The 128,160-nt window shown below is 45.2% G+C and overlaps 3 protein-coding genes across 3 annotated transcripts; 1 reads left to right on the forward strand and 2 right to left on the reverse strand.

Moving 5' to 3' along the window:
• Nucleotides 1-21,649: 21,649 nt before the first annotated feature.
• On the reverse strand, nucleotides 21,650-36,370 carry alg5 (ALG5 dolichyl-phosphate beta-glucosyltransferase). The gene is made up of 10 exons (XM_046318085.1): nucleotides 36,074-36,370; nucleotides 35,629-35,797; nucleotides 34,297-34,343; nucleotides 28,564-28,632; nucleotides 27,838-27,930; nucleotides 27,328-27,441; nucleotides 25,038-25,097; nucleotides 24,053-24,204; nucleotides 23,426-23,511; nucleotides 21,650-22,690 (listed from the first exon to the last, which is right to left on the reverse strand). Exons 1-10 carry the CDS (start codon nucleotides 36,134-36,136, stop codon nucleotides 22,575-22,577), a joined length of 969 nt encoding a protein of 322 aa, XP_046174041.1. The 5' UTR covers nucleotides 36,137-36,370; the 3' UTR covers nucleotides 21,650-22,574.
• A 299-nt stretch (nucleotides 36,371-36,669) lies between these two features.
• On the forward strand, nucleotides 36,670-49,761 carry exosc8 (exosome component 8). The gene is made up of 11 exons (XM_046318086.1): nucleotides 36,670-36,732; nucleotides 37,023-37,059; nucleotides 37,943-38,006; nucleotides 39,502-39,575; nucleotides 39,668-39,713; nucleotides 41,209-41,314; nucleotides 42,347-42,392; nucleotides 42,667-42,763; nucleotides 43,324-43,444; nucleotides 44,892-44,998; nucleotides 49,545-49,761. The coding sequence occupies exons 1-11, from the start codon at nucleotides 36,716-36,718 to the stop codon at nucleotides 49,661-49,663; spliced, it is 834 nt and encodes a 277-aa protein (XP_046174042.1). The 5' UTR covers nucleotides 36,670-36,715; the 3' UTR covers nucleotides 49,664-49,761.
• A 1,721-nt stretch (nucleotides 49,762-51,482) lies between these two features.
• supt20 (SPT20 homolog, SAGA complex component) lies at nucleotides 51,483-114,302 on the reverse strand. The gene is given in 25 exon segments (XM_046318084.1): nucleotides 51,483-51,618; nucleotides 67,488-67,567; nucleotides 72,475-72,562; nucleotides 74,296-74,406; nucleotides 76,519-76,574; nucleotides 78,429-78,532; nucleotides 79,928-80,108; nucleotides 80,111-80,203; nucleotides 90,248-90,454; nucleotides 91,193-91,301; nucleotides 92,436-92,550; nucleotides 96,432-96,464; nucleotides 96,949-97,118; nucleotides 97,563-97,634; nucleotides 97,981-98,037; nucleotides 105,729-105,885; nucleotides 107,848-107,987; nucleotides 108,191-108,244; nucleotides 108,677-108,793; nucleotides 109,363-109,466; nucleotides 112,446-112,572; nucleotides 112,833-112,958; nucleotides 113,414-113,449; nucleotides 113,604-113,699; nucleotides 114,256-114,302. Coding segments are annotated over 24 exon segments (2,475 nt in total). The 5' UTR covers nucleotides 113,607-113,699; nucleotides 114,256-114,302; the 3' UTR covers nucleotide 51,483.
• Nucleotides 114,303-128,160: the final 13,858 nt, after the last annotated feature.

The following is a 128,160-nucleotide window of genomic DNA, read 5'->3' on the forward strand; positions in this document are numbered from 1 at the left end:
GGAATGTTGGAATAATCCCAAATATCTGATTTTTCTCTGTCTCTTTCTCCCTCTCTCTCTCTCTCAGCATAAATACGGTCAGAATGGTAGCCGACGGTCATGAATGTTATTCCTCGTGCAGGTCAGGTTTCAGTCATCTGACCAGAGAAGAGAGAGATGAAATTAGGCGCTAATTTAACAGAAACAAAGAGCTGTTCAGCAGGGCTGTGAGTCATATGAACCAGAGGTTAAATACAACAGAAGACTTAGGAGAGAATTAGGACTAGGACACTGAATCAAGTCTATGGGGACTATAGGGATGTCTATGACCTTCAGAAAGTCTTCATACCCCTTTGACAAATTACACATTAGCCTGAATTCAAAATGGATTCAATTGATTTTTTTCTCTCTCACCCATCTACACACAATGCCCCACAATGATGTCACAATACCCCATAATGACGTCACAATACCCGCATAATGACGTCACAATACCCCATAATGACATCACAATACCCCATAGTGACGAAGTGAAAACATGTTTTTAGAAGTTGCCAGAGAGGAAGGAAACTGCTCAGGGATTTCTATCTGCATTGTGTCCCACCACCCACCAACCCCTCTTTTTACTACGCTACTGCTACTCTCTGTTCATCATATATGCATAGTCACTTTAACCATATCTACATGTACATACCACCTCAATCAGCCTGACTAACCAGTGTCTGTATGTAGCCTCTCTACTGTATATAGCCTCTCTACTGTATATAGCCTCTCTACTGTATATAGCCTCTCTACTGTATACAGCCTCGCTCCTTTTATAGCCTCTCTACTGTATATAGCCTCTCTACTGTATATAACCTCTCTACTGTATATAGCCTCTACTGTATATAGCCTCTCTACTGTATATAACCTCTCTACTGTATGTAGCCTCTCTACTGTATACAGCCTGTCTTTTTACTGTTGTTTTATTTCTTTACTTACCTATTGTTCACCTACTACCTTCTTTGCACTATTGGTTAGAGCCTGTAAGTAAGCATTTCACTGTAAGGTCTACACTTGTTGTATTCGGTGCACGTGACAAATAAACTTTGATTTGATTTGATGAGGCCAATGGTGACTTTAAAACAGTTACAGAGTTTAATGGCTCTGATAGAAGAAGAATGAGGATGGACTAATTCACCTTTCAGCATGACAATAACTTAAAACACAAGGCCAAATCTTCACTGGAGTTGCTTACCAAGAATACATTGAATGTTCCTGAGTGGCCTAGTTACAGTTTTGAGTGAAATCAGCTTGAGAATCTATGGCAAGACATAAAAATGGATGTCTAGCAATGATCAACAACTAACTTGACAGAGCTTGAAGAATTCTTTAAAGAATAATGGGCAAATATTGTACAATCCAGATGTGCAAAGCTCTTAGAGACTCAACCAAAAAAAAAGACTCACAGCTGTAATCGCTGCCAAAGGTGCTTCTACAAAGTTTGGACTCAGTGTACATCCCTCTGTCTCATAGCGAGGAGCCCCACAGTCTGGCCAGCATAGGTCACACCACTCACAGATGGACGGACAGACAGACAGCATGGAAACGGAAACATTCTGATCCAGACAGGCATGCTTTCTCTCTCTCTCTCTCTCTCTCTCTTTCTCTCTCTCTCTCTAGCTTGCGCTCTCTCTCTCTCTCTCTCTAGCTTGCTTCTCTCTCTCTCTCTCTCTCTCTCTCTCTCTCTCTCTCTAGCTTGCTCTCTCTCTCTAGCTTGCTCTCTCTCTAGCTCCATCTCTCTGTCTCTCTCTCTCTCTCTAGCTCCCTCTCTCTGCCTTGTAGTCAGGCTGACTACAACATTACCTAATGTGCTATTCATAAGCTACTGTACTGGTAGATGGAAGAACTCAGATATTTGCTTTAAATAAACAACTTTAATGTGACAGCATCTCTCTCTCTCTCTCTCTCTCTCTCTCTCTCTCTCTCTCTCTCTCTCCCATACAAAAAGAGTGGATATTTATTCCATTGTAAAACAGTCTACGGAAGCCTACACAGAGTAGTCCGGTAGTTGAGTCGTTTATGTGGCCTTGTAAAAGAGTGATTCTTGTGATTTTCAGTCCTATGTTTTCTCCTGAAAAACCCCTGGCTACTGTTTATGATCTGCTGCTCTTCATTACATTTACATTTAAGTCATTTAGCAGACGCTCTTATCCTTGGACTGAGATGACAACAAAACGAATGTATTGTTATAATCATGATATATCTGGATTAAAATACATACCACATATAAATAATGTAGTAGCCTGGGGAACATAGGAATGCCAAACATGCCGTGAGCAAGCATCACTATAATTCAGCAGCAGACACGTGAGGTATGCTGTGCCGACGCGCAGCACTCTGTTCGAACGGCTACAGGACAGAAACTCTTATCTGTTCTTCAGTTCAGTCAGTCACGGTCAATTAAGAAATTCAATCATCTGACACCACATATTTAGCTTATATGTTAGTTGGAAAAGTAGCCTGTAAAAACAGCGTGGGTTTGTATTTTGGCTAAATGTGGTGCGCACTACAGGCGCTCAACGCCCACTGCACTTGAATGCGGCAGCGCGGCACCAGCGCGTCTGTTCCGCTCTGCCTGCGTTGACTCCTTTCTGAAGCTGGCGTCACTCAGTCTACGGGCTGAGATAGGCTTAATTACCTAATGCTTTATCATCAGCACACAACCCCGAAGGTAAACACACCAGTTTCCCTTTATTACGAGAACGTTTTTTTCTTTTGTACATGACATGTTGAGGACGAGGTCCCCTCCCCAGCCCTCTGCACAGTTACACACTATCACAGAGCGACAAGGTAACCGCTTTCCCCATAGTCGTAGGTTACACATGCATGACAATTTCGTCCTACTATTTCACAATGTTTTTTCCCACTATAGCCAAAAAGCCAACCACGCTTTTAAACGGCACAGTAACTTCCTATGAACACACAATAACCTAAGATCATTATTAAATATAAGGTGAAATAAAAAAGTTTGAGATAAAATAAAGTTAATCAGACATTTGAAAATGTTTTGTCATGCTGTTCAACAGTCGTCATGTTGATATTGTTTCACCTACCGACACTGTAAAAGGGTTACTGTGAATTTGACAGTAGCTTACAGGCAAATACAGTAAAATGCTGTATTTCATATTACAGCACACCTACTGTCAGATTAATACAGTATCAAAGCAAGTACACACAGTAAAATATTTCATTAAAACTGTCAGATTAATACAGTTCATACACACAGTAAAATACAGTAAAACGCTGCACACCTACTGTCAGATTAATACAGTATCAAAGCAAGTACACACAGTAAAATACAGTAAAACGCTGTATTTCATATTACAGCACACCTACTGTCAGATTAATACAGTATCAAAGCAAGTACACACAGTAAAATACAGTAAAACGCTGTATTTCATATTACAGCACACCTACTGTCAGATTAATACAGTATCAAAGCAAGTACACACAGTAAAATACAGTAAAACGCTGTATTTCATATTACAGCACACCTACTGTCAGATTAATACAGTATCAAAGCAAGTACACACAGTAAAATACAGTAAAATGCTGTATTTCATATTACAGCACACCTACTGTCAGATTAATACAGTATCAAAGCAAGTACACACAGTAAAATACAGTAAAAAAAATAATTCTTCAGTAATCTGAATGAATTAATGGATGTTTGACATTCATTGAGGTGAGGGGTTTATTTCCCACGTCTTATACTGTAATAATGACATATGATTGGTGCGAGCCGTTTGGCAGCTAGCTAAAGCTTTTAAACATTAACATATATTAATTAATATTTTTGGTGTTTTATATCAGTGGCACTTCTAAAGGCCTTTAACAAATGCTTCCACACTGGCAGTGACTACATGGTAAAAATGCTCAACTCATTCAAGGTTTAAGACTTGCTGCCACTACAATCTGTCTCCTACACACGTTGAAGGGGCTCTATAAGCATATAGGAGTTAAATTGGTACAGCATTCTCACTCAGGGGTGCAACATGTAGAGCACGCCTCTAGATATGTTAATGAGCCAGAATCAACAATACCGTGCACCCACTAGTGGTCAAAAGGTTTTTGTCACTCCAAAAATACAGTATGGTACTGTATTCTGTGGGGTGGAATTACAGTACCGTTCAAAATACAGCAATTACATTCCCACCCACAACATTTTCCCACAATGCACCATAATTTACAGTATGCCTCAGTAAAACGTTTGAGAGTATTTTACTGTTGATAATACCCAAAATGACCGTATCATTTACCATTTTCCATTACACTGTACCCTTAAACAACATGCTCATGTAAGTGATAGCCTACAATAACCCCCTAGAAGACCCACACAAAGTTATTAATATCCTTTAAAAAAGGTACATTTTTCATCTCTCACCTCTGCTGTGTGATGTCCATTCACTTACAGCGCTTCACTGTTGTGAAAGACGGGAGCAATTTCTGTCCCTCTGTTCTTGCGTGTGATGTCTGGCTGCCCAGTTGAGCGTGGCGCGGATAGAGCAAGGTGGGGAGCGTGTTTGCTAGGAGCCCTTGAGCCTCCACGAGCCGAGCGGAGCGCCACAACCCCGGCGTCAGCCAGGCTGGAGCCGCAGTGCCTGCGTGCCAGATCCCTCCGCCAGCCAGCCTGCCCCTGGAACTTTCCCAGGATTCGAGAAAGATTCAGACAGACAGCAGCGGTGTGCTCTCTCTCTGTCTCTCTCTGTCTCTCTCTGTCTCTCTCTCTCTCTCTCTCTCTCTCTCTCTCTCTCTCTCTCTCTCTGTCTCTCTGTCTCTCTCCTCTCTCTCTCTCTCTCTCTCTCTCTCTCTCTCTCTCTCTCTCTCTCTCTCTCTCTCTCTCTCTCAATTCAATTCAAGGGCTTTATTGGCATGGGAAACGTGTTAACATTGCCAAAGCAAGTGAGGTAGATAATATATAAAGTGAATATATAAAGTGAAATCTCTCCCTGTCTCTGTTTGCAGCTCATCCTAAAGTCATGATCGACAACACTGCAAAACTATTTGGAATTCTATTGCTCTTACAGAATTAATAGCCCACTATGAATAAATGAATGAATGAACCTAGTAGAGTGAATATGTATGGTTGGGTAGGCTGAGTTTAAGTTGAACAAGGCAATTAACCCACTGTTCCTAGACCAGTAAACCCACTGTTCCTAGACCAGTTAACCCACTGTTCCTAGACCAGTAAACCCACTGTTCCTAGACCAGTTAACCCACTGTTCCTAGACCAGTAAACCCACTGTTCCTAGACCAGTTAACCCACTGTTCCTAGACCAGTAAACCCACTGTTCCTAGACCAGTTAACCCACTGTTCCTAGACCAGTTAACCCACTGTTCCTAGACCAGTTAACCCACTGTTCCTAGACCAGTTAACTCACTGTTCCTAGACCAGTTAACCCACTGTTCCTAGACCAGTTAACCCACTGTTCCTAGATCAGTTAACCCACTGTTCCTAGACCAGTTAACCCACTGTTCCTAGACCAGTTAACCCACTGTTCCTAGACCAGTTAACCCACTGTTCCTAGACCAGTTAACCCACTGTTCCTAGACCAGTTAACCCACTGTTCCTAGACCAGTTAACCCACTGTTCCTAGACCAGTTAACCCACTGTTCCTAGACCAGTTAACCCACTGTTCCTAGACCAGTTAACCCACTGTTCCTAGACCAGTAAACCCACTGTTCCTAGACCAGTTAACCCACTGTTCCTAGACCAGTTAACCCACTGTTCCTAGACCAGTTAACCCCACTGTTCCTAGATCAGTTAACCCACTGTTCCTAGACCAGTTAACCCACTGTTCCTAGACCAGTTAACCCACTGTTCCTAGACCAGTTAACCCACTGTTCCTAGACCAGTTAACCCACTGTTCCTAGACCAGTTAACCCACTGTTCCTAGACCAGTTAACCCACTGTTCCTAGACCAGTTAACCCCACTGTTCCTTGGCCGTCATTTAAAATACGTTTTTCTTCTTAACTGACTTGCCTAGTTAAATAAAGGTAAAGTAAATAGAAGGTGTTGGCTAGAGAGCACCACAGCATGTGTGCACTGGAAACACTTTAATTTCAACAGTAAAATACCTTCAATGGGTACCATAGAATTAATGTTGTAGATTGCATTGCATTATGGGTAAAATATGGCTATTAAGTGTAATTGGAATCCTCCTGTAAAAAAATGTCTCTAAATTGCTGTATTTTCTTTACAGTAATTTCTTTTTTTAACCTTTATTTAACTAGGCAAGTCAGTTAAGAAGAAATTCTTATTTTCAATGACGGCCTACCGGGGAACGGTGGGTTAACTGGTCTTGGAACAGTGGGTTAACTGGTCTAGTGGGTTAACTGTTTTAGGAACAGTGGGTTAACTGGTCTAGGAACAGTGTGTTTACTGGTCTAGTGGGTTAACTGGTCTAGGAACAGTGGGTTAACTGGTCTAGGAACAGTGGGTTAACTGGTCTAGGAACAGTGGGTTAACTGGCCTAGGAACAGTGGTTTAACTCGTCTAGGAACAGTGGGTTAACTGGTCTAGGAACAGTGGGTTAACTGGCCTAGGAACAGTGGGTTAACTGCCTGTTCAGGGGCAGAACGACAGATTTGTACCTTGTCAGCTCGGGGATTTGAATTTACAACCTTCCGGTTAATAGTCCAACACTCTTACCACTAGGCTACCCTGCCGCCTCTACACTCTAACCACTAGGCTACCTGCCTCCTCTACACTCTTACCACTAGGCTACCTGGCCGCCCCAATTGCCTACTGTGGATTAAAATGTTCAGGCACCAACCTCATGCTGTCGGGTGAGCCATATGCATCTCAGAATATTTTAGTACATTTTTTTTTTTTTTTTACGCCATATAATAATTATTGTAATGATTACACTCTACAACTTTCCCTTGTAAATGTACAACATTTTTAGATAAATACTGTAATTTTGATTTACAAAAAAAGTATTTTACCGTAAATTGCAGGTTGACTGCTCAGTAATGTCTTTTCATATTACAGCAAATTAAACACAGATATATATATATATACATGATGCTTATATTACAGCCAATTAAACACAGATATATATATGGGGCCTGGTTGTCAACGGGGATGATTGTGACACGGACACCGTTGACCTTGTTCCCGCCCACTGACCAATCATCTGACATGTAAGTTAGGGTGAGGTTGAAGCTGTCCATGATGCTTATATTACAGCCAATTAAACATATATATATATATATATATATATATATATATATATATATATATATGGGTATATAGAGTGGTGATGACGAGGACAATTCCATTGAGCCTTTTTTTTTAAACCTTTATTTAACCAGGCAAGTTAAGAACAAATTCTTATTTGCAATGACAGCCTAGGAACAGTGTGCAGGAACTGCCTGTTCAGGGGCAGAACGACAGATTTGTACCTTGTCAGCTCAGGGGTTTGAACTTGCAACCTTCCGGTCACTAGGCTACTCTGCCGCCTTTGTCTCCAAGAAGTGATTTAGTCATTCATTTTAGCCATTGGCATCCTGTAGAGAGTTTCTATTTTCATTGAGTTTTCTCTTGTCAATCTCTTGTCAATCAATAAAGTTTTATTTAATCAACAACTAAGAAGGTTAAAGGGTACATGAATGTACATACACTATATTTACAAAAGTATGTGGACACCCTTGATATTAGTGGATTCCGCTATTTCAGCCACACCCTGTTGCTGACAGGTGTATAAAATAGAGCAAACAGCCATGTAATCTCCATAGACAAAACATTGGCAGTAGAAGATCTCAGTGACTCTCAATGTGAAACTGTCATAGGATGCCACCTTTCCAACAAGTCAGTTAGATCAAATTTCTTCCCTGCTAGAGCTGCCCCCCGGTAAACTGTAAGTGCTGTTATTGTGAAGTGGAAACATCTAGGAGCAACAACGTCACAGACGCAAAGTGGTAGGCTACTCAAGCTCGGGATGTTTTTCATGGTTCGTGTTTAGCCCCTTAATTCCAGTGAAGGGAATCTTAACGCTACAGCATACAATGACATTCTAGATGATTCTGTGCTTCCAACTTTGTGGCAACAGTTTGGGGAAAGCCCTTTCCTGTTTCAGCATGACAATGCCCCCGTGCACAAAGCAAGGTTCAAACAGAAATGGTTTGTCGAGATCGGTGTTGAAGAACTTGACTGGCCTGCACAGAGCCCTGACCCCAACCCCATCGGACACCTTCGGGATGAATTGGACTGTGAGCCAGGCCTAATCGCCCAACATCAGTGCCTCATTAATTGTGGCTCTTGTGGCTGAATAGAAGCAAGTCCCCGCAGCAATGTTCCAACATCTAGTGGAAAGCCTTCCCAGAGGAGTGGAGGCTGTTACAGCAGCAAAAGGGGGGACCAACTCCATATTAATGCCAACGATTTTGGAACGAGATGTTCGATGAGCAGGTGTCCACATACTTTTGGTCATGTAGTGTATCTGGCTGTGTTGTCAAAATCACTACATGTCCCATTGAGTCAAACGACTAGAAACGTCCAGCAACGCCTGTGGATCTCAAAACTGAACTTGAATCCTTAACACTTAGGCTCCTTCCTGTGTGGTGCAGTGGTCTAAGGCACTGCATCTCAGTGTTAGAGGAGTCACTACAGACACCCTGGTTCAAATCCAGGTTGTATCACAGCGGTCTAAGGCACTGCATCTCAGTGTTAGAGGAGTCATTACAGACACCCTGGTTCAAATCCAGGCTGTATCCCAGCAGTCTAAGGCACTGCATCTCAGTGCTAGAGGAGTCACTACAGACACCCTGGTTCAATCCTCTGCTGTTTCACAACAGGCTGTGATTGGGAGTCCCGTAGGGGTGGTACACAATTGGCCCAGTGTCATCTTGGTTCGGCCATCATAGTAAATAAGAATTTGTTCTTGTTTAACTGGCTTGCCTAGTTGAATAAAAACATAGATAAAATAATTTGCCACTTTTGTCCTATGACATGAGTGACAGATAGCTGGAACCAGTCATGACTATTCAATAAAACAATAAAACAACACATTTTCAAGTGAATTTCTTAGTTAAATGATTGTATAACTAGCAAATGGGTTTGGAAGTTGAGGGTGGAGTATTTATGAAGTTAGGCAATGAGGACGAAAACGAGCATAGTTCAGCTAGCCAACTACTTTTGCCAAGGAAAACCGGGGACAGGATATAGCTCGGCGCACATGCGAACTATGCTAATTCAGGACAGATTGTAGTTTTTATGCCTGGATATCGGGAGCTGTCGGCAAAACGGTTTGATTAAAGAAATTCAGACTGAAACGAATACATCATATTTAAGGAGAACAAATCGATTTAAATGCAAGAAATCAGCTGTGACTTTCAATATTAAAACAAAGCTTAAAACGATGTTTGAGTGAACCTGAATCCAGAAGATAAACCCGGTACTCTTACCGCTCTATGTATATGGAATACAGGTAACTGCAAAAAATGAAGGAAACACCAACATTAAGAGTCTTAATTAGGGGGTTGAGCCACCACGAACCACCAGAACAGCTTCAATGGGCATTCTCATATATTCTACAAGTGTCTGAAATGATTGGTTTAGCCCTAGTCAGTGTATTAGTCAGTGTACTTCTGTACCTAATTTGAATCTGAAATAAGACGTGTTTCTATGCAAAAGAGGGACGAGGAAGGACCAGAAATATTGGTGAACTGTTTGATACTGGGATGAGAGAAACACGCATTCACTGCGTGCTTAGCGCTTCTCCGTGAGCGGGTTGTAATGTAGGTACCTTGAGTCACGACCCACTCTGCACAGACGTCAATTAAACGTATATTCCACGTTGGTTCAATTTCATTTCATTGAAATGAGTGGAAATAACATTGATTCAACCAGTGTGACAGGTCTCCTGACACGATCCATCAGAGTCCCGATAAATATGGTTCGAGAGGATCTTTCTCGAAATGGATGCGCTTAAAATTGGAAGTATTGTTAAGTTTCACAGCAGTTGCTGTAAACTGTGAAAATGTCAAACTTCTAGACTGACTGTCGCCAGTCGGGCTTGCGTCATTAACGGACCAGGCACGGCACTCAGACAATACGGGTTGTATACATCCGCAATGAACAGCAGTCCGAGGGGGCTCTAGGATACTGATGCAAATGGATAACTAGCATCACATGTTCATAGAACTGCATCAGCTTGATGTTGAGAATAAATAAAGAGAGAGCTTCTATGGCGTTTTTTTGTAGGACATTATTGTTTATAACCTATTATAAACAAATCACAGGTGGGTTTTGTTTCGTTGTTTTCTTTATATATTAGGACTCAATAACCTAACATTATGTCGTCACAGTCAGACTTCTTGGGCTGAGGGTAGTAACATTTCGTTCTGGGTGTAGCTCAATAAACAACATCATTGTAACAACCAAATATGATATACTATAGGCTATTATTATGAGAGGCGGCAGGTAGTCTAGTGGTTAAAGCGTTGGACTAATAACTGAAAGGTTGCAAGATCAAATCCTCGAGCTGACAAGGTAAAGATCTTTCGTTCTGCCCCCCTGAACAAGGCAGTTAACCCTCTGTTCCTAGGCCGTCATTGAAAATACGAATTTGTTCTCATTAACTGATTTGCCGAGTTAAATAAAGGTTACATAATAATGCCCAGAAGAGCAGAACATGTGTCCTATTAAAGGGAGGGTGATAGGAGAATAAAACCTGTACACATGATGGATATCAATCATATACACTGAATAGGTATGAGAGGCCTTAACAAAGGCTTCCAAACTTGCAGTGACCACAGGGCAAAACACAACAAGGACATGGTAAATGTGCTACCTCTCCAATCTGACCATACCATCATCTTCGGGGCACTAATACCACCTATAAATTGCATTGATACCCAAACTCTTATTCACAGGTCCTAAAATAAAATGGTTGCCTTTTACAAGGCACGCCTTAAAGTATGACAATGAGCCAGAAACATAACAATACCAATACCACTAGTGGTCAAAAGGTTTTTGGTGCTCCAGAGATATGGTATGGTGCTGGTGCTTTGGGCTAAAATCGTTTTTTTTAATATACAATAAAACTAACAGCAATCTAACATATTCATTATTTACAGTAAATTGCTGCATTTCGCAATGCACTCTGGGAGATTTTAGATGTAACTGGTGAATGATTACCATCAGTTCCAATGAAACCTTGGTTTAACAGTATATTACTGTAAAGAAGGACTGTATTCCAAATGGGAGCGTAATTCGACCCCACGGTAAATCTTGAGCGCCAAAAACCTTTTGACCACTAGTGGGTGCACGGTGTTGTTGTTTCTGATTTATTACAGTATTTTAAGGCACGCCTTGAAAAATACAACAATTTTGTTGCACCCGTGAGTGAGAGTTGTGTATCAATTCAATTTACAGGTGGTAGTAGTGATCGAACAATTAAATGTGTATAAGAGACAGATTGAAGTGTCATTAAGCCGTTTCTATGGCCTTTGTCTGTTTTTCCCTGTAGTCACTGTAATACATCTGGTTAATATACAGAATATTTGATTAATAAATACAAATGATATATATACAGTACCAGTCAAAAGTTTGGACACCTACCAATTCAAGGGTTTTTCTTTATTTTTACTATTTTCTACATTGTTGAATAATATTGAAGACATCAAAAACTATGAAATAACACATATGGAATCATGTAGTAACCAAAATAGTGTAAAACAAATCAAAATATTTGATATATTTCATATTCTCAAAGTAACCACCTTTTGCCTTGACAACAGCTTTGCACACTCTTGGCATTCTCTCAACCAGCTTCACCTGGAATGCTTTTTCAACAGTCTTGAAGGAGTTCCCACATACAGTGCCTTGCGAAAGTATTCGGCCCCCTTGAACTTTGCAACCTTTTGCCACATTTCAGGCTTCAATCATAAAGATATAAAACTGTACTTATTTTGTGAAGAATCAACAACAAGTGGGACACAATCATGAAGTGGAACGACATTTATTGGATATTTCAAACTTTTTTAACAAATCAAAAACTGAAAAATTGGGCGTGCAAAATTATTCAGCCCCCTTAAGTTAATACTTTGTAGCGCCACCTTTTGCTGCGATTACAGCTGTAATTCGCTTGTTGTCTGTTCATACTGCTATGCTTTATCTTGGCCAGGTCGCAGTTGCAGTTGTAAATGAGAACTTGTTCTCAACTAGCCTACCTGGTTAAATAAAGGTGAAATAAAAAAATAAATTAAAAAAAGGCAAAGGGTAGCTACTTTGAAGAAGCTCAAATATAAAATATATTTAGATTTGTTTAAGACTTTTTTTGGTTACTACATGATTCCATATGTGTTATTTCATAGTTTTCATGTCTTCACTATTATTCTACAATGTAGAAAATAGTACAAATAAAGAACAACCCTTGGATGAGTAGGAGTGTCCAAACTTTTGACTGGTACCTCACGCACGCACACACGCACGCACACGCACGCACGCACGCACACACACACACACACACACACACACACACACACACACACACACACACACACACACACACACACACACACACACAGCCATCGGAATGTATTTATGACTTTCTCCATATTTTCATCAAGGATCTCTCTGTACTTTGCACCATTCGTCTCCCAGTCCCTGCCACTGAAAAACATCCCCAAAGCATAATGCTGCAACCACCATGCTTCACCGTAGGGATGGTGACAGGTTTCCTCCAAACGTGATGCTTGACATTCCGGCCCGAAGATGGTTATCCTTCTGGAAGGTTCTCCCATCTCCACAGAGGAGCTCCAGACCTCTGTCAGAATGACCATCAGGTTCTTGGTCACCTCCCTGACCAAGGCTCTTCTCCCCGATTGCTCAGTTTGGCTGGGCAGCCAGCTCTAGGAAGAGTCTTGATGGTTCTAAACTTCTTCCATTTAAGAATGATTGAAGCCACTTGAGGACTTTCAATGTTGCAGAACTTTTTTGGTACCCTTCCCCAGATCTGTGACTCGACACAATCCTGTCTTGGAGCTCGACGGACAATTCCTTCGACCTCATGGCTTGTTTTTTGCTCTGACATGCACTGCCAACTGTGGGACCTTATATAGACAGGTGTATGCCTTTCCAAATCATGTCCAATCAATTACATTTTTTTAAAGTTGTAAAAACATAAAGGATATTCAGTGGAAGCAGGATGTACCTGAGCTCATTTTATCGAGTCTCATAGCGAAGGGTTTGAATACTTATGTAAATAAGGTATTTCTGTTTTTTATTTGTTCTAAAATTGCAAAACATTCTTAAAACCTGTTTTCGCTTTGTCATTATGGGGTATTGTTTGTGGATTGATGATGAAACACATGTATTTAATCCATTTGAGAATAAGTCTGTAATGTAACAACATGTGGACAAAGGGAAGGGGTCTGAATACTTTCAGAATGCTCTGTGTCCAGGTAACTGCCAAAATAAAGGAAACACTTGAGTACATAAAAAAAAAATGTTACCTTTATTTAACTTGGCAAATCAGTTAAGAACAAATTCTTAATTACAATGACGGCCTACACCAGCCAAACCCGGATGATGCCCGGCCAATTGTGCACCGTCTTATGGGACTCCCAATCACGGCCAGTTAAGATACAGCCTGGAATCGAACCAGGGTGTCCGTAGTGATGCCTCAAGCGCTGAGATGCAGTGCCTTAGACCCCTGCGCCACTCGGGAGTATATTGAGAGTATATCGAAAGCAGGTGCTTCTACGTAAGTGTGGTTCCTGAGATAAGTAAGCAAATAAACATCCCATAATGCTGGTTAGACCATTATTTTGGCTACGATGGCTATGCCCCCATAGGGTGATAATGTCCCCACCCACAGGTCACTGAATGGTTTGATGAACATGAAAATGATGTAAACCATATGGCATCTCGTAGCCACAAGAACCCAATTGAACACTTATGGGAGATTCTGGAGTGACGACAGTGTTTTCCACCACCATCAACAAAACACCAAGTGATGGGATTTCTAGTTGAAGAATGGTGTCACATCCCTCCAATAGAGTTCCAGACACTTGTAGAATGAATGCTAAGGTGCACGGAAGCTGTTCTAGCTGCTGGTGGGCCATCTCCTTATTAAGACACTTGGTGTTTCCTTTATTTTGGCAGTTACCTGTATATAGAAGGACTATTTGGAAAAATGACTTCCAGACTGGGAGCTGCAGCAGAACCAGATGGAGAGGGAGAGGGGAGAGAGAGCGAGAGAGGAGGGGGGAGAGATGGAGAGAGCAGGGGGGGAGAGAGAGGGGGAGAGGGAGAGAGAGAGAGAGAGAGGAGGGGGAGAGAGAGATGGAGAAAGAGAGAGAAAGAGAGAGAGAGGAGAGGGAGATGGAGAGAGAGGGGGGAAAGATGGAGAGAGAGGAGTGGGGGAGAGGGGAGAGAGAGAGGAGAGGGGGGAGAGATGGAGAGAGAGGAGTGGGGGAGAGGGAGAGGAGGGGGGAGAGAGAGACAGAGAGAGAGGGGGGAGAGACTTAAAGGCAACCAGCAGGACAAACAGGAAGTGCAGGGAGAGAGATACAGACAATCAGCAGAACAAACAGGAAGTGCAGGGAGAGACATACAGACAACCAGCAGGACAAACAGGATGTGCTCTCCGGGGCTCAAGGAGGCAACTCGTAGACACATCCACATTATTAGCCCGGTGCCAAACCTCAGCCTCGCACTACAACCCAGTAAATTACCCAGAGACTTCATTTAGTCAGACCGCAAGAACTATCTCTGTGTGCTTGTGTCCCAAATGACACCCCATTCTCTATATTGTGCACTACTTTTGACCAGGGACCATAGGGCTCTGATCACAAGTAATGCACTAGGAGATAGGGTGTGATTTGGGATGTATTCTCTGTTATGTGGAGGAGATGTTTCGAAACAAGTGCCCCTCACAGGACCTATCAGTCAGAAACAAAACAATAGAAAAGTACAAAGGAATGTATGGGAACCAGAGTTAATATGGGTTTCTATGGGAACCAGAGTTAATATGGGTTTCTATGGGAACCAGAGTTAATATGGGTTTCTATGGGACCCAGAGTTAATATGGGTTGGCTATGGGAACCAGAGTTAATATGGGTTCCTATGGGTTTCTATGGGAACCAGAGTTAATATGGGTTGGCCATGGGAACCAGAGTTAATATGGGTTGACCATGAGAACCAGAGTTAATATGGGTTTCTATGGGAACCAGAGTTAATATGGGTTTCTATGGGAACCAGAGTTAATATGGGTTTCTATGGGAACCAGAGTTAATATGGGTTTCTATGGGAACCAGAGTTAATATGGGTTGGCTATGGGAACCAGAGTTAATATGGGTTGACCATGAGACCCAGAGTTAATATGGGTTTCTATGGGAACCAGAGTTAATATGGGTTTCTATGGGAACCAGAGTTAATATGGATTGGCTATGGGTTTCTATGGTAACCAGAGTTAATATGGGTTCCTATGGGTTTCTATGGGAACCAGAGTTAATATGGGTTGGCCATGGGAACCAGAGTTAATATGGGTTGACCATGAGAACCAGAGTGAATATGGGTTGCTATGGGAACCAGAGTGAATATGGGTTGCTGTAGGAACCAGAGTGAATATGGGTTGGCTGTGGGAACCAGAGTGAATATGGGTTGCTGTAGGAACTAGAGTGAATATGAGTTGCTATGGGAACCAGAGTTCATATGGGTTGCTATGGGAACCAGAGTTAATATGGGTTGGTGTGTGAACCAGAGTTAATATGGGTTGCTATGGGAACCAGAGTTAATATGGGTTGGCTGTGGGAACCAGAGTTCATATGGGTTGCTGTAGGAACCAGAGTTAATATGGGTTGGTGTGGGAACCAGAGTTAATATGGGTTGCTATGGGAACCAGAGTTCATATGGGTTGCTATGGGAACCAGAGTTCATATGGGTTGCTATGGGAACCAGAGTTAATATGGGTTGGTGTGGGAACCAGAGTTAATATGGGTTGCTATGGGAACCAGAGTTAATATGGGTTGCTATGGGAACCAGAGTTAATATGGGTTGCTGTAGGAACCAGAGTGAATATGGGTTGCTATGGGAACCAGAGTGAATATGGGTTGCTGTAGGAACCAGAGTGAATATGGGTTGGCTGTGGGAACCAGAGTTCATATGGGTTGCTGTAGGAACCAGAGTGAATATGGGATGGCTATGGGAACCAGAGTTAATATGGGTTGCTATGGGAACCAGAGTTAATATGGGTTGGTGTGGGAACCAGAGTTAATATGGGTTGCTATGGGAACCAGAGTTAATATGGGTTGGCTGTGGGAACTAGAGTGAATATGGGTTGCTGTGGGAACCAGAGTGAATATGGGTTGCTGTGGGAACCAGAGTGAATATGGGTTGGCTATGGGAACCAGAGTTCATATGGGTTGCTGTAGGAACCAGAGTGAATATGGGTTGGCTATGGGAACCAGAGTGAATATGGGTTGCTATGGGAACCAGAGTTCATATGGGTTGCTATTGGAACCAGAGTTAATATGGGTTGGCTGTGGGAACCAGAGTTAATATGGGTTGGTGTGGGAACCAGAGTTAATATGGGTTGCTATGGGAACCAGAGTTCATATGGGTTGCTATGGGAACCAGAGTTAATATGGGTTGGCTATGGGAACCAGAGTTAATATGGGTTGCTATGGGAACCAGAGTTAATATGGGTTGGCTGTGGGAACCAGAGTTAATATGGGTTCCTATGGGTTTCTATGGGAACCAGAGTTAATTTGGGTTGGCCATGGGAACCAGAGTTAATATGGGTTGACCATGAGAACCAGAGTTAATATGGGTTTCTATGGGAACCAGAGTTAATATGGGTTTCTATGGGAACCAGAGTTAATATGGGTTGGCTATGAGAACCAGAGTTAATATGGGTTCCTATGGGTTTCTATGGGAACCAGAGTTAATATGGGTTGGTGTGGGAACCAGAGTTAATATGGGTTGCTATGGGAACCAGAGTTAATATGGGTTGGCTGTGGGAACTAGAGTGAATATGGGTTGCTGTGGGAACCAGAGTGAATATGGGTTGGCTATGGGAACCAGAGTTCATATGGGTTGCTGTAGGAACCAGAGTGAATATGGGTTGGCTATGGGAACCAGAGTTCATATGGGTTGCTGTAGGAACCAGAGTTCATATGGGTTGCTGTAGGAACCAGAGTGAATATGGGTTGGCTATGGGAACCAGAGTTAATATGGGTTGGCTATGGGAACCAGAGTTAATATGGGTTGACCATGAGACCCAGAGTTAATATGGGTTTCTATGGGAACCAGAGTTAATATGGGTTTCTATGGGAACCAGAGTTAATATGGATTGGCTATGGGTTTCTATGGTAACCAGAGTTAATATGGGTTCCTATGGGTTTCTATGGGAACCAGAGTTAATATGGGTTGGCCATGGGAACCAGAGTTAATATGGGTTGACCATGAGAACCAGAGTGAATATGGGTTGCTATGGGAACCAGAGTGAATATGGGTTGCTGTAGGAACCAGAGTGAATATGGGTTGGCTGTGGGAACCAGAGTGAATATGGGTTGCTGTAGGAACTAGAGTGAATATGAGTTGCTATGGGAACCAGAGTTCATATGGGTTGCTATGGGAACCAGAGTTAATATGGGTTGGTGTGTGAACCAGAGTTAATATGGGTTGCTATGGGAACCAGAGTTAATATGGGTTGGCTGTGGGAACCAGAGTTCATATGGGTTGCTGTAGGAACCAGAGTTAATATGGGTTGGTGTGGGAACCAGAGTTAATATGGGTTGCTATGGGAACCAGAGTTCATATGGGTTGCTATGGGAACCAGAGTTCATATGGGTTGCTATGGGAACCAGAGTTAATATGGGTTGGTGTGGGAACCAGAGTTAATATGGGTTGCTATGGGAACCAGAGTTAATATGGGTTGCTATGGGAACCAGAGTTAATATGGGTTGCTGTAGGAACCAGAGTGAATATGGGTTGCTATGGGAACCAGAGTGAATATGGGTTGCTGTAGGAACCAGAGTGAATATGGGTTGGCTGTGGGAACCAGAGTTCATATGGGTTGCTGTAGGAACCAGAGTGAATATGGGTTGGCTATGGGAACCAGAGTTAATATGGGTTGCTATGGGAACCAGAGTTAATATGGGTTGGTGTGGGAACCAGAGTTAATATGGGTTGCTATGGGAACCAGAGTTAATATGGGTTGGCTGTGGGAACTAGAGTGAATATGGGTTGCTGTGGGAACCAGAGTGAATATGGGTTGCTGTGGGAACCAGAGTGAATATGGGTTGGCTATGGGAACCAGAGTTCATATGGGTTGCTGTAGGAACCAGAGTGAATATGGGTTGGCTATGGGAACCAGAGTGAATATGGGTTGCTATGGGAACCAGAGTTCATATGGGTTGCTATTGGAACCAGAGTTAATATGGGTTGGCTGTGGGAACCAGAGTTAATATGGGTTGGTGTGGGAACCAGAGTTAATATGGGTTGCTATGGGAACCAGAGTTCATATGGGTTGCTATGGGAACCAGAGTTAATATGGGTTGGCTATGGGAACCAGAGTTAATATGGGTTGCTATGGGAACCAGAGTTAATATGGGTTGGCTGTGGGAACCAGAGTTAATATGGGTTCCTATGGGTTTCTATGGGAACCAGAGTTAATTTGGGTTGGCCATGGGAACCAGAGTTAATATGGGTTGACCATGAGAACCAGAGTTAATATGGGTTTCTATGGGAACCAGAGTTAATATGGGTTTCTATGGGAACCAGAGTTAATATGGGTTGGCTATGAGAACCAGAGTTAATATGGGTTCCTATGGGTTTCTATGGGAACCAGAGTTAATATGGGTTGGTGTGGGAACCAGAGTTAATATGGGTTGCTATGGGAACCAGAGTTAATATGGGTTGGCTGTGGGAACTAGAGTGAATATGGGTTGCTGTGGGAACCAGAGTGAATATGGGTTGGCTATGGGAACCAGAGTTCATATGGGTTGCTGTAGGAACCAGAGTGAATATGGGTTGGCTATGGGAACCAGAGTGAATATGGGTTGCTATGGGAACCAGAGTTCATATGGGTTGCTATGGGAACCAGAGTTAATAATAATAATAATAATAATATATGCCATTTAGCAGACGCTTTTATCCAAAGCGACTTACAGTCATGTGTGCATACATTCTACGTATGGGTGGTCCCGGGGATCGAACCCACTACCCTGGCGTTACAAGCGCCATGCTCTACCAACTGAGCTACAGAAGGACCAGAAGTTAACATGGGTTGGTGTGGGAACCAGAGTTAATATGGGTTGCTATGGGAACCAGAGTTAATATGGGTTGGCTGTGGGAACCAGAGTTAATATGGGTTGCTGTGGGAACCAGAGTTAATATGGGTTGCTATGGGAACCAGAGTTAATATGGGTTGGCTGTGGGAACTAGAGTGAATATGGGTTGCTGTGGGAACCAGAGTGAATATGGGTTGGCTATGGGAACCAGAGTTAATATGGGTTGCTGTGGGAACCAGAGTTAATATGGGTTGCTATGGGAACCAGAGTTAATATGGGTTGGCTGTGGGAACTAGAGTGAATATGGGTTGCTGTGGGAACCAGAGTGAATATGGGTTGGCTATGGGAACCAGAGTTCATATGGGTTGCTCTAGGAACCAGAGTGAATATGGGTTGGCTATGGGAACCAGAGTGAATATGGGTTGCTATGGGAACCAGAGTTCATATGGGTTGCTATGGGAACCAGAGTTAACATGGGTTGGTGTGGGAACCAGAGTTAATATGGGTTGCTGTGGGAACCAGAGTTAATATGGTTTGCTATGGGAACCAGAGTTCATATGGGTTGCTATGGGAACCAGAGTTAATATGGGTTGGTGTGGGAACCAGAGTTAATATGGGTTGCTATGGGAACCAGAGTGAATATGGGTTGCTGTGGGAACCAGAGTGAATATGGGTTGGCTGTAGGAACCAGAGTGAATATGGGTTGGCTATGGGAACCAGAGTTAATATGGGTTGGTGTGGGAACCAGAGTTAATATGGGTTGCTATGGGAACCAGAGTGAATATGGGTTGGCTGTGGGAACTAGAGTGAATATGGGTTGCTGTGGGAACCAGAGTGAATATGGGTTGGCTATGGGAACCAGAGTTCATATGGGTTGCTATGGGAACCAGAGTGCATATGGGTTGCTATGGGAACCAGAGTTAATATGGATTGGTGTGGGAACCAGAGTTAATATGGGTTGCTATGGGAACCAAACTTCATATGGGTTGCTATGGGAACCAGAGTTAATATGGGTTGGCTATGGGAACCAGAGTGAATATGGGTTGCTATGGGAACCAGAGTTAATATGGGTTGCTATGGGAACCAGAGTTAATATGGGTTGGTGTGGGAACCAGAGTTAATATGGGTTGCTATGGGAACCAGAGTTCATATGGGTTGCTATGGGAACCAGAGTTAATATGGGTTGGCTATGGGAACCAGAGTTAATATGGGTTGCTATGGGAACCAGAGTTCATATGGGTTGCTATGGGAACCAGAGTTAACATGGGTTGGTGTGGGAACCAGAGTTAATATGGGTTGCTATGGGAACCAGAGTGAATATGGGTTGCTATGGGAACCAGAGTTCATATGGGTTGCTATGGGAACCAGAGTTAACATGGGTTGGTGTGGGAACCAGAGTTAATATGGGTTGCTATGGGAACCAGAGTTAATATGGGTTGGCTGTGGGAACCAGAGTTAATATGGGTTGCTATGGGAACCAGAGTTAATGTGGGTTGCTGTAGGAACCAGAGTGAATATGGGTTGCTATGGGAACCAGAGTTAATATGGGTTGGCTGTGGGAACCAGAGTTCATATGGGTTGCTGTAGGAACCAGAGTGAATATGGGTTGGCTGTGGGAACCAGAGTGAATATGGGTTGGCTGTAGGAACCAGAGTGAATATGGGTTCCTATGGGTTTCTATGGGAACCAGAGCTAATATGGGTTGGCTGTAGGAACCAGAGTGAATATGGGTTTCTATGGGAACCAGAGTTAATATGGGTTGGCTGTAGGAACCAGAGTGAATATGGGTTGCTATGGGAACCAGAGTGAATATGGGTTGCTATGGGAACCAGAGTTCATACATCAGCCAAATGAAGTGAAGTGAGTGGCTGGCGCTTCCCAAATGGCACCCCACGACTCCCTTTCTAGCGCACTTTGACCAGGGCCCATAGTACTGTGGTAAAAAGGTAGTGCATTTTATAGGGAATAAGATGCCAACATGGGACACAATCTGAGAGAAGAAGTGTTCTCCTCTAGGTGCAGGTCTAGGATCAGTTCCCTCTCCCCCCAATCGTTAAGACAGGGAAATGCTAAACTGACCCAAGATCACCTTACACCATTACAGGGTTTGGTACCCCTCAGTATTCTCCACAATATGGAGATTATTGTAATAACATATTGTAGAGAATTCGAAGGGCAGCCCTGGACGAGACTCAAAAATGGGCACAGCAACTGTCAACCCAACACCTTACCCATAATGCAAAGAGATCCTAACCCCTTGACAAGTTGTTGGGTTAAGGTCGCTACGATATTTATAAGAATTATATTTTGCATTTAATTTCTTCTAAGCCACATTACCAGTCACAACATGTGATAATAATTAACATGAAGAAAACAACAACATTAATCATTAGAGCGGATTTTCCTTTAATTTGTTCAGTCCATCCTTCTACATTACAGACATACTTATACAACCAATTAAACCCTCATTGAAAATGGCACCTTCAATTTTACCTAACCAAAATCATGATAAAAACCAAAACATGATCCATTTGATCCCTCAGCGACACAGTCAACATTCCTCTTCAGCCACACAAACAATTTGACAGAAATGTAAAAAAAAAAAACGAGTAACATGGTACACGGATTGATCATGTGGTGCGTGTATCTGAAACCGTGGCAATGGCATGTGCATGTTACCACGGACACCACAAACCCTTTTTCAGGTGAAGGAAAGAAACAAGTATTCTGAACCTGGCAATAGGCGGGACAGACCTGTCAATCAATCATCTAAAGATTTCTCAGCCAATGGCAATGTTCGAAAGAGAACATAGCCCTCCCATTGATGCATTTTATTTTACCTTTATTTAACTAGGCAAGTCAGTTAAGAACAAATTCTTATTTTCAATGACGGCCTAGGAACAGTGGGGTTAACTGCCTGTTCAGGGGCAGAACGACAGATTTGTACCTTGTCAGCTCGGGGGTTTGAACTTGCAACCTTTCGGTTACTAGTCCAACACTCTAACCACTAGGCTACCCTGCCGCCACCAAAATCTCAATAGTCTAAAAATAGCTTCCTCTCCTCAATCTGCAGAGGACATTAAAGAGCTGAACAGGTGAAAACAAACTCCCAGTAGGCATCCTCTTCAATGCTTTCACCTGGCCTGCTAGTTCAGTGCAGCTGAAGGAGAGGACACAAGGAGAGCAAGCCACGTCAGACTATTGAGCCGCAGCCCACAACTGAGTTCACGGTAATCCCGTCCAACGAGGAAGTTCATCTGTCCAATCGGAGGGCTGTCTCATTGTGCGAGGGCTGATGTGATTGGCTCTAGTCGGTCTTGCGAGGGCTTTCCAGTCTCCAGGCACCAGTGATGTAACGCAGGCGGATGAACACCAGGTCTCGACCCATCTGTAGCCAGCTCCACACTGGCACCAGCTTGGACCCTACAACAACACATAACACATTAAGGGCTGTATCCAGGTTGAACAGTACAATAATACAGTTTACACTTTAATGTAGGGCTCATTTAATATATTTAATGTAGGTAGGGCTCATTAAATATCTAATGTAGGTAGGGCTCATTAAATATCTTTAATGTAGGTAGGGCTCATTAAATATCGTTAATGTAGGTAGGGCTCATTAAATATCTTTAATGTAGGGATAATCAAATATCTTTAATGTAGGGATAATCAAATATCTTTAATGTAGGGATAATCAAATATCTTTAATGTAGGGATAATCAAATATCTTTAATGTAGGGCTCATTAAATATCTTTAATGTAGGGATAATCAAATATCTTTAATGTAGGGCTCATTAAATATCTTTAATGTAGGGATAATCAAATATCTTTAATGTAGGGATAATCAAATATCTTTAATGTAGGGCTCATTAAATATCTTTAATGTAGGGCTCATTAAATATCTTTAATGTATGGATAATCAGAGTCAGGTAGCATCAGGTTAGAATGTTCATGCTGATCAAAGCTCTAATAAAATCCAGACAGTTATCTGCTTTAGAATGACACTCCCAGTTTTGTCGGGAAATACAGGATTAACTGGGAGAAAAGTTATATCTTTCCGGGATGAAACATTTTTAAAATACCGGGGAAATATTCAATGCTAGTGTGTATGTTTAAGTATGAGAGACTCACCCATCTCAGTCTAGTTGACAGACTTACCTTCTATCTCAGTCCAGTTGACGGCCACCTCGGCTATGGGTATCTTAAAGCACTGAGCGATATACAGCAGCTCCACGTCAAAGGCCCTGTGGAACAGTAGAACATTCTAGTTAAAATGTTTTTATGACGACAAAGGCCCTGTGGAACAGCACAACATTCTAGTTAAAATGTTTTTACGACGACGACAACAACAACAACAACGGCCCTGTGGAACAGTATCACACCATATTCAGTGCTAGTCCTTGACTAGTAAAACTTTTGTTTTCCGTCATGATCAAGTTGTTTAGAGAGACTATACCAGTGCACCGTTCATTCAAATTGTAGTTATTGGAAGTACAGATTGTGTTGCTAATGGTCTCGTCCAGGGAGAGTGACCGTACCACTGCTCCACTCAAATTCAAGTTGTAGTTATTGTGAGTTAAGTGTTCCCGGAAAATGAGAGACCGTACCACTGTGCCAGAGAGAAGGTCTTGCACTTTCCCCAATCGTTTTCTTGTTTAAATTAAGCCATCTAATTACTATGTAATAACCATCATTCACAACTTGCAAATATAATGAGAGGTAAAATTGGCTCCTTCAGATCATTTTTTGAAGGGGGTTAGAATAGAGGGGGGGGGGGGACCTTACCATCGCTCCACATGTAGGGAGGAGAAGGTTTTGAGGGCGGCCTCGCGGGTGAAGAGCTTGAAGCCACACTGTGTGTCCTTGATGCCTCGCACACAGAAAAACCAAACTAGGAAGTGGAACCCATACATCAGGAACGTACGGAACCTGGACCGCTACCATGGAAACACAAACAAAACCAATCCATCTACAAGACCTTTGTGTGTTGTTTTTTTTGGGCATCTATGCATTTCATCACAGGGTTACTTAGGTGAAAGAGTGAGTGAGTGAGAGAAGAGAGATGAGAGAGAGAAAGAGAGATGGGAGAAAGAGAGATGGGAGAAAGAGAGAGAGAGATGGGAGAAAGAGAGAGAGAGATGGGAGAAAGAGAGAGAGAGATGGGAGAAAGAGAGAGAGAGATGGGAGAAAGAGAGAGAGAGATGGGAGAAAGAGAGAGAGAGAGAGAGAGATGGGAGAAAGAGAGAGAGAGAGAGAGAGATGGGAGAGAGAGAGAGAGAGAGATGGGAGAAAGAGAGAGAGATGGGAGAAAGAGAGAGAGATGGGAGAAAGAGAGAGAGATGGGAGAAAGAGAGAGAGATGGGAGAAAGAGAGAGAGATGGGAGAAAGAGAGAGAGATGGGAGAAAGAGAGAGATGAGATGGGAGAAAGAGAGAGATGGGAGAGAGAGAGAGAGAGAGAGATGGGAGAAAGAGAGAGAGAGAGAGAGAGATGGGAGAAAGAGAGAGAGAGAGAGAGAGATGGGAGAAAGAGAGAGAGAGAGAGAGAGAGAGAAAGAGAGAGAGAGATGGGAGAGAGAGAGAGAGAGATGGGAGAAAGAGAGAGAGAGATGGGAGAAGAGAGAGAGAGAGATGGGAGAAAGAGAGAGAGAGAGAGAGATGGGAGAAAGAGAGAGAGAGAGATGGGAGAAAGAGAGAGAGAGAGATGGGAGAAAGAGAGAGAGAGAGATGGGAGAAAGAGAGAGAGAGAGAGCTGGGAGAAAGAGAGAGTACCGAAGCGACTGCCTCCTCCTCCAGGTGTGCTCTGGACCCACAGGATATAGCCATGTTCTCCTGTAACACACCAGCCTTTCGTTATTTAACCGGGAGATATACAGAAAGTCCCATTGAAATCAAATCAGCATTTTATTAGTCACATACACATGTTTAGCAGATGTTATTGCAGGTGTAGCTAAATGCTTGTGTTCCTAACTCCAACAGTGCAGTTGTATCTAACAATACACCACAATACACACAAATCTAAAAGTAAAATAATGGAATTAAGAAATATATAAAGATTAGATTGAGCAATGTCAGAGTAGCAATGACTAAAATACAGTAGAATAGAATACAGCATATACATCCTCAAAGCGGGCGAAGAAGGTGTTTAGCTTGTCCGGGAGTAAGACGTCGGTGTCCGTGACGTGGCTGGTTTTCCTTTGTAATCTGCGATTGAAGTCAATAGACCAGAGCAAGCTTCCGCTTCAGTTAGCCAGATTCAGCTAGCCAGCATCCGCTTCAGCTAGCCAGCATCCGCTTCAGCTAGCCAGCATCCGCTTCAGCTAGCCAGCATCCGCTTCAGCTAGCCAGCATCCGCTTCAGCTAGCCAGCATCCGCTTCAGCTAGCCAGCATCCGCTTCAGCTAGCCATTCGAGCTCAGGCTTCATCCGTACTACGACAGTAGATATTGCATGCTACGTCTGCCATTAATTCTAGCAGACTTGGAACTGAGCGTGCATGTCACACATGGCTAGTTGAACGCCAAACTCTTTATTGAGACAATGCCGAAACATCAATCCACGGACGTGTCATTAGCCACAGTTTCATTTGTGCCAAAAAAAAAAGTTATCTTGCAAATTCAGCAGGCTATTACTTATCGTTAATGCAGTCTTCGGTGTGTATTTCAATGCACCTCCTATCTGTGGAGCAGCTTGTTGCGTTGTGGCCATAGAGCCATAGACACTGGCTGTTAAACTCATGAACCAATGGCTGCAGGTCTTGACTTGAACTGGAACTACCATTCTATGAATTCTATGTCTATGGTTGGCTCCCGGCTCTATGGTTGGCTCCCGGCTCTATGGTTGGCTCCCGGCTCTATGGTTGGCTCCCGGCTCTATGGTTGGCTCCCGGCTCTATGGTTGGCTCCCGGCTCTATGGTTGGCTCCCGGCTCTATGGTTGGCTCCCGGCTCTATGGTTGGCTCCCGGCTCTATGGTTGGCTCCCGGCTCTATGGTTGGCTCCCGGCTCTATGGTTGGCTCCCGGCTCTATGGTTGGCTCCCGGCTCTATGGTTGGCTCCCGGCTCTATGGTTGGCTCCCGGCTCTATGGTTGGCTCCCGGCTCTATGGTTGGCTCCCGGCTCTATGGTTGGCTCCCGGCTGTCAGTTTGCCCGTTGCAAATTTCAAAATACAATCTCGTTGTAAAACGTAGTTGGGAAAGAAGATGCTGTCCTTAGTAAAATGTGATAGTTATTTTTTAATTATTTGACCCATTTTTTTCTCCTCAATTTCAAACTTGTCTCATCGCTGCAACTCCCCAACAGGGTCGGGAGACAAAGGTCAAGTCACACTGCCTCTGAAACCCGCCAAACCAGGCTTCCTAACACCACACTTAACCCGGAAACCACTCGCATCAATGTGTCGGGAGGAAACCTGCAGGCTCCCTCAACCCACCACACAGAGTCGCTAGAGCGCGGTGAGCTATGTAAAGCCCCCCCCCCCCGGCCAAACTCTCCCCAAACCCAGACGATGCTCAGCCAACTGTGCGCCGCCCTATGAGAGTTGTGATACAGCCTGGGATCGAACCCGGGTCTGTAGCGACGCCTCTGGCACTGAGATGCCTTGGATGGTTACACCACTCAGGAGACCACGTGATTGGCATTTTAACATTACAATTTCTTTACACATAAAAAACATTTGATGAATAAAACATGTGAATCAGTCATCTTGAAGGGGACGATGATAATATCTCTGTGAGAGGGAGGGAATCGGATTTCATTGGTCCTCAACTTGTGGCTCAGACACTTCATTCAGGATAAACAGAGTTAGCCCTGAGTCAGTCAGCACCCAGAGCAGGTTCATTCTGAAGGACTCGTTGCCATAGAAACATCCCTGGCTAAAAGATGAGCCACTTTCATGGTACAGGGTTATCCTGAGTTGAACTCAGTTGACCAAAGCTACCTGGCTAACTTGTCAAACCTGATTGGTAGAACAGGACTCTGGTCAAAACAGAAACATTATATAGCCTAGTCAGGGAAATGACATTTATATTCTAGACAACATAAAGCTAGAATCATAACACCCACTGGTTTGATGTTTACGTCATGAAGGCCGGCCTCCACCTTCTCCACGTCTGCAAACTTAGTGGCTCCGTCCGCGTCCGCCATCAATATCAGCTTCCCTCTGGAACTCAGAGTACCCTGACACACACACGCAGACGCACAGACAGACGCACACACACACACACACACACACACACACACACACACACACACACACACACACACACACACACACACACACACACACACACACACACACACACACACACACACACACACACACACACACACACACACACACACACACACTTCTAAGTTGAATGTGACAGTTGTGGTGAATGGCGTTCTGTTGTCAAAGGCAGCGTTCTGTCCAGTACGGAGTTACTAGATAATAACCTTATTTTAAAATGTGGCAGTGAGCAGAGATATAGAATTAAATATATGTATAATGTGTATCTCAAAATTTACAAGCAGAGCTCTCACCATCGCGTGTGTGTGTGTGCGTGCGCGCGTGTGTGTGTGTGCGTGTCTCACCATCCTGACGGCCCCTCCTTTCCCTCTGTTTTTCACCAGGGTCAGGACTCTGACTTTGTCTGCGCCATACTTTTTGGTGTACCGCAAGGCAACCTGGGAAGGACAACGCCAATACGTACACTTGACTATTTTAACGATACATGTCCTGGTGTACCGCAAGGCACCCTGGGCAGACAACGCCAATACGTACACTTGACTATTTTACCTATACATGTCCTGGTGTACCGCAAGGCACCCTGGGAGGACAACGCCAATACGTACACTTGACTATTTTACCTATACATGTCCTGGTGTACCGCAAGGCACCCTGGGAGGACAACACGTTAAAAACTATTACCTCGAAAACAGGGTACGATTCTACCATTTTATATGGAGGAACAATATTTCTGAAAGAGAAATGGCCGTCAACAACAACAACAACAGTGTTTATAACAGATCGTTTACTTTGTCTACACACTCATCTCATATGTATATACTGTACTCGATACCATCTACTGTATGCTGCCCTGTACCATCACTCATTCATATATCCTTATGTACATGTTCCTTATCCCCTTACACTGTGTATAAGACAGTAGTTTTGGAATTGTTAGTTAGATTACTTGTTGGTTATCACTGCATTGTCGGAACTAGAAGCACAAGCATTTCGCTACACTCGCATTAACATCTGCTAACCATGTGTATGTGACAAATAAATTTGGATTTGATTTGATTTGAGATCGTCACCTCTGTTGTTTGATCACTGCTACCGTCGTCCACCACAATGACCTCATAGGTAAACAACGGCTGCTGTTTCTGTAGGGAGAGAGAGATTTCCTATTACACTGTGACAAATACTCAGACCTAAGAGAATATTTATTTCCCAAAGTTATAATTCAATACAAAGAATTTGAAACTATACAAAAAAAATTCAGAAAAAAAATATAATATTTATTAGGTGAAAAGCCAAAATGTGCAGTTTCGGCAGCCAAATATGTGTCCTCCTGCCACAACCTGAGGGACAGCCAGTGAAAAGTGCAAAGTAATGTCCATAATATTTCCCATGTAGTTCTGTTTTGGCTTTATATACCAGGTCATGTGTCTTCTCAGTCATGTTGAGACTGATCTACTACCAGGTCATGTGTCTTCTCAGTCATGTTGAGACTGATCTACTACCAGGTCATGTGTCTTCTCAGTCATGTTGAGACTGATCTACTACCAGGTCATGTGTCTTCTCAGTCAGGTTGAGACTGATCTACTACCAGGTCATGTGTCTTCTCAGTCATGTTGAGACTGATCTACTACCAGGTCATGTGTCTTCTCAGTCAGGTTGAGACTGATCTACTACCAGGTCATGTGTCTTCTCAGTCAGGTTGAGACTGATCTACTACCAGGTCATGTGTCTTCTCAGTCAGGTTGAGACTGGTCTACTACCAGGTCATGTGTCTTCTCAGTCAGGTTGAGACTGATCTACTACCAGGTCATGTGTCTTCTCAGTCAGGTTGAGACTGGTCTACTACCAGGTCATGTGTCTTCTCAGTCAGGTTGAGACTGGTCTACTACCAGGTCATGTGTCTTCTCAGTCATGTTGAGACTGGTCTACTACCAGGTCATGTTGACACTGGTCTACTACCAGGTCATGTGTCTTCTCAGTCATGTTGAGACTGATCTACTACCAGGTCATGTGTCTTCTCAGTCATGTTGAGACTGATCTACTACCAGGTCATGTGTCTTCTCAGTCAGGTTGAGACTGATCTACTACCAGGTCATGTGTCTTCTCAGTCAGGTTGAGACTGGTCTACTACCAGGTCATGTGTCTTCTCAGTCAGGTTGAGACTGGTCTACTACCAGGTCATGTGTCTTCTCAGTCAGGTTGAGACTGATCTACTACCAGGTCATGTGTCTTCTCAGTCAGGTTGAGACTGATCTACTACCAGGTCATGTGTCTTCTCAGTCAGGTTGAGACTGGTCTACTACCAGGTCATGTGTCTTCTCAGTCAGGTTGAGACTGGTCTACTACCAGGTCATGTGTCTTCTCAGTCATGTTGAGACTGGTCTACTACCAGGTCATGTTGACACTGGTCTACTACCAGGTCATGTGTCTTCTCAGTCATGTTGACACTGGTCTACTACCAGGTCATGTGTCTTCTCAGTCATGTTGACACTGGTCTACTACCAGGTCATGTGTCTTCTCAGTCATGTTGACACTGGTCTACTACCAGGTCATGTGTCTTCTCAGTCATGTTGAGACTGGTCTCTCAGTCATGTTGACACTGGTCTACTACCAGGTCATGTGTCTTCTCAGTCATGTTGAGACTGATCTACTACCAGGTCATGTGTCTTCTCAGTCATGTTGAGACTGATCTACTACCAGGTCATGTGTCTTCTCAGTCAGGTTGAGACTGATCTACTACCAGGTCATGTGTCTTCTCAGTCAGGTTGAGACTGGTCTACTACCAGGTCATGTGTCTTCTCAGTCAGGTTGAGACTGGTCTACTACCAGGTCATGTGTCTTCTCAGTCATGTTGAGACTGGTCTACTACCAGGTCATGTTGACACTGGTCTACTACCAGGTCATGTGTCTTCTCAGTCATGTTGAGACTGATCTACTACCAGGTCATGTGTCTTCTCAGTCATGTTGAGACTGAGGTCATGTGTCTTCTCAGTGGTTGAGACTGATCTACTACCAGGTCATGTGTCTTCTCAGTCAGGTTGAGACTGGTCTACTACCAGGTCATGTGTCTTCTCAGTCAGGTTGAGACTGGTCTACTACCAGGTCATGTGTCTTCTCAGTCAGGTTGAGACTGATCTACTACCAGGTCATGTGTCTTCTCAGTCAGGTTGAGACTGATCTACTACCAGGTCATGTGTCTTCTCAGTCAGGTTGAGACTGGTCTACTACCAGGTCATGTGTCTTCTCAGTCAGGTTGAGACTGGTCTACTACCAGGTCATGTGTCTTCTCAGTCATGTTGAGACTGGTCTACTACCAGGTCATGTTGACACTGGTCTACTACCAGGTCATGTGTCTTCTCAGTCATGTTGACACTGGTCTACTACCAGGTCATGTGTCTTCTCAGTCATGTTGACACTGGTCTACTACCAGGTCATGTGTCTTCTCAGTCATGTTGACACTGGTCTACTACCAGGTCATGTGTCTTCTCAGTCATGTTGACACTGGTCTACTACCAGGTCATGTGTCTTCTCAGTCAGGTTGAGACTGGTCTACTACCAGGTCATGTGTCTTCTCAGTCAGGTTGAGACTGATCTACTACCAGGTCATGTGTCTTCTCAGTCAGGTTGAGACTGGTCTACTACCAGGTCATGTGTCTTCTCAGTCATGTTGAGACTGGTCTACTACCAGGTCATGTTGACACTGGTCTACTACCAGGTCATGTGTCTTCTCAGTCATGTTGACACTGGTCTACTACCAGGTCATGTGTCTTCTCAGTCATGTTGACACTGGTCTACTACCAGGTCATGCGTCTTCTCAGTCATGTTGACACTGGTCTACTACCAGGTCATGTGTCTTCTCAGTCATGTTGACACTGGTCTACTACCAGGTCATGTGTCTTCTCAGTCATGTTGACACTGGTCTACTACCAGGTCATGTGTCTTCTCAGTCAGGTTGAGACTGGTCTACTACCAGGTCATGTGTCTTCTCAGTCAGGTTGAGACTGGTCTACTACCAGGTCATGTGTCTTCTCAGTCAGGTTGAGACTGGTCTACTACCAGGTCATGTGTCTTCTCAGTCAGGTTGAGACTGGTCTACTACCAGGTCATGTGTCTTCTCAGTCAGGTTGAGACTGGTCTACTACCAGGTCATGTGTCTTCTCAGTCATGTTGAGACTGGTCTACTACCAGGTCATGTTGACACTGGTCTACTACCAGGTCATGTGTCTTCTCAGTCAGGTTGAGACTGGTCTACTACCAGGTCATGTGTCTTCTCAGTCAGGTTGAGACTGGTCTACTACCAGGTCATGTGTCTTCTCAGTCAGGTTGAGACTGGTCTACTACCAGGTCATGTGTCTTCTCAGTCAGGTTGAGACTGGTCTACTACCAGGTCATGTGTCTTCTCAGTCATGTTGAGACTGGTCTACTACCAGGTCATGTTGACACTGGTCTACTACCAGGTCATGTGTCTTCTCAGTCATGTTGACACTGGTCTACTACCAGGTCATGTGTCTTCTCAGTCATGTTGACACTGGTCTACTACCAGGTCATGTGTCTTCTCAGTCATGTTGACACTGGTCTAATACCAGGTCATGTGTCTTCTCAGTCATGTTGACACTGGTCTAATACCATTGCTTTAATGTATTGTTGTTCTCATTAATATTGTTGTTGTAGTTGTTGTTAATGGTAATCCCATGTCCACTACTACTATTATTATTGCTGTTGGTCCCAACATTTTTATTTATATATTTGTTCTTATATGTATACTTTGACAACGTAAGTAATAAGGAACTTGCCATGTCAATAAAGTCAATTTTATTGAATTGAGAGAGAGAGAGAGAGAGACAGGAGAGAGAGAGAGAGAGACAGACAGGAGAGAGAGAGAGACAGACAGGTCATGTGAGAGAGACAGAGACAGGCAGTGAGAGAGAGAGACTACCAGGTCAGGAGAGTTGAGACTGGACAGACAGGTCATGAGAGAGAGACACTGGAGAGAGAGAGAGATGAGAGAGACTACCAGGAGAGAGAGAGAGACAGGAGAGAGAGGAGAGACACTGGAGAGAGGAGAGAGAGAGAGAGGAGAGAGAGAGAGAGAGAGAGAGAGAGACAGGAGAGAGAGAGAGACTGGAGAGACAGACATGTGTCGAGAGAGAGAGAGAGGAGAGAGAGAGATGAGAGACTGGAGAGAGAGAGAGAGTCATGTTGAGAGAGAGAGAGAGAGAGAGACACTGGAGAGAGGAGAGAGAGAGAGAGAGACAGGAGAGAGAGAGACACTGGAGAGAGAGAGACAGGAGAGAGAGAGACAGGAGAGAGAGAGACAGGAGAGAGAGAGACACTGGAGAGAGAGAGAGTCATGAGAGAGAGAGACAGGAGAGAGAGAGACAGGAGAGAGAGACACTGGACAGGTCATGTGTCTTCTCAGAGAGAGAGAGAGAGAGACTAGAGGAGAGAGAGAGAGACTGGAGAGAGGAGAGAGTCAGAGGAGAGACAGGAGAGAGAGTTGAGAGAGAGAGGAGACAGAGAGTTGAGAGAGACAGGTCATGTGAGAGAGAGAGAGACAGGAGAGAGAGAGACACTGGAGACCAGAGAGAGACATGTTGAGAGAGACCAGGACATGTGAGAGAGAGAGAGACAGGAGAGAGAGAGACAGGAGAGAGAGACATGTTGAGAGAGAGACAGGAGAGAGAGAGACACTGGAGAGAGAGAGACAGGAGAGAGAGACATGGAAGAGAGACAGAGAGAGAGAGAGACATTTGGAGAGAGAGACAGAGAGAGAGAGAGTCAATTTTATTGAATTGAGAGAGAGAGAGAGAGAGAGAGACAGGAGAGAGAGAGAGACGAGAGAGAGAGAGAGGAGAGAGAGAGAGACAGAGAGAGAGAGAGAGAGAGAGAGAGAGAGAGAGAGAGAGAGAGAGAGAGAGAGAGAGAGAGAGAGAGAGAGAGAGAGAGAGAGAGACAGAGAGAGAGAGAGAGAGAGAGAGAGAGAGAGAGACAGAGAGAGAGAGACAGAGAGAGAGAGACAGGAGAGAGAGAGACAGGAGAGAGAGAGACAGGAGAGAGAGAGACAGGAGAGAGAGAGACAGGAGAGAGAGAGAGAGAGAGAGAGAGAGAGAGAGAGAGAGAGACAGGAGAGAGAGAGACAGGAGAGAGAGAGACAGGAGAGAGAGAGACAGGAGAGAGAGAGACAGGAGAGAGAGAGACAGGAGAGAGAGAAAGACAGAGAGAGAGACAGGAGAGAGAGAGAGAAAACGAGAAAACAATATTTGTTATTTTTCTAATATATTCTTTGTTTTGATCGTATCAATATTTATTATTTTAGTCACATTTAAATATAATCTGGCGCTGGATTATTTTAGTCGGTTAACACCAAGTATTTCAGAGAGTGTTTGCAGTCTGCAATTTCACAAAGGAAAACCATTGAAACTTTAACTAAAAAGAGGGGATGGGTCAACCACCAACACATTAATTGTAAATCATTACTGCCATCTGGTGGCTACTTTGAACAATGACGAAATAATGATTTTCATCACTGGTTGTTCACTTCACAATGTGAACAGTTTAGTGCCGTAACTCATTATTAATTTATCACCTAAAAAGGCTGTGTTTACACAGGCAGCCAAATTCTAATATTTTTTCCACTAATTGTTTTTTTCACCAATCACACCAGATCTTTTTTTAACAGAGATCGTTTTCTGAGCTGATCTGAGTGGTCAAAAGACTAATTAGGAACAAAATCCTGCACACACTGTCCCTCCATGAGCATATGTTGCTTCATACTTTCATTCCTAACAGCGGGAGTGGCCACTCACCTGTCTGTTCTCCAGGTATCCCATAGCTTCCTCCATCATCACAGGCACTGCAACGGCAAAATGCATATACAAGGTCAGACATATGTAGTCTACGGCTACGTTTACACAGGCAGCCCAATTCTGATATTTGGCTCAATTGAAATAGCTGATCCGAATGGTCAAAATACTAATTATTAGTGTTTTATTATCAGTATTGGGCTGCCTGTGTGAACGCAGTCTGTCCCAGGTATGAATAGGGCAAAAAATCCTCGAAGGAAAGATTGACGCAAGGCAATGAAAGCTGTTGTTACAATCTGTTGTCACAATCTGTTGTACAATCTGTTGTCACAATCTGTTGTCACGGATTGAATATCATCCTACCGTCTCATCCACCTTTAACTCCTGTATCTGTCTTTCTGTCTGTCTGCCCTCCCACTTCTAGTCCCTCGTTGTGAGCAGGCACTACCAGAGAGCTTTCTGTCTATCTATCTGCCCTCCCACATCTAGCCCCTCGTTGTGAGCAGGCACTACCAGAGAGCTTTCTGTCTATCTGTCTGCCCTCCCACTTCTAGCCCCTCGTTGTGAGCAGGCACTACCAGAGAGCTTTCTGTCCATCTGTCTGCCCTCCCACTTCTAGCCCCTCGTTGTGAGCAGGCACTACCAGAGAGCTTTCTGTCCATCTGTCTGCCCACCCACTTCTAGCACCTCGTTGTGAGCAGGCACTACCAGAGAGCTTTTTGTCTATCAGTCTGCCCACCCACTTCTAGCCCCTCGTGGTGAGCAGGCACTACCAGAGAGCTTTCGGTTTATCAGTCTGCCCACCCACTTCTAGCCCCTCGTGGTGAGCAGGCACTACCAGAGAGCTTTCTGTTATTCTGTCTGCCCACCCACCTCTAGCCCCTCGTTGTGAGCAGGCACTACCAGAGAGCTTTCTGTCTATCTGTCTGCCCACCCACCTCTAGCCCCTTGTTGTGAGCAGGCACTACCAGATAGCTTTCTGTCTGTCTGTCTGCCCTCCCACTTCTAGCCCCTCGTGGTGAGCAGGCACTACCAGAGAGCTTTCTGTCTGTCTGTCTGCCCTCCCACTTCTAGCCCCTCGTGGTGAGCAGGCACTACCAGAGAGCTTTCTGTCCATCTGTCTGCCCTCCCACTTCTAGCCCCTCGTTGTGAGCAGGCACTACCAGAGAGCTTTCTGTCCATCTGTCTGCCCACCCACTTCTAGCCCCTCGTGGTGAGCAGGCACTACCAGAGAGCTTTCTATCCATCTGTCTGCCCTCCCACTTCTAGCCCCTCGTGGTGAGCAGGCACTACCAGAGAGCTTTCTGTCTATCTGTCTGCCCGTCTGTGACTCACTTCGTAGCTCCTCATTATAGGCAGGCACTATTACAGACAGCTCCAGGGAGCTGGGGTCATGAAGGCTGGGGAAGGGCTCCTTCTCTCCAGTCGCGGTCGGGAACAACGTCTCCTTCTCATGGCGTTTCAGGTCCACCATCCCGGCAGTCAGGTGGGCTACCAGCAGCACCTGTCAAATAGAATCACAACAGAGTTAAGAATCAGGTTCTAGATTGTTCTGTCTGTCCGTTTTGGTTCCGTTGATTCTATATTCTTGTCAATATGTAAACAAAGACATTTAGCCATATTACATAGTATTCAAAGCTTTGATTGATTGATTAATTGATTGGATGCACACAGAAGTGCCCTCTCACTCATTCTGACAGCTCAGTAAACCTGAACGACAAGACTTTGACATTCACAACATTACCTGTTAGACAAATACTGTAGCAAGTGTACCACTCACCACGATCAAAGCAGCCACTGCCAATCCCACCAGACAGTGAATTATTTCACATAGACAATCCATTCTCCCATTCCCTGTAGCATAGACAAACACCTGCAGTAAGGAGACAGTGGCTCGCTAGCCTGCTAAATAACTTAACTGTGCTGTTCCGTGGCGAATATCTCTGACAAACACTCTTCGGAGAAGAAGGAGAGATAAACTATCATAGCCGTAATACTTCCAGTATTGTATCGGGCGGATCAGTTTGAACTTAACTTCCAGTCACAGGGAAACACCTAGGCGGAAGTAACTCCGTGCAGAAAAACCACATCATCATATAGATGCAAGCGGGACCTCAGCGATTTTACATCGAATGAAACTCTGACCCCTGCTGTCTTGGAGTGTGAACGTGTGCAACGATTATTCTTTGCCTTCTAATCCTTTTTATTTGACAATATTTATTTATTTATTTATTATATATAAAAAAAAAAAATACAAGATGAATTCAAGGCTTAAATGTGCAAGTTGATCTGGTTTCGCGATAACTTTGCGATTACAATCAAAACACTTCTTAAATTGAGTTTCCAGGAACCGAGACGGATTTGTGGGCTTCCGTTCTGACGTCAGAACATCAGACGAGCCCACGTGGTTAATAAAAACACCATGGCGGCTGGATTCAAGTAAGTGTACATTTTTTACATTCATCAAATAACCTATATGAACTGTCTGAGATCCTTACACGTCTCCGAAATGATAAGACTACCCACGGATCAGAGGCTTGTTCGACACGCAGGCTAATCGTGTAATGGCTCGTTGGGCTATTCAGTAGTATCCAACACAGATCAGATGCTCTCTGGCTCCACAGACCTTACAGGCTACTGACACAACGAACATTAGTTAGCAAGGTTGTTTGCCATCTAACGTTAATTAGCTAGTCAGTTATTCTAACTAGTTGAATTTGTGTCCCCAGAACTGCTGAGCCCTTGGAATACCACCGGAGTTTTCTGGTTAGTAGCGCTGTCTTACACCACAGGAGGTTGGTGGTGCCTTAATTGGGGAGGACGGGCTCGTGGTAATGGCTGGAGTGGAATTGTATCAAAAACATCAAACACGTGGTTTGATACCATTCCATTTGCTCCGTTCCAGCCATTATTATGAGCCGTCCTCCCCTCAGCAGCCTCCTCTGTCTTACACATGACTTTTCACCTTTGTAAATGTTAGGCTAGTTATGTGGACTTGACACTGACTGTTAGAATATGATTCCCTGAACAAACCATGATGGTAATGGTGAACTGTTAGAATATGATTCCCTGAACAAACCATGATGGTAATGGTGAACTGTTAGAATATGATTCCCTGAACAAACCATGATGGTGAACTGTTAGAATATGATTCCCTGAACAAACCATGATGGTGAACTGTTAGAATATGATTCCCTGAACAAACCATGATGGTGAACTGTTAGAATATGATTCCCTGAACAAACCATGATGGTGAACTGTTAGAATATGATTCCCTGAACAAACCATGATGGTGATGGTGAACTGTTAGAATATGATTCCCTGAACAAACCATGATGACTGTTGAATATGTGAACAAACCATGATGGTGAACTGTTAGAATATGATTCCCTGAACAAACCATGATGGTAATGGTGAACTGTTAGAATATGATTCCCTGAACAAACCATGATGGTAATGGTGAACTGTTAGAATATGATTCCCTGAACAAACCATGAGGGTAATGGTGAACTGTTAGAATATGATTCCCTGAACAAACCATGATGGTGAACTGTTAGAATATGATTCCCTGAACAAACCATGATGGTGAACTGTTAGAATATGATTCCCTGAACAAACCATGATGGTAATGGTGAACTGTTCTCTGCAGAAAGAGAACTGCCGTCCTGATGGAAGGGAGCTGGGTGAATTCAGAACCACAACATTGAATATAGGTGAGAACAACTGAACTTTGATCAGTTTAACCCCCCCACGTCTCTCTCTCCCCCGTCTCTCTCCCCACGTCTCTCTCTCCCCACGTCTCTCTCTCCCCACGTCTCTCTCTCCCCACGTCTCTCTCTCCCCACGTCTCTCTCTCCCCACGTCTCTCTCTCCCCACGTCTCTCTCTCCCCACGTCTCTCTCTCCCCACGTCTCTCTCTCCCCCGTCTCTCTCTCTCTCTCCCCACGTCTCTCTCTCCCCCACTCTCTCTCCCCACGTCTCTCTCTCCCCCCACGTCTCTCTCTCCCCACGTCTCTCTCCCCCCACGTCTCTCTCTCCCCACCTCTCTCTCTCTCCCCACGTCTCTCTCTCATATCCTCTTCCGTCTCCCCCCACGTCTCTCTCCCATATCCTCTTCCGTCTCCCCCACGTCTCTCTCTCATATCCTCTTCCGTCTCCCCCACGTCTCTCTCTCATATCCTCTTCCGTCTCCCCCACGTCTCTCTCTCATATCCTCTTCCGTCTCCCCCATGTCTCCTCTTCTCCCCCACGTCTCTCTCTCATATCCTCTTCCGTCTCCCCCACGTCTCTCCCCCCCCCACATCGTCTCCCGTCTCCCCCCACATCTCTCCCCCCCCCCACATCTCTCCCGCCCCCCCACGTCTCTCCCGCCCCCCACGTCTCTCCCGCCCCCCACGTCTCTCCCGCCCCCCACGTCTCTCCCGCCCCCCCACGTCTCTCCCCCCCCCCACGTCTCTCCCGCCCCTCCCACGTCTCTCCCGCCCCTCCCACGTCTCTCCCGCCCCTCCCACGTCTCTCCCGCCCCTCCCACGTCTCTCCCGCCCCTCCCACGTCTCCCCCGCCCCTCCCACGTCTCTCCCGCCCCTCCCACGTCTCTCCCGCCCCTCCCACGTCTCTCCCGCCCCTCCCACGTCTCTCCCGCCCCTCCCACGTCTCTCCCGCCCCTCCCACGTCTCTCCCGCCCCTCCCACGTCTCTCCCGCCCCTCCCACGTCTCTCCCGCCCCTCCCACGTCTCTCCCGCCCCTCCCACGTCTCTCCCTCTCCCCCACGTCTCTCTCTCTCTCCCCCCACGTCTCTCTCTCCCCCCACGTCTCTCTCATATCCTCTTCCATCTCCCCATGTCTGTCTCTCTCATATCCTCTTCCATCTCCCCATGTCTCTCTCTCTCCCCCATCCTCTTCCATCTCCCCATGTCTCTCTCTCTCCCTCATCCTGTTCCATGTCTCTCTCTCTCCCCCATCCTCTTCCATCTCCCCCATGTGCCTCTCTCCCTCATCCTCTTCATCTCTCTCTCTCCAGGTTCTATATCCACAGCAGACGGCTCAGCCCTGGTGAAGATTGGGAACACCACGGTCATGTGTCTCTCTCATCCTCTTCATCTCTCTCTCTCCAGGTTCTATATCCACAGCAGACGGCTCAGCCCTGGTGAAGATTGGGAACACCACGGTCATGTGTCTCTCTCATCCTCTTCATCTCTCTCTCTCCAGGTTCTATATCCACAGCAGACGGCTCAGCCCTGGTGAAGATTGGAAACACCACGGTCATGTGTGGCATCAAAGGGGTGAATAGTAACCTGTCCTCAAGTAAAGAACTAAAGCAGAACCTTACTGACCCAAACAACCCAACTCATTCCCTGTTGTATGTGATCCACAGGAACTGACAAGCCCAGCAGTAGATGCGCCTAATAAAGGCTACATTGGTAAGTGGAAGAACTAATAGGTGGAAGAGTTACCTTCTGGGATTTCTGTATACTAGTTTTACAAAGATGGAGAGCAAAAAAAACACATGACTAGTTGTTGTTTCAACAACTTTACATTCCCTTGCTGAGTAGCACGGGGGGGTGTGTGTGTGTATATATACTGTATGTATAAGTCTCTGACCTGTCTCTCTCTCTCAGTACCCAATGTAGACCTGCCTCCTCTGTGTATTTGACCTGTCTCTCTCTCAGTACCCAATGTAGACCTGCCTCCTCTGTGTATTTGACCTGTCTCTCTCTCAGTACCCAATGTAGACCTGCCTCCTCTGTGTATTTGACCTGTCTCTCTCTCAGTACCCAATGTAGACCTGCCTCCTCTGTGTATTTGACCTGTCTCTCTCTCTCAGTACCCAATGTAGACCTGCCTCCTCTGTGTATTTGACCTGTCTCTCTCTCAGTACCCAATGTAGACCTGCCTCCTCTGTGTATTTGACCTGTCTCTCTCTCAGTACCCAATGTAGACCTGCCTCCTCTGTGTATTTGACCTGTCTCTCTCTCTCAGTACCCAATGTAGACCTGCCTCCTCTGTGTATTTGACCTGTCTCTCTCTCTCAGTACCCAATGTAGACCTGCCTCCTCTGTGTATTTGACCTGTCTCTCTCTCAGTACCCAATGTAGACCTGCCTCCTCTGTGTATTTGACCTGTCTCTCTCTCTCAGTACCCAATGTAGACCTGCCTGCCTCCTCTGTGTATTTGACCTGTCTCTCTCTCAGTACCCAATGTAGACCTGCCTCCTCTGTGTATTTGACCTGTCTCTCTCTCAGTACCCAATGTAGACCTGCCTCCTCTGTGTATTTGACCTGTCTCTCTCTCAGTACCCAATGTAGACCTGCCTCCTCTGTGTATTTGACCTGTCTCTCTCTCTCAGTACCCAATGTAGACCTGCCTCCTCTGTGTATTTGACCTGTCTCTCTCTCAGTACCCAATGTAGACCTGCCTCCTCTGTGTATTTGACCTGTCTCTCTCTCTCTCTCAGTACCCAATGTAGACCTGCCTCCTCTGTGTATTTGACCTGTCTCTCTCTCAGTACCCAATGTAGACCTGCCTCCTCTGTGTATTTGACCTGTCTCTCTCTCAGTACCCAATGTAGACCTGCCTCCTCTGTGTATTTGACCTGTCTCTCTCTCAGTACCCAATGTAGACCTGCCTCCTCTGTGTATTTGACCTGTCTCTCTCTCTCAGTACCCAATGTAGACCTGCCTCCTCTGTGTATTTGACCTGTCTCTCTCTCAGTACCCAATGTAGACCTGCCTCCTCTGTGTATTTGACCTGTCTCTCTCTCAGTACCCAATGTAGACCTGCCTCCTCTGTGTATTTGACCTGTCTCTCTCTCAGTACCCAATGTAGACCTGCCTCCTTTGTGTATTTGACCTGTCTCTCTCTCAGTACCCAATGTAGACCTGCCTCCTCTGTGTATTTGACCTGTCTCTCTCTCAGTACCCAATGTAGACCTGCCTCCTCTGTGTTCGTCTCGGTTCCGTCCTGGACCTCCAGGAGAACAGGCTCAGGCCGCCAGCCAGTTCATCGCTGATGTCATAGAGAGGTAACTCTGTGTTTAAAGGTCCAGGGCAGTTTAAAAAAACAAACATGTTCCTGTTGTATTATATACACTGAGTGTACAAAACATTAAGAACGCCTTCCTACTATTGAGTTGCGCTCTCCCCTTTTTTAGCCCTCAGAACAGCCTCTATTCGTCGGGGGGAATGGAAACTACAAGGTGTCTAAAGCGTTCCACAGGGATGCTGGCCCATGTCGGCTCCAATGCTTCCCACAGGGATGCTGGCCCATGTCGGCTCCAATGCTTCCCACAGGGATGCTGGCCCATGTCGGCTCCAATGCTTCCCACAGGGATGCTGGCCCATGTCGGCTCCAATGCTTCTCACAGGGATGCTGGCCCATGTCTGCTCCAATGCTTCCCACAGGGATGCTGGCCCATGTCGGCTCCAATGCTTCTCACAGGGATGCTGGCCCATGTAGACTCCAATGCTTCCCACAGGGATGCTGGCCCATGTCGACTCCAATGCTTCTCACAGCTGTGTCAAGTTGGCTGGATGTCCTTTGAGTGGTGGACCGTTCTTGATACACGCGGGAAACTGCTGGGTGTGAAAAACCCAGCAGCTTTGCCGTTCTTGACACAAACCGGTGCGCCTGGCACCTACTCCCGTACCCCGTTCAAAGGCACTTAAATATTTTGTCTTGTCCCATTCACCCTCTGAATGGTACACATACACGATCCCTGTCTCAACTGTCTCAAGGCTTAAAAAGCCTTATTTAACCTGTTTCGCCCCCTTCATCTACACTGACTGAAGTGGATTTAACAGCTGACATCAATACGGGATCACAGATTTAACCTGGTCCGTCTATGTCATGGAAAGAGCAGGTGTTCCTAATGTTTTGTACACTCTGTGTACATCTCCATACTATGAGGTTGGAATAATACTGTGAACATGATGATGATGATGATGATGATGCCCTTTTTAGCGTAACAGCTATTTGACGAGCCTCAAATGGTTACTGGCATGTTCAAATGTCGTGTATTTCCGTGGATGTTTGTAAACATTATTTTGCCTTGCAGCTCTGCCGTCATCCAGAAAGAGGACTTGTGCATTGTGAAAGGAAAGGTAGTTTGACACAGAGAGGACTGTTACACACTGTGTTTTACTATCACAGCTTAATACATTTAATACATGTTGGGGATCATTTCCATTGCAATTCACATGCAAGACCACATTCCGAGTGTTCCTCGTTGAAAAGCATTGTAAGAGAATTTGAATTTCACTGTACTCAGATTGATTAGGAAATGAACTTGACCTCAACCACCTCACATTGCCCGTTTTACTGATCTCTAGTTTTCAGCTGGCTGTGATTCTGATACTTGGCTCTGCTGTTCTCTAGCTGTGTTGGGTCCTGTACTGTGACATCATGTGTCTGGACTATGACGGCAACTTGTTGGACGCCTGTCTCATCGCCCTGCTGGCAGCTCTTCAGAACGGTGAGACCTGGGGTCTATTCATTAGTCCGACTGCGTTGCAAAACATTTTTAAACACAAAAGGTTTTGCAACAACAACAAAAACAAGCATTTCCTTTAGAGTTTGCAACAGACAAAACGTTTTGTGACGTTTTGTGACTAATGAATACACCCCTACTGACGTTTTCACTGTGCTGATGTAGTGTACATGACTGTGGCTCAGGATTTCTGATGCTAACCCCAAAAAAAACAGTGTCGGGAGGAATTTCCTCTTGGTCTGGAGGTAAAGACGCTGGTTTCTCTCCCTATGGGAGACCTCTGGTTCAGATCCTGCCTGTGACACTGTCACTTCCTGTCTGAGTTTAAAAAAAAAAACATTTTTTTTGAGGGATGTGATTGGCTCAACATTTAACAGTAACCAGCTACTATTGTAATCGTATTGACCTCATGGCTGTATACAACATTCTTAGTATGACCTTAGGGGAAAAATAGCAATTCCTGATTTTAAAAAATATCTTATTTTTGGAAACCGCCTGACATTTTGCTATAATATATAATGCCCTTGTCGCCTGGTTTCACACAGCGCGTCTCCCAGAGGTGACGGTCAACAAAGAGACAGAGGTTCCTGAGGTGACCCTGGAGAACAGGAGAGGTCTGAACATCCACAAACACCCTGTAGGGGCCTCTTTCATTGTGTTCGATGAGTAAGTGTCTTTCATTCACCATCACTCAGGGCCATTTCCTGTTTTTAGTTCACACCCAGAGAGGAGATTTAAGCTTCATTTTAAACTATGTGAATTATAATTCTTTACTGTGGACATATTGTGACGTGAGTTATCATTTAGATATTATATCAGTGGTCACCAACATTTTCTGAGTCAAGATCACTTTCACAGCCGAGATCTGCCACTCCAATTTGATTTTTCATGACTTAAAAAAGGACGTTAACCTAATAAAGTTTGTGCAGTAGGTCTGATGCATTATCACATCATATTGGCTATATGCCTGTCCTAATACATTATCACATCATATTGGCTATATGCCTGTCCTAATACATTATCACATCATATTGGCTATATGCCTGTCCTAATACATTATCACAGCATATTGGCTATATGCCTGGCCTGATACATTATCACAGCATATTGGCTCTATGCCTGGCCTGATACATTATCACAGCATATTGACTCTATGCCTGGCCTGATACATTATCACAGCATATTGGCTCTATGCCTGGCCTGATACATTATCACAGCATATTGGCTCTATGCCTGGCCTGATACATTATCACAGCATATTGGCTCTATGCCTGGCCTGATACATTATCACAGCATATTGGCTCTATGCCTGTCCTGATGCATTCTCAGCATATTGGCTCTATGCCTGTCCTGATGTATTCTCAGCATATTGGCTATATGCCTGTCCTGATGCATTATCACAGCATATTATATGCCTGTCCTGATGCATTATCACAGCATATTATATGCCTGTCCTGATGCATTATCACAGCATATTATATGCCTGTCCTGATGCATTATCACATCATATTATATGCCTGTCCTGATGCATTATCACATCATATTATATGCCTGTCCTGATGCATTATCAGCATATTATATGCCTGTCCTCATACACCGAAGTCGGATTTCGGAGATATCCGAGTTCCTAGTTGTTTTGAACACTGCATTAGTCTCAGCTGAGGGAAGGGGAGAGCAGCAGAGAGTCTGTCTCTCACGGTACCTGCCTTCTCTCTCCTTCCTTTCCTCTGGTGAGACTGACCGGAGAGACCGGAGAGAGGGGACAAGGTCTTCCACCTGATGGCGAAACTCAAGTCACACCGTATCTACCTCAGGCACAAATTCATGTTGTTCCGATGACCAGAGAAAGTGAAATATTCCTCAATATTAAAATCAACACAACGAGAAGCTAATAATAACAAAACTGCAGGGCTTTCAATACGGGGCTTCCGATTAAAGTGTAGCTACCGCCAACAGCTCAACACAAAGACAAAAAAAAAGAATCACAAGTCATTATCTGTGTCTTTTCTGCAGAAATGTTTGGTGATAGACTAGGAATGCCTTGGAAGATCGACCAGGTGCTTGCGATCGACTGGTTGGTGACCACTGTGTTATATGGTTCTGTCCTGTGTAGCTCTATAATGATTGTCGACCCCACCGCTGAGGAAGAGAGCCTGTCTACAGCTACAATCACAGTGGTAACAGACGAGGAAGAGCGACTCTGTGCCCTCCACAAGCCAGGTTAGAGAGTCACACTGTCTGGTCCCCTAACCTTACCACACTGTCTGGTCCCCTAACCTTACCACACTGTCTGGTCCCCTAACCTTACCACACTGTCTGGTCCCCTAACCTTACCACGCTGTCTGGTCCCCTAACCCACTCCTATAGTCACTGTCTGGTCCCCTAACCCACTCCTATAGTCACTGTCTGGTCCCCTAACCTTACCACACTGTCTGGTCCCCTAACCACTCCTAAAGTCACTGCCCAAATTAACCCGCCTGTCAATCTCTAGCTCCTTCCCTAGTCCTCACTTCTCAGTACTAAATCCGCCACTACCCAGACCCAAATCATCGGCGACGTCGTCCCCGCAGTGACCGTACGTACATATCCCAACCAGAAGCCATGGATAGCAGGCAACATCCGCACTGAGCTAAAGGCTAGAGCTGCCACTTTCAAGGAGAGAGAACTCGTCCCGATGCTCATTGAAAATACAGCCCTCGGGAACAACAGGTAAAGCATCAATACAGGACTAAGATTGAATCCAACTACACTGGCTCTGACACTCATTGGATGTGGCAGGATTTGCAAACTATCACGGATTTCAAAGGGAAAACCAGCCCCAAGCTGCCCAATGTCCTCTATGCTCGCTTTGAGGCAAACAACACTGAAACATGCGTGACAGCACCAGCTGTTCTAGACGACTATGATCACGCTCTCCGTAGCCAATGTGAGTAAGACTTTTAAACAGGTCAACATTCATAGACGGATTACCAGGACGTGTACTCAGAGCATGCGTGACCAACTGGCAACCTCTCCCTAACCGAGTCTGTAATACCTCATAATCCCTGTGCCCAAGAACACCAAGGTATCCCACCTACATGGGAAAAGGGAAGGTGGGATACCTAGTCAGTTGTCCAACAATGTATTGAACTGAAATGTGTCTTCAGCATTGAACTCTCTGAATCAGAGAGGTGTGGAGGGGCTGCAATAATCAACATTCACATCTTCAGTGGGTTAACTGCCTTGTTCAGGGGCACAGTGGGTTAACTGCCTTGTTCAGGGGCACAGTGTGTTAACTGCCTTGTTCAGGGGCACAGTGGGTTAACTGCCTTGTTCAGGGGCACAGTGGGTTAACTGCCTTGTTCAGGGGCACAGTGGGTTAACTGCCTTGTTCAGGGGCACAGTGGGTTAACTGCCTTGTTCAGGGGCACAGTGGGTTAACTGCCTTGTTCAGGGGCACAGTGGGTTAACTGCCTTGTTCAGGGGCACAGTGGGTTAACTGCCTTGTTCAGGGGAACAGTGGGTTAACTGCCTTGTCAGCTCTGGGATTTGATCCAACAACTTTTCGGTTACTGGCCCAACGCTCTAACCACTAGGCTACCTGCTGGTTACTGGCCCAACGCTCTAACCAAATGACTACAGACCCGTAGCACTCACATTTGTAGCTATGAAATTCTTTGAAAGGCTGGTAATGGCTCACAACACCATCATCCCAGAAACCCTCGACCCAATCCAATACGCATACCGCCCCAACAGATCCACAGATGATACAATCTCTACTGCACTCAACACTGCCCTTTCCCACCTGGACTAAAGGAACACCTACATGAGAATGCTGTTCGTTGAGTACAGCTCGCCGTTCAACACCATAGAGCCCTCAAAGCTAAGGACCCTGGGACTAAACACCTCCCTCTGCAACTGTATCCTGTACTTCCTGACGGGCCGCCCCCAGGTGGTAAGGGTAGGCAACAACACGTCTGCCACGCTGATCCTTAACACTGGGGCCCCTCAGGGGTGTGTGCTTGGTCCCCTCCTGTACTCTCTGTTCACCCACGATTGTGTGGCCAAGTACACTGCAACATGAAGTTCGCAGACAACAAGGGCGGTAGGCCTGATCACCAACAACGATGAGACAGCCTGTAGAGGGGAGGTCAGAGAACTGGCAGTGTGGTGCCAGGACAACAACCTCTCCCTCAAAGTGAGCAAGACAAAGGAGCTGATCGTTGACTTCAGGAAAAGATGGGCCGAACAGGCCCCCATTAACATTGACGGGGCTGCAGTGGAGCAGGTTAAGAGCTTCAAGTTCCTTGGTGTCCACATCACCAACAAACACACCAAGACAGTCGCGAAGAGGGCACTACAACGCCTATTCTCCCTCAGGAAAAGATTTGTCACGGGTCCCCAGATCCTCAGTTCTACAGCTGCACCATCGAGAGCATCCTGACTAGTTACATCACAGCCTGGTATGGCAACTCCTCGGCATCAAACCGCAAACCGCTACAGAGGGTAGTGTGTACAGTATATCACTGGGGCCAAGCTTCCTGACATGCAGGACCTCTATACCAGGAAGGCCCTAAAAATGGTCAGATTCCAGCCACCCAAGTCAGAGTATTCTCTCTGCTACCGCACGGCAAGCCGTACCGGAGAGCCAAGTCTAGGACAAAGGCTCCTTAACAGCTTCTACCCCCAAGCCATTAGACTGCTGAACAGCTTCTACCCCCCCAAGCTATCAGACTGCTGAACAGCTTCTACCCCCAAGCCATCAGACTGCTGAACAGCTTCTACCCCCCAAGCCACCAGACTGCTGAACAGCTTCTACCCCCAAGCCATCAGACTGCTGAACAGCTTCTACCCCCCAAGCCATCAGACTGCTGAACAGCTTCTACCCCCAAGCCATCAGACTGCTGAACAGCTTCTACCCCCAAGCCATCAGACTGCTGAACAGCTTCTACCCCCAAGCCACCAGACTGCTGAACAGCTTCTACCCCCAAGCCACCAGACTGCTGAACAGCTTCTACCCCCAAGCCACCAGACTGCTGAACAGCTTCTACCCCCCAAGCCACCAGACTGCTGAACAGCCTCTACCCCCCCAAGCCAGACTGCTGAACAGCTTCTACCCCCAAGCCATTAGACTGCTGAACAGCTTCTACCCCCAAGCCACCAGACTGCTGAGCAGTTGAAATGGTGACCCAGACTATTTTCATTAACCCAGTGTGTTTTCTCTTTGTATGCTCCTGCTCCATCTATGCACAGTCACTTGAATAACCCTACCTACATGTACAGTGGGGCAAAACAAGTATTTAGTCAGCCACCAATTGTGCATGTTCTCCCACTTAAAAAGATGAGGCTATACTTATTTTCCACCATAATTTGCAAATAAATTAATAAAAAATCCTACAATGTGATTTTCTTGATTTTTTTTCTTCTCATTTTGTCTGTCATAGTTGAAGTGTACCTATGATAAATTACAGGCCTCATCTTTTTAAGTGGGAGAACTTGCACAATTGGTGGCTGACTAAATACTTTTAAAATAAGTTAATACTCTGCTCGCAATAAGTGTTTTGATTTGACTACCTCATCTCTGTACCCCACATATACAATTACAGTAAATGTTAGTGTAACGGCTAGCTTAGTTAGCGTTTCAATCGGTGACGTCACTCGCTCAGACCTTGAAGTAGTGGTTCCCCTTGCTCTGCAAGGGCCGTGGCTTTTGTGGAGCGATGGGTAACACTGCTTCGTGGGTGACTGTTGTTGTGTGCAGAGGGTCCCTGGTTCGCGCCCGGGTATGGGCGAGGGGACGGTCTAGAGTTATACTGTTACATTAGGTCCCTCTGTCGAAGTGAATTTCAAACAGATTCAACCACAAAGACCAGGGACGTTTTCCAATGCCTCACAAAGAAGGGTACCTATTGGTAGATGGATTTTAAAAAAAAGCAGACATTGAATATCCCTTTGAACACAATTATAATTACACTTTGTATGGTGTATCAATGCTCCCAGTCAAAAGATACAGGTGACCTTTAACTCAGTTGCTGAGGTCAAACTGAGGAAGAATAAAAAATATTCCGCAACAAGGCACGAAAGTAATACTGCGGCAATACTAACCGTTATGTTTGGGGCAAATCCAACACATCACGGAGTACCACTCTTCATATTTTCAAGCATGGTGGTGGCTGCATCATGTTATGGGTCTGCTTGTCATCGACAAGGACTAAGGGGTTTGTTAGCTCTTTAATAAAACAAAAACAAAGCGCAGGCAAAATCCTAAAGGAAAACCTGGTTGTCTGCTTTCCAACAAGACACTGGGAGAGAGATTCACCTTTCAGCAGGACGAATAACCTTAAACACAATATCAAATATACTCTGGAGTTGCTCACTAAGACATTGAATGTTCCCGAGTGGCCTAGTTAACAGTTTTGAATTAAAATCAGGCTTATATCCATTTCAAGAGTTGAAAATGGCCGTCTAGTAATGACAAACAACCAACTTGACAGAGTTTTATGAAAATATTGTACAATCCAGGTGTGCGAAGCTCTTTAAGAGACTTACCCAGAAAGACTGTCAGCTGTAATCACTGCCAAAAGGTGATTCTAACATGTATTGACACTATCATTGTGTGTAGCTGGGTGAGGAAAGAAATGACTTTCATCCATTTTGAATTCTAGGCTGTAAACAACAATGTGGAACAAGTCAAGGGGTGTGAATACTTTCTGATCTCTTTAGAAGTGGGGTCACGGGGTCACCGGTTGTCTGAACACTCTCCTTTGTTGCTCTTCTTCTTCTCCAGGCGGTACGTCATTATCAGGTGAGAAGCTTCAGGATTGTATCAGCCGAGCCACGACGAGACACAGGGAGGTCCGCAAACTCATCGACAAAGTCACACAGAGCGACAAGACACCGAAATAAACACACACACACGTTTATTTTTCTCTAAAAGTTGTATTTTCCTGTCAATATATATTTTCTTTATCACAACAAACTGCTGATAAAGACCATTTAAAACATTCTGCCTCAGTGTCCCAGAAATGTCTCACACAAATATACACTTGTTCTTGACTGCCCAGCCGCCCGCCCCCTCCACACTAGTACAAGAAAATGCCGTATGAAAAACGCACTCAGCAATTGCATGCTGGGAAAACAAGTTGTCTGTTCGGCGTCATGATCATCTTCCCGCAGAGAGCTATTCTGTGACCGTAAAATGGCACACTATTTCCTACATAGTGCACTAGTTTTAACCAGAGCCTGATCAACAGTAGTACACTATGAAGGGAATAGGGACCCATTTTCAGATGCACCCAAAGCCATTGGGGAATCAGGCACGGTCGTTGACGAGGAGTCTTCTGAGTTAGGCTCTGTTTGAGTCGCTGCAGGGGGGGGGGGGGGACAACAGGACAGCCGTCGGGGGGAGGAAACACCTCCCACTAACAAAAGAACGTATAATTTCCTAACACACTTCAAAAATAGGTTATTTTAAAAATGGTGGGGGTTCTGTTTCTAAAAAAACAGTTCTATGGTCGTCGGGACAACCTGATTCGGGCTCACACCAACCAAAAGCATTATTGATTACACTTTACTCTACACCCATAACCTCTCAATACGGTCAACACTTATGACCCATGTATTTACCCCGGTTGTGACATTGTTATTTTATAGCCGGAGAAAACCCCTGCTAAAGTGTCAAAACCCACACTAACTCAAATCAGTTTTTTCCCCCAGGCAAAGTTCCTTACAAAAAAAAAAAAACAAACTTTAAATCCTTTTAAGTTTTTGTTCCATTAAAAAAAATATTAAAAAAAAAACGTGTAGAAAATACACTTTATGTCCGTCATAATCAGATAGTCCTTTCGTGTACATGTCCTTGTGTCAGTCACAAAGAGGGTGTCTTGTCCTGCACTCATCCCAGTCATCAACAACAGAGCATTGGACTAGGTGCATGTCTGACATCAATTACAATTAATATGGTACATTTAAAAATAAACAAAATGATATAACAAATGTACTGTTGACACGTAGGTTACGGTGCAATGGAATGTTTTGCCTTGTGTGGTAGGTTTTGACACTCAGGTAGGTGTCACAACAGCCATATAACGCAATACATGTCACAACCGGTCTAAAAATGTGTGTTATGACATGGTTATGACCGTGTTATGGTGCTGGGTGAGAAAGTGTTATCCATTATTACATCATACATTTCATCTTCTCTTCGCTACAATAGAACAAGTATTTTTGCCTGTTGTCTCCACAGTGAGGGAGTTGGGAGGCAACCGAGTCTCCACAGTGAGGGAGTTGGGAGGCAACCGAGTCTCCACAGTGAGGGAGTTGGGAGGCAACCGAGTCTCCACAGTGAGGGAGTTGGGAGGCAACCGAGTCTCCACAGTGAGGGAGTTGGGAGGCAACCGAGTCTCCACAGTGAGGGAGTTGGGAGGCAAGAGGATCTCCACAGTGAGGGAGTTGGGAGGCAAGAGGATCTCCGCAGTGAGGGAGTTGGGAGGCAAGAGGATCTCCGCAGTGAGGGAGTTGGGAGGCAGAGTCTCCACAGTGAGGGAGTTGGGAGGCAGAGTCTCCACAGTGAGGGAGGAGAGTGCAGTTTGGATCATTCATGTCTTCATGAAGGGGAAGGGGTTGGTTTTCTCTCCATGATTTGGGGAGGTGCCATGGCATTGCTCACCAGATGGCTGGGGGTCATTTTATGAGTGTGTGTGTGTAGGGGGTCATCATCTTCATGATTAGGGGTGAGGCTGTGGTGTGCTCCTCTTCCTCTTACTTCTTGGTTGGCTGGCGGTATGTAGCCGTGGCGACACCCCCGGAGGCCCCGCCCCCCTCATAGCCATTTGCTGCTGCATTTGGTGCAAGAATTGCAACTGATGGAGAGAGAGAGAGAGAGGGAGAGAGAGAGAGACAGAGAGACAGAGAGAGAGAGAGATAACAGGTCAGTTCAATGGCATGCACTCTGGGTAACCCTTTACTTGGACCTTCTGTCATAACAGCAGACTGGCACCCAGATTAGCATCACGTGAAGCCATAACAGTATCAGATTAGCATCACGTGAAGATAACAGTATCAGATTAAGTTAGCATCACGTGAAGATAACAGTATCAGATTAGCATCACGTGAAGATAACAGTATCAGATTAGCATCACGTGCAGCTATAACTGTATCAGATTAGCATCACGTGCAGCTATAACTGTATCAGATTAGCATCACGTGCAGCTATAACTGTATCAGATTAGCATCACGTGCAGCTATAACTATCAGATTAGCATCACATGAAGCCATAACAGTATCAGATTAGCATCACGTGCAGCTATAACTATCAGATTAGCATCACGTGCAGCTATAACTATCAGATTAGCATCACGTGAAGCCATAACAGTATCAGATTAGCATCACGTGAAGCTATAACAGTATCAGATTAGCATCACGTGAAGCTATAACAGTATCAGATTAGCATCACGTGCAGCTATAACTATCAGATTAGCATCACGTGCAGCCATAACAGTATCAGATTAGCATCACGTGCAGCTATAACTATCAGATTAGCATCACGTGCAGCTACAACTGTATCAGATTAGCATCACGTGCATCTATAACTGTATCAGATTAGCATAATGTGCAGCTATAACTGTATCAGATTAGCATAACGTGCAGCTATAACTGTATCAGATTAGCATCACGTGAAGCTATAACAGTATCAGATGAGCATCACGTGAAGCTATAACAGTATCAGATTAGCATCACGTGAAGCTATAACAGTATCAGATTAGCATTATAACTGTCAGATTAGCATCACGTGAAGCTATAACAGTATCAGATTAGCATCACGTGAAGCTATAACAGTATCAGATTAGCATCACGTGAAGCTATAACAGTATCAGATTAGCATCACGTGCAGCTATAACTATCAGATTAGCATCACGTGAAGCTATAACAGTATCAGATTAGCATTATAACTGTCAGATTAGCATCACGTGAAGCTATAACAGTATCAGATTAGCATCACGTGCAGCTATAACTATCAGATTAGCATCACGTGAAGCTATAACAGTATCAGATTAGCATCACATGAAGCTATAACAGTATCAGTGAAATAATCTAGCAGTCTTGACACATTTAGTTGATTATTAAGAAAATGTAGCTAGGCTAATGGAGGAAATCATTCTTGGTTTGTATAAACAGAGCTTTCCTTGGTTTGTATAAACAGAGCTTTCCTTGGTTTGTATAAACAGAGCTTTCCTTGGTTTGTATAAACAGAGCTTTCCTATACAGGAAAATCAAAAGTGTAAGAAATATACTTAAATTAAACAGGCTCTGGTACTAATGGGAGGCCCAGGGAACATGTTCACCCATCCTCTCAGTTTAACAACATACTATAGCATATACCAGTGTCGTAGTCAGACAGACAGGATGCTCTGTGTTAGTACAGCTGAGATGAAGCTTGGAGGGTTGGAAGGAGGGAGTGTGGAGGGGTGAAGGGAGGGAGGGTGAAGGGAGGGAGTGTGGAGGGGTGAAGGGAGGGAGTGTGGAGGGGTGAAGGGAGGGAGTGTGGAGGGGTGAAGGGAGGGAGTGTGGAGGGGTGAAGGGAGGGAGTGTGGAGGGAGGAAGGGTGAAGGTAGGGAGTGTGGAGGGTGGAAGGGAGGGAGTGTGGAGGGGTGAAGGTAGGGAGTGTGGAGGGTGGAAGGGAGGGAGTGTGGAGGGGTGAAGGTAGGGAGTGTGGAGGGTGGAAGGGAGCGAGTGTGGAGGGTGGAAGGGAGGGAGTGTGGAGGGTGGAAGGGAGGGAGTGTGGAGGGGTGAAGGGAGGGAGGGTGGAAGGGTGAAGGGAGGGAGGGTGGAGGGGTGAAGTCAAGGAGGGTGAAGGGGAGTAGAGAGACAGGGAGAAATGGGTAGATGGGGGAGAGGTGAAATGGGCTCAACACAGGAGGGAGAGGGGGTAAGGACAGGGTGTTAGGAGTGTAGAAGGGGGTGGCACAGTCAAGCAGCACCAGTGACACAGACAGAAAGGAAGTTAGCCTCTCTTTGGGCCAAGATGACCCGGAAGCAGAAAGATCTTCATTAACTGTAACCCCGGCAACAACAGACAACCCCATGCTAAGCAACCAGCAGAGTTTGTAAAGTAAGTCAGCAACTTCAATCGTGCTTTTCTTTTTCTACAAGACTAACTTAGTTAAATGGGGTGAGAATAGATACAATGAACATTTTAAAAACTCGTGCTTTACGTGTTAAAACTTCAAATTAAATACCTGTCCTCGATTACATTTTTTTGTTGACTTCAAAAAAAAGGTGCAAAAAACAACATTTAAATAGCTGTTAATGCTTTACGTGGAAGCAATACATTGTTAATCAAAGCAGTACGAACCAAACCTTCTATATCTACTTGAATGTTATTCAATCCCCAACAGAAATACGGGATGAGAGGGGAATGGATCTGTAGCTACTACATAGAGAACAGAAGGAAAAAAAACTATTTGAAACGATTGGTGCTGCAAAGAAAAATGGTTTTGTATAATCTAGTATTATATAATCTAGTAGTGTATAATCTAGTAGTGTATAATCTAGTAGTGTATAATCTAGTAGTGTATAATCTAGTATTATATAATCTAGTAGTGTATAATCTAGTAGTGTATAATCTAGTAGTGTATAATCTAGTAGTGTATAATCTAGTAGTGTATAATCTAGTAGTGTATAATCTAGTAGTGTATAATCTAGTAGTGTATAATCTAGTAGTGTATAATCTAGTAGTGTATAATCTAGTATTATATAATCTAGTAGTGTATAATCTAGTAGTGTATAATCTAGTATTATATAATCTAGTATTATATAATCTAGTAGTGTATAATCTAGTATTATATAATCTAGTAGTGTATAATCTAGTAGTGTATAATCTAGTATTATATAATCTAGTAGTGTATAATCTAGTATTATATAATCTAGTATTATATAATCTAGTAGTGTATAATCTAGTATTATATAATCTAGTATTATATAATCTAGTAGTGTATAATCTAGTATTATATAATCTAGTAGTGTATAATCTAGTATTATATAATCTAGTATTATATAATCTAGTAGTGTATAATCTAGTATTATATAATCTAGTATTATATAATCTAGTAGTGTATAATCTAGTATTATATAATCTAGTAGTGTATAATCTAGTATTATATAATCTAGTATTATATAATCTAGTATTATATAATCTAGTAGTGTATAATCTAGTATTATATAATCTAGTATTATATAATCTAGTAGTGTATAATCTAGTATTATATAATCTAGTAGTGTATAATCTAGTATTATATAATCTAGTATTATATAATCTAGTATTGTATAATCTAGTATTATATAATCTAGTATTATATAATCTAGTAGTGTATAATATAGTATTATATAATCTAGTATTATATAATCTAGTAGTGTATAATATAGTATTATATAATCTAGTATTATATAATCTAGTAGTGTATAATATAGTATTATATAATCTAGTAGTGTATAATATAGTATTATATAATCTAGTAGTGTATAATCTAGTAGTGTATAATCTAGTATTATATAATCTAGTAGTGTATAATCTAGTATTATATAATCTAGTAGTGTATAATCTAGTATTATATAATCTAGTATTATATAATCTAGTAGTGTATAATATAGTATTATATAATCTAGTAGTGTATAATATAGTATTATATAATCTAGTAGTGTATAATCTAGTAGTGTATAATCTAGTATTATATAATCTAGTAGTGTATAATCTAGTATTATATAATCTAGTAGTGTATAATCTAGTATTATATAATCTAGTAGTGTATAATCTAGTATTATATAATCTAGTAGTGTATAATCTAGTATTATATAATCTAGTAGTGTATAATATAGTATTATATAATCTAGTATTATATAATCTAGTAGTGTATAATCTAGTATTATATAATCTAGTAGTGTATAATCTAGTATTATATAATCTAGTAGTGTATAATCTAGTATTATATAATCTAGTAGTGTATAATCTAGTATTATATAATCTAGTAGTGTATAATATAGTATTATATAATCTAGTAGTGTATAATATAGTATTATATAATCTAGTAGTGTATAATCTAGTATTATATAATCTAGTAGTGTATAATCTAGTATTATATAATCTAGTAGTGTATAATCTAGTATTATATAATCTAGTAGTGTATAATCTAGTATTATATAATCTAGTAGTGTATAATCTAGTATTATATAATCTAGTAGTGTATAATCTAGTATTATATAATCTAGTAGTGTATAATCTAGTATTATATAATCTAGTAGTGTATAATCTAGTATTATATAATCTAGTAGTGTATAATCTAGTATTATATAATCTAGTAGTGTATAATATAGTATTATATAATCTAGTAGTGTATAATATAGTATTATATAATCTAGTAGTGTATAATCTAGTATTATATAATATAGTATTATATAATCTAGTAGTGTATAATATAGTATTATATAATCTAGTAGTGTATAATCTAGTATTATATAATCTAGTAGTGTATAATCTAGTATTATATAATCTAGTAGTGTATAATCTAGTATTATATAATCTAGTAGTGTATAATCTAGTATTATATAATCTAGTAGTGTATAATCTAGTATTATATAATCTAGTAGTGTATAATCTAGTAGTGTATAATATAGTATTATATAATCTAGTAGTATATAATCTAGTAGTGTATAATCTAGTAGTGTATAATCTAGTATTATATAATCTAGTAGTGTATAATCTAGTAGTGTATAATCTAGTAGTGTATAATCTAGTAGTGTATAATCTAGTAGTGTATAATCTAGTAGTGTATAATCTAGTAGTGTATAATCTAGTATTATATAATCTAGTAGTGTATAATCTAGTAGTGTATAATCTAGTAGTGTATAATCTAGTAGTGTATAATCTAGTATTATATAATCTAGTAGTGTATAATCTAGTAGTGTATAATCTAGTAGTGTATAATCTAGTAGTGTATAATCTAGTAGTGTATAATCTAGTAGTGTATAATCTAGTATTATATAATCTAGTAGTGTATAATCTAGTAGTGTATAATCTAGTATTATATAATCTAGTATTATATAATCTAGTAGTGTATAATCTAGTATTATATAATCTAGTAGTGTATAATCTAGTAGTGTATAATCTAGTATTATATAATCTAGTAGTGTATAATCTAGTATTATATAATCTAGTATTATATAATCTAGTAGTGTATAATCTAGTATTATATAATCTAGTATTATATAATCTAGTAGTGTATAATCTAGTATTATATAATCTAGTAGTGTATAATCTAGTATTATATAATCTAGTATTATATAATCTAGTAGTGTATAATCTAGTATTATATAATCTAGTATTATATAATCTAGTAGTGTATAATCTAGTATTATATAATCTAGTAGTGTATAATCTAGTATTATATAATCTAGTATTATATAATCTAGTATTATATAATCTAGTAGTGTATAATCTAGTATTATATAATCTAGTAGTGTATAATCTAGTATTATATAATCTAGTAGTGTATAATCTAGTATTATATAATCTAGTATTATATAATCTAGTAGTGTATAATCTAGTATTATATAATCTAGTATTATATAATCTAGTAGTGTATAATATAGTATTATATAATCTAGTATTATATAATCTAGTAGTGTATAATATAGTATTATATAATCTAGTATTATATAATCTAGTAGTGTATAATATAGTATTATATAATCTAGTAGTGTATAATATAGTATTATATAATCTAGTAGTGTATAATCTAGTAGTGTATAATCTAGTATTATATAATCTAGTAGTGTATAATCTAGTATTATATAATCTAGTAGTGTATAATCTAGTATTATATAATCTAGTATTATATAATCTAGTAGTGTATAATATAGTATTATATAATCTAGTAGTGTATAATATAGTATTATATAATCTAGTAGTGTATAATCTAGTAGTGTATAATCTAGTATTATATAATCTAGTAGTGTATAATCTAGTATTATATAATCTAGTAGTGTATAATATAGTATTATATAATCTAGTAGTGTATAATCTAGTATTATATAATCTAGTAGTGTATAATCTAGTATTATATAATCTAGTAGTGTATAATATAGTATTATATAATCTAGTAGTGTATAATATAGTATTATATAATCTAGTATTATATAATCTAGTAGTGTATAATCTAGTATTATATAATCTAGTAGTGTATAATCTAGTATTATATAATCTAGTAGTGTATAATCTAGTATTATATAATCTAGTAGTGTATAATCTAGTATTATATAATCTAGTAGTGTATAATATAGTATTATATAATCTAGTAGTGTATAATCTAGTATTATATAATCTAGTAGTGTATAATCTAGTATTATATAATCTAGTAGTGTATAATCTAGTATTATATAATCTAGTAGTGTATAATCTAGTATTATATAATCTAGTAGTGTATAATCTAGTATTATATAATCTAGTAGTGTATAATCTAGTATTATATAATCTAGTAGTGTATAATCTAGTATTATATAATCTAGTAGTGTATAATCTAGTATTATATAATCTAGTAGTGTATAATCTAGTATTATATAATCTAGTAGTGTATAATCTAGTATTATATAATCTAGTAGTGTATAATCTAGTATTATATAATCTAGTAGTGTATAATCTAGTATTATATAATCTAGTAGTGTATAATCTAGTATTATATAATATAGTATTATATAATCTAGTAGTGTATAATATAGTATTATATAATCTAGTAGTGTATAATATAGTATTATATAATCTAGTAGTGTATAATCTAGTATTATATAATCTAGTAGTGTATAATCTAGTATTATATAATCTAGTAGTGTATAATCTAGTATTATATAATCTAGTAGTGTATAATCTAGTATTATATAATCTAGTAGTGTATAATCTAGTAGTGTATAATATAGTATTATATAATCTAGTAGTATATAATCTAGTAGTGTATAATCTAGTAGTGTATAATCTAGTATTATATAATCTAGTAGTGTATAATCTAGTATTATATAATCTAGTAGTGTATAATCTAGTAGTGTATAATCTAGTAGTGTATAATCTAGTATTATATAATCTAGTATTATATAATCTAGTATTATATAATCTAGTAGTGTATAATCTAGTAGTGTATAATCTAGTAGTGTATAATCTAGTAGTGTATAATCTAGTAGTGTATAATCTAGTAGTGTATAATCTAGTAGTGTATAATCTAGTAGTGTATAATCTAGTAGTGTATAATCTAGTAGTGTATAATATAGTATTATATAATCTAGTAGTGTATAATATAGTATTATATAATCTAGTAGTGTATAATCTAGTATTATATAATCTAGTATTGTATAATCTAGTAGTGTATAATCTAGTATTGTATAATCTAGTATTGTATAATCTAGTAGTGTATAATCTAGTAGTGTATAATCTAGTAGTGTATAATCTAGTAGTGTATAATCTAGTAGTATATAATATAGTATTATATAATCTAGTAGTGTATAATCTAGTATTATATAATCTAGTAGTGTATAATCTAGTATTATATAATCTAGTAGTGTATAATCTAGTAGTGTATAATCTAGTAGTGTATAATCTAGTATTATATAATCTAGTAGTGTATAATCTAGTAGTATATAATCTAGTATTATATAATCTAGTAGTGTATAATCTAGTAGTGTATAATCTAGTATTGTATAATCTAGTAGTGTATAATCTAGTAGTGTATAATCTAGTAGTGTATAATCTAGTAGTGTATAATCTAGTAGTGTATAATCTAGTATTATATAATCTAGTAGTGTATAATATAGTATTATATAATCTAGTAGTGTATAATCTAGTATTATATAATCTAGTAGTGTATAATCTAGTAGTGTATAATCTAGTAGTGTATAATCTAGTAGTGTATAATCTAGTATTATATAATCTAGTAGTGCAATGGTATCCAAATAGCATTTCTTGGGAGCAGGTTAGGTGGAGGAGTCTTCTTGGTAAGAGTATTGTCTGCAGGCATTTAAAGGGATCCGGGTGATTTATGTAAAAAGTTGTTGCATTACTTTTGGGCTTGTGGCTTGAGTGGAATCTGAATATTGTTATTTTATTTATTTAACTAGACAAGTCAGTTAAAGAACAAATTGTTATTTACAATGACGGCCTAGAAACAGTGGGTTTTAACTGCCTTGTTCAGGGGGCAGAACGAACAGATTTTTACCTCGTCAGCTCAGGGATTCGATCTAGCAACCTTTCGGTTACTGGCCCAACGCTCTAACGCCCCTGAATAATGACATCTGTAGCTAGAATATGTACATAGTGTGTTACAGTTGCTGCATTACTTGGATCTGGTGCTGTCGTCTCTCGTATGAGGGTAGATCTATAGATATGTATAATATAGATAGGATATATTAAGGGTGCAACGGTAAAACATTTGATTTTACCTTAATTTAACTAGGCAAGTCAGTTAAGAACAAATTCTTAGTTTGGAACAGTGGGTTAACTGCCTGTTCAGGGGCAGAACGACAGATTTGTACCTTGTCAGCTCAGGGGGTTGAACTTGCAACCTTCCGGTTACTAGTCCAACGCTCTAACCACTAGGCCACCCTGCCTCCTGTACACTCTAACCACCAGGCCACCCTGCCCCCACATGTATTGGTATCGAACCGTTCGGTTCGGTACGGGGACCTCGGTTTGGTCCGCACTGTGAACCAGACTGAATACATAAAAATAACAAAAAAAATAAAAACCGTTACTCCTACACTGCGTTGTATGCATCTTGAGTAAATCTGTGCTAAAGAAAAAAACAATTCCTGGCTTTTCCTTTCAAACAACTAGCGCCTGCACGTGCGTTATAAAACAACTAGAGCCTGTACATGCGTTATAAAACAACTAGAGCCTGTACGCGCGTTATAAAACAACTAGAGCCTGTACGCGCGTTATAAAACAACTAGAGCCTGTACGCGCGTTATAAAACAACTAGAGCCTGTACGCGCGTTATAAAACAACTAGAGCCTGTAGCGTTATAAAACAACTAGAGCCTGTACGCGCGTTATAAAACAACTAGAGCCTGTACGCGCGTTATAAAACAACTAGAGCCTGTACGCGCGTTATAAAACAACTTCTAACTGGGGTATTTCAAACTAGTTCTGTATGACGACGAGAGATGGGTCAGATAAACCAGGAGGATCCTCCATCATCATTTAAATCTCCGGTTTGGGAACATTTAGGCTTCCCAGTAGATTACAACCGCGACGGTACAGAGAGTTGTGGGATAAAACGTTAACATATGTCGCCGCGCTCAAAGAGGATAGCCTATGCAGCTGCCAACACCTCAAATATGTTGACACGCTTCCTTTATGAGAGTCACAAGTGCGCATCTGGCACGGTCTGTGCTATCCGGCATCCTTGGGACGTCCATACCCTAAACCCTATATCCTTAACCCCTACCGTTACCTAACCTTAATAAAACTCTTTACCATTTTACATTGTAACTTCAATGTGGTAGCGACGTCCCAAAGATCCCGGATAGCACGGACCCACCAGGCAACAAAGGAGGCGGTGTCATGAAGCGTCATGCAACGCAACCAAGTGGGAATTTACCACATACGACTGGGAAAAAGCCACTTTCACGTTCCTCCAACTGGTAATTACTAAGGGGAAACTCGTCTATCATCGTGAGCACCCACTTCTCCCACATGGTGACCTCTTACGCCAACTACTAAGGAAATGGCCTCTATAACAGCATTTTCGCCAGTTAAATGCAACAAAACATTCATTACTTTTTATAATCTATAAAATGCATTTTTATAAAAACTCTAAAATTGATTTACAAGCATGTCATCTGTACTTTTAGTTTATGGTTGGCGCAGCTTGTTGGCAATTAGCCAATCTGCATTTTCTCATCGAGTTCAAATCATATGAAAGACTTCACAACTCGTAAATTCCCACCTCCCACATGGTTACAACAACAGCATGGAAACTTGAGTGGCCCAACAGACAATGCAAGCAACACTGTGAATGGCATTTACATTTTCCTGCTGTACCGAAATGTGACCCCAAAACCGAAATACGTACCGAACCGTGGGTTTGGTGAACCATCCCACCACTAGTATATACACACAAAAGTATGTGGACACCCCTTCAAATTAGTGGATTCAACTATTTCCGCCACACCCGTTGTTTATAACAATCAAACACACCGCCATGCAATCTCCATAGACAAACATTGACAGTTGAATGGTCTTACTGAAGAGCTCGGAGACTTTCAACATGGCACCGTCATAGGATGTCATCTTTCCAACAAGTCAGTTCATCATATTTCTGCCCTGCTAGAGCTGCCCTGGTCAACTGTAAGTGGTGTTATTGGGAAGTGGAAACGTCTAGGAGCAACAACGGCTCAGCCGCTAATTGGCAGGCCACACAAGCTCACAGAACGGGAGCACTGAGACTAATCTCAGCGCAGAGCGTAAAAATAATCTGTCCTCGGTTGCAACACTCACTACTGAGTTACAAACTGCCTCGGAAGCAACATCAGCACAAAAACCCAGAATTAAATGTTCATCACACTCGCAAAAATGCGACCAGTTATTTTTTTGTATTTGAATTTAATTTGTTTCACTAGCAAATGCGAGTGAACTGCTGCCACTTTAGAGCCCATTGAATGTCCATCTTATGTTCGCTAACGTTAGCTTGAAACAATTAGTGTTTACCTTTCCACAACACACGGCGTCGGAAAGGGATTTGTCCATGTGTTTACGTACAGCCGACAGTCGGGGAACTCAGCTTCACAACCAACAGGAGGAGGGGCAGACACGGGTCAGCTACGTACAGCAGACAGTCGGGGAACTGAGTATCACAACAAACAGGAGGAGGAGCAGACACGGGACAGCTACGTACAGCAGACAGTCGGGGAACTCAGCATCACAACAAACAGGAGGAGCAGACACGGGACAGCTACGTACAGCAGACAGTCGGGGAACTCAGCATCACAACAAACAGGAGGAGGGAAAGACACGGGGCAGCTACGTACAGCCGACAGTCGGGGAACTCAGCATCACAACAAACAGGAGGAGCAGACACGGGACAGCTACGTACAGCAGACAGTCGGGGAACTCAGCATCACAACAAACAGGAGGGGCAGACACGGGACAGCTACGTACAGCAGACAGTCGGGGAACTCAGCATCACAACAAACAGGAGGGGCAGACACGGGACAGCTACGTACAGCCGACAGTCGGGGAACTCAGCATCACAACAAACAGGAGGAGCAGACACGGGACAGCTACGTACAGCAGACAGTCGGGGAACTCAGCATCACAACAAACAGGAGGAGCAGACACGGGACAGCTACGTACAGCCGACAGTCGGGGAACTCAGCATCACAACAAACAGGAGGAGCAGACACGGGACAGCTACGTACAGCAGACAGTCGGGGAACTCAGCATCACAACAAACAGGAGGAGCAGACACGGGACAGCTACGTACAGCCGACAGTCGGGGTACTCAGCTTCACAACAAACAGGAGGAGCAGACACGGGACAGCTACGTACAGCCGACAGTCGGGGTACTCAGCTTCACAACAAACAGGAGGAGGGGCAGACACGGGACAGCTACGTACAGCCGACAGTCGGGGTACTCAGCTTCACAACAAACAGGAGGAGCAGACACGGGACAGCTACGTACAGCCGACAGTCGGGGTACTCAGCTTCACAACAAACAGGAGGAGGGGCAGACACGGGACAGCTACGTACAGCCGACAGTCGGGGAACTCAGCATCACAACAAACAGGAGGAGGAGCAGACACGGGACAGCTACGTACAGCCGACAGTCGGAGAACTCAGCATCACAACAAACAGGAGGAGGAGCAGACACGGGACAGCTACGTACAGCCGACAGTCGGGGTACTCAGCATCACAACAAACAGGAGGAGCAGACACGGGACAGCTACGTACAGCCGACAGTTGGGGTACTCAGCATCACAACAAACAGGAGGAGGGGCAGACACGGGACAGCTACGTCCAATAAGGATCTCATCTCCATGTCCGTTGACACAAACTCCGTACATGTCTGTGTGTTGCAGCTCGAGAACCGCAGCTTAGATTTCCTCAGTGGATTTATTTTTTATAAAAAAAACATTTTTTAAATATATATTTTTTTTAAAATCAGGCCCTATTCATTTGTGTACTTTTAACTCGGATCTTGTATATTTATTGTATTGGTTTATTTTTATTCCACCTTTATTTAACCAGGTAGGCTAGTTGAGAACACCTTTATTTAACCAGGTAGACCAGTTGAGAACACCTTTATTTAACCAGGTAGGCCAGTTGAGAACACCTTTATTTAACCAGGTAGGCCAGTTGAGAACACCTTTATTTAACCAGGTAGGCCAGTTGAGAACACCTTTATTTAACCAGGTAGGCCAGTTGAGAACACCTAGGTAGGCCAGTTGAGAACACCTTTATTTAACCAGGTAGGCCAGTTGAGAACACCTTTATTTAACCAGGTAGGCCAGTTGAGAACACCTTTATTTAACCAGGTAGGCCAGTTGAGAACACCTATATTTAACCAGGTAGGCTAGTTGAGAACACCTTTATTTAACCAGGTAGGCTAGTTGAGAACACCTTTATTTAACCAGGTAGGCCAGTTGAGAACACCTTTATTTAACCAGGTAGGCCAGTTGGAAAACAAGTTCTCATTTTAAAACTGAGACCTGGCCAAGATAAAGCAAAGCAGTGCAACAAAAACAACACAGAGTTAGTGACACAAACAAACATACACAATAGAGAAATCTATGTACAGTGTGTGCAAATGTAGTAAGATTAGGGAGGTAAGGCAATAAATAGGCCAGAGAGGTGAAATAATTACAATATAGCATTAACACTGGAGTGATAGATGTAGATGATGATGTGTAGGTAGAGATACTGGGGTGCAAAAGAGCAAAAATAATAATATGGGGATGAGGTAGTTGGGTGGGCTATTTACAGATGGGCTGTGTACAGGTACAGTGATCCGTAAGCTGCTCTGAACTGGAAGGAGAGGCAGCCAAAGAAAGTGTTGGCTTTGGGGGGTGACCAGTGAGATAAACCTGCTGGAGCGCGTGCTACGAGTGGGAGATGCTATGGTGACCAGTAAGCTGAGATAAGGCGGTGCTTTACCTAGCAAAGACTTATAGATGACCTGGAGCCAGTGGGTGTGGCGACGAATATGTAGCGAGGGCCAGCAGACGAGAGCATACAGGTCGCAGTGGTGGGTAGTATATGGGGCATTGACGACAAAATGGATGGCACTGTGATAACCTACATCCAGTTTCCTGAGTAGAGTGTTGGAGGCTATTTTGTAAATGACATCGCCGAAGTCAAGGATCGGTATCTGCTTACATGGACAGATAATTGCGTAGTCGGGACACAAAATGTGTGCATGTTGGCAGGTCTGCACCCTCTTTCCCCCCAGAACAGCCTCAATTCATCGGGGGGGGGGCATGTTCTCTACCAGGTGTCGAAAACATTCCACAGGGATACTGGCCCATGTTGACACAACTGTGGAAAGCATTGGAGTCAAGTTGGCTGGATGTCCTTTGGGTGGTGGACTACTCTTGATACACACGGCGAACTGTTGAGCGTCGTTCTTGACTCAAACCGGTGCACCTGGCACCTACTACCGTACCCCGTTTCAAAGGCACTTAAATATTGTGTCTTGCCCCTTATTTAACCTGTTTCCTCCCCTTCATCTACACTCATTGAAGTGGATTTAACAAGTGACATCAATAAAGGGTCATAGCTTTCACCTGGTCAGTCTATGTAAAGGAAATATATGTATAATACAACGATACAGTCTAAGTATAGATATGTATACTATAGATATACAGTCCGTATGTATAGATATGTATACTATAGATATACAGTCCATATGTATAGACATGTATAATACAACTATACAGTCTAAGTATAGATATGTATACTATAGATATACAGTCCGTATGTATAGATATGTATACTATAGATATACAGTCCATATGTATAGACATGTATAATACAACTATACAGTCTAAGTATAGATATGTATACTATAGATATACAGTCCGTATGTATAGACATGTATACTATAGATATACAGTCCATATGTATAGACATGTATAATACAACTATACAGTCTAAGTATAGATATGTATACTATAGATATACAGTCCGTATGTATAGATATGTATACTATAGATATACAGTCCATATGTATAGACATGTATAATACAACTATACAGTCTAAGTATAGATATGTATACTATAGATATACAGTCCGTATGTATAGATATGTATACTATAGATATACAGTCCGTATGTATAGATATGTATACTATAGATATACAGTCCGTATGTATAGACATGTAAACTATAGATATACAGTCCGTATGTATAGATATGTATACTATAGATATACAGTCCGTATGCATAGACATGTAAACTATAGATATGCAGTCCGTATGTATAGATATGTATACTATTTTTTTTACTAATTGCTCCCAAGGATGAACCAGACTTGTGGAGGTCTACAATTTTTTTTCTGAAGTCTTGGCTGATTTCTTTTGATTTTCCCATGATGCAAAGCAATGAGGCACTGAGTTTGAAGGTAGGCCTTGAAATTCATCCACACCTCCAATTGATTCAAATTATATCAATTAGCATATCAGAAGCTTCTAAAGCCATGACATCCTTTTCTGAGTTTTCCAAGCTGTTTAAAGGCACAGTCAACTTAGTGTATGTACATTTCTGGCCCACTGGAATTGTGATACAGTGAATTATAAGTGAAATAATCTGTCTGTAAACAATTGTTTGAAAAATGACTTGTGTCATGCACAAAGTAGATGTCCTAACCGACCTGCCAAAGCTATAGTTTGTTAACAAGAAATTTGTGGAGTGGATGAAAAATGAGTTTAAATGCCTCCAACCTAAATGTATGTAAACTTGCAACTTCAACTGTATATAGGTGTATAATTATATATATACAGTCTGTATGTATCAATATGTATAATATAGATGTATAGATATGTATAATATAGATATACAGTCTATGTATCAATATGTATAATATAGATGTATAGATATGTATAATATAGATGTATAGATATGTATGATATAGATATACAGTCTGTATGTATATAGGTGCATAATATAGATATACAGTCTGTATGTATCAATATGTATAATATAGATGTACAGATATGTATAATATAGATATACAGTCTGTATGTATCAATATGTATAATATAGATGTATAGATATGTATAATATAGATGTATAGATATGTATAATATAGATGTATAGATATGTATGATATAGATATACAGTCTGTATGTATATAGGTGCATAATTATAGATATACAGTCTATGTATATAGTTGTATAATATAGATATACAGTCTATATGTACAGATATGTAAACTATAGATATACAATCTGTATGTACAGACATGTATAATATAGATATACAATATATAGATATACAGTCTATTATACATGTCTATACATACAGATTGTATATCTATATATTGTATATGTATATAGTTGTATAATATAGATATACAGTCTGTATGTATATAGGTGTATAATATAGATATACAATATATAGATATACAGTCTATGTATATAGTTGTATAATATAGATATACAGTCTGTATGTATATAGGTGTATATTAGAGTGTGTGCATTACTTGTATCTGCGGCTGCTGAAGCCTTGGAGAAGGCAGGGGGGGACCAGAGCCATCCAGACCACAGCCTAACTGGGACAGCACTACAGTACAGTATGGAGGGAGGAGAGGAGGGAGGGGAGGGAGGAGGGGAAGGGAGGATGGAGGGGAAGGGAGGATGGAGAGGAAGGGAGGATGGAGGAGAGGAAGGGAGGATGGAAAGAGGGAGGGAGGATGGAAGGAGAGGAAGAGAGGATGGAAAGAGGGAGGGAGGATGGAAAGATGGAGGGAGGATGGAAAGATGGAGGGAGGAAAGGAAGAGGGAGGGAGGAAAGGGAGAGGGAGGGAGGAAAGGAGGAGGGAGGAAAGGAAGAGGGAGGGAGGAAAGGGAGAGGGAGGAAAGGAAGAGGGAGGAAAGGAAGAGGGAGAGGGAGGATGGAGGAGAGGAAGGGAGGATGGAAAGAGGGAGGATGGATGGAGGAGAGGAAGAGAGGATGGAAAGAGGGAGGATGGAAAGAGGGAGGGAGGAAAGGAAGAGGGAGGATGGAGGGGAAGATGGAAATAGGGAGGGAGAGGAGGGAGGAGAGGAAGAGAGGAGGGAGGATGGAAAGAGGGAGGGAGGAAAGGAAGAGGGAGGATGGAGGGGAAGTTGGAAATAGAGAGGGAGAGGAGGAGGGAGAGGAAGGAGGGAAAGAGGTAGGGATAGAAGAGGTGAGGAGGGAGGAGGAGAGGAAGAGGGAGGATGGAAAGAGGGAAGGAGGAGGAGGGAGGGAGGAGAGAGGATGGAAAGAGGGAAGGAGGGAGGGAGGAGAAGTGGGGGAAGTGAGGAGAGAGGATGGAAAGAGGGAGGGAGGATGGAGAGGAAGGATGGAGGAGAGGAAGAGAGGAGGGAGGATGGAAAGAGGGAGGGAGGATGGAAAGAGGGAGGGAGGATGGAAAGAGGGAGGGAGGATGGAAAGAGGGAGGGAGGATGGAAAGAGGGAGGGAGGATGGAGGAGAGGAAGAGAGGATGGAAAGAGGGAGGGATAGAAGAGGAGAGGGGAGGAGAGGAAGAGGATGGAAAGAGGGAGGGAGAAGGAGCGAGAACGAGGGGGCAGTTAGGGATGGCAGGGGAGGACAGGGCAGGGAGAAGGGGATGAAGCCAGGTCAGGGTGTAGCAAAGGAAAACAGGGGGATAAAGGTAGAGGACAGGATCAGTTGGTGAGGGAGGAGAGAAGGATAGACGACAAAGCGGCGGAGGACAGAAGGAGGAGTGGAAGGGTGGAAAATGAGGAAGGACGACAGACGGAGGGAAAAAAGGAGGGTGGGTTGGGAGGAAACAGAAACAAAACAAGGAGAGAATGTAGCAGAGAAGTGGGGGGGGAAGGGGGAGTGTAGTTTGACCTTTGACTTATTACATCAGTTTGACCTTTGACAGGTTACTTTACAAACACACTACAGAACAGAGCAGAACAGAGTGACTGGTCTGATGTTTTTCTACTGTCGTAAATAGATTATCAGGTTTTGATCTACAGTGAGACACTGATACACTACATGACCAAAAGTATGTGGACACCTGCTTGTGGAACATCTCCTTCCAAAATCATGGGCATTCGCTGCAGTCCTCCACTCTTCTGGGAAGGCGTTTCACTAAATGTTGGAAGATTTCTGCGGGGACTTGCGGCTATTCAGCCACAACAGCATTAGTGAGGTTGGGCACTGATGTTTGGCGACTAGGCCTGGCTCACAATCTGCATTCCAATACATCCAAATGGTGTTCCATGGGGTTGAGGTCAGGGCTCTGTGCAGGCCAGTTAAGTTCTTCCACACCGTTTTTGACAAACCATTTTTGAATTTTATCCCCTTTTTTCGACCCAATTTGGTAGTATCCAATTGTTTTTAGTACTTACTATCTTGTCTCATCGCTACAACTCCCGTACGGGCTCGGAAGAGACGAAGGTCGAGAGTCATGCGTCCTCCAACCCCCAACCAAGCCGCACTGCTTCTTAACACAGCGCGCATCCAAACCGGAAGCCAGCCGCACCAATATGTTGGAGGAAACACCGTGCCCCTGCACTGCGCCCGGCCCGCCACAGGAGTCGCTAGTGCGCGATGAGACAAGGATTTCCCTACCGGCCAAACCCTCCGACGCTGGGCCAATTGTGCGTCGCCCCACGGACCTCCCGGTCGCGGCCGGCTGCGACAGAGCCTGGGCTCGAACCCAGAGGGCCTTCCCCAAACTGTTGCCACAAAGTTGGAAGAACAGAATTGTCTAGAATGTAGAATTGTCTATGCTGTAGTGGTAAGATTTTACTGCACTGGAACTAAGGGGCCCGAACTATGAAAAGCAGCCCCAGACCATTATTCCTCCTCCACCAAACTTAACAGTTGACACTATGCATTAGGGCAGGTAGCGTTCTCCTGGCATCCGCCAAACCCAGATTCGTCCGTCAGGACTGCCAGATGGTGAAGCGTGATTTATCACTCCAGAGAAGGCGTTTCCACTGCTCCAGAGTCCAATGGCGGAGAGCTTTACACCACTCCAGACGACGCTTGGCATTGTGCATGGTGATCTTAGGCTTGTGCGCCACTGCTCGGCCATGGAAACCCATTTCATGAAGCTCCCGACTAACGGTTCCTGTGCTGACGTTGCTTCCAGTGGTAGTTTGGAACTCGGTAGTGAGAACAACCAATGACGGACGATTACACACTCGGCGGTCCCGTTCTGTGAGCTTGTATGGCCTGCCACTTAGAGGCTGAGCCGTTGTTTCTCCAAGACATTTCCACTTCACAACAACAGCACTTACAGTTGACCGGGGGCAGCTCTAGCAGGGCAGAAAGTTGACTAATTTACTTTTTGTAAAAAGGTGGCATCCTATGAAGGTGCCACGTTGAAAGTCACTGAGCTCTTCAGTAAGACCATTCTACTGCCAATGTTTGTCTATGGAGATTGCATGGCCGTGTTCTCGATTTGATACACCTATCAGAAATGGGTGTTCCTGAAATAACAGAATCCACTAAATGTGAAGGGGTGTCCACATACTTTTGTATATATTGTGTATGAGATCTACAGTGAGGGACTTTTACTTAACCATGTGCCTCGTAAAGAGGCAACTATTTACGTATTGCTCAGTTTACTACTCAAAGAGGTTTATGGTAAATGTTGCACTTAACACATTGCTTTTGAACTATGAACTTGTCACCGTTGGGTCAGTGCTACAGTCCTACATTTGATAACACATCAGTAATGTCTGGTTGTTATCAGTTTGACTGGTGAAAGAGTAAAACATTTATAAAGAGAGAGCGATTGTGTAAGCGACGGAGGGAGAGAGAGCGACAGGGAGAGAGAGAGCGCGACAGGGAGAGAGAGAGCGCGACAGGGAGAGAGAGAGCGCGACAGGGAGAGAGAGAGCGAGAGTGAGAGCGACAGAGAGACAGAGACAGAGAGCGACAGAGAGAGAGAGCGACAGAGAGAGAGAGGGAGACAGAGAGCGACAGAGACAGAGACCGACAGAGAGAGCAACAGAGACAGAGAGCGACAGAGAGAGAGAGCGACAGAGAGAGAGAGAGCGACAGAGAGAGCGACAGAGAGAGAGAGAGAGAGCGACAGAGAGAGAGAGCGACAGAGAGAGAGAGCGACAGGGAGAGAGAGCGACAGGGAGAGAGAGAGCGACAGAGAGACAGAGACAGAGAGCGACAGAGAGAGAGCGAGAGAGAGACAGAGAGAGAGAGCGACAGGGAGAGAGAGAGCGACAGAGACAGAGACAGAGAGCGACAGAGAGACAGAGACAGAAAGAGAGAGAGAGCGACAGAGAGACAGAGACAGAGAGCGACAGAGAGAGAGAGACAGAGAGCGACAGAGAGAGAGAGACAGAGAGAGAGACAGAGAGAGAGAGCGACAGGGAGAGAGAGCGACAGGGAGAGAGAGAGCGACAGAGAGACAGAGACAGAGAGCGAGAGAGAGACAGAGAGAGAGAGCGAGAGGGAGAGGGAGAGAGCGACAGAGACAGAGACAGAGAGCGACAGAGAGACAGAGACAGACAGAGAGAGAGAGCGACAGAGAGAGAGAGAGAGAGCGACAGAGAGACAGAGACAGAGAGCGACAGAGAGAGAGACAGAGAGCGACAGAGAGAGAGACAGAGAGCGACAGAGAGAGAGACAGAGAGCGACAGAGAGCGACAGAGAGCGACAGAGAGAGAGAGCGACAGGGAGAGAGAGAGCGACAGAGAGACAGAGAGCGACAGAGAGACAGAGAGCGACAGAGAGACAGAGAGAGAGAGAGACAGAGAGAGAGCGACAGAGACAGAGAGCGACAGAGACAGAGACAGAGAGCGACAGAGACAGAGAGCGACAGAGAGAGAGAGAGACAGAGAGAGAGCGAGACAGAGAGAGAGCGACAGAGCGACAGAGAGCGACAGAGAGAGAGAGCGACAGAGCGACAGAGAGAGAGCGACAGAGAGAGAGCGACAGAGAGAGAGAGCGACAGAGAGAGAGCGACAGAGAGAGAGCGACAGAGAGAGAGCGACAGAGAGAGAGCGACAGAGAGAGAGCGACAGAGAGAGAGAGAGAGAGCGACAGGGAGAGAGAGAGAGAGAGAGAGAGAGAGAGAGAGCGACAGGGAGAGAGAGAGAGGGAGAGAGAGCGACAGGGAGAGAGAGAGGGAGAGAGAGAGCGACAGGGAGAGAGAGCGACAGAGAGAGAGAGCGACAGAGAGAGCGACAGAGAGAGAGCGACAGAGAGCGACAGAGAGAGAGAGCGACAGGGAGAGAGAGAGCGACAGGGAGAGAGAGAGGGAGAGAGAGCGACAGAGAGAGAGAGAGAGTGAGCGACAGGGAGAGAGAGAGCGACAGGGAGAGAGAGTGACAGGGAGAGAGAGTGACAGGGAGAGAGAGCGACAGAGCGACAGAGAGAGAGCGACAGAGAGAGAGAGCGACAGAGAGAGAGAGCGACAGAGAGAGCAACAGAGAGACAGAGAGAGAGAGCGAGAGAGAGAAACAGAAGCAGAGTGTGTATTAGAGTGTGTGTGTCCTACCTGCTGTCTGTGGGGACTTAAAGCTTCCTACTCCAGTCAGGTTGATGACAGCAGTCTGTTGAGCACCCTGGTCTGACCCCTGATCACCCTAAAACCAGGGCAGAGGTTAGAGGTCATCACCACAGAGAAAGATGTGTGTCGTACTGTGTGTCTGTTGCTGTGGGCTTAATATCACTACTTACACTACCATTCAAAAGTTTTAGATTCAAGGGTTTTTCTTTATTTTATACTATTTTCTACATTGTAGAAGACATAAAAACTATGGAATAACACATATGGAATCATCATAGTAACCAAAACAAGTGTTAAACAAATAAAAATAGATTTTATATTTGAGATTCTTCAAAGTAGCCACCCTTTGCATTGATGACAGCTCCACATTCTTGGCTTTCTCTCAACCAGCTTCATGAGGTAGTCACCTGGAATGCATTTCAATTAACAGGTGTGCCTTGTTAAAAGTTAATTTGTGGAATTTCTTTCCTTCTTAATGCGTTTGAGCCAATAACAAGGTAGGGGTGACAGCCCTATTTGGTAAAATACCAAGTCCGTATTATGGCAAGAACAGCTCAAATAAGCAAAGAGAAACAACAGTCTATCACTAGTTTGAGACATGAAGGTCAGTCAATACGGAAAATTTCAAGAACTTAGAAAGTTTCTTAAAGTGCAGCCGCAAAAACCATCAAACGCTATGATGAAACTGGCTCTCATGAGGACCGCCACAGGAAAGGAAGACCCAGAGTTACCTCTGCTGCAGAGGATAAGTTCATACGAGTTAATTGCACCTCAGAAATTGTAGCCCAAATAAATGCTTCACAGAATTCAAGTAACAGACATCTCAACATCAACTGTTCAGAGGAGAAGATCTTGTGAATCAGATCTTCATGGTCAAATTGCTGCAAACAAAACACTACTAAAAGACACCAATAAGAAGAAGAGACGTGCTTGGGCCAAGAAACACGAGCGATGGACATTAGACCGGTGGAAATCTGTCCTTTGATCTGATGAGTCCAAATGTGAGATTTTTGGTTCCGTCTTTGTGAGACGCAGAGTACGTGAATGGATGATCTCCGCATGTGTGGTTCCCACCGTGAAGCATGGAGGAAGAGGTGTAATGGTGTGGAGGTGTTTTGCTGGTGACACCGTCTGTGATTTATTTAGAATTCAAGACACACTTAACCAGCATGGCTGCCACAGCATTTTGCAGCAATACACCATCCCATCTGGTTTGCACTTAGTGGGACTATCATTTGTTTTTCAACAGGACAATGACCCAACACACCTCCAGGTTGTGTAAGGGGTATTTGACCAAGGAGAGTGATGGAATGCTGCATCAGATGACTTGGCCTCCACAATCACCCGACCTTAACCCAATTGAGATGGTTTGGGATGAGTTGGACCTCAGAGTGAAGGAAAAGCTGCCAACAAGTGCTCAGCATATGTGGGAACTCCTTCAAGACTGTTGGAAAAGCATTCCAGGTGAAGCTGGTTAGGAGAATGTCAATAGCGTGCAAAGCTGTCATCAAGGCAAAGGTGGTGGCTATTTGAAGAATCTCATATATAAAATATATTTTCATTTGTTTTACACTTTTTTTGGTTACTACATGATTCCATATGTGTTATTTCATAGTTTTTCACTATGATTCTACAATGTAGAAAATAGTTAAAATAAAGAAAGAAAAGAAAAATAAAGAAAAACTGGAATGAGAAGGTCTTCTAAAATTTTGACCGGTAGTGTACATGTGCTGTGAACAATAGCCTTTGGACGAGGTTACTGTGGGCTAGACGTAGCAGACTGACTGAGGCAGAAGGTGTGTGTCATACCATGTCTCCTTGCTGCTGTGGGCTAGACGTAGCAGACTGACTCTGTTGAGGAGAGAACTGGGAGAGCTGCTGCTGCTGCAGAGAGTTAAAGATCAGAGGACCTGTAGGGATCTGGAGGGAGAGATGGGGGAGGAGAGAGATGGGGGAGGGGGAGAGAGATGGGGGAGGAGGAAGAGGAGGGGGAGGAGAGAGATGGGGGAGGAAGAAGAGGAGGGGGAGGAGAGAGATGGGGGAGGGGGGGAGAGAGATGGGGAGGAGGAGGGAGGGGGAGAGAGATGGGGGAGGAAGAAGAGGAGGGGGAGGAGAGAGTAGGGGAGGGGGAGGAGGGAAGGGGAGAGAGATGGGGGAGGAGGAAGAGGAGGGGGAGAGAGATGGGGAGGAGGAAGGGGAGGGGGAGAGATGGAGGGAGGGGGAGAGAGATGGGGGAGGGGGAGGAGCGAGGGGGAGAGAGATGGGGGAGGGGGAGGAGGGAGGGGGAGAGAGATGGGGGAGGAGGAGGAGGGAGGGGAGGAAGAGGAGGAGGAGGGAGAGAGATGAGGGAGGAGGAGGAGGGAGAGAGATGAGGGAGGAGGATGAGGAGGGAGGGGGAGAGAGATGAGGGAGGAGGAGGAGAGAGATGATGGGAGGAGGAGGAGGGAGAGAGATGAGGGATGAAGAGGGAGGGGGAGAGAGTAGGGGGAGGTGGAGGAGGAGGGAGGGGGAGAGAGATGGGGGAGAGAGATGGGGGAGGAGGGAGGGGGAGAGAGATGGGGAGGAGGAAGAGGAGGGGGAGAGAGATGGGTGAGGAGGAGCGAGATGGGGAGGAGGAAGAGGAGGGGAGAGAGATGGGGGAGGAGGAAGGAGGGGGAGAGAGATGGGGGAGGAGGAAGGAGGGGTAGAGAGATGGGGGAGGAGGAAGAGGAGGGGTAGAGAGATGGGGGAGGAGGAAGAGGAGGGGTAGAGAGATGGGGGAGGAGGAAGAGGAGGGGTAGAGAGATGAGGGAGGAGGAAGAGGAGGGGGAGAGAGATGAGGGAGGAGGAAGAGGAGGGGAGAGAGATGAGGGAGGAGGAAGAGGAGGGGGAGAGAGATGAGGGAGGAGGAAGAGGAGGGGGAGAGAGATGGGGAGGAGGAGAGAGGTGGGGAGGAGGAGGGGGAGAGAGATGGGGAGGAGGAGGAGGCGGGGGAGAGAGATGGGGGAGGAGGAGGAATGGAGGGGGAGAGGGAGGGGGAGGAGGAAGTGAGGGGGAGGAGAGAGATGGGGGAGGAGGAAGAGGAGGGAGGAAGGGGGAGGAGAGAGATGGGGAGGAGAGAGATGGGGGAGGAGGAGAGACAGAAGGTTAGATCTCAAGTTTGGGATTCAGCCCTTTGTCACAGTGTGAAGAAGAGGGGAGGAGGAGGGAGAGAGAGAGAGAGAGAGAGAGAGAGAGAGAGAGAGAGGAGGGGAGGAGGAGGGAGAGAGAGGAGGGAGAGAGAGGAGGGAGAGAGAGAGAGGAGGGGAGGAGGAGGGAGAGAGAGCGAGAGAGGAGGGGGCAGGGAGAGAGAGGAGGGGAGGAGCAGGGAGAGAGAGCGAGAGAGGAGGGAGAGAGAGAGAGGAGGGGAGGAGGAGGGAGAGAGAGAGAGGAGGGGAGGAGGAGGGAGAGAGAGGGGAGGAGGAGGGAGAGAGAGGGGAGGAGGAGGGAGAGAGAGAGGAGGGGAGGAGGAGGGAGAGAGAGAGGAGGGGAGGAGGAGGGAGAGAGAGGAGGAGGAGGGGAGGGAGAGAGAGGAGGAGGGGAGGAGGAGGGAGAGAGAGGAGGAGGGGAGAGAGGAGGAGAGAGGGAGGAGGAGGGAGAGAGAGGAGGGAGAGGAGGAGGGAGAGAGAGAGGAGGGAGGAGGAGGGAGAGAGAGAGGAGGGGAGGAGGGAGGGAGAGAGAGAGGAGGGGAGGAGGAGGGAGAGAGAGAGCGAGGAGGAGGGAGAGAGAGAGGAGGGGAGGAGGAGGGAGAGCGAGAGAGAGGAGGGAGAGAGAGAGAGGAGGGGGGGGAGAGAGAGAGAGGAGGAGGAGGGAGAGAGAGAGAGGAGGAGGAGGGAGAGAGAGAGAGGAGGAGGAGGGAGAGAGAGAGAGGAGGAGGGAGAGAGAGAGAGGAGGAGGAGGGAGAGGAGGAGGAGGAGGGAGAGAGAGACCGAGAGAGAGGAGGAGGGGGAGAGAGAGAGAGAGGAGGGGTGGAGGAGGGAGAGAGCAAGAGAGGAGGGGAGGAGGAAGTGGTACCTGTAGCAGGTTGAGGGGTCTAAGGCCTGGACTAGTGTTCAAACCAAATGGACTCCCTGGGGAAACAAACACACATGATGAGACAGCTGGCAGTGTTGCATCAGTCTCTGTGGTAGGCAGAGTGTTGCATCAGTCTCTGTGGTAGGCAGAGTGTTGCATCAGTCTCTGTGGTAGGCAGAGTGTTGCATCAGTCTCTGTGGTAGGCAGAGTGTTGCATCAGTCTCTGTGGTAGGCAGAGTGTTGCATCAGTCTCTGTGGTAGGCAGAGTGTTGCATCAGTCTCTGCAGAGTGTTGCATCAGTCTGTGGTAGGCAGAGTGTTGCATCAGTCTCTGTGGTAGGCAGAGTGTTGCATCAGTCTCTGTGGTAGGCAGAGTGTTGCATCAGTCTCTGTGGTAGGCAGAGTGTTGCATCAGTCTCTGTGGTAGGCAGAGTGTTGCATCAGTCTCTGTGGTAGGCAGAGTGTTGCATCAGTCTCTGTGGTAGGCAGAGTGTTGCATCAGTCTCTGTGGTAGGCAGAGTGTTGCATCAGTCTCTGTGGTAGGCAGAGTGTTGCATCAGTCTCTGTGGTAGGCAGAGTGTTGCATCAGTCTCTGTGGTAGGCAGAGTGTTGCATCAGTCTCTGTGGTAGGCAGAGTGTTGCATCAGTCTCTGTGGTAGGCAGAGTGTTGCATCAGTCTCTGTGGTAGGCAGAGTGTTGCATCAGTCTCTGTGGTAGGCAGAGTGTTGCATCAGTCTCTGTGGTAGGCAGAGTGTTGCATCAGTCTCTGTGGTAGGCAGAGTGTTGCATCAGTCTCTGTGGTAGGCAGAGTGTTGCATCAGTCTCTGTGGTAGGCAGAGTGTTGCATCAGTCTCTGTGGTAGGCAGAGTGTTGCATCAGTCTCTGTGGTAGGCAGAGTGTTGCATCAGTCTCTGTGGTAGGCAGAGTGTTGCATCAGTCTCTGTGGTAGGCAGAGTGTTGCATCAGTCTCTGTGGTAGGCAGAGTGTTGCATCAGTCTCTGTGGTAGGCAGAGTGTTGCATCAGTCTCTGTGGTAGGCAGAGTGTTGCATCAGTCTCTGTGGTAGGCAGAGTGTTGCATCAGTCTCTGTGGTAGGCAGAGTGTTGCATCAGTCTCTGTGGTAGGCAGAGTGTTGCATCAGTCTCTGTGGTAGGCAGAGTGTTGCATCAGTCTCTGTGGTAGGCAGAGTGTTGCATCAGTCTCTGTGGTAGGCAGAGTGTTGCATCAGTCTCTGTGGTAGGCAGAGTGTTGCATCAGTCTCTGTGGTAGGCAGAGTGTTGCATCAGTCTCTGTGGTAGGCAGAGTGTTGCATCAGTCTCTGTGGTAGGCAGAGTGTTGCATCAGTCTCTGTGGTAGGCAGAGTGTTGCATCAGTCTCTGTGGTAGGCAGAGTGTTGCATCAGTCTCTGTGGTAGGCAGAGTGTTGCATCAGTCTCTGTGGTAGGCAGAGTGTTGCATCAGTCTCTGTGGTAGGCAGAGTGTTGCATCAGTCTCTGTGGTAGGCAGAGTGTTGCATCAGTCTCTGTGGTAGGCAGAGTGTTGCATCAGTCTCTGTGGTAGGCAGAGTGTTGTATCAGTCTCTGTGGTAGGCAGAGTGTTGTATCCAGTCTCTGTGGTAGGCAGAGTGTTGTATCCAGTCTCTGTGGTAGGCAGAGTGTTGTATCAGTCTCTGTGGTAGGCAGAGTGTTGTATCAGTCTCTGTGGTAGGCAGAGTGTTGTATCAGTCTCTGTGGTAGGCAGAGTGTTGCATCAGTCTCTGTGGTAGGCAGAGTGTTGCATCAGTCTCTGTGGTAGGCAGAGTGTTGCATCAGTCTCTGTGGTAGGCAGAGTGTTGTATCCAGTCTCTGTGGTAGGCAGAGTGTTGTATCCAGTCTCTGTGGTAGGTAGTGTATGTGTGTGTGTGTGTTTTATACCTGTTTGTGTGGTTGGTTGCATGGTAGGCATCAGTCCTCCTAGACCACTCAGGTTGAGACCAGGACCCAACATTTGACTAGAATTCATCAGAGTCTGGGGACTGCTGAGACACATGGAGTGAGAAACAGAGAGAGAGAGAGAGACAGCCAGAGACACAGAGAGAGAGAGACAGAGAGAGAGAGAGAGAGAGAGACAGACAGACAGCGAGACAGAGAGAGAGAGACATGGAGAGAGAGGGAGAGACAAGGAGAGAGAGACAAGGAGAGAGAGAGGCACGGAGAGAGTGAGAGAGAGACAAGGAGAGAGAGAGACACGGAGAGAGAGAGAGAGACAGACAGACAGTGAGACAGAGAGAGAGAGACATGGAGAGAGAGAGAGAGACCAGGAGAGAGAGAGGCACGGAGAGAGTGAGAGAGAGACAGACAGACAGAGTGAGACAGAGAGAGAGAGACATGGAGAGAGAGAGAGAGACCAGGAGAGAGAGAGGCACGGAGAGAGTGAGAGAGAGACAGACAGACAGTGAGACAGAGAGAGAGAGACATGGAGAGAGAGGGAGAGACAAGGAGAGAGAGACAAGGAGAGAGAGAGAGACAGACAGACAGAGTGAGACAGAGAGAGAGAGACATGGAGAGAGAGAGAGAGAGAGACCAGGAGAGAGAGAGGCACGGAGAGAGTGAGAGAGAGACAAGGAGACAAGGTCATGAGAAATGTCTTGGTTTAAAAGACCTTGAGGTGTATTAATAATATTTCAGAGATGAAGAAGAGGAAGAGAGGTTGCATTGTATCACCCTGCAGACCTACAGAGGGGCAAAAAAGTATTTAGTCAGCCACCAATTGTGCAAGTTCTCCCACTTAAAAAGATGAGAGAGGCCTGTAATTTTCATCATAGGTACACTTCAACTATGACAGACAAAATGAGGGAAAAAAATCCTGAAAATCACATTGTAGGATTTTTTAATGAATTTATTTGCAAATTATGGTGGAAAATAAGTATTTGGTCAGTGTGATTTTCAGGATTTTTTTCCCTCATTTTGTCTGTCATAGTTGAAGTGTACCTATGATGAAAATTACAGGCCTCTCTCATCTTTTTAAGTGGGAGAACTTGCACAATTGGTGGCTGACTAAATACTTTTTTGCCCCACTGTATATGAGCAACGAGCAGGAAGAGAGAGGAGACCGATGGAGTGAGAGACAATGCTTTAAGTCTAGTGTCTCCAGTCAGATCCTCGTGTCTACAGAGAAACAGAACCCTTAACCAAAACCGATAGAGGAAGTAGATTGGTGCAGTGGTTTTCAAACCTCTTCCCAGGACCCCCCAGACGTTTCACAATGTTGTTGTAGCCGTGAACTAGTTTACCTGATTCACCTAGTCAGAAGCTGGATGATTAGTTGAGGAATGGAATCAGGTTTCGCTAACTCTGGAATAGATTAAATACATGGAAGAGTTGGGGATCCCCGAGGAGAGGATTAAGAACCACTAGACTACGTCAGTCCTTACCAGACAGATCCCACCACGTTGATGAAGTTGAGTCCAGCAGGGTTAGCCATGACCTGAGAGGAGCTGGTCCCCGCTGTGATGGGAAGAGGGATGGTCATGACGGGCAAAGCCTGGGACAGCTGCTGCTGCTGAGGGTACGGAGCCAGGAGGGCCTGGGGCTCCAGGGGGGTGGGGGTGACAGAGGACGGGAGGGGACAGAGGGAGAGGAGGGAGTCGGGGGGTGAGGGGTGGAACAGGGGGTGCTGGTGGGGGTGGAGGGCTTGGGGGTCCCCGATCCTGAGAGGTCAGAGACAAGACAGGGAGAGAAGAGAGAGTCAAGAAGATGAGTCGGAGGGAAGGGGGGTCAGGGAGAGGAGAGGGGAGAGAAGAGTCAGGAAGAAGAGGGGGTGAGAAGAGGGGGGTTAAAGAGGGGGAGAGAAGAGAGGGTCAGGGTGAAAAGGGGAGAGAAGAGAGGGTCAGGGTGAAAAGGGGGAGAGAAGAGAGGGTTGGGGTGAAAAGGGGGAGAGAAGAGAGGGTCAGGGTGAAGAGGGGGGGAGAGTAGAGAGGGTCAGGGTGAAGAGGGGGAGAGTAGAGAGGGTCAGGGTGAAGAGGGGGAGAGTAGAGAGGGTCAGGGTGAAGAGGGGGGAGAGTAGAGAGGGTCAGGGTGAAGAGGGGGAGAGTAGAGAGGGTCAGGGTGAAGAGGGGGAGAGTAGAGAGGGTCAGGGTGAAGAGGGGGAGAGTAGAGAGGGTCAGGGTGAAGAGGGGGAGAGAAGAGAGGGTCAGAGAGAAGGCATTTGCAGGGCACAGTCATTTTTTAAAGAAGATTGAGCTGTGTAAGGTAAGTGTAAGGGCCTGTTCCCAACGACAATATGGGACACCCAGTACAAAGAGCCATGAGTCCATTCTTAATGGTGACAAACAGATGGCCATGAGTCCATTCTTAATGGTGACAAACAGATGGCCATGAGTCCATTCTTAATGGTGAAAAACAGATGGCCATGAGTCCATTCTTAATGGTGAAAAACAGATGGCCATGAGTCCATTCTTAATGGTGAAAAACAGATGGCCATGAGTCCATTCTTAATGGTGAAAAACAGATGGCCATGAGTCCATTCTTAATGGTGAATAACAGATGGCCATGAGTCCATTCTTAATGGTGAATAACAGATGGCCATGAGTCCATTCTTAATGGTGAATAACAGATGGCCATGAGTCCATTCTTAATGGTGAATAACAGATGGTGACAAACAGATGACCCGTCGCTCCAACGGGTAGTATAACTTTTTCATTATATTTCATTATATCACAACGGTTTGATTTGTCTTATCCTAGCAATTTCCTCTCAGCTAGCTACATAGCCGTCTTTGTATCAAAGATAATTGCGTAATTATCGTATTTCGCCGTCCTAACGTAGTCTTCACTAGCCAGCTAGCTAACGTCCACTGATTAGCTGCACTGGGAAAACTATTACACTCAACTGAACGACTTGATTAGTTTAGTGTTAGCTAGCTACATAGCTGTCTTTGCTGTCTTCGTATCATCGTATCCAAGATAATTGTGTTGTTTAGGTTTAGAGTGTGTAGTCTTAGAGTGATTATCTTAATTTACCGAGGTTAGCTAGCCAGCTATTTGTCGTCCTTAACGTAGGTGACTCTGCTAGCTAGCCAACGCTAGCCAACGTCTTCTGTATAGAACTCAACTACCCGGTCGCATTCACAGGTTGTATCACATTTTCACTTCATTTCATTACAGTACAACGGTTTGATTTGTTTGATCGTAGCTAGCTACTTAGCTAGCTACATAGCCGTCTTTGTATCAAAGATAATTGTGTAGTCTAGAGCGATTTTCTAGGTTCGCTAGCCATCTATTGTCGTTCTTTTAACGCAACGTAACGTAAACAACACTGCTAGCTAGCCTGCTAGCCCCGAATAGCAACACTGCAGAAACTATTACACTCAACGGAACGACTTGATTAGTGTAGTGTCAACAACGCACCCACTGCCAGCTGGCCTACTTCAGCAGTACTGTATCATTTTAATCATTTTAGTCAATAAGATTCTTGCTACGTAGCTTAACTTTCTGAACATTCGAGACGTGTAGTCCACTTGTCATTCCAATCTCCTTTGCATTAGCGTAGCCTCTTCTGTAGCCTGTCAACTATGTGTCTGTTTATCCCTGTTCTCTCCTCTCTGCACAGACCATACAAACGCTCCTCACCGCGTGGCCGCGGCCACCCTACTCTGGTGGTCCCAGCGCGCACGACCCACGTGGAGTTCCAGGTCTCCGGTAGCCTCTGGAACTGCCAATCTGCGGTCAACAAGGCAGAGTTCATCTCAGCCTATGCCTCCCTCCAGTCCCTCGACTTCTTGGCACTGACGGAAACATGGATCACCACAGACAACACTGCTACTCCTACTGCTCTCTCTTCGTCCGCCCACGTGTTCTCGCACACCCCGAGAGCGTCTGGTCAGCGGGGTGGTGGCACCGGGATCCTCATCTCTCCCAAGTGGTCATTCTCTCTTTCTCCCCTTACCCATCTGTCTATCGCCTCCTTTGAATTCCATGCTGTCACAGTTACTAGCCCTTTCAAGCTTAACATCCTTATCATTTATCGCCCTCCAGGTTCCCTCGGAGAGTTCATCAATGAGCTTGATGCCTTGATAAGCTCCTTTCCTGAGGACGGCTCACCTCTCACAGTTCTGGGCGACTTTAACCTCCCCATGTCTACCTTTGACTCTTTCCTCTCTGCCTCCTTCTTTCCACTCCTCTCCTCTTTTGACCTCACCCTCTCACCTTCCCCCCTACTCACAAGGCAGGCAATACGCTCGACCTCATCTTTACTAGATGCTGTTCTTCCACTAACCTCATTGCAACTCCCCTCCAAGTCTCCGACCACTGCCTTGTATCCTTTTCCCTCTCGCTCTCATCCAACACCTCCCACACTGCCCCTACTCGGATGGTATCGCGCCGTCCCAACCTTCGCTCTCTCTCCCCCGCTACTCTCTCCTCTTCCATCCTATCATCTCTTCCCTCCGCTCAAACCTTCTCCCACCTATCTCCTGATTCTGCCTCCTCAACCCTCCTCTCCTCCCTCTCTGCATCCCTTGACTCTCTATGTCCCCTATCCTCCAGGCCGGCTCGGTCCTCCCCTCCCCGCTCCGTGGCTCGATGACTCATTGCGAGCTCACAGAACAGGGCTCCGGGCAGCCGAGCGGAAATGGAGGAAAACTCCCGCCTCCCTGCGGACCTGGCATCCTTTCACTCCCTCCTCTCTACATTTTCCTCCTCTGTCTCTGCTGCTAAAGCCACTTTCTACCACGCTAAATTCCAAGCATCTGCCTCTAACCCTAGGAAGCTCTTTGCCACCTTCTCCTCCCTCCTGAATCCTCCACCCCCTCCCCCTCCTCCCTCTCTGCAGATGACTTCGTCAACCATTTTGAAAAGAAGGTCGACGACATCCGATCCTCGTTTGCTAAGTCAAACGACACCGCTGGTTCTGCTCACACTGCCCTACCCTGTGCTCTGACCTCTTTCCCCTCTCTCTCCAGATGAAATCTCGCGTCTTGTGACGGCCGGCCGCCCAACAACCTGCCCGCTTGACCCTATCCCCTCCTCTCTTCTCCAGACCATTTCCGGAGACCTTCTCCCTTACCTCACCTCGCTCATCAACTCATCCCTGACCGTTGGCTACGTCCCTTCCGTCTTCAAGAGAGCGAGAGTTGCACCCCTTCTGAAAAAACCTACACTCGATCCCTCCGATGTCAACAATTACAGACCAGTATCCCTTCTTTCTTTTCTCTCCAAAACTCTTGAACGTGCCGTCCTTGGCCAGCTCTCCCGCTATCTCTCTCTGAATGACCTTCTTGATCCAAATCAGTCAGGTTTCAAGACTAGTCATTCAACTGAGACTGCTCTCCTCTGTATCACGGAGGCGCTCCGCACTGCTAAAGCTAACTCTCTCTCCTCTGCTCTCATCCTTCTAGATCTATCGGCTGCCTTCGATACTGTGAACCATCAGATCCTCCTCTCCACCCTCTCCGAGTTGGGCATCTCCGGCGCGGCCCACGCTTGGATTGCGTCCTACCTGACAGGTCGCTCCTACCAGGTGGCGTGGCGAGAATCTGTCTCCTCACCACGCGCTCTCACCACTGGTGTCCCCCAGGGCTCTGTTCTTGGCCCTCTCCTATTCTCGCTATACACCAAGTCACTTGGCTCTGTCATAACCTCACATGGTCTCTCTTATCATTGCTATGCAGACGACACACAATTAATCTTCTCCTTTCCCCCTTCTGATGACCAGGTGGCGAATCGCATCTCTGCATGTCTGGCAGACATATCAGTGTGGATGACGGATCACCACCTCAAGCTGAACCTCGGCAAGACGGAGCTGCTCTTCCTCCCGGGGAAGGACTGCCCGTTCCATGATCTCGCCATCACGGTTGACAACTCCAATGTGTCCTCCTCCCAGAGCGCCAAGAACCTTGGCATGATCCTGGACAACACCCTGTAGTTCTCAACTAACATCAAGGCGGTGGCCCGTTCCTGTAGGTTCATGCTCTACAACATCCGCAGAGTACGACCCTGCCTCACACAGGAAGCGGCGCAGGTCCTAATCCAGGCACTTGTCATCTCCCGTCTGGATTACTGCAACTCGCTGTTGGCTGGGCTCCCTGCCTGTGCCATTAAACCCCTTCAACTCATCCAGAACGCCACAGCCCGTCTGGTGTTCAACCTTCCCAAGTTCTCTCACGTCACCCCGCTCCTCCGTTCTCTCCACTGGCTTCCAGTTGAAGCTCGCATCCGCTACAAGACCATGGTGCTTGCCTACGGAGCTGTGAGGGGAACGGCACCTCAGTACCTCCAGGCTCTGATCAGGCCCTACACCCAAACAAGGGCACTGCGTTCATCCACCTCTGGCCTGCTCGCCTCCCTACCACTGAGGAAGTACAGCTCCCGCTCAGCCCAGTCAAAACTGTTCGCTGCCCTGGCCCCCCAATGGTGGAACAAACTCCCTCACGACGCCAGGACAGCGGAGTCAATCACCACCTTCCGGAGACACCTGAAACCCCACCTCTTTAAGGAATACCTAGGATAGGTTAAGTAATCCCTCTCACCCCACCCCCCTAAGTTTTAGATGCACTATTGTTAAGTGACTGTCCCACTGGATGTCATAAGGTGAATGCACCAATTTGTAAGTCGCTCTGGATAAGAGCGTCTGCTAAATGACTTAAATGTAAATGTAATGTAATGGTGAAAAACAGATGGCCATGAGTCCATTCTTAATGGTGAATAACAGATGGCCATGAGTCCATTCTTAATGGTGAATAACAGATGGCCATGAGTCCATTCTTAATGGTGAAAAACAGATGGCCATGAGTCCATTCTTAATGGTGAAAAACAGATGGCCACGAGGACCTTTATCCTTCTTCCACTTCCAGCAGGTATCAGGGAATTCTGCTTTAATGTTATTCCATATACTGGGAGTCATAAGAACCCTGTTATTCCATATACTGGGAGCCATATGAAGCCTGTTATTCCATATACTGGGAGTCCTAAGAACCCTGTTATTCCATATACTGGGAGTCCTAAGAACCCTGTTATTCCATTTACTGGGAGTCCTAAGAACCCTGTTATTCCATTTACTGGGAGTCCTAAGAACCCTGTTATTCCATTTACTGGGAGTCTTAAGAACCCTGTTATTCCATATACTGGGAGTCATATGAACCCTGTTATTCCATATACTGGGAGTCATATGAACCCTGTTATTCCATATACTGGGAGTCCTAAGAACCCTGTTATTCCATATACTGGGAGTCTTAAGAACCCTGTTATTCCATATACTGGGAGTCATATGAACCCTGTTATTCCATATACTGGGAGTCATAAGAACCCTGTTATTCCATATACTGGGAGTCATATGAACCCTGTTATTCCATATACTGGGAGTCATATGAACCCTGTTATTCCATATACTGGGAGTCATATGAACCCTGTTATTCCATATACTGGGAGTCATATGAAGCCTTTGCATATTCATATATTGCAGGTGAACAGTTGTCTTGCCTCGAGCACAGCCGTCGTCCAAGGTGATTTCTGGGCCTCTCCCCAGCTTCCCTTAATCAGAGCACTCGAGCACAGCCTTCGTCCAAGGTGATTTCTGGGCCTCTCCCCAGCTTCCCTTAATCAGAGCACTCGAGCACAGCCTTCGTCCAAGGTGATTTCTGGGCCTCTCCCCAGCTTCCCTTAATCAGAGCACTCGAGCACAGCCTTCGTCCAAGGTGATTTCTGGGCCTCTCCCCAGCTTCCCTTAATCAGAGCACTCGAGCACAGCCTTCGTCCAAGGTGATTTCTGGGCCTCTCCCCAGCTTCCCTTAATCAGAGCACTCGAGCACAGCCTTTGTCCAAGGTGATTTCTGGGCCTCTCCCCAGCTTCCCTTAATCAGAGCACTCGAGCACAGCCTTTGTCCAAGGTGATTTCTGGGCCTCTCCCCAGCTTCCCTTAATCAGAGCACTCGAGCACAGCCTTTGTCCAAGGTGATTTCTGGGCCTTTCCCCAGCTTCCCCTAATCATGTGGGTCATGTGGTTCTGGGGTTTTTGTATTGGGTCATGTGGTTCTGGGGTTTTTGTATTGGGTCATGTGGTTCTGGGGTTTTTGTATTGGGTCATGTGGTTCTGGGGTTTTTGTATTGGGTCATGTGGTTCTGGGGTTTTGTGTATTGGGTCATGTGGTTCTGGGGTTTTGTGTATTGGGTCATGTGGTTCTGGGGTTTTGTGTATTGGTCATGTGGTTCTGGGGTTTTTGTATTGGGTCATGTGGTTCTGGGGTTTTTGTATTGGGTCATGTGGTTCTGGGGTTTTTGTATTGGGTCATGTGGTTCTGGGGTTTTTGTATTGGGTCATGTGGTTCTGGGGTTTTTGTATTGGGTCATGTGGTTCTGGGGTTTTTGTATTGGGTCATGTGGTTCTGGGGTTTTTGTATTGGGTCATGTGGTTCTGGGGTTTTTGTATTGGGTCATGTGGTTCTGGGGTTTTTGTATTGGGTCATGTGGTTCTGGGATTGTTGTATTGGGTCATGTGGTTCTGTGATTGTTGTATTGGGTCATGTGGTTCTGGGGTTTTTGTATTGAGTCATGTGGTTCTGGGGTTTTTGTATTGGGTCATGTGGTTCTGGGGTTTTTGTATTGGGTCATGTGGTTCTGGGGTTTTGTGTATTGGGTCATGTGGTTCTGGGGTTTTTGTATTGGGTCATGTGGTTCTGGGGTTTTTGTATTGGGTCATGTGGTTCTGGGGTTTTTGTATTGGGTCATGTGGTTCTGGGGTTTTTGTATTGGTCATGTGGTTCTGGGGTTTTTGTATTGGGTCATGTGGTTCTGGGGTTTTTGTATTGGGTCATGTGGTTCTGGGGTTTTTGTATTGGGTCATGTGGTTCTGGGGTTTTTGTATTGGGTCATGTGGTTCTGGGGTTTTTGCTCATCGCTCTTTGGTCTTGGCCATAGTGGAGTTTGGAGTGTGACTGTTTGAGGTTGTGGACAGGTGTCTTTTATACTGATAAGTTCAAACAGGTGCCATTAATACAGGTAACGAGTGGAGGACAGAGGAGCCTCTTAAAGAAGAAGTTACAGGTCTGTGAGAGCCAGAGATCTTGCTTGTTTGTAGGTGACCAAATACTTATTTTCCACTTCATAAAAATCCTATAATGTGATTTTCTGGATTTTTTTTCTTTTCTCATTTTGTCTGTCATAGTTGAAGTGTACCTATGATGAAAATTAGAGGCCTCTCTCATATTTTTAAGTGGGAGAACTTGCACAATTGGTGGCTGACTAAATATTTTTTTGCCCCACTGTATATAAATGCGACCAGAATACAGATCATTTTGATCAGATGAATTCTACCCAACTGTGATAATGGCAGGTCCATCCATCTATCTAGGTCTTCCTTAACTGCCCTCTAGGTACAAAGCTGCTGTTGGACAGGTTGAAGTTCTTAACATGTTTTTACACAAAGATTCACAAAAAAATATATATTTGTCCAATTGAACGTGAAGTCATTCAAACTGTTGTTGTTACTCAAGCTCCCTCGAGGGCATAGCTTCCCTCGAGGGCATAGCTTCCCTCGAGGGCATAGCTTCCCTCGAGGGCATAGCTTCCCTCGAGGGCATAGCTTCCCTCGAGGGCATAGCTTCCCTAGAGGGCATAGCTTCCCTAGAGGGCATAGCTTCCCTAGAGGGCATAGCTTCCCTAGAGGGCATAGCTTCCCTAGAGGGCATAGCTTCCCTAGAGGGCATAGCTTCTGACTTATTCAAATAGATTTTGTAACCCAAAATTAAACTTTGATTAGGCATGGGTCCCCATATCCTCAAAAGGTTACACAGCGGCACCACCGAGAGCATCCGGAGTGGTTGCATCACCGCCTGGTATGGTAACCGCTCAGCATCCGACCGTAAGGCACTACAGAGGGGAGTGCGTACGTCCCAGTACATCACTGGGGCCAAGCTTCCTGGCATCCAGGACCTCTATACCAGGCGGTGTCAGAAGGAAGCCCAAAAAATTGTCAGAGACTCCAATCACCCAAGTCATAGACTGTTCCCTCTGCTACCAGACAGGAAGCGGTACCGGGGCGCCAAGCCTAGGTCCAAGTCTCCTTAACATCTTCTACCCCCAAGCCATAAGACTGCTGAGCAATTAATCAAATGGCCACCGAACTATTTACATTGACCCCCCCATTTGTTTTTTACACTGCTGCTACTCTGTTTATTATCTATGCATAGTTAATTTACACCTACCTACATGTACACTGCTGCTACTCTGTTTATTATCTATACATAGTTAATTTACACCTACCTACATGTACAAATTACCTCAATAAACATTGACTCGGTACCCCCTGTATATAGCCTCCACATTGACTCGGTACCCCCTGTATATAGCCTCCACATTGACTCGGTACCCCCTGTATATAGCCTCCACATTGACTCGGTACCCCCTGTATAAAGCCTCCACATTGACTCTGTACCGGTACCCCCTGTATATAGCCTCCACATTGACTCGGTACCCCCTGTATATAGCCTCCACATGGACTCTGTACCGGCACCCCCTGTATATAGCCTCCACATTGACTCGGTACCCCCTGTATATAGCCTCCATATTGACTCGGTACCCCCTGTATATAGCCTCCACATTGACTCGGTACCCCCTGTATATAGCCTCCACATGGACTCTGTACCGTAATACCCTGTATATAACCTCCACATTGACTCGGTACCCCCTGTATATAGCCTCCACATTGACTCTGTACCGTAATACCCTGTATATAGCCTCCACATTGACTCTGTACCGTAATACCCTGTATATAGCCTCCACATGGACTCGGTACCGGTACCCCCTGTATATAGCCTCCACATTGACTCTGTACCGTAATACCCTGTATATAGCCTCCACATTGACTCGGTACCCCCTGTATATAGCCTTGTTATTGTTATTGTTATTGTGTTACTTTTTACTTTAGTTGACTTGGTAAATATTTTCTTAACTCTTCTTGAACTGCACTGTTGGTTTAGTTAGCATTTCACGGTAAAGTTAGCATTTCACGGTAAAGTTGACACTTGTTGTATTCAGGATTTCACAGTAAAGTTAGCATTTCACGGTAAAGTTGACACTTGTTGTATTCAGGATTTCACGGTAAAGTCGACACTTGTTGTATTGGGCGCATGTGACCAAAAAAGTTTTGATTTGATAAAGAGCTAAACCAATAACAATGGGAATAGTTAAATGAATAGTTAAATATCATCTCAATATAGAGACATAATGTGGGTTTGTTTTACAATCTGACACTTGTCAGACCTTCCTGGGTACATATAGCCTCTGGCAGGGCCTCTAATACCAAGGCATGATAGACTGGCTGATAGACCTTCCTGGGTACATATAGCCTCTGGCAGGGCCTCTAATACCAAGGCATGATAGACTGGCTGATAGACCTTCCTGGGTACATATAGCCTCTGGCAGGGGCTCTAATACCAAGGCATGATAGACTGGCTGATAGACCTTCCTGGGTACATATAGCCTCTGGCAGGGGCTCTAATACCAAGGCATGATAGACTGGCTGATAGACCTTCCTGGGTACATATAGCCTCTGGCAGGGGCTCTAATACCAAGGCATGATAGACTGGCTGATAGACTGTTTGACAGACTGACAGGTCAGATAAGGACAGATAAAGACTGATAGACAGAGACTGATAGACAGAGACTGTTTGACAGACTGACTGACAGACAGGTCATATAGGACAGACGGAGACTGATAGACAGAGACTGATTGACAGACAGACAGACTGGCCAGGTACTCACTCTGTGTTGTCCCCATGGGAGATAGGGCTACCGGGGACAACAACCCCACCTGTCCTAACTGCCCGCCCAGCTGTAACCCCTGCCCCAGCTCCACAGAGTGCTTCCTACTCAGAGACTGGGGCTTGGCTGAGCCGGGGCCTGGTCCTGGGGGGGGCGTAGGACACTTAAGGAGACCACTGGTAGCCTGGGCTGAACTATACAGGTTACCTGGAGAGAGGAGAGGAGGAGATGGGGTGGAGGAGGGGAGGGAGAGAGAGAGGAGGTGGGGGGGTGGAGGAGGGGGAGGGAGAGAGAGAGAGGAGGAGGGGGTGGAGGAGGGGAGGGAGAAAGAGGAGGAGGGGGGTGGAGGAGGGGAGGGAGAGGAGGAGTTGGGGTGGAGGAGGGGAGGGAGAGAGAAAGAGGAGGAGGGGGGATGGAGGAGGGGAGGGAGAGAGGAGGAGGTAGGGTGGAGGAGGGGAGGGAGAGAGAGAGAGGAGGAGGGGGGTGGAGGAGGGGAGGGAGAGAGAGAGAGGAGGGGGGGGTGGAGGAGGGGGAGGGAGAGAGGAGGAGGTAGGGTGGAGGAGGGGAGGGAGAGAGGAGGAGGGGGAAGGGAGAGGAAGCAGGGTGAGAGAGAGGGAGAGTAAGGGGGAGAGGAGAGAGAGATATGGAGAGAGGAGGTGGGTGGAGGAGGGGAGGGAGAGAGAGGAAGCAGGGTGAGAGAGAGGGGAGAGGTGAGAGAGAGGAGGAGGGGGGTGGAGGAGGGGAGGGAGAGAGAGAGGAGGAGGTGGGGTGGAGGAGGGGAGGGAGAGAGAGGTAGCAGGGTGAGAGAGAGGGAGAGGAAGGGGGAGAGGAGAGAGAGAGGGGGGAGAATAGGAGTTAGCACCAATCAGATGTGAGATCGGGAACAACAACTTTGTGGAATGAGATGCAGCCCCAGACCTCCAGGCTGGTTAGAGAAGGGGTTACCCGTGGAGCTGCTGCCCGACGCGGAGGGTAGTTTGATAGGGGGAGGCCGGTGCTTCACCCCCTTCCCCAACACACCCGACGACTGAACCAGGGCTGATAGACCATCCGCCTGGGGACACACAACGGGCATTAGGTGAATCAACAACATCAACCAGCTCCGTCTCTCTGCTTGGTGAGAGCCGGTTCTATAGTGTGTCATGACTCTCCTTGCGAGGATCCAAAGGGATCATGTTTCAGTGGATCAGCTCTACAGAGATCTCTCTCGCTCTCCCGCGGGGGAGCAGACGATTCCTTTTCGGGGGCCTAAGGGGGCCTAGTTTGAGCGATCGGAAAGTCTGTGTTCCTTATGATGAGTTTACCGCCAAAAACTACAACATCAAACAATGGACACCTGAGACAATATATTTCATCCTACCTAATGTCGATAATGATGAGAGACGGGAGCGTGGAAAATGAATGTCTATTTTGTGATGTCATTAAAAGTCGCATGACATGGTAACTTTTAAAGTTGAAAACATGGTAACTCCAAGGAGTTTTCATACGGTGTATATCATGTTTACTTGGAAAATATCCAGGATAAAAGAGAATGTTTTTTGTTGTTGTTGTTGTTGTGGTGACGATTGTGATTTTAGTTCTCTAAACGAGATCATAGTAAATTGTGATACCTTGCCTCGTAACTAGCCACGCCCCCAGGGAACCCGGAGAGCGTGTCAGCAAGACATAAACACACCCCCTTTCTACCCGAGGGTATAAAGCATTTGGGTTAAGAGTGAACATATCAGACTAGAAGGGCCACAAGCTACAGCTGAGGTCTACGGTTAGGTCACGACCCTGAAACGCAACACGAGGTTGAAGAAGACAAAGGAACCTCTTCACAATCAATGCTACCGTTGTATTAGTCCGCTAGGGACTTGTTATCATATTACATTTCTGTCCAATGACCTTATACCTTGCGTGTATCTTGTATTATCGTTTAGCTTGTTAGTAAATAAATAATCAACAACTTTTGTGTGGTACGGAATTATTAGGAAGTCAACAACGTTCAGAATGAGACTGATGTGAGGAAATTATTAATTGATGACTGATGTGAAGAAATTATTAATTGATGACTGATATGTCTACATAGTTAATTAGGGAAACAAACCTTTCCCGTGGTGCCCCAAATTCCTAATGAGTTAATTGTTACATAAATAACAGTCATCACATTAATGATAGACAAGTGTGTGTGTTGTGGTACGTGTACCTCTGTCTCTCTGCTGGGTGAGAGCCGGTTCCGTCCCACAAATCCTGAGTTATGAGACATCTTCACCTGGCACTTCACGTCTGACTCATACACACCTTTATACTGGGACAGGAACCTAGAAACACACAGAAACACATCACGTCTGACTCATACACACCCTTATACTGGGACAGGAACCTCGGAAAATCATTTTTTTTTGTCAACAGCCTACAACACAGTCAACCACCTACAACATCGTCAACAACAATCAACCGCCTACAACACAGTCAGTCAGCAACACAGTCAACAACACAGTCAGTCATCAACACAGTCAACAACACAGTCAGTCATCAACACAGTCAACAACACCGTCAACAGTCAGCAACACAGTCAACAGTCAGCAACACAGTCAACAGCCTACAACAGTCAACAGCCTACAACACAGTCAACCGCCTACAACACAGTCAACAGCCTACAACACAGTCAACAGCCTACAACACAGTCAACCGCCTACAACACAGTCAACCGCCTACAACACAGTCAACCGCCTACAACACAGTCAACCGCCTACAACACAGTCAACAGCCTACAACACAGTCAACAGCCTACAACAGTCAACAACATCGTCAACAAGTCAACAGCCTACAACACAGTCAACAGCCTACAACACAGTCAACAGCCTACAACACAGTCAACAGCCTACAACATCGTCAACAACAGTCAACAACACAGTCAACAGCCTACAACACAGTCAACAGCCTACAACACAGTCAACAGCCTACAGCCTACAACACAGTCAACAGTCTACAACACAGTCAACAGTCTACAACACAGTCAACAACAGTCAACAGCCTACAACACAGTCAACAGCCTACAACACAGTCAACAGCCTACAACAGTCAACAGCCTACAACACAGTCAACCACCTACAACATCGTCAACAACAATCAACCGCCTACAACACAGTCAGTCAGCAACACAGTCAACAGTCAGCAACACAGTCAGTCATCAACACAGTCAACAACACAGTCAACAGTCAACAACACAGTCAACAGTCAACAACACAGTCAACAGTCAGCAACACAGTCAACAGTCAGCAACACAGTCAGCAACACAGTCAACAGTCAGCAACACAGTCAACAGCCTACAACAGTCAACAGCCTACAACAGTCAACAGCCTACAACACAGTCAACAGTCAACAACATCGTCAACAACCTACAACACAGTCAACAGCCTACAACACAGTCAACAGCCTACAACAGTCAACAGCCTACAACACAGTCAACAGTCTACAACACAGTCAACAGCCTACAACACAGTCAACAGCCTACAACACAGTCAACAGCCTACAACACAGTCAACAGTCTACAACACAGTCAACAACAGTCAACAGCCTACAACACAGTCAACAGCCTACAACACAGTCAACAGCCAACACAGTCAACAGCCTACAACACAGTCAACAGCCTGCAACACAGTCAACCGCCTACAACACAGTCAACCGCCTACAACACAGTCAACAGCCTACAACACAGTCAACAGCCTACAACACAGTCAACAGCCTACAACACAGTCAACAGCCTACAACACAGTCAACAGCCTACAACACAGTCAACAACAGTCAACCGCCTACAACACAGTCAACAACAGTCAACAGCCTACAACACAGTCAACAACAGTCAACCACCTACAACACAGTCAACAGCCAGCAACACAGTCAACAGCCAGCAACACAGTCAACAACAGTCAACAGCCTACAACACAGTCAACAACACAGTCAACAACCTACAACACAGTCAACAACACAGTCAACAACCTACAACACAGTCAACAACACGGTCAACAGTCAACAACACAGTCAACAGTCAACAACACAGTCAACAGTCAGCAACACAGTCAACAACAGTCAACAACCTACAACACAGTCAACAGCCTACAACACAGTCAGCAACAGTCAACAACACAGTCAACCGCCTACAACACAGTCAACCGCCTACAACACAGTCAACAGCCTACAACACAGTCAACAGCCTACAACAGTCAACAACATCGTCAACAAGTCAACAGCCTACAACACAGTCAACAGCCTACAACACAGTCAACAGCCTACAACACCGTCAACAACAGTCAACAACACAGTCAACAGCCTACAACACAGTCAACAGCCTACAACACAGTCAACAGCCTACAGCCTACAACACAGTCAACAGTCTACAACACAGTCAACAGTCTACAACACAGTCAACAACAGTCAACAGCCTACAACACAGTCAACAGCCTACAACACAGTCAACAGCCTACAACAGTCAACAGCCTACAACACAGTCAACCACCTACAACATCGTCAACAACAATCAACCGCCTACAACACAGTCAGTCAGCAACACAGTCAACAGTCAGCAACACAGTCAGTCATCAACACAGTCAACAACACAGTCAACAGTCAACAACACAGTCAACAGTCAGCAACACAGTCAACAGTCAGCAACACAGTCAACAGTCAGCAACACAGTCAACAGCCTACAACAGTCAACAGCCTACAACAGTCAACAGCCTACAACAGTCAACAGCCTACAACACAGTCAACAGTCAACAACATCGTCAACAACCTACAACACAGTCAACAGCCTACAACACAGTCAACAGCCTACAACACAGTCAACAGCCTACAACAGTCTACAACACAGTCAACAGTCTACAACACAGTCAACAACAGTCAACAGCCTACAACACAGTCAACAGCCTACAACACAGTCAACAGCCTACAACACAGTCAACAGCCTACAACACAGTCAACAGCCTACAACACAGTCAACAGCCTACAACACAGTCAACAGCCTACAACACAGTCAACAGTCTACAACACAGTCTACAACACAGTCAACAGCCTACAACACAGTCAACAGCCTACAACACAGTCAACAGCCTACAACACAGTCAACAGCCTACAACACAGTCAACAGCCTACAATACAGTCAACAGCCTACAACACAGTCAACAGTCAGCAACACAGTCAACCGCCTACAACACAGTCAACAGCCTACAACACAGTCAACAGCCTACAACACAGTCAACAGCCTACAACACAGTCAACAGCCTACAACACAGTCAACAACAGTCAACAGCCTACAACACAGTCAACAACAGTCAACCGCCTACAACACAGTCAACAACAGTCAACAGCCTACAACACAGTCAACAACAGTCAACCACCTACAACACAGTCAACAGCCAGCAACACAGTCAACAACAGTCAACAGCCTACAACACAGTCAACAACACAGTCAACAACCTACAACACAGTCAACAACACAGTCAACAACCTACAACACAGTCAACAACACGGTCAACAGTCAACAACACAGTCAACAGTCAACAACACAGTCAACAGTCAGCAACACAGTCAACAACAGTCAACAACCTACAACACAGTCAACAGCCTACAACACAGTCAGCAACAGTCAACAACACAGTCAACAGTCAGCAACACAGTCAACAACAGTCAACAACCTACAACACAGTCAACAACACAGTCAACAGCCTACAACACAGTCAACAACACTTTCAACAACCTACAACACAGTCAACAACACAGTCAACAGCCTACAACACAGTCAACAGTCAACAACACAGTCAACAACCTACAACAACCAACAACAGTCAACAACCTACAACACAGTCAACAACAGTCAACCGCCTACAACACAGTCAACAACACAGTCAACAACAGTCAACCATATGACTGGACAGACACCGATCCAATAACTTACTGAATAAGTGCCTATTGAAAGTGAAATGTGTTACCCTTTAGGTATTTTAACGGTCTGTAAATGTCTAACTGTCTAATTGTTTGTAATGTCTACCACCGTCTTTCAACGTAAACTGTGAAGTATTTTGTCTGGAAATGTATTTTTCGACCTCAGGAAGACGAGCCTTTTCCATTGGGATCCTAATCAAACAGCCAACAGCACAGAACACATGTTCAGAAAGCACACAGTCACTGTTGGTCCACTTACCGACTGGCATCTATCTTTGAGCCTATTAGGAAACTGGTGGGGAAAAAGACAAGAAAAAAAAACCTTCTAAGTTAAAATATTCTGTTTCTAGAATGTTACATTAAAATGTCCTCTGCCGCGTTGCACCCCCCCCCCCTCCATCTTACAATGGGTGTAGGAGCTGAAGGTCTCTGCTGTTCTACTCAGACCCCACCACCCAGACCCCCCCTCCCCTTCTTACGATGAGTGTAGGAGCTGAAGGTCTCTGCTGTCCTACTCAGACCCCACCACCCAGACCCCCTCCCCTTCTTACGATGGGTGTAGGATCTGAAGGTCTCTGCTGTCCTACTCAGACCCCACCACCCAGACCCCCTCCCCCTTCTTATGATGGGTGTAGGATCTGAAGGTCGCTGCTGTCCTACTCAGACCCCACCACCCAGACCCCCCCTCCCCCTTCTTACGATGGGTGTAGGAGCTGAAGGTCTCTGCTGTCCTACTCAGACCCCACCACCCAGACCCCCCCCCTCCCCCTTCTTACGATGGGTGTAGGATCTGAAGGTCGCTGCTGTCCTCCTCAACTTTGGGTTGTTTGGCGCAGTAGATCTTTCCGTAGACCAGAGGGTCGCCCACCGACTGGAAGATGGACACCTTGGTCCTCTGGGTCTTACCCCCAACCTCACACTCAAACGTATAATCATCTATCACTTCCTGTTACGGGGGAAGAGGACAGGTGTGACATAAGGAAGTTAAAAAAAAAGAGACACTTTAGTCCTCTGGGTCTTGCCCCCCCCAACCTCACACTCAAACGTATAATCATCTTATCACTTCCTGTTACGGGGGAAGAGGACAGGTGTGACATAAGGAAGTTTTAAAAAAAGAGACACTTTAGTCCTCTGGGTCTTGCCCCCCCCCAACCTCGCACTCAAACGTATAATCATCTTATCACTTCCTGTTACGTGGGTGTGACCCCAGGAAGTGAGGAGAAACCTTGGTCCTCTGGTACCGTTTTTTTAAATCAAAGCTGACCGGAAACACATCTTCTGTGATGAAATGGGATTTTGCAGCAGCTTGTTGTGGTCTTTGAGATGATACCAGTGTTACTTAGATCTGTAACAGGGGGAAGATAAAGAGTGTGACACCAGGAAGTCTCACCTCTGCAGGCCATACAGTGGGTTGAGATTCCTCCAGCTTCACAGACTTCTCCACCACTGCGTATTTCTCCACCTGGGAACACAGAGAAAGTGTGAGTACAAAGACCAAACGGTTCATTTAAGGGTTGGGATACATTTAAATTGAAGTCAGTCCATTCAAGAAGTAAACTGAAAGTTCCAATTCAATAATTTGAAAAAAGGGGAATCTATTTACAAATGACTTCTGAATAAACTGAAAAAGAAGAAGGTATTTTACGTCAAAAGTTTTTCCAATTTTGGGAATTTTTAATTCAAATCACTTCCTGAATTGACTGAGTTCAATTGGTATTGACCCCAACCTTGGTCCATATCTTAAGAGTACCAGTCACTGACTGACAGACAGGTTGGGGTGTTTGACAAGGAGAGAGAGTGTGACTTACATCAATCTCCTTGGGGACAGTCAGCTGGCAGTTGCTCTGCTTCCACATGTCCACACACTGTAAATGAGGGAGAGAGAAAGACAAGAGAACAGAGGAGAGAGATCAGTCTGAACAAATGTCTGTTAGTGTGGTCTATCTAGAGGTGGTCTATCTAGAGGTGGTAGTTTGGTCTATCTAGAGGTGGTCTATCTAGAGGTGGTCTATCTAGAGGTGGTAGTGTGGTCTATCTCGAGGTGGTCTATCTAGAGGTGGTCTATCTAGAGGTGGTAGTGTGGTCTATCTAGAGGTGGTCTATCTCGAGGTGGTCTATCTAGAGGTGGTCTATCTAGAGGTGGTAGTGTGGTCTATCTCGAGGTGGTCTATCTAGAGGTGGTCTATCTAGAGGTGGTAGTGTGGTCTATCTCGAGGTGGTCTAGAGATGAAAATCTACAGGTGGTCTATCTACAGGTGGTCTATCTAGCGGTGGTCTATCTAGCGGTGGTCTATCTAGCGGTGGTCTATCTAGAGGCGGTCTATCTAGAGGCGGTCTATCTAGAGGCGGTCTATCTAGAGGCGGTAGTGTGGTCATTCTACAGGTGGTCTATCTAGAGGCGGTCTATCTAGAGGCGGTCTATCTAGAGGCGGTAGTGTGGTCATTCTAGAGGTGGTCTATCTAGAGGTGGAAGTGTGGTCTATCTAGAGGTGGTCTATCTAGAGGTGGTCTATCAAGAGGTGAAAATCTACAGGTGGTCTATCTACAGGTGGTCTATCTAGCGGTGGTCTATCTAGCGGTGGGGCGGCAGCGTAGCCTAGTGGTTAGAGCGAAATTAAGAATATGTTCTTAACTGACTTGCCTGGTTAAATAAAGGTAAAAAAAAGGTGGCAGTGTGGTCTATCTAGAGGTGGTAGTTTGGTCTATCTATAGGTGGTCTATCTAGAGGTGGTCTATCTAGAGGTGGTCTATCTAGAGGTGGTCTACATTTACATTTAAGTCATTTAGCAGACGCTCTTATCCAGAGCGACTTACTATCTAGAGGTGGTCTATCTAGAGGTGGTAGGGTGGTCTATCTAGAGGTGGTAGTGTGGTCTATCTAGAGGTGGTCTATCTAGAGGTGGTAGTGTGGTCTATCTAGAGGTGGTCTATCTAGAGGTGGTAGTGTGGTCTATCTAGAGGTGGTCTATCTAGAGGTGGTCTATCTAGAGGTGGTAGTGTGGTCTATCTAGAGGTGGTCTATCTAGAGGCGGTCTATCTACAGGTGGTCTATCTACAGGTGGCAGTGTGGTCTATCTAGAGGTGGTAGTGTGGTCTATCTAGAGGTGGTAGTGTGGTCTATCTAGAGGTGGTCGTGTGGTCTATCTAGAGGTGGCAGTGTGGTCTATCTAGAGGTGGCAGTGTGGTCTATCTAGAGGTGGCAGTGTGGTCTATCTAGCGGTGGGGCGGCAGCGTAGCCTAGTGGTTAGAGCGAAATTAAGAATATGTTCTTAACTGACTTGCCTGGTTAAATAAAGGTAAAAAAAGGTGGCAGTGTGGTCTATCTAGAGGTGGTAGTTTGGTCTATCTAGAGGTGGTCTATCTAGAGGTGGTCTATCTAGAGGTGGTCTATCTAGAGGTGGTCTACATTTACATTTAAATTTAAGTCATTTAGCAGACGCTCTTATCCAGAGCGACTTACTATCTAGAGGTGGTCTATCTAGAGGTGGTAGGGTGGTCTATCTAGAGGTGGTAGTGTGGTCTATCTAGAGGTGGTCTATCTAGAGGTGGTAGTGTGGTCTATCTAGAGGTGGTCTATCTAGAGGTGGTAGTGTGGTCTATCTAGAGGTGGTCTATCTAGAGGTGGTCTATCTAGAGGTGGTAGTGTGGTCTATCTAGAGGTGGTCTATCTAGAGGCGGTCTATCTACAGGTGGTCTATCTACAGGTGGCAGTGTGGTCTATCTAGAGGTGGTAGTGTGGTCTATCTAGAGGTGGTCGTGTGGTCTATCTAGAGGTGGCAGTGTGGTCTATCTAGAGGTGGCAGTGTGGTCTATCTAGAGGTGGCAGTGTGGTCTATCTAGAGGTGGCAGTGTGGTCTATCTAGAGGTGGCAGTGTGGTCTATCTAGAGGTGGCAGTGTGGTCTATCTAGAGGTGGCAGTGTGGTCTATCTAGAGGTGGCAGTGTGGTCTATCTAGAGGTGGCAGTGTGGTCTATCTAGAGAAGGCAGTGTGGTCTATCTAGAGGTGGCAGTGTGGTCTATCTAGAGGTGGTCTATCTAGAGGTGGTAGTGTGGTCTATCTAGAGGTGGTCTATCTAGAGGTGGTAGTGTGGTCTATCTAGAGGTGGTCTATCTAGAGGTGGTCTATCTAGAGGTGGTAGTGTGGTCTATCTAGAGGTGGTAGTGTGGTCATTCTACAGGTGGTCTATCTAGAGGTGGTCTATCTAGAGGTGGTAGTGTGGTCATTCTAGAGGTGGTCTATCTAGAGGTGGTCTATCTAGAGGTGGAAGTGTGGTCTATCTAGAGGTGGTCTATCTAGAGGTGGTCTATCAAGAGGTGGAAGTGTGGTCTATCTAGAGGTGGTCTATCTAGAGGTGGTCTATCAAGAGGTGGTAGTGTGGTCTATCTAGAGGTGGTCTATCTACAGGTGGTCTATCAAGAGGTGGTAGTGTGGTCTATCTAGAGGTGGTCTATCTACAAGTGGTCTATCTACAGGTGGTCTATCTAGCGGTGGTCTATCTACAGGTGGTCTATCTACAGGTGGTCTATCTAGAGGTGGTCTATCTACAGGTGGTCTATCTAGAGGTGGTCTATCTACAGGTGGGGCGGCAGCGTGTGGTTAGAGCATTGGACTAGTAACCGGAAGGTTGCGAGTTCAAACCCCCGAGCTGTCGTTCTGCCCCTGTTAACCCACTGTTCCTAGGCCGTCATTGAAATTAAGAATATGTTCTTAACTGACTTGCCTGGTTAAATAAAGGTAAAAAAAAGGTGGCAGTGTGGTCTATCTAGAGGTGGTAGTTTGGTCTATCTAGAGGTGGTCTATCTACAGGTGGTCTATCTACAGGTGGTCTATCTAGAGGTGGTTTACATTTAAATTTAAGTCATTTAGCAGACGCTCTTATCCAGAGCGACTTACTATCTAGAGGTGGTCTATCTAGAGGTGGTAGGGTGGTCTATCTAGAGGTGGTAGTTTGGTCTATCTAGAGGTGGTCTATCTAGAGGTGGTCTATCTAGAGGTGGCAGTGTGGTCTATCTAGAGGTGGTTTATCTAGAGGTGGTAGTTTGGTCTATCTAGAGGTGGTCTATCTAGAGGTGGTAGTGTGGTCTATCTAGAGGTGGAAGTGTGGTCTATCTAGAGGTGGTCTATCTAGAGGTGGAAGTGTGGTCTATCTAGAGGTGGTCTATCTTGCAGTAGTCTATCTAAAGGTGGTCATTCTAGAGGTGGTCTATCTAAAGGTGGTCATTCTACAGGTGGTCATCTAGCGGTGGTCTATCTAGAGGTGGAAGTGTGGTCTATCTAGCGGTGGAAGTGTGGTCTATCTAGAGGTGGTCTATCTAGAGGTGGAAGTGTGGTCTATCTAGAGGTGGTCTATCTAGCAGTAGTCTATCTAAAGGTGGTCATTCTAGAGGTGGTCTATCTAAAGGTGGTCATTCTACAGGTGGTCATCTAGCGGTGGTCTATCTAGAGGTGGAAGTGTGGTCTATCTAGAGGTGGTCTATCTAGAGGTGGAAGTGTGGTCTATCTAGAGGTAGTCTATCTAGCGGTGGTCTATCTACAGGTGAAAATCTACAGGTGGACTATCTACAGGTGGTCTATCTAGCGGTGGTCTATCTAGCGGTGGTCTATCTACAGGTGGTCTATTTAGCGGTGGTCTATCTAGCGGTGGTCTATCTAGAGGTGAAAATCTACAGGTGGTCTATCTACAGGTGGTCTATCTAGCGGTGGTCTATCTAGCGGTGGTCTATCTACAGGTGGTCTATTTAGCGGTGGTCTATCTAGCGGTGGTCTATCTAGAGGTGAAAATCTACAGGTGGTCTATCTAGCGGTGGTCTATCTAGAGGTGAAAATCTACAGGTGGTCTATTTAGCGGTGGTCTATCTAGCGGTGGTCTATCTAGCGGTGGTCTATCTACAGGTGGTCTATCTACAGGTGGGGCGGCAGCGTAGCCTAGTGGTTAGAGCGTTGGACTAGTAACCGGAAGGTTGAGAGTTCAAACCCCCGAGCTGACAAGGTACAAATCTGTCATTCTGCCCCTGAACAGGCAGTTAACCCACTGTTCCTAGGCCGTCATTGAAAATAAGAATATGTTCTTAACTGACTTGCCTGGTTAAATAAAGGTAAAAAAAAGGTGGCAGTGTGGTCTATCTAGAGGTGGTCTATCTAGAGGTGGTCTATCTAGAGGTGGTAGTGTGGTCTATCTAGAGGTGGTCTATCTAGAGGTGGTAGTTTGGTCTATCTAGAGGTGGTCTATCTAGAGGTGGTCTATCTAGAGGTGGTCTATCTAGAGGTGGCAGTGTGGTCTATCTAGAGGTGGTCTATCTAGAGGTGGTAGTTTGGTCTATCTAGAGGTAGTCTATCTAGAGGCGGTCTATCTAGAGGCGGTCTATCTAGAGAGGTCTATCTACAGGTGGCAGTGTGGTCTATCTAGAGTTGGCAGTGTGGTCTATCTAGCGGTGGTCTATCTAGAGGTGGCAGTGTGGTCTATCTAGCGGTGGTCTATCTAGAGGTGGCAGTGTGGTCTATCTAGAGGTGGTCTATCTAGAGGTGGTCTATCTAGAGGTGGTCTATCTAGAGGCGGTCTATCTAGAGGTGGTCTATCTACAGGTGGCAGTGTGGTCTATCTAGCGGTGGTCTATCTAGCGGTGGTCTATCTAGAGGCGGCAGTGTGGTCTATCTACAGGTGGCAGTGTGGTCTATCTAAAGGTGGTCTATCTCGAGGTGGTCTATCTAGAGGTGGCAGTGTGGTCTATCTAGAGGTGGTCTATCTAGAGGTGGTAGTTTGGTCTATCTAGAGGTGGTCTATCTAGAGGTGGTCTATCTAGAGGTGGTCTATCTAGAGGTGGTCTATCTAGAGGTGGTCTATCTAGAGGTGGCAGTGTGGTCTATCTAGAGGTGGTCTATCTAGAGGTGGTAGTTTGGTCTATCTAGAGGTGGTCTATCTAGAGGTGGTAGTGTGGTCTATCTAGAGGTAGTCTATCTAGAGGCGGTCTATCTAGAGGCGGTCTATCTACAGGTGGCAGTGTGGTCTATCTAGAGTTGGCAGTGTGGTCTATCTAGCGGTGGTCTATCTAGAGGTGGCAGTGTGGTCTATCTAGCGGTGGTCTATCTAGAGGTGGCAGTGTGGTCTATCTAGAGGTGGTCTATCTAGAGGTGGTCTATCTAGAGGTGGTCTATCTAGAGGCGGTCTATCTAGAGGTGGTCTATCTACAGGTGGCAGTGTGGTCTATCTAGCGGTGGTCTATCTAGCGGTGGTCTATCTAGAGGCGGCAGTGTGGTCTATCTACAGGTGGCAGTGTGGTCTATCTAAAGGTGGTCTATCTCGAGGTGGTCTATCTAGAGGTGGCAGTGTGGTCTATCTAGAGGTGGTCTATCTAAAGGTGGTCTATCTAGAGGTGGTCTATCTAAAGGTGGTCTATCTAGAGGTGGCAGTGTGGTCTATCTAGAGGTGGTCTATCTAAAGGTGGTCTATCTACAGGTGGTCTATCTAAAGGTGGTCTATCTAGAGGTGGCAGTGTGGTCTATCTAGAGGTGGTCTATCTAGAGGTGGTCTATCTAGAGGTGGTCTATCTAGAGGTGGTCTATCTAGAGGTGGTCTATCTAAAGGTGGTCTATCTAGAGGTGGTCTATCTAGAGGTGGTCTATCTACAGGTGGTCTATTTAGCGGTGGTCTATCTAGCGGTGGTCTATCTAGAGGTGAAAATCTACAGGTGGTCTATCTAGCGGTGGTCTATCTAGAGGTGAAAATCTACAGGTGGTCTATTTAGCGGTGGTCTATCTAGCGGTGGTCTATCTAGCGGTGGTCTATCTACAGGTGGTCTATCTACAGGTGGGGCGGCAGCGTAGCCTAGTGGTTAGAGCGTTGGACTAGTAACCGGAAGGTTGAGAGTTCAAACCCCCGAGCTGACAAGGTACAAATCTGTCATTCTGCCCCTGAACAGGCAGTTAACCCACTGTTCCTAGGCCGTCATTGAAAATAAGAATATGTTCTTAACTGACTTGCCTGGTTAAATAAAGGTAAAAAAAAGGTGGCAGTGTGGTCTATCTAGAGGTGGTCTATCTAGAGGTGGTCTATCTAGAGGTGGTAGTGTGGTCTATCTAGAGGTGGTCTATCTAGAGGTGGTAGTTTGGTCTATCTAGAGGTGGTCTATCTAGAGGTGGTCTATCTAGAGGTGGTCTATCTAGAGGTGGCAGTGTGGTCTATCTAGAGGTGGTCTATCTAGAGGTGGTAGTTTGGTCCATCTAGAGGTAGTCTATCTAGAGGCGGTCTATCTAGAGGCGGTCTATCTAGAGAGGTCTATCTACAGGTGGCAGTGTGGTCTATCTAGAGTTGGCAGTGTGGTCTATCTAGCGGTGGTCTATCTAGAGGTGGCAGTGTGGTCTATCTAGCGGTGGTCTATCTAGAGGTGGCAGTGTGGTCTATCTAGAGGTGGTCTATCTAGAGGTGGTCTATCTAGAGGTGGTCTATCTAGAGGCGGTCTATCTAGAGGTGGTCTATCTACAGGTGGCAGTGTGGTCTATCTAGCGGTGGTCTATCTAGCGGTGGTCTATCTAGAGGCGGCAGTGTGGTCTATCTACAGGTGGCAGTGTGGTCTATCTAAAGGTGGTCTATCTCGAGGTGGTCTATCTAGAGGTGGCAGTGTGGTCTATCTAGAGGTGGTCTATCTAGAGGTGGTAGTTTGGTCTATCTAGAGGTGGTCTATCTAGAGGTGGTCTATCTAGAGGTGGTCTATCTAGAGGTGGTCTATCTAGAGGTGGTCTATCTAGAGGTGGCAGTGTGGTCTATCTAGAGGTGGTCTATCTAGAGGTGGTAGTTTGGTCTATCTAGAGGTGGTCTATCTAGAGGTGGTAGTGTGGTCTATCTAGAGGTAGTCTATCTAGAGGCGGTCTATCTAGAGGCGGTCTATCTACAGGTGGCAGTGTGGTCTATCTAGAGTTGGCAGTGTGGTCTATCTAGCGGTGGTCTATCTAGAGGTGGCAGTGTGGTCTATCTAGCGGTGGTCTATCTAGAGGTGGCAGTGTGGTCTATCTAGAGGTGGTCTATCTAGAGGTGGTCTATCTAGAGGTGGTCTATCTAGAGGCGGTCTATCTAGAGGTGGTCTATCTACAGGTGGCAGTGTGGTCTATCTAGCGGTGGTCTATCTAGCGGTGGTCTATCTAGAGGCGGCAGTGTGGTCTATCTACAGGTGGCAGTGTGGTCTATCTAAAGGTGGTCTATCTCGAGGTGGTCTATCTAGAGGTGGCAGTGTGGTCTATCTAGAGGTGGTCTATCTAAAGGTGGTCTATCTAGAGGTGGTCTATCTAAAGGTGGTCTATCTAGAGGTGGCAGTGTGGTCTATCTAGAGGTGGTCTATCTAAAGGTGGTCTATCTACAGGTGGTCTATCTAAAGGTGGTCTATCTAGAGGTGGCAGTGTGGTCTATCTAGAGGTGGTCTATCTAGAGGTGGTCTATCTAGAGGTGGTCTATCTAGAGGTGGTCTATCTAGAGGTGGTCTATCTAAAGGTGGTCTATCTAGAGGTGGTCTATCTAGAGGTGGTCTATCTACAGGTGGCAGTGTACAGAATGTAATGTGATCTCACGTTTCCGGCCTTTGAGATCTTCAGGTCTATCGAGGGGGCCGGCTTCCTCTCCTTCCTCCTCTGCAGGTAGTCATAGAGACGCAGCTGGGGGGGCATGGGCAGGTAGGACAGCTCCTGCTGACGGTTCAACGCCGCCCGAGAGTGACGCTTAAAACAACTACGGAGAGAGGAGAAACAGGTCTATGCGTGTCTCATAGCGTGTTTTTAGGTATCTCTCTGTGTGTTTGTAGGTCTCTCTCTCTGTGTGTTTGCGGGTCTCTCTCTCTCTCTGTGTGTTTGCGGGTCTCTCTCTCTCTCTGTGTGTTTGCGGGTCTCTCTCTCTCTCTGTGTGTTTGCGGGTCTCTCTGTGTGTTTGCGGGTCTCTCTGTGTGTTTACGAGTCTCTCTCTCTGTGTGTTTGCGAGTCTCTCTCTCTGTGTGTTTGCGAGTCTCTCTCTCTGTGTGTTTGCGAGTCTCTCTCTCTGTGTGTTTGCGAGTCTCTCTCTCTGTGTGTTTGCGAGTCTCTCTCTGTGTGTGTTTGCGGGTCTCTCTCTGTGTGTGTTTGCGGGTCTCTCTCTGTGTGTGTTTGCGGGTCTCTCTCTGTGTGTGTTTGCGGGTCTCTCTCTGTGTGTGTTTGCGGGTCTCTCTCTGTGTGTGTTTGCGGGTCTCTCTCTGTGTGTGTTTGCGGGTCTCTCTCTGTGTGTGTTTGCGGGTCTCTGTGTGTGTGTTTGCGGGTCTCTGTGTGTGTGTTTGCGGGTCTCTGTGTGTGTGTTTGCGGGTCTCTGTGTGTGTTTGCGGGTCTCTGTGTGTGTTTGCGGGTCTCTGTGTGTGTTTGCGGGTCTCTCTCTGTGTGTGTTTGCGGGTCTCTCTCTGTGTGTGTTTGCGGGTCTCTCTCTGTGTGTGTTTGCGGGTCTCTCTCTGTGTGTGTTTGCGGGTCTCTCTCTGTGTGTGTTTGCGGGTCTCTCTCTGTGTGTTTTGCGGGTCTCTCTCTGTGTGTGTTTGCGGGTCTCTCTCTGTGTGTGTTTGCGGGTCTCTCTCTGTGTGTGTTTGCGGGTCTCTCTCTGTGTGTGTTTGCGGGTCTCTCTCTGTGTGTGTTTGCGGGTCTCTCTCTGTGTGTGTTTGCGGGTCTCTCTCTGTGTGTGTTTGCGGGTCTCTCTCTGTGTGTGTTTGCGGGTCTCTCTCTGTGTGTGTTTGCGGGTCTCTCTCTGTGTGTGTTTTGGGTCTCTCTCTGTGTGTGTTTGCGGGTCTCTCTCTGTGTGTGTTTGCGGGTCTCTCTCTGTGTGTGTTTGCGGGTCTCTCTCTGTGTGTGTTTGCGGGTCTCTCTCTGTGTGTGTTTGCGGGTCTCTCTCTGTGTGTGTTTGCGGGTCTCTCTCTGTGTGTGTTTGCGGGTCTCTCTCTGTGTGTGTTTGCGGGTCTCTCTCTGTGTGTGTTTGCTGTGGGTCTCTCTCTGTGTGTGTTTGCGGGTCTCTCTCTGTGTGTGTTTGCGGGTCTCTCTCTGTGTGTGTTTGCGGGTCTCTCTCTGTGTGTGTTTGCGGGTCTCTCTCTGTGTGTGTTTGCGGGTCTCTCTCTGTGTGTGTTTGCGGGTCTCTCTCTGTGTGTGTTTGCGGGTCTCTCTCTGTGTGTGTTTGCGGGTCTCTCTCTGTGTGTGTTTGCGGGTCTCTCTCTGTGTGTGTTTGCGGGTCTCTCTCTGTGTGTGTTTGCGGGTCTCTCTCTGTGTGTGTTTGCGGGTCTCTCTCTGTGTGTGTTTGCGGGTCTCTCTCTGTGTGTGTTTGCGGGTCTCTCTCTGTGTGTGTTTGTGGGTCTCTCTCTGTGTGTGTTTGCGGGTCTCTCTCTGTGTGTGTTTGCGGGTCTCTCTCTGTGTGTGTTTGCGGGTCTCTCTCTGTGTGTGTTTGCGGGTCTCTCTCTGTGTGTGTTTGCGGGTCTCTCTCTGTGTGTGTTTGCGGGTCTCTCTCTGTGTGTGTTTGCGGGTCTCTCTCTGTGTGTGTTTGCGGGTCTCTCTCTGTGTGTGTTTGCAGGTCTCTCTCTGTGTGTGTCTGCAGGTCTCTCTCTGTGTGTGTTTGCAGGTCTCTCTCTGTGTGTCTCTCTGTGTGTCTCTCTGTGTGTCTCTCTGTGTGTCTCTCTGTGTGTCTCTCTGTGTGTACCGTTTCATAGAGTGAGTGTTCATCTTCTGCTTGTTATAGAGCAGGTGGTTGGCTGTACAGGTGACAGAGATAGATGGATCCAGACACAGAGGATCTGCTGTGGCCAGCAGTAACTGGCTCTCCAACTGGAACTTATCATCCTGGAGGGGAGAGAGGAGAGGGGGAGAGAGGAGAGCGGGAGAGAGGAGAGCGGGAGAGAGGAGAGCGGGAGAGAGGAGAGAGAGAAGGAGATCGATGAAGTGGGGAGAGGCAGGTGATAAGGGAAGATGGAAGGAGGAGAGGAATGAGAACAGTATCACCATCTTGATTGTGTGATCAGGTTTGTTTGACCTCGGCAACTCACCTGAGTCCATTTGTGGTGGTCACTGGTCATGGCATGGACGTCACAGATCAGTGTCTGGGGAGGTCAAAGGTCAGAATATAGTATCAACGGTGTAAGGATCGATCATTCTGATTACATATGATGAGCGCCACTCTAACATAGAAACCAACTATCTCCCCTTATGGTTCGCACCTGCATGGTGTCTGTTCTACCTCATCTATTTCTATGGTTGTAGAAAGCAGTGCTAGTTCCTACCTGCATGGTGTCTGCTCTACCTCTTCTATTTCTATGGTTGTAGAAAGCAGTGCTAGTTCCTATCTGCATGGTGTCTGCTCTACCTCTTCTATTTCTATGGTTCTAGAACGCAGGGCTAGTTCCTACCTGCATGGTGTCTGCTCTACCTCTTCTATTTCTATAGTTCTAGAACGCAGGGCTAGTTCCTACCTGCATGGTGTCTGCTCTACCTCTTCTATTTCTATGGTTCTAGAACGCAGGGCTAGTTCCTACCTGCATGGTGGGCCGTAGCAGGACGTGTCTGCTCTGGAAGGAGGGCATCTTAGTGTTGCCAGACTGTCTGTAGTCTCGGACCTCAGCTACCACACAGCCACAGTGGAAGATGTTCACCTGGACAAGGAGTCAGAGAGGGGACAAGGAGTCAGAGAGGGGACAAGGAGTCAGAGAGGGGACAAGGAGTCAGAGAGGGGACAAGGAGTCAGAGAGGGGACAAGGAGCCAGAGAGGGGACAAGGAGACAGAGAGGGGACAAGGAGCCAGAGAGGAGACAAGGAGCCAGAGGAGACAAGCAGTCAGAGAGGAGACAAGGAGACAGAGAGGGGACAAGGAGACAGAGAGGGGACAAGGAGACAGAGAGGAGACAAGCAGTCAGAGAGGAGACAAGGAGACAGAGAGGGGACAAGGAGTCAGAGAGGGGACAAGGAGACAGAGAGGAGACAAGGAGCCAGAGAGGAGACAAGCAGTCAGAGAGGAGACAAGCAGTCAGAGAGGAGACAAGCAGTCAGAGAGGAGACAAGGAGACAGAGAGGGGACAAGGAGACAGAGAGGAGACAAGGAGTCAGAGAGGGGACAAGGAGACAGAGAGGAGACAAGGAGCCAGAGAGGAGACAAGCAGTCAGAGAGGAGACAAGGAGCCAGAGAGGGGACAAGGAGACAGAGGGTTAGAGGGAACACACACACCTGGGACTTCTCTAAGAGATCCACCAGGATAGGAGGAAGCTCCTCAGCATCCAAGTACTCCAACAGCTGGCCTTCCTCATATGGCAGACGGATCGTCTCAGAGTCTATAGAGAGATGGGGGAAGAGGGGGAGGGAGGAAAGAGAGAGAGGGGGGAAGAGGGGGAAGAGAGAGAGAGAGATGGGGAAGAGAGAGAGAGAGGAACGAGAGAGATGGGGGAAGAGAGAGAGAGAGAGAGAGAGGAACGAGAGAGATGGGGGAAGAGAGAGAGAGAGATGGGGAAGAGAGAGAAAGAGAGATGGGGAAGAGAGAGAAAGAGAGATGGGGGAAGAGAGAGAAAGAGAGATGGGGGAAGAGAGAGAAAGAGAGATGGGGGAAGAGAGAGATAGAGAGATGGGGGGAAGAGAGAGAGAGATGGGGGGAGAGATAGAGAGATGGGGGAAGAGAGAGAAAGAGAGATGGGGAAGAGAGAGATAGAGAGATGGGGGAAGAGAGAGAGAGATGGGGGAGAGATAGAGAGATGGGGGAAGAGAGAGAAAGAAAGATGGGGGAAGAGAGAGAGAGAGAAAGGAACGAGAGAGATGGGGGAAGAGAGAGAGAGAAAGGAACGAGAGAGATGGGGGAAGAGAGAGAGAGAGGAACGAGAGAGATGGGGGAAGAGAGAGAGAGAGGAACGAGAGAGATGGGGGAAGAGAGAGAGAGAGGGATGGGGAAGAGAGAGATAGAGAGATGGGGGAAGAGAGATAGAGAGATGGGGAAGAGAGAGAGAGAGATGGGGGAAGAGAGAGAGAGAGAGAGAGAGAGAGAGAGATGGGAGAAGAGAGGGAAAGAGAGATGGGGGAAGAGAGAAAGAGAGATGGGGGAAGAGAGAAAGAGAGATGGGGGAAGAGAGAAAAGAGATGGGGAAGAGAGAAAGAGAGATGGGGGAAGAGAGAAAGAGAGATGGGGGAAGAGAGAAAGAGAGATGGGAGAAGAGAGGGAAAGAGAGATGGGAGAAGAGAGGGAAAGAGAGATGGGGGAAGAGAGAAAGAGAGATGGGGGAAGAGAGAAAGAGAGATGGGGGAAGAGAGAAAGAGAGATGGGGGAAGAGAGAAAGAGAGATGGGGAAGAGAGAGAGAGAGAGATGGGGGAAGAGAGAGAGATGGGGGAAGAGGGGGAGGGAGGAAAGAGAGAGATGGGGGAGAGAGAGAGACTCATCATTATGCAGTTGAATAGTCTATCAAACAAAGCGACCCTGTTACTACTACAGCCCTGTAGAAACACACTGTTACTACTACAGCCCTGTAGAAACACCCTGTTACTACTACAGCCCCGTAGAAACACCCGGTTACTACTACAGCCCTGTAGAAACACCCGGTTACTACTACAGCCCCGTAGAAACACCCTGTTACTACTACAGCCCTGTAGAAACACCCTGTTACTACTACAGCCCTGTAGAAACACCCTGTTACTACTACAGCCCTGTAGAAACACACTGTTACTACTACAGCCCTGTAGAAACACACTGTTACTACTACAGCCCTGTAGAAACACACTGTTACTACTACAGCCCTGTAGAAACACCCTGTTACTACTACAGCCCTGTACTACTACAGCCCTGTAGAAACACACGGTTACTACTACAGCCCTGTAGAAACACCCTGTTACTACTACAGCCCTGTAGAAACACCCTGTTACTACTACAGCCCTGTAGAAACACACTGTTACTACTACAGCCCTGTAGAAACACTCTGTTACTACTACAGCCCTGTAGAAACACACTGTTACTACTACAGCCCTGTAGAAACACACGGTTACTACTACAGCCCTGTAGAAACACACGGTTACTACTACAGCCCTGTAGAAACACCCTGTTACTACTACAGCCTTGTAGAAACACTCTGTTACTACTACAGCCCTGTAGAAACACACTGTTACTACTACAGCCCTGTAGAAACACACTGTTACCACTACAGCTCATCTGCTTGAACATGTCTTAGGCATGCTGCAAGGAGGCATGAGGACTGCAGATGAGGCCAGGGCAATAAATTGCAATGTCCGTACTATGAGACGCCTATGACAGCGCTACAGTGAGACAGGATGGACAGCTGATCGTCCTCGCAGTGGCACAGGATCGGTACAACACCTGCACAGGATCGGTACATCCGAACATCACACCTGGGGATAGGTACAGGATGGCAACAACAACTGACAGAGTTACACCAGGAACACACAATCCCTCCATCAGTGTTCAGACTGTCCGCAATAGGCTGAGAGAGGCTGGACTGAGGGCTTGTAGACCTGTTGTAAGGCAGGTCCTCACCAGACATCACCGGCAACAACGTTGCCTATGGGCACAAACCCACCGTTGCTGGACCAGACAGGACTGGCAAAAAGTGCTCTTCACTGATGAGTCACGGTTTTGTTTCACCAGGGGTGATGGTCGGATTCGGCGTTTATCATTGAAGGAATGAGCGTTACACCGATGCCTGTACTCTGGAGAGGGATCGATTTGGAGGTGGAGGGTCCGTCATGGTCCGGGGCGGTGTGTCACAGCATCATTGGACTGAGCTTGTTGTCATTGCAGACAGTCTCAACGCTGTGTGTTACAGGAAAGACATCCTCCTCCCTCATGTGGTACCTTCCTGCAGGCTCATCCTGGCATGACCCTCTAGCATGACAATGCCACCAGCCTATACTGCTCATACTGCAAGACAGGAATGTCAGTGTTCTGCCATGGACAGCGAAGTGCCCGGATCTCAATCCCATTGAGCACATCTGGGACCTGTTGGATCGGAGGGTGAGGGCTAGGGCCATTCCCCCCAGAAATGTCCAGGAACTTGCAGGTGCCTTGGTGGAAGAGTGGAGTAACATCTCACAGGAAGAACTGGCACATCTGGTGCAGTCCATGAGGAGGAGATGCACTGCAGTACTTAATGCAGCTGGTGGCCACAGCAGATACTGACTGTTACTTTTGATTTTGATCCCCCCTTTTGTTCAGGGACACATTATTCAATTTCTGTTAGTCACATGTCTGTGGAACTTGTTCAGTTTAATTGTGAATATTTGATAAATTGATAGAGTGATTGATCGATAGGGCTCTCACCAGATCCATTCTTGCCACGGAGCATGAGGGAGTATCCCTGGTTGCCAGGGTAGAGGTTGACGACCAGACACGACACTGACTCTTGACACATTAGCTTCTCCAGTAGGTTCACATTCCTACGCAGCTTCTACACATAACAGGAAATCATTAATAACAATAAATGGTATTGGTTTACAAATAATGTTTCAATTCAACATTCCTACGTAGCTTCTGATGTGAACTTGTCCAATAAGAACCCTGGCTTTCGTTTTGTGTTACAATTTTTTTTTTTTTGCTACGGTGTGCCCTAATGAACACAAGCTGAACACAAGCTACAGGTCAATGGGTCCAATGATTAGGTCTGTCAAACGCTTTCTACACAACCTACTCTGACTTCTACCTGGTTACCTTGAGCTCTGGTTCTTTGTCACACTCTTCGATGTAGAGCTCGTATAGTTTCTGGTATAAACTCTTCTTCCCTCCGGATGAGGCTCTCCTCTTCGCTGGCCTTTGACGAGCACTTTCAACAATGTACTGAAGAAGATGAAATACATCTACGTCAGATACATGAACACCTAGACACACACACACACCCACACTACACACAAACACTACACACCCACACTACACACCCACACTACACACACACACAAACACTACACACAAACACTACACACACACACACACACACACACACACACACACACACACACACACACACACACACTACACCCACTACACACTACACACACACACACACACACACACACTACACCCACTACACACTACACACCCACACTACACACCCACACTACACACACACACAAACACTACACACAAACACTACACACACACACACACACTACACCCACTACACACACACACACACACACACACACACACACACACACACACACACACACACACACACACACACACACACACACAGGAAATCACCTTGTTCATGCAGAATAAATAGACAGTCTTACCTCAGCCCGATCCAATGCATATTCCAAAACGTGTTGCTGCAAATAGAACATTAGTCATCCGTTATTGTTCGTAGATAGACACATAGAGTGCTGGATGGACAGATAGATAAATCAATGGATAGAGGGATAAACAGATGGATATATATATTAAGGGGTAGGTGGACAGAGGGTTAGTGGAAGGGATGCTTACCATTGTGGTCTGCCAACCGGTATTTGTGTGAGTGATGGTCTGCAGGAGACTTAGCTGTCCTTAGCCCCACACCTCCATATAGCGACCATTCAAACCCTGTGTGTGTACACACACACACACACACACACACACACACACACACACACACACACACACACACACACACACACACACACACACACACACACACACACACACACACACACACACACACACACACACACACACACACACACACACAGGGTTAAACCTAGTCTACACACAGTCAACAGCAGCAGCAAAACGACAGGCACCGACCGTTTAAGCGGGTTGGTAAGTGTTAAGTAACATATAATTATGTTCGTATGGCGATTTCGCAAATAATCAACTTAAATGATGCACAATATATATGGCTGTGAAATGTCACCCAGTTTCTATCCATACACGTTTTGACGGAACAGCGTTGTTGTTTTTAATGAAACCCAGTTAACTTGATGATAGTTTTATGTTCACAGACAAGCGATTTGTTCACAGCAACAAGCTCGCTGGCTGGCTAGCCGTTAGCATCGCTAGCTTGCTTCTTGGGAAGCTGCCAAAGTTATCTAGCAATACAACGGCTGAGACACAAACGCACGAAGAAGCTTCAATCTTAAACATTAGAATGTGGACTTGCCTTACGAGTTGCATTGTTATAGATCGTAACTCCAATGCAAGAAACAAGATATTATTTCAGTGCCTTCATTGAAAAAAAACTCACGGCAGCAGCCATTTTCTTCCAGTGTGACAACAAAAGCTCAACTTCCGGTTAAAGGTAGTGGGCGGAACCCTGGGATGCTCTCCTGTCTTAACATTTTCATTCAAGGAATAACTTGGATAGATCATTTTATTTTGTAACGTAACGATTTTTAAAAAATATTTCAATAAGATTAACATATTGGTTGTTATATTGTGACATTTTATTTAAGCTACACATTGAGAGACAAGTGTGCACACACTGTAGTATACGTAGAATGTATGCACACATGACTGTAAGTCGCTTTGGATAAAAGCGTCTGCTAAATGGCATATATTATTATTATTATTATATCAGGGGCTACGGAGTGGATCGGCATCTCAGTGCTACAGGCGTCACTACAGACCCGGGTTCGATTCCAGGCTGTATCACAACCGGCCGTGATTGGGAGTCCCACAGGGTGGCGCACAATTGGTCCACCGTCGTCAGGGTTTGGCCAGGGTAGACCGTCATTGTAAATAAGAATTTGTTCTTTCTGACTTGCCTAGTTAAGTAAAGGTTAAATAAATAGAACCGTGGTTCACAACCAGGGGTACTAGGACCTTGGCCTTTCCACAGGGGGGTAACTGAGAAGACCCATGAGACAATAGGCCAGTGGAGGCTGCTGATGGGAGGACGGCTCATAATAATGTCTGGACTGGAGCAAATGGAATGGCATCAAACACATAGAAACCATGGAAACCACGTCTTTCATGTGTTTGATATCATTCCATTGACCACATTCCAGTCATTATTATGAGCCGCCCTCCCATCAGCAGCCTCCACTGCCATAGGCCTACTGATAAAATGCACATGGAGGGGTACATTCATTTTGTGGTACAATAACCAAAAAAGGTTGGGAACCACTGGTACAGACTCGTTTAGGACTATATTGAATTAGTTACATTTTGACCAAAGAAATCAGTGAGGTGTGTTTGAAATGTATAGACCCTTTGTAACCCTAGGCAACCACACATAAAATAAAAAGGAATCTGACACAAACTTAAACTACTTACCTGGTAAGCCAATCACAGGCTTTGTTGTTATGTAGGCCACATCAGTAAAGTTGTCCCTCCAATAAAAGGAATCTAAATAGTTACACAACTTTAAAACATGTAAAGTTATGAAAGTTAAGTTATAATAGACTAATCAGAGAGATCAGGTAACACAACTCTCTTTCTCGGGTGAACAATGAGAGAGAGTTAACAACAGACGTTACAGGGCCTTTTAGACTTGCGTCACACACTGAGAGGAGACGTTACATAGATGAACACTAGAGGGCAGTGCAGGACAAATATATATATATATATATATTTATATCATTAATCCTGAGAGAATGTGTTCTGCACTGCCCTCTAGTGTTTTTTAAAGTTGTGTAACTATTTAGATTACTTTTATTGGAAGGACAACTTTAGTGATGTAGCCTTCATAACAACAAAGCCTGTGATTGGCTTACCAGGTAAGTAATTTAAGTTTGTCAGATCCTTTTTTAATGTGTGCACTGTATGTATATATTTTGTATTTTATCTTTGTTAAAATAACTAACTTGCCTAAGAAAATAATATTATTTTCAATGAAGGCCTAGGAAAAGTGGGTTAGAACGGCCTTGTTCATAATGATGTACACATATACTGTAGCTAGGGGTCATAGACAGAGAAGAAGAGGCCATAGATGACATAGGTCAAAGACATAGGTCAAACAAAGATGGTGGATAAATGAAGATGTCTTACTCAGGCCATTTACCATAGTTTTTTTCTCCCTATCACAGTTCCAGTCTACTTAAGGGGTGTTCTCCCATAGGCACCAATGCAATAGCAGCTGGCTCTGTCGTCTGGTCTACCTAGTTTATCGACTGTATATGAACCCGAAAAAATGAGCTTTATGAAATGTCTGGCTTCCTCTTCCATCTCTGTGTCAAGTAGCTCATTTGAAAAGTATTTGAGGTGAGCTGGAATTTTAGCTACCCTGTGGTATCTAACAGGTCTGATGGCCTCTAGCTACATACCCTGTGATATCTAACAGGTCTGATGGACTCTATCTACCCTGTGGTATCCTGATGGACACTAGCTACGTACCCTGTGATATATGACTGGTCTGATGGACTCTAGCTACCCTGTAATATCTAACAGGTCTGATGGACTCTAGGTACGTACCCTGTGATATATGACTGGTCTGATGGACACTAGATACCTTGTGGTATCCTGATGGACTCTAGCTACCCTGTGATATCTAACAGGTCTGATGGATTCTAACTACCCTGTGGTATACTGATGGACTCTAGCTACCCTGTGGTATCCTGATAGATTCTAGCTACCCTGTGGTATACTGATGGACTCTAGCTACCCTGTGGTATTCTGATAGACTCTAGCTACCCTGTGGTATACTGATAGACTCTAGCTACCCTGTGGTATACTGATGGACTCTAGCTACCCTGTGGTATACTGATGGACTCTAGCTACCCTGTGGTATCCTGATAGATTCTAGCTACCCTGTGGTATACTGATGGACTCTAGCTACCCTGTGGTATTCTGATAGACTCTAGCTACCCTGTGGTATACTGATAGACTCTAGCTACCCTGTGGTATACTGATGGACTCTAGCTACCCTGTGGTATACTGATGGACTCTAGCTACCCTGTGGTATCCTGATGGACTCTAGCTACCCTGTGGTATCCTGAAGGACTCTAGCTACCCTGTGGTATCCTGATGTTCTCTAGCTACCCTGTGGTATCCTGATGGACTCCAGCTATCCTGTGGTATCCTGATGGACTCTAGCTACCCTGTGGTATCCTGTTGGACTCTAGCTACCCTGTGGTATCCTCATGGACTCTCGCTACCCTGTGGTATCCTGATGGACTCTAGCTACCCTGTGATATCTAACAGGTCTGATGGACTCTAGCTACCCTGTGGTATCCTGATGGACTCTAGCTACCCTGTATAATCCTGATAGACTCTAGCTACCCTTAGATATACTGATGGACTCTAGCTACCCTGTGGTATCCTGATGGACTCTAGCTACCCTTAGATATATACTGATGGACTCTAGCTACCCTGTGGTATCCTGATGGACTCTCGCTACCCTGTGGTATCCTGATGAACTCTAGCTACCCTGTGGTATCCTGATGAACTCTAGCTACCCTGTGGTATACTGATGGATTCTAGTTACATACCCTGTGAAATATGACAGGTCTGATGGACTCTAGCTACCCTGTGGTATCCCGATGGACTCTAGCTACCCTGTGGTATCCTGATGGACTCTAGCTACCCTGTGGTATCCTGATGGACTCTAGCTACCCTGTGGTATCCTGATGGACTCTAGCTACCCCGTGGTATACTGATGGACTCTAGCTACGTACCCTGTGATATCTAACAGGTCTGATGGACTCTAGCTACCCTGTGGTATCCTGAAGGACTCTAGCTACCCTGTGGTATCCTGATGGACTCTAGTTACGTACCCTGTGATATCTAACAGGTCTGATGGACTCTAGCTACCCTGCGGTATACTGATGAACTCTAGCTACGCTGTGGTATCCTGAAGGACTCTAGCTACCCTGTGGTATCCTGAAGGACTCTAGCTACCCTGTGGTATCCTGATGGACTCTAGCTACCCTGTGGTATCCTGGAGGACTCTAGCTACCCTGTGGTATACTGATGAACTCTAGCTACCCTGTGGTATCCTGATGGACTCTAGCTACCCTGAGGTATCCTGATGGACTCTAGCAAAAAAAAAAGTGTTGAAAAATCTAAATTAAATTTATATTTAAGATTCTTCAAAGTAGCCACCCTTTTCCTTGATGACAGCTATGCACACTCTTGGCATTTGAGGTTTTTGGTTCCAACCGCCATGTCTTTGTGATTCGCAGTGTAGGTGAACGGATTATCTCTGCATGTGTGGTTCCCACCGTGAAGCATGGAAGAGGAGGTCGGATGGTTTGGGGGTGCTTTGCTGGTGACACTGTCAGTGATTTATTTAGAATACAAGGCACACCCCCCCCACCCCCACACACATTTGCAAGAACACACACATTTACAGTTACCTCAGATTTATGTAAGGGTGAGGGGCTAATCTACGGCCGTACATGACTGGCCGTGTACACGATCACTGTACAAAAACACAGGAAAATGCCTTTCTCTAATATACGCAAGGGCCAGAACCACCTCACTATGGTCACTATGGTTACATCAACAGAACCACCTCACTAAGGTCACATCAGCATAACCACTTCACTATGGTCACATCAGCATAACCACTTCACTATGGTCACATCAACAGAACCATCTCACTATGGTCACTATGGTCACATCAACAGAACCATCTCACTATGGTCACATCAACAGAACCATCTCACTATGGTCACATCAACAGAACCATCTCACTATGGTCACATCAACAGAACCATCTCACTATGGTCACATCAACAGAACCATCTCACTATGGTCACATCAACAGAACCACTTCACTATGGTCACTATGGTTACATCAACAGAACCACCTCACTATGGTTACATCAGCATAACCATCTCACTATGGTCACATCAACAGAACCACTTCACTATGGTCACTATGGTCACATCAACAGAACCACTTCACTATGGTCACTATGGTCACATCAACAGAACCACTTCACTATGGTCACATCAACAGAACCATCTCACTATGGTCACTATGGTTACATCAACAGAACCACCTCACTATGGTCACTATGGTCACATCAACAGAACCACCTCACTATGGTCACATCAACAGAACCAACTCACTATGGTCACTATGGTCACATCAACAGAACCACCTCACTATGGTCACATCAACAGAACCATCTCACTATGGTCACTATGGTCACATCAACAGAACCACCTCACTATGGTCACATCAACAGAAACACCTCACTATGGTCACATCAACAGAACCATCTCACTATGGTCACTATGGTTACATCAACAGAACCATCTCACTATGGTCACATCAACAGAACCATCTCACTATGGTCACTATGGTTACATCAACAGAACCACCTCACTATGGTTACATCAGCATAACCATCTCACTATGGTCACTATGGTCACATCAACAGAACCACCTCACTATGGTTACATCAGCATAACCATCTCACTATGGTCACTATGGTCACATCAACAGAACCACCTCACTATGGTTACATCAGCATAACCATCTCACTATGGTCACTATGGTTACATCAACAGAAACACCTCACTATGGTCACTATGGTCACATCAACAGAACCACCTCACTATGGTTACATCAGCATAACCGTCTCACTATGGTCACTATGGTCACATCAACAGAAACACCTCACTATGGTTACATCAGCATAACCATCTCACTATGGTCACTATGGTTACATCAGCATAACCATCTCACTATGGTCACTATGGTCACATCAACAGAAACACCTCACTATGGTTACATCAGCATAACCATCTCACTATGGTCACTATGGTTACATCAGCATAACCATCTCACTATGGTCACTATGGTCACATCAGCATAACCATCTCACTATGGTTACATCAGCATAACCATCTCACTATGGTCACTATGGTCACATCAGCATAACCATCTCACTATGGTCACTATGGTCACATCAGCATAACCATCTCACTATGGTTACATCAGCATAACCATCTCACTATGGTCACTATGGTCACATCAGCATAACCATCTCACTATGGTCACTATGGTCACATCAGCATAACCATCTCACTATGGTTACATCAGCATAACCATCTCACTATGGTTACATCAGCATAACCATCTCACTATGGTTACATCAGCATAACCATCTCACTATGGTTACATCAGCATAACCATCTCACTATGGTTACATCAGCATAACCATCTCACTATGGTCACTATGGTCACATCAGCATAACCATCTCACTATGGTTACATCAGCATAACCATCTCACTATGGTCACTATGGTCACATCAACAGAAACACCTCACTATGGTCACTATGGTCACATCAACAGAACCACCTCACTATGGTCACTATGGTTACATCAACAGAACCACTTCACTATGGTCACTATGGTCACATCAACAGAACCACTTCACTATGGTCACTATGGTTACATCAACAGAACCACCTCACTATGGTTACATCAACAGAACCACCTCACTATGGTCACTATGGTTACATCAACAGAACCACCTCACTATGGTTACATCAACAGAACCACCTCACTATGGTCACTATGGTTACATCAACAGAACCACCTCACTATGGTTACATCAACAGAACCACCTCACTATGGTCACATCAACAGAACCACCTCACTATGGTCACATCAAAAGCAGAGAAACCGTCTTAGGTTGAATATATTTTTATTATTTAACCAGGCAAGTCAGTTAAGAACTTTAAGTACTTATTTTCAATGACGGTGTAGGAACCGTGGGTTAACTGGTCTAGGAACAGTGGGTTGACTGGTCTAGGAACAGTGGGTTAACTGGTCTAGGAACAGTGGGTTAACTGGTCTAGGAACAGTGGGTTAACTGGTCTAGGAACAGTGGGTTAACTGGTCTAGGAACAGTGGGTTAACTGGTCTAGGAACAGTGGGTTAACTGGTCTAGGAACAGTGGGTTAACTGGTCTAGGAACAGTGGGTTAACTGGTCTAGGAACAGTGGGTTAACTGGTCAAGGTACAGTGGGTTAACTGTTCAGGGGCAGAACAACAGCTTTTTACCTTGTCAGCTCGGGGATTTGATCTAGCAACCTTTCGGTTACTGGTCCAACACTCTAACCACTAGGCTACCTGCCGCCTCAACGCTCTAACCACTAGGCTACCTGCCGCCTCTACGCTCTAACCACTAGGCTACATGCCGCCTCTACGCTCTAACCTCTAGGATACCTGCCGCCTCTACGCTCTAACCACTAGGCTACCTGCCGCCTCTACGCTCTAACCACTAGGCTACCTGCCTCCTCTACGCTCTAACCACTAGGCTACCTGCCGCCTCTACACTCTAACCACTAGGCTACCTGCCGCCTCTACGCTTTAACCACTAGGCTACCTGCCGCCTCTACACTCTAACCACTAGGCTACCTGCCGCCTCTACACTCTAACCACTAGGCTACCTGCCTCCTCTACGCTCTAACCACTAGGCTACCTGCCGCCTCTACACTCTAACCACTAGGCTACCTGCCGCCTCTACACTTTAACCACTAGGCTACCTGCCGCCTCTACACTCTAACCACTAGGCTACCTGCCGCCTCTACACTCTAACCACTAGGCTACCTGCCGCCCCCAGATATCTCACCCAGACCTCTGGGACATCTGTTATAACAGAACGTTTAGATTTTAGAATATCATATAATTCCCATGAATATCTCCACTCCACATTTTACGGAAAAGCTCCCTCATCCAATCAGCTCCCTGGCCCTTTCCTTAATTTGGGCAAATTGGACAAATAACGGGTGAAACTGTTGATCGCACCCGCAGCTCCATGGTAACTCCATGGTAACTCCATGGTAATGCTGCAGCCTCTGTTTCATCTCAGCGTGATGAGTCATGCTATTTATTTATTGGTCTAATGAGCTGATCAGGGCCGAAAGATTTAAACCATCTGCTGTGGCGAGTGTGTGTGTGTGTGTGTGCAACCTTAAGAGTGTGTGTGTGTTTTTGTTTGTTTGTGTGTCAGTGTGTGTGTACACAGCTGTATGGGTGTGTGTGCGCAACTGTGTGTGTGTGTGTGTGTGTGCGTGTGTGTTCTAACTGAGACCCCTGCACTCTGGCATCTCAGCAGGCTTGTCTCTATCCAGGAAACTGCAAAGCTCCCTGTCATTGGTGTTACACAAAATGAAGTCCTCCTAATTGCTTGGAAAGAAAACCCCCCAGCTAGATACGATGTCTTCCCAGCGGAGACTGTCTGACTCTGGTTAAGTCTTGGAGGGGGCACGGTAATGTACAACAGCTGCAGGACTCGGACGCTGCATGGGTAACAGAGTTGAGATGTCATTCGAAAAAGACCAAACCGTTTAAGGAGATTAAAAAGCATGAAAATAAAACTGACAAGCGTGGTATCTGTGTAGAGAAAGGAACCGTGCTGCTCCGTGCTGGCATCCATGTGTGTGTGTGTGTGTGTGTGTGTGTGTGTGTGTGTGTGTGTGTGTGTGTGTGTGTGTGTGTGTGTGTGTGTGTGTGTGTGTGTGTGTGTGTGTGGTGTGTATACAGTATATGTATGTGTGTATATACAGTATATGTGTGTGTCTATACAGTGTGTGTGTGTATGTATATACAGTGTGTGTGTGTGTGTGTGTGTGTGTGTGTGTGTGTGTGTGTGTGTGTGTGTGTGTGTGTGTGTGTGTGTGTGTGTGTGTGTATACAGTATATGTATGTGTGTATATACAGTATATGTGTGTGTCTATACAGTGTGTGTGTATGTATATACAGTGTGTGTGTGTGTGTGTGTGTGTGTGTGTGTGTGTGTGTGTGTGTGTGTGTGTGTGTGTGTGTGTGTGTGTGTGTGTGTGGTGTGTATACAGTATATGTATGTGTGTATATACAGTATATGTGTGTGTCTATACAGTGTGTGTGTATATGTATATACAGTGTGTGTGTGTGTGTGTGTGTGTGTGTGTGTGTGTGTGTGTGTGTGTGTGTGTGTGTGTGTGTGTGTGTGTGTGTGTGTGTATACAGTATATGTATGTGTGTATATACAGTATATGTGTGTGTCTATACAGTGTGTGTGTATGTATATACAGTGTGTGTGTGTGTGTGTGTGTGTGTGTGTGTGTGTGTGTGTGTGTGTGTGTGTGTGTGTGTGTGTGTGTGTGTGTGTGTATACAGTATCTGTATGTGTGTATATACAGTATATGTGTGTGTCTATACAGTGTGTGTGTGTATGTATATACAGTGTGTGTGTGTATGTGTGTGTGTGTGTGTGTGTGTGTGTGTGTGTGTGTGTGTGTGTGTGTGTGTGTGTGTGTGTATACAGTATATGTATGTGTGTATATACAGTATATGTGTGTGTCTATACAGTGTGTGTGTATGTATATACAGTGTGTGTGTGTGTGTGTGTGTGTGTGTGTGTGTGTGTGTGTGTGTGTGTGTGTGTGTGTGTGTGTGTGTGTGTGTGTGTGTGTGTGTGTGTGTGTGTGTGTGTGTGTGTGTATACAGTATCTGTATGTGTGTATATACAGTATATGTGTGTGTCTATACAGTGTGTGTGTGTATGTATATACAGTGTGTGTGTGTGTGTGTGTGTGTGTGTGTGTGTGTGTGTGTGTGTGTGTGTGTATACAGTATATGTGTGTGTCTATACAGTGTGTGTGTGTGTGTGTGTGTGTGTGTGTGTGTGTGTGTGTGTGTGTGTGTGTGTGTGTGTGTGTGTGTGTGTGTGTGTGTGTGTGTGTGTGTGTGTGTGTGACATCCATGGTATCTGCATGGCCTCTACAACAGGTCCTGCTTCCTGTTTGGAGAAACACAATGGAATCATTGTGGATAAACAAATATTATGTTCTTCAATCAAAAAATAATAATTATGTTATTCAATCTAAGAAACACATTTAAAGTATACTTTTTTGTTGTTGTTTAAAAACAGACATTTTACTATTAATTAAAATTAATTACAGTCATATTTAGGTTCCAGATTTACCATGACAGCTCTAACAGATTCCAAACTAATGTTTAGATCCCTTTAAGTTCACAACTTGGCTAGTTCTTATTATGACAATGAAGGAGAAAGATAAAGACGAAGGGAGATGAATAACGATGACTGATTGTGACAAAAAGCTGATAGAATTACATCTCTCCCCATTCTGTATCACCAGTCCTTGTGCTCCATGCAGTTCTCTCTGATGTCCTGAAGGTGGTGCTGTTGTATTACTTGCTGGACAAACAGGATGGCGTCACCCTCAGACGCTGATCGAAGGTCAGTTTCTTGCATTTATCCCTTAATGGTTATGGCAACATGATAACACAGCATTGTAGCAACACAACATGACAACAACATGGTAGCAACACAACAACAACATGGTAGCAACATAACATGACAACAACATGGTAGCAACACAACATGACAACAGCATGGTAGCAACACAACATGACAACACAGCATGGTAGCAACACAACAACAACATGGTAGCAACATAACATGACAACAACATGGTAGCAACACAACATGACAACACAGCATGGTAGCAACACAACATGACAACACAGCATGGTAGCAACACAACAACAACATGGTAGCAACATAACATGACAACAACATGGTAGCAACACAACATGACAACACAGCATGGTAGCAACACAACATGACAACAACATGGTAGCAACATGACAACAACATAGTAGCAACACAACATGACAACAACATGGTAGCAACACAACATGACAACACAGCATGGTAGCAACATAACATGACAACAACATGGTAGCAACACAACATGACAACACAGCATGGTAGCAACATAACATGACAACAACATGGTAGCAACACAACATGACAACACAGCATGGTAGCAACATAACATGACAACAACATGGTAGCAACACAACATGACAACACAGCATGGTAGCATCACAACATGACAACAACATGGTAGCAACACAACATGACAACACAGCATGGTAGCAACATAACATGACAACAACATGGTAGCAACACAACATGACAACAGCATGGTAGCAACACAACATGACAACACAGCATGGTAGCAACACAACATGACAACACAGCATTGTAGCAACACAGCATGACAACACAGCATTGTAGCAACACAACATGACAACACAGCATTGTAGCAACATAACATGACAACAACATGGTAGCAACACAACATGACAACAACATGGTAGCAGCACAACATGACAACAACATGGTAGCAACACAACATGACAACACAACATTGTAGCAACACAACCTGATAACACAGCATGGTAGCAACACAAATTGACAACACAGCATGGTAGCAACACGACATGACAACACAGCATGGTAGCAACACAACCTGATAACACAGCATGGTAGCAACACAACCTGATAACACAGCATGGTAGCAACACAACATGACAACACAGCATGGTAGCATCACAACATGACAACACAGCATGGTAGCAACACAACCTGATAACACAGCATGGTAGCAACACAACATGACAACACAGCATGGTAGCAACACGACATGACAACACAGCATGGTAGCAACACAACCTGATAACACAGCATGGTAGCAACACAACCTGATAACACAACATAGTAGCAACACAACATGACAACACAGCATGGTAGCAACACAACATGACAACACAACATGGTAGCAGCACAACATGACAACACAGCATGGTAGCAACACAACATGTCAACAACATGGTAGCAACATGACAACAACATAGTAGCAACACAACATGGCAACACATCATGGTAGCAGCACAACATGACAACACAACATGGTAGCAGCACTACATGATAACAACATAGTAGCAACACAACATGGCAACACAGCATGGTAGCAACACAACATGACAACACAGCATGGTAGCAACACAACATGACAACACAGCATGGTAGCAACACAACATGACAACAACATAGTAGCAACACAACATGACAACAGCATGGTAGCAACACAACATGACAACACAGCATGGTAGCAACACAACATGACAACACAGCATGGTAGCAACCTAACAATGCAGCAGCACAAGTAATATAACACATTATCTATTACCTGTGTGATCATATACCTTTTTAAAATGGTGAAGAACAACATTGCAAAGCCATGGGCTTTTCTGTGTATAAAATTACATCATGTACAGTGAACTACCATTGGTGACTATATATTTTTACTACCGACCCACCCCCCACATAATCACACCTCACTGTCCCTAAACATGTTTACTACAGACCCACCCCCACATAATCACACCTCAATGTCCTTAAACATGTTTAACACCGGCCCACCCCCACATAATCACACCTCACTGTCCTTAAACATGTTTAACACCGACCCACCCCCACATAATCACACCTCACTGTCCTTAAACATGTTTACTACAGACCCACTCCCACATAATCACACCTCACTGTCCTTAAACATGTTTAACACCGACCCACCCCCACATAATCACACCTCACTGTCCTTAAACATGTTTAACACCGACCCACCCCCACATAATCACACCTCACTGTCCTTAAACATGTTTACTACAGACCCACTCCCACATAATCACACCTCACTGTCCTTAAACATGTTTAACACCGACCCACCCCCACATAATCACACCTCACTGTCCTTAAACATGTTTACTACAGACCCACTCCCACATAATCACACCTCACTGTCCTTAAACATGTTTAACACCGACCCACCCCCACATAATCACACCTCACTGTCCTTAAACATGTTTAACACCGACCCACCCCCACATAATCACACCTCACTGTCCTTAAACATGTTTAACACCGACCCACCCCACATAATCACACCTCACTGTCCTTAAACATGTTTACTACAGACCCACTCCCACATAATCACACCTCACTGTCCTTAAACATGTTTAACACCGACCCACCCCCACATAATCACACCTCACTGTCCTTAAACATGTTTAACACCGACCCACCCCACATAATCACACCTCACTGTCCTTAAACATGTTTACTACAGACCCACTCCCACATAATCACACCTCACTGTCCTTAAACATGTTTAACACCGACCCACCCCCACATAATCACACCTCACTGTCCTTAAACATGTTTAACACCGACCCACCACACATAATCACACCTCACTGTCCTTAAACATGTTTAACACCAACCCACCCCACATAATCACACCTCACTGTCCTTAAACATGTTTAACACCGACCCACCCCCACATAATCCTAAAGCAGAAGACAAAACTCCCTCAGCGGATGTCACATAAAACCAACAATGTTTATGTGTGTGTGTCTCATTTCTACATAAATCCATATTCAACACTTTTTAAATTTAATTTTTTAACCTTTATTTAACTAGGCAAGTCAGTTAAGAACACATTCTTATTTTCAATGACGGCCTATCGGGGAACAGTGTGTTAACTGCCTGTTCAGGGGCAGAACGACTGAGCCCAGGATGTAGAAAATACAAGTATTGTTATCATTGGAGTTCATGAGTTTGTGCTGTAAAAGTAATTGTTGCTGAATCGTCTCCTCCTGTCCTGATTCCTGGATCCAAGGCCTGGCACACACACACACACACACACACACACACACACACACACACACACACACACACACACACACACACACACACACACACACACACACACACACACACACACACACACACACACACACACACACACACACACACACACACACACACACACACACACACACACACACACACACACACACACACACTAGAAGCACAAACTTAGCATTTCCATTTCCGTCAGCCAAATTTCTGTGTGAACTAATGACGGACAGACAGACGAGGAAAAAAGTGAAATCCATCTGCAACACTTTCCCATCTGTATCAACTTGTTTTACTGACTCATTCATTGGGACATTTTCCCCACTTCTCTGTTTTCTGTAACAGTGGAAACACACACACACACACACACTAGAAGCTATGCCAGTAGAACTGAGCATGATCTTGGACATCATCACCACCCTCTGATCCCTGTTGTATACTTGCGCCTGCCAGTTGAGTAGGACTCAGACTCAGTAAGAGTAGGACTCAGGACTCAGACTCGGTTAAGTAGGACTCAGGACTCAGAGTAGGAGTCAGGACTCAGTCAGAGTAGGACTCAGGACTCAGACTCAGTAAAGTAGGACTCAGGACTCAGTCAGAGTAGGA

Source organism: Oncorhynchus gorbuscha, linkage group LG20 (genome assembly GCF_021184085.1).
Source record: "Oncorhynchus gorbuscha isolate QuinsamMale2020 ecotype Even-year linkage group LG20, OgorEven_v1.0, whole genome shotgun sequence".
NCBI lineage: Eukaryota > Metazoa > Chordata > Actinopteri > Salmoniformes > Salmonidae > Oncorhynchus > Oncorhynchus gorbuscha.

Coding starts and splice junctions, on each gene's coding strand:
- exosc8 (XM_046318086.1), top strand. Junction 41,315..42,346: donor ATCGCTGATGTCATAGAGAG/GTAACTCTGTGT, acceptor TTTGCCTTGCAG/CTCTGCCGTCATCCAGAAAG. Junction 44,999..49,544: donor CTGTGCCCTCCACAAGCCAG/GTTAGAGAGTCA, acceptor CTTCTTCTCCAG/GCGGTACGTCATTATCAGGT.
- alg5 (XM_046318085.1), bottom strand. CDS start 36,136: ATGGATTGTCTATGTGAAATAATTCACTGTCTGGTGGGATTGGCAGTG. Junction 27,931..28,563: donor GCAGTGATCAAACAACAGAG/GTGACGATCTCA, acceptor TGTCCTTCCCAG/GTTGCCTTGCGGTACACCAA. Junction 24,205..25,037: donor AGGAGGAGGCAGTCGCTTCG/GTACTCTCTCTT, acceptor TTTCCATGGTAG/CGGTCCAGGTTCCGTACGTT.